Raw genomic sequence first — 144,179 nt, forward strand, 5'->3', positions numbered from 1 at the left:
CTGGTGTGACAACACATGCCAAGGGTTGCCAACCATGGAAGTTCACCTAAGCCTCCACGTCCAGGGCTTTTATTGGGGGTCAGTCCCGTAGATGAGCAGTCCAGTATGACTGACCGCCACTCAGACTCCAGGCTCTTCCCTGCCCACATGCCCTGCCAGAACAAAACAGACATTTACTATAAAAACATGTAGCCCATGACCTCAGGCATGCAAACACATGTAAGTAAGCTATTCAAAGGGTTCAGGCCATCTTGGAGGAACTGGTCCAGGGCAGTCCTCAAGACTGGCTTTTCTTTAGAATGCAGGGTTTGAGTGACTCAGACCTGCACAAAATAATGAGCCCTTTTGTACCTAGATGTAGACTGGGACCTGGAATTAGAACCAAGCTGCTCTGCTATGTGACCAGTAACGAATTCCTTATGATCCCTAAAACCTTAACTTTGTGGTCCTTAAAATAGAGTAAATAACATTAAAAATTACAGTGCTTTCATTGGAGTATAGTACAAAGACAAGTGAAGGAATAGATAAAAATAAGTGTTATAATTTATATTTTATTCAGGGCATTATGGAAAGTCAGGGCTAGAAATCTTGTAATAAACACGTAATAGTGTCAATATTTTGTGCATTTGTTTATTCATTCAATAAACATGAACTGAGTGTCTAGAATTTGCTGAGACTAGGGGAGAACAAAATGTTAAACTATACTAATATGCTTCTTTCTCTCATGAAATTTATCATATATCAATAAAACAAAGGGAGTTAAGCAAAAGACCTACGAATGTTAGGATGAAGATGGCAACGGGGCTGGTAGAAGCTGTGATGAGGGTTGCTTTGATGAATAATGTGACCAAGTTAGTGGTGTTCACCAATTGTTCCAATTATTTGATTCATTCTAGTCACGAGACAGTGAATAGAAGGTGCATGGATCCCTTTTGACTGGAGGCTTTAATGGCAGGTGTGTGTTCTCCAGGCTCTTGGGTCACTGCACAGAAGACAGATGTTCGGACTTTGAATTTTGCATGTGTGAGGAATAAAGGTCTATATTGTTAGGATTATGAAAGTCAATGGTCAAACTTCTGCTGTAGCTTAGTCTACCATACTTAACTATTAGAGAACCCAACACAGACCTAGGAGTTAAGAAGACCTAGAGAGAAAGAATATCAGGGAATTAAAATAATACAGAGTGATTGATTAAGGAGTGCTTGAAGGCAGTGCGAAGTATTAGGATGAGAGATGGGTATGGTCCAAGCTTTGAAAAGAGCCTTGTAGGGGCACCTCACTGGCTCAGTCAGTTAAGCATCTGCCTTCTGCTCAGGTCATGATCCCAGGGTCCTGCGATGGAGCCCCGCATCAGGCTCCCCACTCAGCAGGAAGCCTGCTTCTCCCTCTCCCTCTCCCTCTCCCTCTGCCCCGCTGCCCCTCTGCCCTGCTTGTGTGCTCTCTCTCTCTCGATCTATTTCAAATAAATAAATAAAATCTTTTAAAAAAGAAAAAAAAAGAGCCTTGTAAACCATGTTAAGGCATTGGACAAATGGCAGAGCCAGTAAAATTTTAAGCTAGCCTGATAATCAGGTCATATCTTTTCTATGTTTTAGAATGATTACTCTTGTTGTAGGACAGAGAATAGATTGAAGCAGGCTAAAATCTGAGGTGAGGAGGCTAGTTATAGAGGCTAGCACAGTAAGCCCCTGGAAAGCTGTCCTGAAATGATGGAGAGTCTAGGAATGAAGGGTGGGTGTGGGGTGGAGAAGAATATGAATAAGACATTTCGCTGGCTTTGGGAGGGATTCTAGAAATGTATTCAAATAGTTCAGTGTCTTTTTTATTTTTTTTAAGATTTTATTTATTTATTTGACAGAGAGAGATCACAAGTAGGCAGAGAGGCAGGCAGAGAGAGAGGAGGAAGCAGGTTCCCTGCTGAGCAGAGAGCCCAATGCAGGCCTGGATCCCAGGACCCCGAGACCATGACCTGAGCTGAAGGCAGAAGCTCAACCCACTGAGCCACCCAGGCACCCTAGTTCAGTGTTTTTGTAAAATTTGCGAACATAAGATATTTTAACCCTCATCACCTGACTCTCTCTATGCCAACTTCCCCCTCTGTTAATCTGCTCCCTTTTGTTGAATGGCTTTGTAGAGCCTGTCAACATATTTGGATTGAATTAGGGGAAGTTGAGTTGGGGATGTATTTCATTTAGGTTCACTGTGAATAGTTGTGTAGCCTGCAGCCTCTGCCATATGTCATTAGTTATCCCACCCATATTTCATACATAGTTTAGCCAGTCCCGTGTAGGATTGGCTTCCAAGAAAATTCATACCGACACTGGGTCACCTCACCCCATGAAACAGGAAGGTGCAGTGCTAGAAGTCATAATGTGTTATGGCTTTATCCTATGGAACCCAGCGCAAAAAGAATATTAAAAAAAAAAAAAAGGTTTATGAGGTATAGGGCCAGAAGTCTGTAGAAAATTTTTTCAATCATTGGATATATAAAATTGTAAATGGAAGATTTTGCCTCAACCACACTTCATCAAAATGGAAGTTTTCTCATATCAGAATTACATAAAACTCCTAATATTTCACTACCCATGGACATCAATGCAAACTTCCTGAGTGTTGTCAATTCAAGAGTATTTAAGATTATGAAATGCCCTGAAATTAAAGATATTTATTATAGGGTAGCAGCTAGCATCAAAGATAGACCCCAGTGCCTCCTGGGGGCTGTGCCCTTCTATGAGGGCTAAGTCTCCTCTCCTGAAATCTGGGTTGGCCATATCAGGGTTTTGACCAATAAAGTAGTGTATAGCTGATAGAGGTGACTTCTGAAGCTACGTTCTAAGAAGTTTTGCAGCTTCTGTCTGGATCTCTTGAAACATACACTCCAGGAACAGCAATAGATTACGGGAGAAGTCCACTTTCCCTGAGATTACCATGCTAGTCATGTGAGGAGCCTGCATCCCCCACCTGCTCAGACATCCCAGCTCCTGACGTGCGATAAGGAAGCCATCTTGTATGTCTGGCCAATCTGAGCCTCCAGATCACTCTAATGTTAGCCTCAAACTGCCAGCAACAGAATGAGAACTCTCAAGTGAGAGATGACAAGCTGAGTACACAAAACACACAGAACCATAAGTTCTGATAACAAATTATTTTTTTTAACTTCTGTGTTTTAGGGGTGGTTTGTTAGGTAGCTGAGAGATAACTGAAATGGGATCACTGTGGTATAATTAAAAACAGCCACAAAATCTTCACCACACTCCTATCAAGAGTTCTGGTCTCTTTTCCTCTCCACTTGAATTTGGCCTAGCCTCTGGCAGCTCTGCCTGATAAGTCCAGTGGAGATACTGTGCCTGTTCCGAGTCCCACTTTTTAAGAGGATTGTCAGTGTCCACCTTGCTCTTAGAGCACTGAGCCACATGTGGTAAATTCACAGAGATCGCATGGAGAGGCCCTGAAATGACATGGAGAAAGGACGTCCCAGGTGAGCCCCAGCCTGTGAGGACGGACCCTCCAGACCACCTGGCTGTTACCTGAATATCACCAGTGGCTCTGGCAATACCATGTGGAGCAGAAGAATTGGCCAGCCAAGCCCTGTTCAAATACTTGACCTCTAACATTAAGAGATATAATATAACGGTTATTGTCTTGAGCTACTAAATATGGGGTAATGTGTTCTGTAGAAATAGATAATGATGAGGGGTTTTCCCCACATGTATATAGAATTACCAATAATGAATTGTGACTGTAAGTTGTAAAGCAGAAAATGTTTGTTTAAATTACTGATAATAAAAACTAAACTTCAAGCAACTGTGCTAGAGGAAAGATTAAATTACGCTTCTATCTTTTTTGTAGAAAACACTATAAAATGGTTTTCATATAAAGAAGAAATCCGAGAGTAAGAAGACAAAATATCGTGAACATGTATTATAGGATTGTATCAAACAGCTAATTAATAAAAACAATATGATTTTTTTGGCATTTTGTGAGGTTTGTAGTACTTATCATTTGTTTTAAAAATTAAGAATTCATTGTTTTCTTTTTCCATTTTAAACAGTTATTTTTGGTACTTAAGTTCATTTATTTTTGTACTTTGGTATTCTTTTTCTTAAAGAGATCCTCCAAGTTTTCAGAAAACTGAGGCCAAAGGGAAGATTTTACAAGCTTCCAAAGAGAAAAAAATACAAATTGTTGTAAGCAATGTATCAGGAGGGGCACATGAGTGTACAACTCTTGGTTGATTTCGGCACAGGTCATGATCTCAGGATTGTGGGATCGAGCCCCTGCTCAGGCTTCATGCTCAGCGTGGAGTCTGCTGGAGATTCTCTCCCTCTGCTCCTCCCCATGCTGTCACTCTCTCTCAAATAAGTATACATTAAAAAAAAAAATCTTCAAAGTATCAGAATCAGAAAGATTGTGGAATTTTCAAAAGCAAAGCAAGATAAATTTTATTAGAGAAAGCCCTTCAAACTTAGAAGGAGAAACCATATTCAACCTGGATTTCAATATACTACGAGATATTAATAAAATGACAAAGAAGAATGAAAATATTTTCTGGCCACTGTATGATCTCAGAAAATTTACCATGCTCCCTATTTCAGGAAAGTTTTAACCAACGTGCGCCAGTATATTTAAGCCTGTGTAAACAGGATATGACCTAACTCTGGCACACTTTTAATTCCTAAAACTAGGTCTTGCTGCCCTAAATTGTACGTGGTAGACTTTGCCAAAAATATCATGAAGACACAATTGGCACTTTATGGCAATAACGGCTAGTATCCAAAACCCTCTGATGTGAAATGACGAAGGTCAATTTATCAGCTTCCTTCCCTGAAAAACAGTTACCATTCAAACAAAAAATCTGTGCAAGTAACCAGTATTGAAAAATACACAGATGGTTTTACTATTTTTTTCTAGAATAACAAGAATATTGTTTAAATAGTATAAAATCTGAGATTACTTCAGGCTATAAATTTTTCTCCCCTCCTCCACTCTTTCACAATGTAATCACAAGGGGATCCTCTAGGACCATGATTGACACCCCAGGAGTCCCCCTGTGCCTTTTTCCAATCACTGTTTCCACACATAGCTCCTCAAATGCTTGATTCTCCTGACATGTTTATCAATCCCTTGCTTTTATTTCTAGTTTGACCCTCTAGTACTCATCTCTAAATATTGCATTAGAATTGGTGTTTTTGAGCTTCATATAAATGGACTTATACAATATACATTCTTATATTTCTGGTTTCTTTTAACTCAGTGTTTGTAAGACACATCTACATTGTTGAGGTAGCTGTGTTTTGTTCACTTTCAGTTTGGACATAGGTTTCCATCATGTGACTGTAGCATGATTTCATTATGCATTTCCAGTATTGATGGACATCTGAGTGGTTTCCAGCTTGAATGATTTCCACTGTGCCAGGAGCTACATTATGCTATATCAATCTTACTTTTAGAACTCATAAGCTGTTTATAGATAAGAAGCAGAAAGATAGTTTTTTTTAAAATTTCACATCTGGTCCCCCTTATACATGTCGGGTTTCCTTCCATTTTCTCAAACATAATGTCAGCTTATTTAAATAAATTCAGTTGACCCCTTTAATTGCACCTTTTCCTATTCAATTTTACCTATTGTTCTCTGATACATATGTATTCACTAAGGCAGTATTATTAGCTTTTGATATAAAAATTATATTTTTACTGAAGTAGCTATTGGACTAAATAAATACAATATGAGTGGATTTACAATACTCAGAATGGAAACAGATCAGGCCTTAGAATCAGTAGGATAGATTTCCAGAAAGTTCTTTCAGATGTGATTGGAACTTTAAAAATATCAATTCATTTCAAATTGTACTCTCACTGCTACTTCATTAATGTAGCATATGAAAAAAAATTTGGAAGAGAAGACATGGAGAAAACAGAGGCAAGGAGTAAGCAGATTATCTCCTCCTGAAAGCGGATTGTCTCTCATCATTTGAGGCAGCTGATCAGTGGTCTGGTTGGATTTGTCTGGCCATCAAGCTGGATTTGCCCATTAGTCCCTGGAATTGCATGCTGTGCTATCATAGCTGAATCTACCACTAAAAATAGTCACAGAAATTCAAAATTGAGATTTTAGTGCCATAGCATATGACAAAATGGTCCTATAGATGCATACCTTTAGTCCCGTTGACATCATAGGGGAGGAAAAAAAAGAAGTTGGTAAAAACAAAAACAAAACAAAATAAAACAAAAACAAAAAACCTTCAAGTTTAATTTGTGGTTGGAAGAAAAAAATTTCCTGTAAATGAACTATTATTTAAAATCCTTTGGCATCAATAATGAAACATCCTGCATAGCAAAATGGAGACAATATTATTGTAGGATGGAAGAATATGTCGCTTTCAATCGCTGAAGTCTGGCATAACATCAAAAAGGATAACACAGAGAAAACAGCAGAAGAGATAGAGTCGGAAGGAGAGAAGCAGCTACTGATCAGTTTCTTTGTCTTTTTCTTGGCCAAGAAACTCATTTCTTATGCTTCACTGAATCCAAAAGATTACAAATCATTTCAAAGGAAAGATTCTACAGTTCTTTCCTTTATTTGTCCTGGAGATAGTAGAATATCAGAGGAATAATGGACAAAAAAAAAATGTGTAATAGGAAAAAAATCTATCGGGCATTAGAAATCATTTAGCTGGATCAATTTTAGTTAAAATCACTGACAGATATTTTAACAATTGGCATTTGATTTATTTAATAATGATTTCAGGAAACATACTAGGGCTTAGCATAGCAAAGTGTACTGCAGTTGAAGTGATTTAAAATGTGCTATATCACAGATATTTTATGTGACTATAAAATGCATATGAACAATTTCATGTTTATCTATTCATGTTCATATTTCTGAGAAGTCCAGGAAGTCTTTTGGTAGAGCAGTTAACACTGCTGTACAAAAGCTTAGGAATTATTTTGCTTAAGATTTATTGAAAACACACACACACACACACACACACACACACACACACACGATTTATTAAACATGGGGTGCCTGGGTGGCTCAGTCAGTTAAGCGGCTGCCTTCTGCTCAGGTCTTGATCCCAGAGTTCTGGGATCAAGCCTCACATCAGACTCTCTGCTCCATGGGAAGCCTGCTTCTTCCCTTTCCCTCTGCCTGCAGTTCCCCTTGCTTGTGCTCTCTCTCTCTCTCTGTCAAATAAATAAATCTTAAAAAAAAATTGAACACAATGAAGTCCTTGTATTGAATTATTTCAAAAAATGTTGACCTTAAACTTGAATGGTAAAAAAAACAATAAAAATTTCAGGACAATGTCAAGCTCAATCTAAAGCATGAAGAGTTTTTATTAAAAAAATTTTTAACAGCTTTTTTTTTCTTTTTTTTTTTTTAGGTAAACTCTATGCCCAGTGAGGGGCTCCAACACATGACCCCAAGATCAAGAGTCACATGATCTACTGACAGAGCCAGCCAGGCACCCCCATCAAGAGTTTTTAAATGTTTGTTAAAACCTGAAATGGATTACCCAGAAGAACTTAGAGAATTTCCTTCCCTAATAAAATGACGAGGACTGAAAAATTGAAAGATGGTTTGAAATGTGACCACAGAAATATTTTTTAGGACATAAGGGCAAAATATAGTTAGAATTGTTTTTTAAGAAAATGCACCTCTCAGATCTGTTGTGAATAACATAATTGAAGCTAGTCTCAATTTTATATTCCAATATCCATCCTTGCATTTGCGCTGATGTTTCCAGCCAATAAGTGTGGTAGGGATACTGAAGCAACTGCATTCCAGGGGAGTATGCTAGATTTTTTGGACACCTGATTTTGGCTCAAAAACTCTCTTCTGGCCTTGCCAAATCTTAAAACTGCCCTGAAGTTTATATTTCCCTTTCTCCCTCTTTCTTCTTTTTTCTTCTTCCCCCTCTGCCTCCCTTTCTCCCTCCTTCTCTCTCCTTCCTTCCTTCTCTGCTTCACAGAGGTCAGACCTCCATTATGTTCTTTTAGTGCTCACAACTTCCTGTAGCTCGTAGGAAAGCTCACAGATGTGTCTTCCAATAAATCTCTTGCACTGGAAGAGTCCAGTCTTGGTGTCTGCCTCTCCAAGGATCTGGACCAATGCATAAGAACATAAGAATGGTGTTTCCCTGGGTCAAAATAAATAAATAAATAAACAAAATGATAAAAATAAAACAAAGGAGTAGGAGAAGAAGAAAGAGGGTACCAATCTCCTCAATTGTTAACATTTCATTTCATATTAAAGACTTATTTAAGAACCAATAAATTACATGTAAAACTGATTAAATTTAGTTTATCTTTCTTACTCCCATTTATTTTATTTTATTTTAAAGATTTTTAAAAATTTATTTGTCAGAGAGAGAGAGAGACTGCACAAGCAGAGGAAGTGGCAGGCAGAAAAGACAGAGGGAGAAGCAGGCTCCCTGCTGAGCAAGGAGCCCCGATATGGGACTTGATCCCAGGACCCTGGGATCATGACCTGAGTTTGAAGGTGGATGCCCAGCTGACTGAGTTACCCAGGCATCCCACTTATTCCCATTTAAACATTATTAAAAATGGTTTGCTTAGGAGACCCAATATTTTTTTAATTTTTAATTTTTTTATTAACATATAATGTATTATTAGCCCCAGGGGTACAGGTCTGTGAATTGCCAGGTTTACACACTTCACAGCACTCACAGTAGTACATACCTTCCCCAGTGTCCATAACCGAACCACCCTCTCCCTACCCCCTTCCCCAAGCAACCCTCAGTTTGTTTTGTGAGATTAAGAGTCTCTTATGGTTTGTCTCCCTCCCAATCCCATCTTGTTTCATTTATTCCTTTCCTACCCCCCAGACCCCCAAATTGCCTCTCAACTTCCTCATATCAGGGAGATCATATGATAATTGTCTTTCTCTGATTGACTTATTTCACTAAGCATAATACCCTCTAGTTCCATTCACGTCGTTGCAAATGGCAAGATTTCATTTCTTTTGATGGCTGCATAGTATTCCATTGTATATATATACACCACATCTTCTTTATCCATTCATCTGTTGATGGACATCTAGGTTCTTTCCATAGTTTGACTATTGTGGACATTGCTGCTATAAACATTTGGGTGCACGTATCCCTTCGGATCACTATGTTTGTATCTTTAGGGTAAATACCCAGTAGTGCAATTGCTGGGTCATAGGGTAGCTCTATTTTCAACTTTTTGAGGAACTCCCATGCTGTTTTCCAGAGTGGTTGTACCAGCTTGCATTCCCACCAACAGTGTAGGAGGGTTCCCCTTTAGGAGACCCAATTTTTTTTTTTTTTTGTAGCATTGTTTTAAATTTTATTTTTTATAAACATATATTTTTATCCCCAGGGGTACAGGTCTGTGAATCGCCAGGTCTACACACTTCACAGCACTCACCATAGCACACACCCTCCCCAATATCCATAACCCCACCCCCCCTCTCCCAACCCCCCTCCCCCCCATCAACCCTCAGTTTGTTTTGTGAGATTAAGAGTCACTTATGGTTTGTAGGAGACCCAATTTTTAAAGGAAATAAATTTCAGGGACACCTGGGTGGCTCAGTCGGTTAAGCTTTTGCCTTCGGCTCAGGTCATGATCCCAGGGTCCTGGGATCGAATCCCGCATCTGGTTCATTGCTTAGCAGGAAGCCTGGTTCTGCCTCTGCCTGCTGTTTTCTGTGCTTGTGCTCATTTTCTTGTTCTCTCTTTTTCTCTCTTTGACAAATAAATAAATAAAATCTTAAAAAATAAAAATGAAAAGAAATTTCAGTTATCCATTCTATTGATTTTATGGCCAAAGATAAATTTATTATATAAACATAAAACTTCCTCTTCCTCTGAATAAAATGTAGTCTCTTAGCTTCATCTCCATTGAAACTCTCTGAGAACTACAGTCTAATGTTCTGTTCTTTTTCTTCACATAAACAAAGGAAATTTGTAGGGTGGCTCAGCTGATTAATCATCTGACTCTTGGTTTTGGCTCCAGTCATGATGTTAGGGTCTTGAGGTTGAGTCCCGTGTTGGAATTCATGCTGGACATGGAGTCTACTAGATTCTCTCTCTGCCCCTCCCCCATCATCTGCTCTTGCACTCTCTCACTCTCTCTCTCTAAAAAGAGGGGGCAATTTGTCAACAAAGGGGCAGTTTGGAGGTATGATATGGAAAAAGGACATTACTTGTGGCAGATTTTATTTTCCAAAGATACACTGAAGTTTTTCCCATATTTGTACTTCTCTATAATGTGACCTTGCAACCCTCCCATAATAGGTGGAGTCTGTGTTCCCCTCAAGTTGAATCTGGGCAGGCTTATGTTCCTCTGCTCAGTAGGGGATGGTGCAAATGACCATTTTTGGATCGTGGGTTGATAGTTCTAAGTTTGGAAGATTCCTAACCATTGTTCTCTTTATATATGTCTTCTCTCTGATTTTTTTTTTGTCTTCTGCACACACACTACTCAATCTTGTCCCACAGGTATCAGAGGCCCTGGTGCATTTGGGGGGGGGGGGCTCTTTTTATCTTTGTGTTTTAGTTTGAGCAATTTCTGTTGACCTACTTTCAACTGATTTTTTCCTTCTGTTTTATCCAGTTTGCTTAAATCACATTTAAAAAATTTTCTGAGTATAACTCTCATTTCATTTAAAATTTTTTCCAACAATCTTGATTTTCAAAATTCCCCATATGTTCCTACTTGTTTTTCATGGAATTCTTTAACACATTTGTCACATTGAGTTTTCGGGACCTGTCTGATAATTCTAACATCAGGATCATCTCTGGGTCTGGTTCTATTTGCCATTTCTTCTTTTGACCATAAGCCCCAAGTTTTTAATCATCCACAACCTTCATAACTTTTTATTATGTGTCAGATAGTATGTATAAAAGAACTATTGAGAATAAATTAAGTAATATTTAGTCCCAGAAAATGGTACATGCCTTATTCTATCAGGTTGCTATACTGGGTGCTTAACTTGGTCTAAACTATAGTTGGGAGGGGTCAGAATTTGTTAAAGGTTTAATTAGATTCAATCAGCATTGGCTTCAAATATTTTTGAGGGAATGATCAAGACTTTTTTCCTACAGAAAGGAGGTCTGTGTAGAGAGCTTTTGTACCTTATACCCAGTCACCAGCTTTCTGACCCCTGGAAGGTCTCTGTGCTTTACAACCTAGCTGTTACCATTTTGTTTGCTGGGGAGTGGTCTTTGTTCTCCAGTCATGTTCTTGGTTTTCATTCATGTCCTTGTGAGGTCTCTCCTTATCCTACTGTTCTAGCTCATGTTTGGAGGGCTGTAACAGTGTACCATAGAGGGATTTTTCTCTTCTGCTGCTCCCTTAGTCTTCAGCAGCCAATGCCTTGGATTAGTTAAAGACCCATATTGTTCTGGAGGGGTCTTTCTCATCTTTCCCATCCTTACCCCAGCTGTTAATCACTTTTTTGGGCTGCGGGGGGGGGGGGAGATCTGTTAACCTTGAGATGGTTGGGGAAAGAGCACTCTTCTCTGACCACAGACTTTGAAACATGTAACCCTTGTACTAAGTGAAGGTTCATGAGTTAAAGCTGGCAAGTAGTTGTAGACTCACTCTGTGGCTGGGGCCTCCTGGAACTGTCATAGTTCACATGTGGACATTAAAAGATGGTTAAATGATCAGCTAGTTATTCTTTGTCTCTCATTTGATGTAGTGTTCTTTCTGTTCTGTTCAATCCATATGAGATAAAAGCAGCTGTGAACTCTTCTTCCTAAGAATGTCTTATTTCCTCCTGGATTTTAGTTCTTTTAGGTGTCTTTGGATCTTCAGTTCTCTGATAGCTTTTTTTTTTTTTTTTTTTTTTTTTTTTTTGTAAACTGAATTTGCAGTGTTTCTGGCTCATTGTTGTTAGGATGGGATTAAATGGTCTTTTGTAAATCCTAAAAAGAAACCCATTGTATTCATTTTTTTTCTAATTTGCAGTAGTTCCTTGGTTTTCTCTATTAAAGCCCATAACTCTTATCTGACAATGCTTCTACAGCTACAGCTCTTGCTTGACTTTTGTAACTGTTTCCTAAATTGCTGTTCAGACTTAAGGGAAGTGGTAATTACGTATTCTTGCTAGATCTGAGCTGCTCCACTATTCTTTATTGGTTTCCTTTAAACTTGTCCATACTTTTAAAAATAGCCTCTTTATTAAACTTTTTAATTATGATATTTGAATGAGCTCTATCCTTCCACTGGACCCTGACCAATATATTGGTGGCATTTCTCTGAGATAAATTGAAGATTCAACCCACACGGAGATAGGAAAGGGTATTACGAAGAAGTCAAAGAAGAGTTGCCATGGTTGGGGGAGCAATGAAGTGGTAGCAGTGTTGGCAGCATCCAGGAATGAGAAGAGGAATAATAGATCTTCCTGCTAATATCTCTTTAATAAGTCTCTGGCTTTTAAAAAGGAAAGCTGGCCAGCACTGTATTGTTTGAGTTGGAAGGTCATTTTCCAGAGTAAGTTTTGGAATACTTCTTAGTGTCTACAAAAGGTTAATGTGGAATACAAAAGCTAAAGAATCAATGAAGCCTTCTTGGTGCGGTAGGGTTTGGAGAGGTAAAGAGAGCTTAGAAGCGGGAGCAGAAAACTACATGAACGCTATTTTGATCAGCTGCAATGTTCTATTTAACATATATTTAGCATTTGCTATCACATAATTTATTCAACATGAACCCTTAGGCTCCACATAAGTATCTGAACATTTCTTTATATAAAAGGAACCTTTTTTGGGAGAAGGTACTAGGAAACAACCAAGCCTTTATTGGCTTAGTTTACTGCCTGGAACACAGCAGGTAAAACTGTTAGATCTACAATACTAGCTGACATGCATTGAGCACTTACTTTGTGCCAGGCACTGTGCAAAAAGTGCTTACCATAATAACTCAATCTATAGGTGAGGGATCTGAGAATACAAGATGTATTTCCAGAGTAGACACTCAATAGTGCCAGTGCAAAGACTGACGTAAAGACTCCATCATTTAAAAAAATTTGCACAATCCTTATTTGTGAAAAAAGAAAAGCTTATTGAAATTCAAGATTGAAAGACAAAAATTACCTCTCCTGATTTTCTCTTGCATGCACATATTCATAGTTCCTAGTATTTTGCAAATCCTTGTAGAAAAAATTTTGACCTGACAGGAGTCATCACATTTTTAGGCCATGTACTTTACCTATTTCCTAAGAGTAGCAGAGATTTCATTCTCTCCTTTTATTCTTTCACTTATTTTCTTCTTTTCATTTCCCTCACTTCGTTGTCTCTTTTAAATCTTTCACATTCATTAATTTATTTCTCCACCTATTCATTCAAACAAGGCTAGGTGCTTAATTTTCAAATCTCATTCAAAATGGTGCCACGTCATCCACCAGGGCCAAGAACCGAGAGGTGCTGTCATATTCTGCCCTGCCAGCGTGGATCTCCGTTGGGCCCCGCCCTCTTCTCCTTACCTGCTCCCCAGGACGACAGCGAGGCGGCTGTCACACGCTCTGGCCTGGAGCTAGGTCCCATACTGCCTCCGCCCCCTCCCCCTCGCCCCCCGGGCCGCCCCGCCCCTCCCGGCTGCGGGCTGGCGGAGCGCATTTATTTGCATATTTCTACCTTTGTTCCCTGCCGGCGGCCAATCAGCGCGCGGGGCGAGGCGGGGGGGCTGGGCGGGGCTCGGGCTCCGGCTCCAGCTGCTGCGGCCGCAGGTTCCAGAGCGAGTTCGAGCCGCGGCGGGCGCGTAGCGCACTGCAGCCCCAGCCAGGGCCCCCCACCCCGGCCTCGGCCAGGCCCCGAAGGCAAGAACAAAGAGGCTGTCCCGGAGGCTCCGCTCCAGCCACGTTTACCTGCGGTTGCGGGAACCACAGGCTCCAAGATGGTTTGCGGGGGCTTCGCGTGTTCCAAGAACTGCCTGTGTGCGCTGAACCTGCTCTACACAGTGAGTACCCTGAGCCCGGTCGTCCCCTCCCGGGGGCTTTGCACCTGCTCGGTTCCTCCTTGGTTTTCCTGCCTGACCAGCGACTCTGACTTCATTCCGCACCCGGTTCCCGACTTCCCACGCTCTGCGCGCCCCTGGCCTCCTCATCAGTGCCCGCCGGAGACCAGGAGCCGGCGCTTGTCGCAGTCTCTTCCTTTCCTTCATTGTGAAGCCGTCGTCTTTCTGGCTCACTGGCCACGGCGCTGCCACATTGCTCTACCCCGCCCCCTCACCCACCGCCTTGTTTTTCAGTCCTTTGACCAGACCTTCCCACTTTCCTTCCCATCGCTGTTCCTTCTGATACTCCCTCCTGGCTTCCAGACCCATCTGGGGCGGATTTGGAGGCGGGAGAGCCGCCTCAGGTTTGAGGAGAGTTTTGCAAAAATAGCGTGGTCTGAAACTGACAAGGCGGCATATGGATAGTGAGCATTTTGCTTAGCTCTGCGTGGTCTTGTGATTTGAATTGAGGTCACCGAGTAGGTTTACAGGATATCCGCAGCTTCCGAAGTTTGTTTCGTGCTTACATAAAGGGTTCTCTTTTCTTTTCTTTTTTTCCCCCCCTCTTTTTCTTTTTCCTCTTCTTCTTCTTCTTCTTTTTTTCTTGTCAGTTTGCTCATACTGGATGCTTTTTCCATGTGGTCTCCCATCTTATTAATATCCTAACTCCATTTTAAGCGAGATCCTCCAGTAAATAAGCAAGCCTCCACCCGTCATTTCTTTCTTCCTTTTTTTTTTTTTTTTTTTTTTTTTTTTTTTTTTTTTTTGCTAACAAGCTTGGGCCTTTTAGTTTAAAGAGGCAATCTATCTCTATGATTTTTGAGGCGCAGTTCTGGGCGAACTGGAGAATGGGGGAGCAGGTTGACGCTTATCCATTGCCTACTACATCCCAGGATTTCGTTCCTCGTTCTGACAGCCATCCAAGGCAAGGGGCATTGTCTACATTTTATACTTAAGATAATAGACCAAAAAGGTTCCACCCCCCCCCCCCCCCCCCACTAAGTTTACATAGTTGGCAAGTCAGGACTAGAACCTAGACTGTGGGATCCAGATCTTTCCACAGGCTTCTCTCCCAGGTGGAAGAAACTTCCTCTTCTGTCATCATCCCTCCATCCTAGTCTTGCTCCCTTCTATAAATACACCTGGCGGTTTGCAGCACCCACCCTGAAAACAAACCCAGCTCTCCTGCATTAGCAGAAGCTAGGCCATCTGTGCAAGCTTAGGTTACATCCTTGGAATGGAGAGGCTGCCTTGTGGTCACCAACAGAAGAGCAAGCCTGGATCATTTTACCATTACTGTTCCTTTGTATATGAACATGCTTGTTAAGCTTTGAAGGCAAGACAGTGGAATAAAGTCTGCTTTTCTGGCTGGTTAGTAGGAATCTAATCAGCATGGTCACCGATAGTAGGCATGGGGGAGGGGAATTGTAAAACACCTGGTGATTCATCTCCTTGTAATTGGAGAGTGTGTCAAGTTTCCAAGCAAAATTCACCTTTGTCTCACCTGAAGCATGTTGATCATATTGATTGTTTATTAAGTAAGTGCTGACCACTTCTCCGGGTATTTTCTTTTATTAGCATGGATGGCCTGCTTAGAACTTCAAATTCACCATTTTGTGCCCTGACTTTTGCTCCCACCCCATGATTTAGTCATCTGCTCACCAGACACTTAGCCTTATAATGTGTGCTTACAGTGGAAGATCTGCTTTGCATGCTTACTTGACTGTAGGAATTAAGGTGCAATATATATATGTATATAATACAGTTGATTTATATAGATTAATGTGCAGTATATATTAAAAGGCAAGTTATTTTTTTTAAAGATTTTATTTATTTATTTGACAGACAGAGATTACAAGTAGGCAGAGAGGCAGTCAGAGAGAGGAGGAAGCAGGCTCCCTGCCGAGCAGAGAGCCTGATGTGGGGCTCGATCCCAGGACCCTGGGATTATGACTTGAGCCAAAGGCAGAGGCTTTCACCCACTGAGCCACCCAGGCGCTCCAAAAGGCAAGTTATTTTTAAGTCTAGTTGTTTCAAGATATGTCCCTTCTAGTTGTATTCACTGTGTATTAGGAAAGCAAGGAGAAAGGTGATTCTAAAGGAACATTTTAAGACTTAAATAGCTAATTCAACTTACTGACCTTCAAAGTGTATTCTATTGATTTGAATAGCTATTGCAGTAAACCTTAATTAGAAATTTATAAGGCTGTAAAATGGTTACCATCCTTTTAAATCCTAGACTTTTTAGATAAAAAGGATATTTCTTAAGATGAATTAATGTCTACTTCTTATATATTGTGAGCAAGCTTAAATAAGGTGAGCAGTTTAGATTGGAGGTGAATGAAAAGTAAAAAAGTTGGACCAGGTCTTAAACAGATGGCGAAAATTAGCCACTACTCTTTCTGAGATTCTGTATCTTCCCTCGTCTCTCCCTCCATAATTGAAGGTGAGAATTGCGAAGTGGTTGGGGGCAGGGCTGAAGTTGAAGACTTGGGAGATACTTCTAAGGTACAAATAGGTAGACCTTTCATAGGTTCCAATCTCACCAGGATAACTACCTTTAAAATTGCACAGAGTTGAAGGATTGAGTCTGAGGTCATTTCTAAAAGTGTTAGTAAAGCCAGGATTGCATATGGGAGTGGCGGGTGTAAAGGCCACCGCCTGCTTTCGTGTTGAAGCATTTTCTTGAGGAACTTAGGACTCTGTGAGCCAGACTGTCCACATGCTCAGGTAGCCTGCGGATGAGCCTCAGATGAGAGCGAATTCATGATTGGACCAGAAAGCATGTCACTCAAATAGCTTGAAGGAACATCCCTCAAACTTGTCATGGTCTTCTGATCACTAGCCAAAGGTGCAGTTGATTCTTGTTATTTATGGTTTGGTCATTTTATTTTATTTATTCATTTATTTTTAAAGATTTTATTTATTTACTTGACAGAGAGAGTGAGATCACAAATAGACAGAGAGGCAGGTCTTAGGCTTCCTGCCGAGCGGAGAGCCCCATGCCGGCCTTGATCCCAGGACCCTGAGATCATGACCTGAGCTGAAGGCAGAAGCTTAACCCACTGAGCCACCCAAGCACCCCTGGTAATTTAATTTAATTTAATTTTAAATATTTTATTTATTTGACAGAGAGAAACACAGCGAGAGAGGGGATACAAGCAGAGGGAGTGGGAGAGGGAGAAGCAGGCTTCCCACCCAGCAGGGAGCCCAATGTGGGGCTTGCTCCCAGGATCCTGGGATCTTGACCTGAGATGACGCTTAACAACTGAGCCAGCTAGGCTCCCTGGGTTTGGTCATTTTAATCCATAGGATCCCTAGTACTGTATAAGTTCGTGTAGTGAACATAAACTGTTTATAGATATGGTACGAAGAGGAGAAGCAGAATTCTTTTCCTTGCACCTTCATGGTGTTAGCAGAAAGAAGAAAACTGGCTTCAGAACTTCAGTATATTTCAAGAAACTGAATGTTTGTTTACTCAATAAATATTTATTTGTTTATGACAGGCACTGTTCTCAGTTTGGGAAGTAAGGCCCAGTGAAACAAACTGGGCCTTAAAATCAATATGGCTTTGTGAAGTCTCTCTCTCTCTCTCTCTTTTTTTTTTTTTTAATTACTCTTCTCTTTGTATGACCTCAGGAGCTTTATTCAGTCAATAAACATTTGCCTACTGTGTATACTCTGCTGAGAACTGTGGGAAGTAATAAACAGATACAAAGACAAAAACCTCCCCACTGTGTGAAAACAGGATCTAGTTATGATTCATGGAATGGGAAAATTAAGTGTGATAGAAGGGAATGACTGACTCGAGGTACCTTAAAATTTAGGATGAGGTGACATCTTCGTGGGTTAGAGAAGTCAGGGGAGTGAAGAAGTTATAAAGAAATTGGAGAAAATGTAGAAATAGCATGAATCTTTTTTATACTGCTTATGACATAAATGCAAATGAAAAGTACTTTGGGAAATGGCCTATTTTATGTTTAGTAGTTTGTTTTAGAATACTTCTGATTGAAAATGCTTTGACAAAGAGTGACAAACAACTTTTTAAAATCATACTTATGATTTGTGGGGAATTTTAAGAATATGAAATAAGTGTTATTCTAAAATATGTGAACATTTAGAAGAGTTATAATTTATGCCCTTGTGCTTCCTTAGCAGAGAAGAAGAGACTTTTAGGAGTTGCACTGCTGATTTTTAATATATGTATTAAATATTATATATATAATATATATTCATATATATGAAAAGTTTTAATTTAGAATATAAAGAACATAAGTACCTGATCTTAAAATGACAAGGGTCATTTCAGAGGTTTCTTTTTCCATATTCATTCTTCTAAATTCTTTCCAAGTTTGTTTTCTTGATTTTTTTTTTTTTTTGAGATTTTATTTATTTGACAGAGATCACAAGTAGGCATAGAGGCAGGCAGAGAGAGAGAAAGGGAAGCAGGCCCCCTGCTGAGCAGAGAGCCTGCCATGCTCCCAAGACCCTGGGATCATGACCTGAGCTGAAGGCAGAGGCTTTAACCCACTGAGCCACCCAGGCACCCCTTGATTTTTTTTTTTTCCATTTTTTCCCCCTATAACTTTGCTTGCTTTGAGAAAAATTCCCATACAGCATCAAAAATTATACTGATTTATATCCATTCTCAGACCCTGATTTGTAAGAATTTACATTTTAATATCTCTGAAACTGAATTGTCTTAAAGTAGATAAAACATACTATACATAAAGGTAAAAAAAATATATCTGCAGTCTATAGGAAGAGAAAGAATTGGGTTCAGGAAGAAAACTTAAGTTTTTTTTTTTTTTTTTTTTTTGAAAACTTAAGTTTGAATATCAACTCTGCATCTTGCTTGGAATTTAACCTTGGGCAAACAGCTTACTTTATTCAAGCTTCAGTTTTTCCATTTATAAACTGGTGATGATATTTTTCATCCTTCCCTCATGAGTTTTTAGGATAAAATGGGAAAATGTGGATAAATGCTTTGGATGTGCCACAGAAAGAAAAAATTAAGTTGTTACAGCTTCAAGAGGAAAAAGTTTATTTTAAATTTCTGAATTACAAACCTGCTTGTGATAATGAAGATTTTTTAAGCTATTGGAATTCTAGCACTTAATGAGGGCTGATGTTGACTCAAGCAGGCTCTATGGAGGCAGCAAAGTTGTAATATTAATCTTTAGTTGTAAGAAAAAAATGATTGTGGTACAGTAAGTAAAATATGGAATGATTTACCTATACATTTTTTTTGAGTCTCATTCTGGTTATTAGAGTGCTGGAAAACTATAATTTTGTTCGGTCTTAACTCCAAAATAAATGAGAAACACTAGTATTTCAGCCAAAGAAAAATCTATTCATTGCTGTTTCTTTCAAATGATTACACTGTTATTTTTCAAAATTTTGATCATCGTTTTTCAAATTATTCTTGTTTAATACTTTCATGTGTGGTTAGGTTTGTGTTATTTCTCTCCATATTCTCGCTCGAACTATTGAATGAATTTAAAATGTTTAAGTGGTGCCTGGTTATTTTCTTGCATTTTTTATTTAAAAATGATTCCCTGTTTATAGAACCTGAGATTTTCATGTGATGTTGCTGTGCTGATATTTATAGTCTGCCTTTTGGCCAAGTATGTTTGTAAAATTTCCAGCCTTTGATTTAAAAACGGTAACAAAAATGTGCTATTTATGCCATTTCTCTACTTAGAGTGAGGTTATTGACTTTCATAAAGTTTAACGAGGTAAGAGGCATTACAAGAAAGAAACAATTCATTCTGGGAAAATTGTATTTCAGCCCATATTTGAAAAGTGAGATTTGAATATTTTGGTGGCTTGATTTGCATACAGTTTTAAGGGGTTTAAAAATGGGCTATTATCACTTCAAACACACACACACACACACACACACAACTGGTGACGGCAGGTTAGGTTTAGATCCTCTTTGTTCGTGTCCCATTTCATCTGAATTTATGCTCCAGATTATGTTACCTCTGTAAAACAAGTGATCCAAACCCATTTATGATAATAGGTGAAAATTCTTAGAGAATCAACCCAAATTCCTTACGTGTCCTTTGAGATCTTTCACCATCTGCCACTCCCATCTGCAGCCCTGGACATCTTTTTACCACAGAGAATTCCCCACACAAAATGCCCTTTGTTGCCTGTTTTTGCTAATCCTCTGCCCTCAGCCTAGAATACCTTGCTCTGTCTTTGTAAAGTTACTCAAATAAAGCCTCTTATTTTTCCTCAATCAGAAGGCATTGTTTCCTCACATTTTTACTTGGGAATCTTACTACTTGAGTGCCACTCCAGATTAATTTAGTCAGATCCGGGGAGAAAGTGAAGGCATGTGATTATTTTTTTCCTACCTAATTCTAAATTACAGTGAGGGCTGAGAGTCGGTATTGTAAGATTTTGTTTTACTTTGTCTTTGCCATTGACCATCCCAACTTTCCATATCGTAGATAGCTTTGTGTTTGCTTTTTACCTCAGCTAGATCATTAACCATTTTTTTTTTTTTTTGTCATTGTTGGCAGGGATCATAGCTTTCTCTTTGCTTGATCCTTCAGTGTGTAACATTTTCTTTAAAAAGAAAAACAGAAACAATTGTAGAGTGTATAGTAAAAGCCATACGCTCTAAATACTCCTCAAAGTGATTTTACAGAAATGGTTGTTCCCTTTTCACCACCAGCAAAACATACCTAATGAAAACTTCATGAAAATGATAAAAATGATTATAATATTTAACCATGAGAAATAATTAAATATTAGGGGTGCCTGGGTGGCTCAGTCAGTTGAGCATCTGACCTTTGGTTTTGGCTCAGGCTGTGATCTCAGGATTGTGAGGTCAGGCCCTATGTTGGGCTCTGGGTTCAGTACAGAGTCTGCTTGAGATTCTCTCTCCTCTCCCTCTTCTTCTCCCCCTGCCCTCATGCTCACTGTCTCTCTAATTAAATAAATAAAATCTTAAAAAAAAATTATTCGAAGTCAAATCTAGAAGGCAGGCAAATATTTTAAAACATTAAAGTTAGCATTGGGTTAAAAAATAATAATAAGTAGACATTACTTTTATATATCCCTGTTTGGATCTAATATGTTTCTTTTCTTTTCTTTTTTAAGATTTTATTTATTTATTTGACAGACAGAGATCACAAGTAGGCAGACAGGCAGGCAAAGAGAGAGAGAGAGAGAGAGGAGGAAGCAGGCTCCCCTCTATGCAGAGAGCCCGATGCGGGGCTCGATCCCAGGACTCTGGGATCATGACCTGAGCTGAAGGCAGAGGCTTTAACCCACTGAACCACCCAGGTGCCCCGGATCTAATATGTTTCTTAAAATACTCTTTTATCCTCTGTTGTTGGCCAACCTTTCATATACTTCCCGGGTTTTCCTAAAACGTTTCTTTTTTTTTTTTTTTAAAGATTTATTTATTTATTTATTTGACAGACAGATCACAAGTAGGCAGAGAGGCAGGCAGAGAGAAAGGAAGGGAAGCAGGCTCCCCGCTGAGCAGAGTCCAATGTGGGGCTCGATCCCAGGACCCTGGGATCATGACCTGAGCCGAAGGCAGTGGCTTTAACCCACTGAGCCACCCAGGCGCCCCTCCTAAAACGTTTCCAAAGAACAAATCCACTTCCTATAAAATTGTACTCTAAATCGTGGTTGGCTAGGATTTTTTACATTATTAGTCTAATACATTATTTTTAGTCTTATATAAATATAAGATGATCCCAAATAATGTTTTATTTTATTCATTCCAAAAATAAAGATTAACTGAGCATTAAGAGCAATAAGCAAACAAACCAAAATGTGCTGCTTTCATGGGTCTTAAGTTTACGGGATGAAGTAGATGGTGAGCGAGTAAGTAAATAAATTATACATCATATGAAAAGGTAAGAAAGTGCTGTGGAGAGAAATGGCGCAAGAAGAATGAAGTATGGTGAGGCGTGCGTGGGTAGGGGAGGATAAATCCATATTTAATATATGGCCAGGATTAGCCTGCTTGGGAAGACAAACACTGGGACAAAGATTTGAAGGAGATGGAAGACAGATATCTGGGAACCGTGTTTCAGATAGATGGAACTTTGAAAAGACCGAGGAAGAGGAGTATGCCTGGTTTATGCAAGGGACAGAGATGAGTCCATTGTGACTGGGAAAGAGTGAGCAGGGCATGGAGGGGTGTAGGATGTGAGTCAGAGAAGGTGTGAGATGTAGGTATGAAAGCCTTGAGTCCCCTGGAAGGATAAGAGCTTTTATATAGAGTGAAACGGGTAGCCATTGGTAGCTTTGGGCCTGATTTTTCCTTTAAAATGTTGTTTGGCCACTGAATTGAGAATGGATTATAGACCACTGCAGTGGAAGTAGTGAGATCATATGGAAGACTACTGCAGTAATTTAGGGAAGAGATGTGGAGGGCTTGGACCAGTGTGATGTCAGTGTAAGGGAGATAGTCCAATTTGGGGTGTATTTTGAAAGTGGAGCCAACATAACTTTCTGGTGGATTGGAACGGGGTGTGAGAAAAAGAGAGGAGCCATGGATTACTCATGATTTATGGCCCAAGCAACGGCAGGATGGATCTTCTATTAATAGGAATGGGGAGACTGTGGGTAGAGGAGGCTTTGGGAGGAAGATAAGGGGTTCAGTATTAGATATGATTCCAATCAGATACCCAAACAGAGATGTCACCCAGTAGGGAGGCTGACAACAATGGAGTTCAGGGGAGAGGAGTAGCTAGAAGTTAAAATCCTGGTGGCCACCAACATAGAGAATGGGCTTTAGGGTTGATGCTGGATGAGATCCACAAGTTAGTGAGGATAGATGGAAAAGTGCAGTCATCTGTGATGTGAACCAAGGGGCCTTTTAAATAAGAGCTCAGAAGACAAATAGGAACCAGGAAAGGAGCCTGAGAAGGTAAGAGGTAGAGGTTGGTGTCCTCGAAGCCAAATGCAAGTTATTTTAAGGAAGCAAAATTGAACATCTGTCTCAAATGCTGTTAAGTAATATGGGGGTTAAGACTCAGTTCTGGAATTGATCAATGAGGTCGTTGGAAAGAGCAGTTATCCTGCTTTTCATAGGGCAAACTCTGTGCCCCTCAACAGTATGGACAGGGTCCTCATCACTTTTCCTCTCCTGACTGCCCAGCACAGCCCTGGCATATGGTTGACATTTAGTTAATTGAATGAGAGAATCAGTGCAGGGCTGTTGTGCCTGTAACCCCACTTCTTGTCTACCAGAACTGCTCCACGGTGGGCAGGAGTAGGGGGGATGTTGGCACTTGGTTGGTAGCTGTGAGTGCCACCTCGAACTCTTATCCTTGGAACATGAGTCAGATTCCCATACTTTTGAATCCTTTTATATAACTTCTTCTTAGCAGATATTATGTAACATGTATATGTGTTTTGTGAATAGGAAATCTGCTTGGCACCATGGAGAACATAAGGAAGGAAAATATGTGACAAAGGCACGTGGGGCGTCTTTGTGTCATTTGAAGAATAAAAACGAAACCAGGAACGGAGGTCCTGGCTTCAACACGAAATGTGTGGATATTTAACAAGATCTAGATTATTTATAGAATTTTCAAGTTTCTATCCAGATGTTTGGCATCATAGAAACAAACACATGCTTGATCATCGCTGAGTTGTTCTTCAGTTTTCCACATTAGGCAGAAGTTCAGAGGGAGAGTTCAGTGATCAAGTGTAATTGCTTGTGATGAATGTTGAAGCAGGAACAGGGAAGGCTGTCTGCAGTGTTTGCTTTCCTCATGTGTCTGTGGATGCTGGGCTACATTTTGGTGGTATAATCCGTCTGAATCTTACTCCTGTTTTAGATTTCTTATCCTCAACTATTTTTTTTTAAGATTCTATTTATTTATTTGACAGAGATCACAAGTAGGCAGAAAGGCAGGCAGAGAGAGAGGAGGAAGCAGGCTCCCTGCCGAGCAGAGAGCCCGATGTGGGGCTCGATCCCAAGACCCTGGAATTATGACCTGAGCCAAAGGCAGAGGCTTTTAACCCGCTGAGCCACCCAGGTGCCCCTATCCTCCACTATTATCATCACTTCCCTGTCTTTAGTGCTGACAAAATATTTTTGAAGAACTTAATACAAAATCAAATCCAGTTTTGTCCAATGTTCTATATTCCTCTTTCATCCTCAAAGCAATTCACTTACCCTGGTAGAATTCAGAGGCTAAAAAAAACCATGTAGAAGTAATGAGAAATATTTTAAGAGTAGTTCAAGTTGCTCTTTGCCTCTTGTTTTGAAATGTGGTGGGTATCTGATGAAAGAATGGAAGAAAGAAAGAAATATTTTTTAAATTATTTTTTAAATTTTATTTGACACAGAGAAAGAGATCACAAGTAGGCGGTGGGGGCGGGGAGCAGGCTCCCCACTGAGCAGAGAGCCCAATGCGGGGCTTGATCCCAGGACCCTGAAATCATGACCCGAGCTGAAGGCAGAGGCTTAACCCACTAAGCCACCCAGATGCCCCAATTTTTATAGGTTATATAGAGAAAGAATAATCTGGGACATCATTAGGCTGAGTTTCTTTCCCCCAAATATTACTGTTTAGGGAAGAAACATTTACCTGTCCTTAAAGCATAGTGAGCAATTTTATGAGCTCTTTGATTCAGCAGTGTATTTTGAGTACCTCTTCTGTACCACGCACTTTGCCAGGAGCTAGGAATATCAGAAAAACATGTGCCTCACTTATATGGCACTTAAAGTATAGAAGGCTCTGTGAAAGAATTTGAAGTCTGGCTGGAAGTGGGGAATAGTGGCTAATGAATTACCTCCAACAGTTATCCAGGCTCTTCACGTCCTTGAATTTGTTAGCCTGGGATTTGGACTTTATTCCAAGATGAGAAACAACTGATCGCCAGCCGGGGAAGGACCAGATCTTACTGGCTTTAGAAAAAGACCGAAGACCACTGTATCTGGAATAGAGTCCAGCCCTTGGTAATACAAACCCAGCTACTGCTGCTTAAAATAGTAAACCTTATTATTTTCACGTAGATAAATGTCCAGAAGCAGGTAGTCTAGAGCAGGGGCATGATTCAAGGGTCTTATCAATGTCCCAGTCATCATTGTGTTCCTGCTTTACCCTTCTTGGCTTCTAACTTTCTTCCTTTTCACTAAGTTGCATTGGCAACTCTAGGCATTATGATTTGCTCCATTCCCAAAGAAGGATGATACTGTAAAATGCTTTTTCTTGGAAAATGCTTTTTCTTGGAAAGGTGTGTCTTTTGTTAAAAGTTTTATTGAGGTATTATTTATATACCATACGCTGCACGTATTTACAGTAGAAATTTAGTAAATTTTGGTATATACATTAACCTCTGAACCCCATGGCCACATTCAAGACCTTGTCCCCCACCGTTTGCTTATCCTCCCTTGTAGTCCCTCCCTCCTGCTGCACAACCCCTGCTCCCAATCTGCAAGCAACCACTGACCTGCTCTGTGGTAGAGTTCAGGCTGGAGTTAAGTTTGGTAAGTCTAGACAGGCTGTTTGCAGACAGAAGATGGTGTAGGGCATTTCTCTGGATCACTGATTTCCCTTCTTGTTTTGTCCTTCAAGTTTCCAGGAGGTCTTTTCAGCCAAAAAGGGGGTGCTTATGTTTTTTAAAAGCCTACATTCAAGGTGAAGTACTTTGAGTTAGTCTAGGTAGGGAAAGTGGTCCTAATTGTGAAGGTAGACAAAAGCTCTGAAAGTTGGAAGGTATTAAAAAATTTATGATCAACACTTGGGAGATGAAGCTTATATTAACCAGAATTCTTTATGGGTTTTAGATGAGGTTTAAAGAATATGTTTTTGAGAGGGCACAAACCCTGTAAGCATACATGGAATTGGGACATCCAAACAAGTGGATTGTCAAGTATGGCTGGATCAAGGGGCTCAGAAAGGGTCAGAGCTCTCTTGCTCCTTTTTTTCTCAGCTCAGCTTGACACTGCTTACATTCTTTTTGAAGATAGATTTTTTCCATGTGCCAAAGTGGCCACTGGCAGCATCAATTTTAATTGTTCTTATAGCTTGGTATGCCAGAGGAACCCATTTATTTTCCTTTCAATATCCTATCATTATGGAAATGAACAGCTGATTGACCCATTGTTTATGGACCCATTCCATGGACCAATCACTGTGGATAGGAGGCCAGGCAACCAGGATTGAGAGGCCTGTGTTGTGTGTCTCTGTGCTGGTGGTGGTCAGATGGGGCTGTAAAACACCACAATTAAAAGGCTTATAGGAGATGGATGTGCTGGGTTGTAAAGGCAAAATATGTCTATTACAGAGGTCATTCCTCTTCTGGGCAGTAATTTTGTTCTTCTATTCCTCCTTCTAGAATATTCTAGCAACTTCATCATTTGAAAAGTTTAGTGTAGTGGTTTAATATTTCAACACACAGTTAAGCTAGATTATAGAGATCATTATGCACAACGTATTTTTTTCTTTGTTCTGTAATGGTGTTGCATGTATCCACAAGTGTACAAGTACATGCGTGCTTATTTTGAACAATTTTATGTGATAGAGTGATGTCAAAGATAAACACTTTCCTTCTTGCTCCCTTACTCTGGACAGTGCACTATGGACTTTTGTGTGAATGTCAGTGTATGTGCCAACATGTCTGGGTTGGATAAAGGGAAAGTAAAAAATACAAAATGAATTTGGTAGTTAACAAATGGAAAAGTCATATAAGTAGAAGACTTCACTCTTCTGTTTTTATGTGGCTATGCAACCAAGTCTCCTGGGGAGTAAGTTGAAGAGATGCTATGCAAACCCACAAGGATCTGGCTACAAAGCAAGAACTGTATCTTATGCATTATAACATTGTTCTTAGTATTATATCTCAGTGTTAAAAATTGCGTAAATATAATGCTACACACTATGATATGCTACCACAGGGAGAAAACAAAACAAAACAAAACACACCAAGCAGAAAGTTTGCCACATTTCTGCCTCCGTGTCACTGGGCATGGAATTTCGTTACTCTTATCACCTATAAAATGGAAGGGAATAGATGACTGGCCAGGTAGCCTTGGGCTTTGGTGTTCTGTGAATTTCTGCTATCTTGTGAGCCCTGGTTAGGATTGCCTTGTCTCTTCCACTAGCACCTTCCTCACAGTCCACCCCCTGTGAACTGTTGCTTCTGCCCCCACATCCTCCTTTCAGGGCTTGGCTAGGGAAGTTATGCCAGTTGTAGATAGTTTTCTAATCCTGCTTTGTGTGTCTTTTCCATTATAGCTCTTCTAATCTCTCTTTTTAGAAGCTCTTTTCATGCGATGCACTTCTCTTTGTTTTAAAGAGAAAACAGGAAAGGTTGGTGCTTCCTGCTCATAAAAACATTGCTATCAACGAGTTAACAGATCCATAATCTGTTTTTATCAGTATTCTGTATCCCAAAGGAAGGAAACTATTTGTCATAGGTCTAAATTTACTTTCTATTACAATTGGTCTCCTAGGAAACTGTTGTTATTATTGAACAAAGGATTCTTGCAGTTCCTTTGTCTACCAAGTTCTAGGGACAAACTTAGGCTTTTTAATTATATAGTTAGAATTAATTTTATCAGAATCAATAATTTTTAGATCACTCGTTTGGAGGACTTCATATAGCCCCATTCTCTTCAAAATTACAAGCCAACCAAAACATATAATTACCACTAGTCAGAAATAAATAGTTTCATTACTATCTTTAAAGGGTTTCTTTACAGTAAAAGTTAAAGAAACTCTGATAGGCAAATTTAATTAATTGAATTTAATTAAAGACATAACATAAACCTTTCGGTGCTATTTCTAATTTTAAAAATTAATTATGAATACTTGCGGGCTCTGTGTTGCAGTGTGTTAGAAACATTAGCCACACAGAATGTAACGTTTATGTTGTTTTCAATTATTTTATTAAAAGATATTTTGGGGGTTTATCACAAAATTGACTAGCCCAAGTAAGTTTATGTTGGGCCAGTGATACTGTTGTAGTTATAACTGCAGAATTTGTTTCAGATTGGACAGTTAACTCAAGGTTCTGTTCCAGCTTACAGATGAGAATGTGTATTTGTGTGTGTGTCCACATGCCTATACCTGGGAGTTAGGCACAAGAAGGAGAAATAGGGTGGTGTCTTTTTCACACATGCGACCATCCAAGTGTGACTGGTCCAAACCTTTGCTTTCTGTTGTAAACAAGTGAAGATACAACAAATCATTGGCTACTGCTTTCAGGTGTATACTACCATCATTTGAAAGCCTTCCTTTTTCCTAACTGGGAGCCCATCATAGGAGAGAATATGGACAGTCCTTGAAGAGGCACAGATTAAAATTAATATGAAATATTTGAGAGATGATTGAGAATATCTTGATTTATGTGCCTGTGTTTGGGGAACAGTGGAAACAAAGGCTGGATGAGGAAAGTTGGACCAATTGACAGAGGAAAGCAAAATAGGAGAATTTAAAATTGGTGCCATCATAAGAAAGAAGCTGTTACATTTTCAAGGCTGGTTTTAATTAGGAAATATTTCATGTGCAGAGAAGATATAATGGTAGACTCTTGGAACCCAAAGGCTGATTCCACAGATGCCAGTGTTTTGCCACATCTCCCTGTTTTTTAGAAGTTAAGTGTTACACAGCTAAAGGCCGCCTCCATCTCCTTTCCCATTTTTCCCCTTCTCAAAAGTCAATACTATTCTAAAATCAACATCTGTCATTTCCATGCACGTTTATGTACTTATGACAGTTTGAGCTATTAGTCAACCACAAAGACTATCAGGTGACTTTTTGTGGGGCACCTGGGTGACTGAGTCAGTTAAGCATCTGACTCTTGCTTTCAGCTCAGATTTGTGAGATGGAGCCCTGTGTCAGGTTCAGTGCTGGGTGTGGAGCTTGCTTGAGATTTTCTCTCTCTTTCTCTCCCCCCACTTATAAACAAAACAAAACAAAACAAAACAAAACAAAACATAAATAGTGTAACTTTTTGTGTGCTTGAATTATTAAGTGGTATGTCTTATATATTTATGTAATTTATTTGAAATTTATTGATTTAATAGAAATAGATCAAAATCTTTTGTATTCTACTGTGTGATCACATGAGTGTTTGTGAATGCCATAGTCATGGTTTCTGAAGTGGTTTTCAGTTTTTTACTGTGACAAGGCTGCAGCAAAATCCTGATGTATGATGTCTAGTTGGGGACATGGGTATTTCTTTTGGGTATTAATCTAGAAGCAGAATTGCTGGTTAATAAGGGATATGTATTTTTTAGTTTTCTTAGGTGCTTCCAGATTGTTCTATGAAGTGGCTTCAAAAATTTACACTTTGACTTGAATGAATTCTAGATTCTCCACATCCTTGGTGTCATCAGGCTTAATTTTGCCCAATCTGGTGCATGTGAGATGATTTTTCATTGCTGTGATTTTTGTTTTCTTGATTATATAATGAGATTTAACATCTTTCAGGTATTGATTGCCTTTTGGATTCTTCCTTGGCAGATTGCCTCTTATTACCTTTGTCTGCTTTACTGTGTGCTTTTTGTTCTTTTAAATTGATTTGTAGGCATTCTTTGATATATATGAACTCAAAATACCTTCTAGTTCTGGGCTTATCCTACATTTTCTGATGATTTTTTTTTTAAAGATTTTATTTATTTATTTAACAGAGAGAGAGAGAGAGATCACAAGTAGGCAGAGAAGCAGGCAGAGAGAGAGGAGGAAGCAGGTTCCCCGCTGAGCGGAGAGCCCAATGCGGAGCTCAATCCCAGGAGCCTGGGATCATGACCTGAGCTAAAGGCAGAGGCTTTAACACACTGAGCCACCCAGGTGCCCCTGTCTGATGATTTTTATTGTGTAGAATCAAAAATTTTAATGTGGTATGTAGAGTGATAGGTAAGAACACAGAATCTGCAGCCATACAGCCTGGGTTCATATCCCAGTTCTATCCTTTCCTTGCTGTGTAATCTTGGGCAAGTTTCTTAACATCTTTGTGTCTGACTTTCCCCATCTGGAAAATGGAGGCAGTAGTACTACCTACCTCTGAGGGTTATTGTGAAGATGAAGTTAGTTAGTGAATGAAAGCATTCAGAATACTTCCTTGCATATAGTAGACACTACATTAGTATAATACTTGATTGGGGGGGGTTGTTTAAGAAGTTTTTCTTTAACTACAAAGTCAAAACATTTTTCTTTATTTTTTTTTCCTAAAAGTTTGGTTTTATTTCATATTTAGGATTTAAATCTATGGTGTGCGGTAGGGACTACTCCTATTCTTTTTCAGAATGTGCAGGTAATTGTCACAGTGCTATTATTGAAAGTCTCCTCTCTCCCTACTGATTTGGAATTCCATCTCCCTCCAAGCCTACACTGTTGGTTTATTTAGATTTGTGTCAACTACTTGGTTTTAATCATTGAACCATTACAACAAGTTGTTATATTTGTTTGAATTTTTAACTTAGTTTTTTAGTTTTATTTGTATGTTTAATTTTACTGATTAAAAAAATAAATAAAACCTGCCCAAAGGATGTAGAGTCAGGCCCAGGTTTTGCAGAGCTTGGTGAAAACAACAACAGATAGAGAGTCTGGAATGGTTAGTTGAAGGCTGATTTGCTATTAAGAGCATTTCTTAAGCATGGTGCTGGCAAAGGTGCCTCTGGGCTGAGAAGGAGTGGAGCAGTTACAGCTTTTCTCTTTAATCTTAAAAGATGTTCCTAGTCCTTGGGCGACAAGTGACATTTATTCTTCCATGGAAATTAATGGATCATTGTATCAAGTTCCACCCTAAAAATAAGTTATTGAGATTTTAATTAGAAATAGATTGAATTTGGGCACCTGGGTGGCTCAGTGGGTTAAGCCTCTTTCTTCAACTCGGGTCATGATCTCAGGGTCCTTGGATCAAGTCCAGCATCGGGCTCTCTGCTCAGCAGGGAGCCTGCTTACTCCCTTTTCTCTCTCTGCCTACCTCTCTGGCTACTTGTGATCTCTCTGTGTCAAATAAATAAATAAAATCTTTAAAAAAAATGAAATAGATTGAATTTGTAGGCTAAATTGGAGGCAAATCGATGGTTTATTATAAATAAGTGTTCCCCCCATGAATATATCTCTTCATTCATGCAGTTTTTTATGTGCTTCAATTAATTTCACAATTTTCTCCTTGAAGGTCTTATAATACCTTTCTTAGATTTACTTATATATACCTGATATTTGTGGGGTCCATTACAAATCACATCCTAAAAAAATGCATAACAAATTTTGGGGGGTGTGCATCAGGATGCTGTTGATGTTTGTGTATTGTTTCTAGTCATAGTAATTTTTCTCTATCTTACTAGTTTTAATATTTGCAGTCTCTTATTTTATTTCTCATGTGGCTACTGCTATTAATATGAATAATGACAGCTGTGTTTCCTTTGAAGCTTCCCTCTTACTCAGTTGTCTAAGATCTCCACTATAATGCTGAATAGAAGGGGTGATAACACCCTGGTCCTAATCCTAAATTTTGAAGGAAATGTTTCTCAGGTTTTATCATTGAATATGATTTTTGTTTTGAGTTTTTGATAGCTATTCTTAATCAGCTAATGACATTTTGGGGGAATTTAACCTTATTCTTTTTCTGAAAAAGTAATTTTTCTGAAGGCCTGTCATTCTTTTCTTTTTTAAGGAAGCTTTATTTATCTTTCCTCTAATACGTTTCTCTTCTTTCTACTTTGGCTTTGCTCTATTGGCTCTTTTTCAAGTCTCTCTTTTAAATTTTTTTTTTTGTCCATGTTGTTTTTATCCTTTTATCTTTTTAGTCCGTTTAAACATCATAATTTTAGTTAGTTCATAATTTTGGTTAGTTCTATTACCTCAACTTCTTGGGGGCTCTAATTCTTCTTTTGCTGTGTCTGTCTTCTCTCTCTAGTGTAGTTTTTTTTTTTTTTTTTCCCTTATGTGTTTTGTGATTTTTGATTGACAGAAAAGTTTTTCTTTTGTCTTTGGGACTGGTGTGAGGGCTCCAATTTGCAAATGTCCCTCCTGAATTATTCTGGATTTCCTTCTGAGAGTTTTCCTTCCCTAGATCCCATGACTGCCTGTGATCAGCTTTTGTCTGAATTGCTTGGCTGATTGATCAGAATCAGCTTCCTGCATGCCTGGGTAGTGACATTTAGACTCCAGACTCTAGGCCTAGAGCTTCTCTTCCTGGCAAAAAACTTTCTGAAGGGACTCAAATATCTTTGCTATCACCCTGGGTGTGGTGGTATAGTTTTTCTATAACACCTTACACTGAAAATACAGCTTTCTAGAAATGCTCGTAATTGGTTTTAGCTCTCCATCCCAGTCCTGCCTGGTTTGAAACCCAAGTACTTCCTCTTTAGGGACTGTTCTGATCTAGGAACTCCTTCCTACCCTTCCCATCCAGAACTCCTTCCCCACCCCCACCAGCTCTATGCTTGTATTTTTGACTTTGCAGTTCCCCTTCCTTTCTGGCCTGTAGGACTTTCCCATTGTTTCTGGGTGCTCAGGTATATATTTAAATAAAATATTACAATCTTTTACAATATCTTAAAGTATTTGGAGTGGGAAAGATTCTATGGTTGCTCAGTTGCCAATGACCTCAGAACCCTCTAAAGTAGGCTCAATAATATCCTTCTGCCCCCAAAGGTACACATCCTAATCTTTGGCTCTGGATTGTTATGTGACCTTACACAGCAATAGGGACTTTGCAGTGTGATTAGTAAAGCATTTTGAGATGGGGCAATTATTCTGGATTATCTGGGAAAACCCTATGTAATCACAAAGGTCCTTATAAGAGGGATGCAGGAGAGCTATCCTCAAAGAAAGAGATGTGCTTGGGGAAACAGGTTGTAGACTAAGAGATTTGAATATGCTACGATGTCGGCTTTGAAGATGGTGGAAGTGGTTACAGGCAATGGAATGCAAGTGTCTTCTAGAAGGTGGAAAAGGCAAGGAAAGGGATTTGCCTCCAGAGCTTCCAGAAGGAATGCAGCCTTATTGACATGTGATTTAACAACTCATGTTGGACTTCTGACCTCCAAAATTGCAGCAGAATAAATCTGTTCTTTTAAGCCATGAAACTGGTGATGATTTGTTAAAGTGACATGCTGATAAACTCTCTTCAGTGTTTTTCAAGAAGGAGCACTTTGTATTAGCGATAGGGATGGACTGATGCCTATGTGAGAGACACAGCAGAGTGAATTTGGTGAAAAGTACTTTTGACAGAGAGGTCTACTGATGGGAGTAGCCCCTTTCTTCCCCTACTTAGAAAAGAAAAATCTGAGAGGAGATATTTGTGAATGTTCTGGGTAATGTTCTCAATAATAGCATAATGCCTAGTCTGAGACCTGGAAGAGTATTCCTCTCTTTTAGTTGTAGATGTTGTTTTTCAAAAGGGAAAATATTCTTATTATTAATGACCCTGTAAGTTGGTAACTGACAGAGCAGAAGACATTTTTCACATTTTGTTGAGATGCTGATGCTATAAATAAAGCATTTGGTCTTCCAGGAGGGTGCTGACAAGGATACCTGAATACTTCACTCCAGCCGCATGGTAGGATTCCACTAGTGGTAAAATATCAGGCAGCTTTCTGTAAAATGGAGATTCCTTACTTGTCCAGTGCCCACTGTGCAAATTGTTCTGTGTTAGTTTACTAGGGTTTCTTGGATGAATTACCACAAACATGGCAGCTTAAACACAATAGAAATTTATTCCCACAGTTCAGGAGACCAGAAGTCCAAAATGAAGGTGTCATCATGGTTGCACTCTCTCTGAGAGCCCCAGGAGAGAATCTGTTCCTTGCCTCTTCTATCTTCAGGTGGCTGAGGGCATTCCTTGACTTCGAGCCATGCCACCCTCTGCCTCTGTCATTACGTGGCCGTCTCCTCTCTGTGTGTCTCCTTCTGCCTCTCTTATAAAGATACTTGTGATGACATTTAAGGTCTACCTGATAAGCCAGGATAAACTCCTCTTTTTAAGATTTTTTAATTTAGTCACATCTTTTGCCATATAAAATAATATTTATAAAATATTTTATAAATATTATTATATGTTTATTATAAATAATAGAATATTTATATCCTATTCTTTTGTTGTATAATGTAGTATTTACAGTATAGTCATTTTTTTCAGCCCATTACCTGCTCTTTACTATTTCTTTGCAGTCTCTGACCTATTCTATTTATCTAGATTTTTTGGATTATTGTTCCATCCTCTGACCCATCTTGTAAAAATATCCGGTAAGGCAATTATTCATCCCATTTTAACGTTTTAGTCTCTGCTACCCTGACTCCTAGAGCAAGGGTCAGCAAGCTATGGCTCATGGGTCATATCCATTTCACAGCTTGTTATTGGATAGCCTGTCAACAAAGAAGGGCTTTATAGTTTTAAATGATTAAAAAAATCGTAGGAAGAATAGTATTTGGTGCACGTGAAAATTACGTGAATTTCAATTTCAGTATCTGTAAATGAAGTGTTATTGGAACACGGCTCTGCTCATTGGTTTACTGCTGCTTTTGTGTTACAGTTGCAGAATTGACTAGTTGTGGCAGAGACCATGTGATCCACGGGGATAGATGATCACTGTCTAGGCTTCTATAGAGAAAATTTGCCAACCTTTGTTCTAGTAGGCATATCTTGTCTCTGGCTTTGGGTGTACAGTGGGCAGTAGTCACTTTGTTGTTGGTTATTTAGACTTGTAAGAATTTCATTAATATAGGAAGGATTTGGTAGACTTCCAAAAGGATTCTTTGAAACTATGGGGTTAAAAGAATTATAACTATCATACTATTCATGCTTCTGATCTTTTTGACTCTAAGACTCAAATAAAGAAATAGAGAGTGACAAATTTAATTGAATTGGGAAATAGGCATCAAACCCAAGAATTGAAGTTTGCACGTGTGCTGGTTAATTTTATCTGTCAATTCGGCCAGGCCGTGGTGCCAAATGTTTGTTTGGTTGAATGCTAGTGTAGCTACTGATTTAAAGGCATTGTTTTAGACTTAACCTTTACACTCAATTAACTTTAAGTTTAGCAGATTACTCCCATTGTGGTCTGCCTTACCCAGTCTGTAGAAAAACTTAAGAACAAAGACAGGTTCTCCTTTTTTTTTTTTTAGAAGATTTTATTTATTGGAAAGAGCGTGTGAGCGAGGGCAGGAGCAGGAAGGAGGGGCAGAGGGAGAAGGAGAAGCAGACTCCCCACTGAGCAGGGAGCCCGATGCGGGGCTCAATTCCAGGACCCTGTATCATGACCGGAGCTGAAGGCAGACGCTCAACCAGCTGAGTCACCCAGGCGCCCCAAGACTGAGGTTTCTTTTCTTTTTTTTAAAGATTTTATTTATTTATCTGATAGAGAGAGAGAGATCACAAGTAGGCAGAGAGGCAGGCAGAGAGAGAGAGGAGGAAGCAGGCTCCCTGCTGAGCAGAGAGCCCAATATGGGGCTCGATTCCAGGACCCTGAGATCATGACCTGAGCCCAAGGCAGAGGCTTAACCCACTGAGCCACCCAGGTATCCCAAGACTGAGGTTTCTTAAGGAAGACAGAATTCTTCCTCCAGACTGTATCAGAGAAAACCTGCCTGAATTATCAGGCTGCTGTCCTCCCACACATTTTGGACATGCTGGCCTCACAAATGCATGAGCCAATTCCTTAAAATAAATCTCTATTTCTAAATATATATCCTGTTAGATCTCCTTCTCAGAAGAACCCTGACGGATAGAGCACATTGCATTGCTCTGATGTGCTGTGAACGCAGAGCACCTTCTGTGTTTGGTCCCATGACGCAGTGCGGAGGCCTGTCCCCGCATCCTCTCTCCTCTTCTTTCACCCCTCATGGAAGGAAACTTGCTGTATTTGGATGCCATGGAGTTGGAAGTAAGCTCACTGGTGATGAAGCAGAGGACTTTTTCTCAGTCCAGTTGGAAGCCATGAGAAGATGGTGAGTGAGAAGAGAAAAACAAGCCAGAAGCAAATGGACCTGTTGATGAGGAGCAGTTGAGAAAATGAGAGGGACCAGGCAATTTTTGGGTGGCAAAGGTTCTGAGAATTTCTTCCCTCTCCTCCCTCTGAAAACAAAAGACTTCTGTGACTTCTGTGTGTACTCAGTACCGTGGAGAACAGCAACTCCGTGTAACTCCGTGACTTGGTTCTAGCATGCTACAGACAGTTTCTTTCTTCTCTAGATCTGCTTTGTCATAAGTGATAAGAAACAGGTGGGGCGCCTGGTGGCTCAGTGGGTTAAGTGTCTGCCTTTGGCTCTGGTCATGATCCTAGAGTCCAGGGTTCGAGTCCCATATTGAGCCCCACATCAGGCTTCCTGCTCAGTGGGGAGTCTGCTTCTCCCTCTCCCTCTGCCTCCTACTCCCCCTGCTTGTGCTCTCTTGTGCTCTCTCTCTCTCTCTCAAATAAATAAAAGCTTTAAAAAATACAAATACGTGTTCTTTGTCAATATTAAGCAGTTTTACTTGTATCTGTACACATGGAGGGCATTTTAGATATGAAGATATTTAGAATTTGTGTTCCTAAGCTATGATTTCATATATAAAAAATTAAATATTTGAGTAAAAATCTTTTTGAGTGAGTGGTGATTTATTTTATCTTTCAAAACAAAGTTTATTGGGTCTTGATGCCAGGAAGTGTATTTTATGTATTTTGATTCCTCTCTGCTGTGTATGACGCTGTCACCTTGCTCCAGGAAACGGCTGACTCTTGGAGGATACGGCCTCCTTCCTGCCCCAAACCCATACCCCCATCCCTCCCACATACCTGTTTCAGCTTCATCTTCTATCAGTTCAACATCATATTTACATGGCGTGTTCTTCATTTGCTATTTCAAAAAAGTGATTGTAACTTTGTGTATTACAGGTAATGGCTGATTTTCAGGCATGTGTTCTACTTCTTCACTTGGTTTTATTTCATAAGTATATAAATAAATGGAGTATAAAATAATTTTATCTTGCTCAATATACCACTTTACTCAAAAAAAGCTAGTCTCTTACATTGTCCAAAGAGTTTTAATGACCTCTTTCTCTCTCTCTCTCTGAATTCTAATAGGATACACGATGATACCTAAAGCAATTTTTTTCAACAATTCTTTGAGAAATTTTTGATTGTTTGCAAGGCCCGGGTTCTGTGATAGGTTCTGGGGATAGAGACAGATGAGAAGATGGTTCCCCCCTCTCAAGGCGCTCTTAGTCTTCTAGGAGAGACAGGCTTGGCAACAGAATGAGAGTGTGACAAGGGGAACAATAAAACCAACTTCGAAGAACAGTTTATGGAAGACGAGGGAAGCATCATAGAGAAGGTTACAACTGGCTTTGAAGGAAGCATAAGTGATGTCCATGTGAAGAAATGAATACTTTGGACTGAGATGTGTTGGCATCTGGGAGTCTCACATACGCCATGATTGCAAAAGCTTAGGCAGAAATCATTTAGGCTTAGTAAACCAGATGACCTCTGAGGCATCATAACAATTTCATAGCTCATTATTACTTATTTTAAAGCATGCCTGAGGATTAATTTACTTTGTTAATACTATCTATTAAGATCTAGCGTGTATTCTGGTATTGAGTATGAGCAGTCATTTGTAAGATACTGAAAAATGTTCTTTGTATTATTATAGAAATTGATGTTTTCCTCCCGTCCTTCTCTTCCCCCTGCCCCCATCCCATCCCTGGCCCTTTTGGTTGTCTTTGTAGTTGGTCAGTCTGTTGCTCATTGGAATCGCGGCGTGGGGCATTGGTTTTGGGCTGATTTCCAGCCTCCGGGTGGTCGGCGTGGTCATTGCCGTGGGCATCTTCCTGTTCCTGATTGCGTTGGTGGGGCTGATTGGAGCCGTAAAGCACCATCAGGTGTTGCTTTTTTTTGTATCCTTTTTTAAAAGCAGAATTTTTAACCCAGTTGAGTTTGTCCTTACTTTTATTGCTTACTCTTCTGATAACTGCCACTGATTTGGAATTCTCATTAGGAACGTCATTGCCAGAGAGCAACTTCTAGCATGCCCTATGCGTATTTGTTTCACCAACATTAGGAATATTTCTTAGGGTAAGATTACTGTATGTTTATATGTTCCCACTTTCTCCTTTTCACCTCATGAAGAATGTATTCTGCAAATTATAGTCCTATTTATACATTGCAAATTCAGAGTTAAATTTAACCGATTCAGTGACCTCTAGACCCTTTCCAAAAGGTTAGTATGTGGTTGAGAATTTCAGTGATTGTTTTTTAAGATTTTAATACTAAGAAAACCTAAGTACATTTATCTATACATATTTCTTATTTTATACATGTAAGGATTTTTATTTCAATCTAAAAGAAATTCTAATATTTTATCCTTTAAATAGTAGTATTTTTATTACAAACTATCTACAGTATATTAGTGAATATAATAATTATGTATATTCTTTGTAAACTTTCTAGGTGCCATTTGTTCTGTTTCCTGGTTGAATTCCTTTTAGTACATTCCAAAGTTGTCAGTACCTCTATTTTGTTATTGTAAGAGTGTTGAGAAATACCTTAACTTGAATTCTCAGTACATGATTATTCTCTTACTTGTATTTATTGTTCAGTTTTCTGTATCATGTGCTTGCTTAGCCCTGAACCAGGAGCAACAGGTAAGCAAAGACTTTTTTTCTCTTATTTTATTACACCTCATAGTATGTGTAGGAAAAAAGAGGGAGAAATGATTGGAATATATGATAACTCCTCTTCGCTCAGAATGGCATTTCACTGGAGACAGCTAGAATGTGCTGTTCCCGATTGCATTAGTGGGGCTGATTGGAGCCCTGAAATGCCATAAGGTGTTGCTACTTTTCAGCATCCTTGAAGTGAGATTTTTCCCTTCCCTGGGTAAAAAGCGCCACTGCTGAAAGATGTTCACCCAGCCTTTTCCAGCCATCACGTAGTGAAACATTTGTGATACCTTTCTAGCAATTACACTTTCCGAACTCTTAATTTGTGAAACAATATGCAGTTTTGTTTAGGACAGTTGAAAATTTGTCTTATTTCAATCTTAGAATCTTTTGAACTAAGTGCTGCTTTTAAAGGGCATGTAAAAATGAAGACTCTTCACTCTTGGAATAGAAGCAGTGTTTTAATTTTTTTTTTTTAAAGATTTTATTTATTTATTTGACAGAGATCACAAGTAGGCAGAAAGGCAGGCAGAGAGAGAGGAAGGGAAGCCGGCTCCCTGCTGAGCAGACCCCAAAGTGGGGCTCGATCCCAGGACTGTGGGATCATGACCTGAGCTGAAGGCAGAGGCTTTAACCCACTGAGCCACCCATGTGCCCCCAATGTGCTTTAATTTTTGTTGTAGATTTAGGTATTACCCTTTGAAAACTTTTAATCATCTTAGGAAGAGCATTCATTTTAGGTACACTCAGTATTAAAAATTACAGGCTCTAGCTCAATACATTTTGTGCAGGGATAACAACATGTCAGTGTATATATTACATGCATTTTCCAGGGTCAGCTTCTGGAAGTGGGTTGGAACAATACAGCAAGTGCTCGAAATGACATCCAGAGAAATTTAAACTGCTGTGGGTTTCGAAGTTTTAACCCAAATGACACCTGTCTGGCTGTAAGTACAAAGTATAAAATATTTTCTGGAGATGTATTATATACAGAGGAATAATGATTAACATGAAGAAAATGGAATTTCTGATGCTGAGTTGTATTTTTAAAATGCTTTACGTGAACCTATATTATATTCCATATACACTGGTGTGTCATTTGTCTGTTCTCATATCCACTCCTGAGAGTACTAAGTATCCCAGAGCCCTGCCAGACACAGATGCTCACAGTTCTTTGCCCCTAATTCCTTCCCATGCAATTCCTCCTAGAACAAGTTGTGGAAGAAAAATAAGACTATATTAGCCTTAGAGGTGCAGAAGAGCTGTAGAAATATCTTGGTTTTGAAGCATCTCAGGGTAGTAGGAGGAAGGGTCTTTCCTGAATTTGGGGGCTTTTTAACCAGTTAAACATCCCCAGGGGGGAGGATACATGGAACTAGCCCCTTTCCTCCCTCCCCTTGTCCCCATTACAACTTCATGCTGTTTCCATGGGAGCTGAGCTAGCGATGGACAAATTAGAGCCATACTGTTGTCCCAGGACAGACCCCAATATGAGGCTAGATTTGGAGCTTGACTCTCCTAGGAAGTACATGTGTTTAAACTTCCAGGAAACTCTTATTACCGTCTCTCTGAGCCGTGAGCTGGATTTCCTTTCAACATGGCCTCTTTTGTGGGATTATTAGTTTTCTAGTGCTATGTGACACATGAATTCTACCCAGGTGTTCTCTCAGTTTCCATGGATCAGGAATGTGAGAGTGGCTTCGTTGGGTTCTCCACTTAAGATCTCACCTGGGTGAAATCAAGGTGTTGGCCAGGGATAATCTCATCCGAGGCCTGGGGGGGTCTGCCTAGCTCAGCGGGTATTGGCAAAATTCAGCTTCTGGTAGTTGTAGTGCTGAAGTCCCATTTTTCTTGCTGGGTTTTCCTCAGTTCCTGGAGGCTGCTCTCAGGTTCTAACTATACAGCCATCTCACAGCATGGCGGCCTCCAAGTCAGCATGAGAATCGCTCCATTCTGTTAAGATAGATGGTGTCTTGTGTAACCACATGATAAAGATGGGAGTGACTGTCGTATTCACAAATCCCATCCATGCTGGGGGATGTGGGGGGGTATTCAAGGTGTGTATACTGGGCTTGGGAAACTTAGGAACCATTTTATTTATTTTATATATTTTTTAAGATTTTATTTATTTGACAGACAGAGATCACAAGCAGGAAAAGAGGCAGGCAGAGAGAGAGGAGGAAGCAGGCTCCCTGCCGAGCAGAGAGCCCGATGAAGGACTCAATTCCAGGACCCTGAGATCATGACCTGAGCCGAAGGCAGAGGCTTAACCCACTGAGCCACCCAGGCACCCAGTGGGAACCATTTTAGAATTTAGGATGCTACTAAACAGCCCAGGCCCAGATTGGATATAATATTCCAGCCACTCATTTTTAGGTGGGTTCAGTGTTTATCTGCTTTTCATAATTGCACTTTGATATAAAAGTTTTTTTTTTTTTTTTTTTTTTTCAAATTGATACAGAGCTGTGTCAAAAGCAGCCACCCATGCTCACCATGTGCTCCAATAATAGGAAAATACGCCGGAGAGGTTTTGAGGTTTGTCGGGGGCATTGGTCTCTTCTTCAGCTTTACAGAGGTATGTGCAAATAACTCCCTATCTTTCCATTTTCGTCAGAAGGTTTTCTGTTTTATACGGCAAGAGGGCATGACATTTTGCCTTAGCATGGTCCCTAATTTGGGGGATGTATCGATAAATATCTTTGTTGAGAACTAGTATTATAATCAGAGGAGCCCTGGCTTGAAATCAGAAGACCCCACAGATCTAGCATTAATTTTATACAGGGTGGAGGCTTGATTATTAAATTATGTAAAATTTAATGAACACATGAAATGGGTTTAGGCTGGGTTACTTCTAGAGTCTGTCCTATTAGAGTTGTATGATAAATTATAATTCTAAATTTAATTTTGCAATACGTAAGACATTCACGCTTTAATATATATAGTATAGAACACACTCACATACATACTTAGAAAAATATGCTTTGAAAAATCGCTTTTCAAGCCCATCTCCCATTATTTCTAGCTTTCCAAAAACTACAGGTAAACACTATTATTAATTTCTTATTTATCTTATGTATATTTATACTATGTTAAAATATCTATCATATTGATTAATACATTTATGTATAATATAGGTGTCTGTAAACAAAACCACACTCATTATTTGATAATTTTAGAGGAATGCTAATTCCATTTGCAGTGTCTTTATTAAACTCTCAATATCTACAGATGTTTTTTGCGATAGCTGACTTAACAATATGTATGAAAATTAAAATTTTTTAAATTCATACATTCTATTTATAGCACTTTATTTCATGGAGATCATCCTATGGCTATTTAAATGACTAGAAAGGAATGTTCATTGTTTATAACTGCAAACCCTTGGGGCAGCTTATTGATCTTCAATAATGAGCTGGTTAAATTAGAGTGGGTGGGAAGGAACGCTTTTTTCTGCCCTTTAAGTTCCTTCTAGCTGGACAGAGTCAGACTGACATGAGATTGATTAACAGGAGAAAATAAAATTTAATGTGGTATATATAATGCGTATACTGCATTTGTGTAGATTATGCATACACTCTACATGGATATGACGTCAGGTCAATATACAGCACAGTATAGATACATATATATGTATATATTATATATTTTATTCTCTTCAGTTTTCTTCTCTTGAGAATGAAAAATTCACATTTGGTTGTTATTAAGAAAGTAGAGATAAAAACCAAAGTTAATATTCATTTTTTACAGGAAGTCTCCCCTGACATCTCTTCTTATCCTGAGCATTTTTTTTTTCATTTCACTTTTTCTCATGAAAGAGCTGTCTTACTTGTGGGTTGGTTGTGACATTAATTCAAGAAAATTGATGTACTGTTTAAAAACAATTCTGTGCATTATTCCTTCATTTCCTTTTTAAAAGTACGATTTTTTTTTTCATGAAAACTTAAAAATACAGATAGGAGAAAAACCGGAATGAGCAATCTCCATATAGCCTGTGAGCCAGATTTTGCCACATGGCTTCCTTTTTATATTTGGCATTTATTTTGAGAATTTAATTCTTTTGAGCGGCTCCATTTTCTTTTCTTTCTTTCTCATCAGGTTACATTACCTTCAGTTGTCCCTATTTTTTTTTTTTTAGGACTTTTTTTTTTTTTTTTAAGAGCACTTTTAAGTCCTTAGCAAAATTGAGAGAAAGGTTACAGAAATTTCCCATATATCCTTTGTCCTTACATAGGCATGGTCTCCCCCATTATCACCACTACTCAACAGAGTGTGTTTTTGTATGATGCAAAACGTATCAATGCAGTTGATGAACCTGCATTGACATATCATAATCACTCAAGGTCCATAGTTTACATTAGGGTTTACTTTTGTACACTTTATGGATTTCAACATACATATAATGACATGTATCCATCATTAGAATATAATACAGAATATTTTCACTGCCCTAAAAATCTTCTCTGTTCTGCCTATTCATCCTTCCCCCTACTGTTTTTAAAAAATATTAATTCTTTTAAGAATATAAACTCATGGGGGCATGCCTGGGTGTTTCAGTCAGTTGAACAACGTCTGTTCTGATTGAGGCTCAGGTCATGATCTCATGGGTCATGGGATCAAGCCCCATGTCTGGCCCTGCACTCCCTCTTACTCTCTCTTCCTGCCCCTGCCCCCCCTCACATGCACCTATGCTCTCTCTCTCTCAAATAAATAAAATCTTTAAAAACAAAAAGTATACACTCACGAGTCTTAGGTGTCTTAAGAGCTAAGAAGACTTGGTGTTCTTTCATGGAATCCTGCTCTATATTTTAATATTTTACATATGTGGCTAGAGATTTTAATAATAATTTATCCAACCTGGTATTTTCTGGATAGTGAATATTTTATAGGTATACTAACTTTTTTTATTTTATTTTATTCAGTAGTTCACTGAATCAGAGAGATGAAGCTAATGACTTCCTTTCCTTGGTGAAACAGATTGATTTTGAACTATTTATAATAGCTGAAAATAAATTTAAACCATAAAAGAAGCTTTGATTTAGAATCTGAAAAATAGCTGAGACGTGATAACTTTTAACAAGTTAAAGTTAGTACATGTTCTTTGTGGAAACTTTAGAAAATACAGAAAATTTTGAACATGAAAATTTAGATGGATTTACTAACGTGAATGAAAAATAACCAATGTTTATATTTTGGCATATTACTTTCTGCCTTTCTATATGTAATAAATAAGCATACAATTTAATAAATAAATATAAAAATAATGTATAGGCTCACTGCACATATTTCTGTGTAATATACTATATGCTTTAGTGGGCTGTATACTAGGCCTAGGTTCTAGGATCACTGGAGTTCATGATCAGTTCTAGTCAAAGTTACTCTTGAGAATTTTTAGATCATTTTAACCAGCTTTGTAAGCTTAAAATCCATTAGTTATCTAACTTTGATCTGTTTGTATTTTGGGTGTGGCATCCCCTCCAGACTCTCCTGGGGAGGGAGGGATGAGATCATGGTTCAACAATGGGACAAAGTCCTATTTTGTCACTTACAGCTGAAATGGAGGAATGAAGTTTTGGTAAAATCTGGCTTCAGATTATGAGTGTCTAATTTAATTTACCTAGTTGCTTTGTTTTCCCTGTAACTTACACTACTGGCCTATATCCAGGGCTGATAATCAAACTATTTAAAAGCTCAAAAAATTCTCACCCAAACTCTCTCCCTGTGTGTCTGTGTTTCTGAGGCGGGGGAAGGAAATGATGCTTGTGCAGATTAGGAGGGGGGTGGGGGTGTCCGAGGAATTGCTGTCCACAACAGGTGTGCAAGTGTTTCCGTGTTGTAAAAACCAGCCTGGTTGCCATGGTGGGTAGAATGTTACCTGAGATTGACCTTCAGTACGTCAGATTGATTACACATACAACCCCAAATATGACTGAGGGCATATAGATTGTAGGTTTGAACCATGGTTCTAGGCCTCATGACCTTTGTGACTACTACCCTCTTATTTAACCTCATTTGCCTCAGTTCCCTTGCTGGTAAAAGAAGGATACTGTTCCCATCATCCAGGGTGTTTGGGAGGACTGTTTGAATTGGAAAGTGTGAACGACAGAGCCTGTCACAAAGTACTCCTTTACGTGTTTATTAAGTAACCCCCCCCCCCCATTATATATACTCCACCCCAAACTTTCCACTTCCTTAAATTAGACTTATCTTTCCTTGATTCTGCTCACAAACTATAGTTCTATCAGCTCTTACATGTTATAACTATAATCAGTGCCAGTCGTGAATTTTAGAGTAACACAGGGATTATTACTCTGGTAATAAGAAAATTTTGGATTGATCATAATTCTCTAAAAGTAGCTTAAAGGGCTAATGGGTAGTTATGAAGTCAAACAAAATTTAGATGAAAAGTTGGCACAGATCTAAAGTGGAAGGTATAATTTGAAGTTCATTTTGTTACATTAAAATTTTATATCTTTTAAAAAGAATTTTTGATTATTTTAAGTAAATCAACTTCGAGGTAGTGGAAACAGAATGAATACATCCTTAATTTAAAAAAAAATATATTGGTTAACGCTTTGGTGAACCTAGTGTGGGAAACAACACAGTAACAGTAACCACTCAGTAATAGTAACAACAGTATTTTTCTAAATACTAAAAGTATTTAGTACTAAATACTAAAGTACTAAAATACTAAGTATTAAACAGTAACAACTCAGTATTTTTCTAAAATAAGAGATCCCCAGGCCTTGAGAAAGGTAGGAATTAGAATATTTTTTAAAGATCTGCTTTAGCAAAATTTGTTATTGTGGAGTTTTCGTTATTGCTGAATTTTTCCTGAACCTGGTTTGTTTCTCAGTTATAAAAATAATGTGATATTTTAGCTATCCAGACAATTCAGTGTTTCAGCAGACAATTCAGCAGTAAAAGTTCCTCTTGCAGCTCTAGCAAATAGTCACAAATGGAATTGCTTAAAGCAGCACAAATTTATTATCTTCTACTGCTAGGGGTCAGAAGCCTGAAAGGCAGGCTTCTGTGGGAGGCTTTCTGCAAGAAGCTGTGTCCTTGACTTTTACAGCTTCTTCTGGCTTTGCCCTCCATCTTCAAGGAAGCCATGGCACGTCTTCTCTCTGACTCTGCTTCCTATTGCTTCTGACATCATTTTATCTTTTCCCAATGTCTCTGATTTTGTTTTGCCTGGCTCTCTTTTATAAGGACCCTTGTGACTACATCAGTGAACCCTCCCATATGATCTGCCTGTCTCAACAGCTTTAACCAAGTCACATCTGCCTGGTTCTTGTTACCATGTGAGGTAACCTATTCCCAGGTGCTGGGGATTATGATACAGACATCTCTGGAGGGCTAGTGTTCATATTACTTGTTTTTAGGGCTTTAGTTTGGGCTACTTTTAGCAATTTCAAGGGAAAAAGAAATCTCTTCCTCTTTGAACAAAGAAAGCCAAGTGCTTCAGAAGTTCCGGATTGTATACTGATAAACTGAAGAAACAGATACCACTGATACTTTCTCTTTCTTCTTTTTTTCTTTCTTCCATTCCAGATCCTGGGTGTTTGGCTGACCTACAGATACAGGAACCAGAAAGATCCTCGTGCTAATCCTAGTGCATTCCTTTGATGAGAAAACAAGAAACATCTTTCGTATTTGGATCTTGTTCACTTTCTCTAACTTAAAGTTCAACTAATTTGCCTGTTTAAGAAAGCAGTATCCAAAAGTTACATTATTATTGACAGTGGAATTATATATTTTTACTCTTATGTTTCTCTAAATGTTTTTCTTTTCCCATTGCTGAAAAAAAATTAGAAACTTGTGGTCTCCTCTGACCCTCAGTGGTACCTGTAATCTACTGTATTCACAGTGTCTGGCACTGTCCACTGTGGCCTTTCTTAGCATTTTTACCTGCAGAAAAACTTTGTATGGCAAGATTGTGTTGATCATATTGTAAATCTAAGTATACATCTCACTGGAATAATTAATTGTATGTCGCACTGTGCTGTGTAGATAGTTCCTGTTGGAAAAAAGAGTTGAAGTTTATTAAAGCCAGAAAGTATGAGAGCCTATTATGTTAAATTCAGTAAGGGAAATCCAAAATCCTGCACTTTTTTTTGTCTTTTTAGGAAAGATGTATTGTGAAAATTGTTAACATAAAAGTGATAATTTAGTTCTAGTAGTCTTCTATGATTACACTAATGTAGCCTAGAAATAGCTGTGTCTTTAGGAAAGTATGGTCTGGTTTTTGATTTTTATAGGTAAGTACAGAGCAGATATGATCTCATGAATGTTCTGATGTGTAACATTTGCGTTCAGCTTTTGAAATGGAATGGGTCTGAGAAATTCAGCAAGTATGACTATATAATCTTCATATTCTTTTATAATAATTTGAGGTCCAAAAGACTGCATTTTTAAACGTTACTATTAATGCATTGGCCCATGTAGCAAAAAGATATTTGATTATCTTACAAATTGTTAAATACCTTTTTCATGAATTTTCTCAGTATTGTAACAGCAGCTTGTCAAATCCAAGTGTATTTGAACGTAAGCTCCCATAATTTGAAATTGAAATAGTATTGTGGTTCTGTATATTATGTTAAAAAAATTAAAGAATGGAAACCTTTCCTCGTGTATGAATGTTTCAATTAAAAGAAAGTAATGGAAGAATTGCTAAATGGATTAAGTGGAATTCTTTCCTTTATTGCTTTGTTTCCTTTGACCTAGAACTGAGTGCTGCTGTTTCTGTGTATAATCCAGCCACGGAAATGAACTTCCAGCACTAATGTCTACTGGTAGTCCTCCCCAAGTTTTTGTCTACTGGTAGTCCTCTTGAAATGTTTCAGTGTTTAATATTTTCTCCACGGTGAGAACTGTTATTTATTTATTTATTTAAAAAAGATTTTATTTATTTATTTATTTATTTATTTATTTGACAGACAGAGATCACAAGTAGGCAGAGAGGCAGGCAGAGAGAGAGGAGGAAGCAGGCTCCCTGCTGAGCGGAGAGCCTGATGCGGGGCTTGATCCCAGGACCCTGAGACCATGACCTGAGCCGAAGGCAGAGGCTTTAACCCACTGAACCACCCAGGTGCCCGAGAACTGTTTTTTAGAAGAGAGGTCATTTGTATTTATTTGGGGAAGATATGTAAGTTCTTTCGTGTTACTGACAGTTATTAAGTTCTTGTCTTGCATTCTATGTAGAATGTAGTATTTTATTGGTAATTGCCATGATGGCAGGTTTTAGGCCAAGAAAGAGGGCAAGTGGTTGATCTGTAGAATTTTAGAGTATTACGGGGTCATTTCATGTCCATGACTCTAGAAGACTGGCTAATCTTGCAAGAGAACCCGATTGTGCAATTCCCATGATAAAGTAAGGGAGGAAAAATAATTTTCCCTTTACTCTTCTGAGTTCTTGTCTTAGGCCCTGTCCAATACAAGTGAGATTAACAAGAGGAAAGCAGGTTTATGAACATGCATGCATATCTGCTAGCATGTATACATGTTAGCCAAAATGGAATCATTCCCCTAGATGGCCCAAGACACCATATTAGATGCTATTTTTAGCTAAAGACAAAATAAAGATGTGTGTGTTGGGATGTGGGAATTGGAGGGAAGGACAGTTGTGAGGGTAAAAGCACCAGGAAAAGCACCCCAAATAAAGATAAGACTTGTGAGATTTAAGTTAGTGACTTCTGCAGTGCTAAGTTCCTTGTGATTTAGAGTCCTCCTTCTCCTCCTCCTGCAGAGAGGAGACTCTCCTAAGTACAGAGATTTCCTTCCTAAGTGTAAATTTTTCTTAATGAAGGGTTAACTTCTCTGTTTACAGAGCTATTCCTATGTCTGCATGTTTTCAGAAATAATGAGCTCAAAATAATCTTGATGTCAAAGAGTGCCATAGTCTGCTATCCTTCAGTGCCATCTTGAGCTCTGGGCAATGCTAATGATGTTCCCACTTACACGGATGAGATTGTAAATGACACATGGGGCAAGTGAGCTTTTTGGATACTGTCTTCACTTTAAGGCATTCTGTATTTGCCTTGTTTGCTTAGTCAGATTTTGAAGTTCTCATGAGAGTCTGGTGTCTCTTCATGTTATACTTCTCTTGGTACAAGTGACTATTGGGAAGAGCTCTTCCGTAGGCTTGGTCTGTGCTCTGATTGCAGTCGCCTTATTTGGGCCAACCCAATTACAAATCAGAGCCTGGGAAGCATGAATCTTTAGGGCTATTGAACTATAGGATTATAAGAGTGGATTGTAACTAATGACTAACCACTCAAGAAATAATCCATTTTCAAGTACCAAGAGCAGCCTTGTTAGATGAATTCGGGCTTTCTGTTCCCGCAGGCAGATCTGAAGGTGATAGACTGTCCTGGGAGGTCTCCTGCGATCTTGGTTTGTGCCTCTGTGCTGACGTACAGCTCACATTGCAGTGTATTATAAACCTGCTGGAAAGGCCTTTGATTAGGTCTATCCTGATTTCTCAGTGGCTGCGAATGAGGCTGCGGAAGTTGGGTTGATCCCATGATTCCAGGAACACCGCTGCCTGTGTGCATAGAAATGTTGCCGGTAAACACATAGGATCAGAGGAGGGTGTTTCAGAGCAGTCTGTCCTTGAATTACAACAAGCATCCATAATGCATACTCAAGAGCTCTCTCTCTGCATCTCCCCACCTAGCATTTATTTAAGAAAGAAGCTCTATTTGTTTTTAAAATTTCTCTTATTCCCTGCTTACGTATTCCATTTAGGGGAATAGTTCTTAGAACATAGCCTTGATGTGAAGGGTGAAACTTGAGTTAATAAAGTGCAAATACAAGGGAAAAATGTTAGGCTGCAATTTCTAAAACCAGAGTTCATGGGGCATAAATTCATCTCAGATACCACGTGATCAAAACAGCCAGTTTGGTCTGAAAACCAGTTCTGCGTGTTCAACCTAGGTCCTCTGCTGCTGTGTACAACCTTTCAGAGAGAGAAAAGCGTCCAGAAGTGTGGTGTCAAGTTCTTAGTTTCCTTAAGCCAAAAAACTCCTGCAATTTTTCTAAATATTTGTTTAACCCTGTTTAAGTTTATTCATCCTTTTGAAAAGGCACCAAGTAAATTTATGAAACAATTTCATTGTATAGCTGGTACTGAAGAAATTAGAACAGAATTTTTTTCATAGTATTTCATAGGAGGAAAGAACACTTTCAGGCATCGTGATTGTACAAATATGATCTTTCGGGATGCCTGGGTGGCTCAGTTGGTTAAGCAGCTGCCTTCGGCTCAGGTCATGATCCCAGCGTCCTGGGATCGAGTCCCACATCGGGCTCCTTGCTTGGCGGGGAGCCTGCTTCTCCCTCTGCCTCTGCCTGCCATTCTGTCTGCCTGTGCTTGCTCTCTCTCCCTCTCTCTCTGACAAATAAATAAAAAAAAAATCTTAAAAAAAAAAACAAATATGATCTTTCACATGTCAGTTTTATTAGAGTTGACAGTAAAGTTAAGACCAAGTTTTTCGGATTTGTGGAAATGTTGAAGGGATTTGTGTAAAGTTGCTATGCACTCGTTATGTTGAGGGCTGGTGGTTAATTTTTACACCTGGCTACTCATGCCAAATGCAGTTATGGTATGTGTTATTGGTCAGTGTTTTCTAAACAATTTTAAGGGAACAACCCAATCATGCCCTTTACTCCATTTCTCCCCTGAACCACAGGGAGAGGGAGAGAGAGAGGGAAAAGAGAAGAGAGGTCTTCCTGTTTGTCACCATCACGACTGGGTAATTGTAGTTATCAACATACCTCCTGAGACAGTGGGCAAGGAGGAAAATCAGACCTTCTGCCATATGCCAAGCTACTTCTCATCCACTCTCCTCGCGAAAATCAGCTTTGGGAATTCATTCTCAAATGAGGGCGGGAGGGAGTTGCCGGAGTTAGATTATATGGCAAACAGTGGACTGTGATATCACTTGGAAGGTGAAACCACTGTTGCTTACTTTCAGGATCTGGCTTTATGGGGTCACAACTTGACAAGTGTCTTTTTAAAAAGCGAGGCTCGGGGTGCCTGGGTGGCTCAGTGGGTTAAAGCCTCTGCCTTCGGCTCAGATCATGATCTCAGGGTCCTGGGATCGAGCTCCGCATCGGGCTCTCTGCTCAGCAGGGAGCCTGCTTCCCTCTCTCTCTCTCTCTGCCTGCCTCTCTGCCTACTTGTGATCTTTCTCTCTCTCTGTCAAATAAATAAAATCTTAAAAAAAAAAAAAAGCGAGGCTCATTTGGGGCAACTGGGTGGCTCAGTGGTTAAGCCTCTGTCTTCGGCTCAGGTCATGATCTCAGGGTCTTGGGATCAAGCCCCGCATTGGGCTCTCTGCTCAGCAGGGAGCCTGCTAACCGCCACCTCCCCCCCCCCACCTGTCTCTCTCTCTGACTACTTGTGATCTCTGTAAAATAAATAAATAAATAAAATCTTTAAAATAAGTGAGGCTCATTTTACTTGGATTTTGAAGTCCGCTTCCTTCGTGAGTAACTGAAGGAAGCTCTGTTCTTGCCTAAGAGCTTTTTTTTTTTTTTTTTAAATTCTTCCCCCACTCCTGTGCTCACCAGTGACTGCTAAATATAAGGACCTTAGGAGATAAAAGAAGCTACTTAGGATTATTGAATGCCTGAAACACACAAAAACCCAGAGCAGAGCTAAACAGTGTAGATGATCGTTTGAGGACGGCAGTTCTCAAGCAGGTGAAAATGGTTTAACCAGACATGTTGCTCATCATGTAAATGACTCACAGATGATTTATGTTACCAACTTTTTTCTAAATTACCCTTTCCCCTCCTCAGTTGTGGGACCTCCAATAGGACCGATAAAACATTCTTTTCTTAGTGTGGTAAAATACACATAGTATAAAATGTATCATTTTAACTATTTTTAAGTGTGTAATACAGTGTCATTAAGTACATTCACATTGTGGTCCAACCATTATCCCCCAGGAGCTTTTTCATCTTCCCAAGCTGACAGTATGCTCCTGGCAAACAATCCCCCCACCTCCACTTCCTCCCCTCCCCTTCCCCCTCTTCCGTTAGCCCCTGACAACTACCGTTCTCCTCTGTGAATCTGACTCTTCCAGATCCCTCAGGTAAGTGGAAACAAAGCGTTTGTCCTTATGTGACTGGTTTCTTTTTTCACTTAGCATAGTGTTTTCAAGGTTCATCCATATTGTAGCAGGTGTCAAAATGTCCTTTCTTTTAAGGGCTGAATAGTGTCCCATTGTTGGCATTCGCCATATTTTGTTGATGCACTCAGCGAGTGATGGAGTTTGAGTTGCTTTCGCCTCCTGGCTCTTATGATTCGTGCTGCTACGAAAGTGAATGCACGGATAGAGTTTTCCTGCTTTCAGGGGTTTTGGGTACATGCTCAGAAGTGGAATTCCTGGATTGTCTGGTAATTCATTGCTAAAGTTCTTGAGCAACAGTCATACCGTTTTCCACAGCGGCTGTACCATTTTGTATTCCCACTGTGTTACCAACGTTTTTCTTCAGTGGTTTGGAATAATGCTCTCTAGACCTACAGCTTTCTTCGAGTTCTGTGTGGTTGGAGAAAAAGTCAAGGTATGCTTTCCCTTCAGTTTGTTTGAACACAAAGGAAAGATTGTGAGATGACAAGAACAAACGTGCTTTGCTAATAACTCTGTAAGCTTCAAGCAGAAGTTCCTCCCTTTGCACCTTCATTTCTCATTCTAACCGGTGTGTGCACACACTTCCCGGAGCTACAGTTACAGCACAGAAATACCTACATTCTGGATCACTTACTCTTTGTTTCTTCACAACGTTTATGTTTATAGATGAGAACAGACTGCGCTTTGTGTGAAAACACTATGTAACCACTATATTTGATAGTTGCCATTTCTTTTAAGTATGTTTAAATGATGTTGCCATTGACATCTTCACAGAACTTTGTTTCTCTTGAATGATTTCCTGATTTGAATTAGGACAAATTCTCAGAAGTAGAGGAGACCGCGACTCTGTTTAACACTTTTCTAAAGGAGATTCATCTTCCTTGCAACCTTAACATTTGACTTCCCAGAGATGTATTTATATCTTTAAAATGATATATGTTGTTAAAATAACATTTTGTCATTCAACAAATTTTAAGGACTTAATCTTATCAGCCCAATAAAAAAGCCAATTTTTTGCTGTACGATAGAGGAAACCTGAACATCTTAGAAGCTGTCATTCAAAATATTTGTATATATTGGGACACCTGGGTGGCTTAGTGGGTTAAGTCTCTGCCTTTGGCTCAGGTCATGATCTCAGGGTCCTGGGATCGAGCCCCACATCGGGCTCTCTGCTCAGCAGGGAGCTGCTTCCCCTCTCTCTCTGCCTGCCTCTCTGCCTACTTGTGACCTCTCTCTCTCTGTCAAGTAAATAAATAAAATCTTTTAAAAAATGTATATAAGTGAAAATGCTTTTTTCCCCTTCATTAACTCTGAGAACTTTCTGAATAGGATATTTAACCTTTTCTAAACATATGTACCCACTTGTAAGAAGAGAGCCCAATCCCTCTGCCGATATTTTTACTGAGGATTTGTATGTCATTACATCAACCATATGTGCACAGAACCTATTAGTTAGTACATAGCTTTTTGATAGTACTGTGAAAGAGAAAAGAATTTAAAATGTATATTCTGCCCTGGAAAAGATAATAATGCCAAAGAAAAGTTTGTCAAGACAAGAAGTAGCTAATCAATATCTCAATACTCAAAGCATCGTGCAGCCCACCCCAGCCATTCGTGGACCAAAGAAGTCAGCAGGGGCTGGGTGAAAAGCAATTCCATGTGACAATGAATGTGAGATTAAATATGTAGTGAAGAAATTAATACACAGTTCTAATTTTTGTCATTCAGAATCAAGAGTTGAAAGTAGCAAAAGCTGCTCCCCTATTCGATGCCACTACCTCTCTCAACTTCAAAGGTAAGTGGTGACCTCTGACCTTTGCTCTGTAGACATGATGTCTTTACTCTTTGCTCTTCTTCCAGCTAGTCACATTTTGGTGAAGAGGGGAACAACTCAGCTAAATTTATCCCAGGACAGTGCTCTAAAATCTTGAGAGACCAAATGTACTGTAAGGCGAATTTTTAGGATTTCTTTAGGCTATGTTCATGGGTACAGATGTTCTTTGAATGACCTTTTCACTAAATCAGGGCTGATAGAGAAAGCTATATGTAGAGACTTACCCTGAGATGGTTCAGTTGTGCAAAATCTAATTAAAATTGAATTCTTGAAGTGAAGTGTATACCTGGGAGTTCCGGTCAGAGTGGGAAGGGCTGTCTCCAAGATCTCCAAGATCAGGTACCTGATCTTCTTGGGGTGCCTTTCTACACATTCTTTTGCACTAACACATCTTCTGTTTTGATACTTCTGTTGACTAAGCTCATGCCTACTTCTCGTCACCCACTGAGAAACTCTATAGTGAAGTGATTACTTTGACTTTGGACTTGCTTACCCCCAGTTAAGTCTGTTTTGTCTCCTCTTTGAACATTTCATGTGTACAGAAGTCCTGTTGGGTGAATGAACTAAATAGCTTTTCTCCGAAGGACTAAGTTAGGGGTGACAACAACAGTCTGAATACCTCAAAAGGATTTAATTTTTTTTTTTTTTAAAAAAAGCGTGGCTTACTATGGTAGTATGCAATATTATTTTCATACAGGTGTACTTGAGACCAGATTTTAAAAAAATATCTGTTGTAACAATAACCATAATCTAATCAGCATGTCCATCAGTGTGCCTGCATTCTCCAGAGTCTTCTAAGATCTCCTCTTGATCCAAGTCTCAGGGCCAGACACAGAGGGAAAAGCTTGCCGACGTTTTTTCTCTACAATTCAGTCTTCAGCAGCTTGAGAGCTTTCTTCATGTTGTCGAGCACTAACAGGGAAAAAGTTGCCAAGGTCATGATGTCACCAGAATTATACCAATAGCTCTAGTAAGCCCCTAAACTTGGGTACTTTATTCATTTTGAATGGGGTGCTATTTCATGATAGGGTGTATTGTTGGTAATTTTGTTAAACATATTTTTCTAAAAGTATGTGACATGGCTTTTACTACAATCCAGTTTTCTCCCAATATTTCTCACATGTCTTTTCTACAAAGCACTGTGATATTACCCGTGCCAGATACGTGCTTTTAAGGAGCTCAAAGTCTTATTTCTTAATAAGACTGGCCATGGGGGCGCCTGGGTGGCTCAGTGGGTTAAGCCGCTGCCTTCGGCTCAGGTCATGATCCCAGGTCCTGGGTTTGAGCCCCACATCGGGCTTTCTGCTCAGCAGGGAGCCTGCTTCCTCCTCTCTATCTGCCTGCCTCTCTGCCTACTTGTGATTTCTCTCTGTCAAATAAATAAATAAAATCTTTAAAAAAAAAAAAATAAGACTGGCCATTATCTCGAGAAGGGCTAGTACTTGGAATGTGCTTTCCTGGTCCTCCCTGCACCCACTGGAGGCATTTCTAATGGACCATGAACATCTTTGCTGCTGCCCAGATGCAGCCTCTAGTCTTTCCCAGCACACTGTTTGAGGCTGCGTCACTCAACAGGTATTTTTGTGATGAACAAAAATATTCAGTGCCTGTGCATTGAGAAATTAAACAGTGGTTAGTGTGCCTGCTGAACTGAATTTTAAATTTTAATTAATGTGATGTTAAAGAGCTACATGGAGCTCATGGCTCACATATTGGGCAGTACAGTTCCAGGCAGCCCTAGTCACTGAGCTGAATTGGTTCTTAGGACAAACCCAATTGTCTTCCCAGAAGGACTCATTAGTGACCACAACAGGAACAGTCTCCTATTGAGGTGCTCTGTCTGCTCTGAGTTTAACTTTTTTTCCTTTCCATTTTATGGCAACTCCAGGGATAGTGAGTATCTTGCCAACTCCTGGGAACCATCTTTCCTACTGATCTTTAAAATTGAACTTAAACTCAGCAGCACCAAATGGACCATATCATTTTACTTTCATTATTTGGAAAAAATATTGAAGGCCTTAAGATTCCTATTACTCGTGTAATAGGACAGTTACTGTATTGCACTCGATTCTGTCGTAGGACTCTTTATGACAGGGTGCCTGAGGAAACCTTGAGAAGCACGTAATATGGCTGTAGAATCCTCCCAGAGAAAAAGATACCCAATCAAAAGACTCTTTCATAAATTATTCACTTAAATAAATGAGACCAAAGTGAATATGACTTGCCAGAGGGCACAAGGCTAGTTAGGGTCACACTGATTCTCTGCACGTCTGAGCCCAGCTTCCTCCCTCCTCAACATGTAAGTGGACTGTAAGTGCAACAGCAAGACACGTTCACAGGAGGTGACACTTACATAGAGCTGTATCTGAAGGTTCATAAGCGTAGAGACGATTTGAGTATCTTCCAGTGATGTCAGCTCTAACTGTCAGGGATGGGTCTACAATGAAAAAGCAAATGGGAATGGAATCAATGTTTCCAAGGAAGCTCTGTTGCGTGAGGAAGCCCACGTACTTGTCCATGGCCAATGAGAGGAACACAGCGTGTGATCCCCCTCATGAAGGTCTAGTCCATCTACTTGGCAACCCAGCCTGTGGCTGCCAGTCCCCAAAGCAGGGCCCAGAGCCCCCGACAGCTGCACAATGCTATTTGTAGCCAAGGTTATGAACCCTGCTATTCTATCTATAGCAACCTGAAAACAGAAGAAGACATACTGGCAGGGGGATGTTGGGTGCTTTGGTGAAAACCCTGGCATTCTATACTAAGGCATTTTGAACTTTTGAAATGCTTATGTTGTAATCACAGCCTGTTACCAGGAGCAACCTAGCTAATTAGAAACTGACTTCTAGTTCTCGAAATAAAAGGTTGTTTTTAATGAATAAAATAATGCAAACCATTAACGGCACCAAAGTTCAAATAAGCACGTAGGGCCCCTCTCTGTTTTTTACTTTTTTGTGATCTAGCTGTATTTAAAAAACAAAGATTTAGGAGTCTTCCTTTATGCATACCTATGATAGTCCTTAGAGTTTTAAATCCATTTTTCCGTGTTTTATATTTATTTTGAAGTTAACCACTCATGGGAAAAGAAGGCATTTTTAAAATAAGGCATATCGACAAGGGAGGTACTAGGATTTACGCAGGCCTAGAAACCTCTTGTCAGAGAGGTTTGAAAAGGCCCAAAGAGCATGTCCTGAAAATCAGATGGAGGAGGCACGTGAGACCCAGTTGGCTGTGCGCACAGTCTGGCCCTGGTACTTAATCCGATGATCTGTCATTTCAGAATGTTGGAATGGGTCCCACTGATGTTAATGACAAGAAGCAGACATTTATTTGTTCAACAAAGACTTAAAACCTATTATACTTCTGCTAGTGCAGAGGATACAAACACACGGTCTACTCTTTGTGATAAATTAACATAAGAAAAGCTTTTGAAACACCCAACCCTAGACTCACAAAGCTGCCCCCTGAACCACCTGAAGAGCTTCAAGAAATACCTCCTGCCTCCCATTCCCAGCAGGATTCTGATTTAATTGGTTTGAGGTGTGGCCCAGCAGCTTGTTTTTCTAAAATCTTTCAGATGATTCTAATCTGTAGCCGGTGTCCTTGCTCCTGAGCTGTAGTTGGTTCTTTTGGAAGGCATGGAATGTGGGTTACAATGCCCTTAGACAGGAATAAATACTATAAAAAGAACTCTAGCACAAAGTGTCACAAGATGACCCATAAAGTCCCAATTTAAACGTTCTAGATTTTCTAAATCCTCACATAACTGAGTGTATAAAATTAGCTTGAGTTCAGCCTTCCTGCTTTTCACTCCTTCACGTGTTCCTCTCCCCTGTCCTGTGCATTTAGTGTGGACTTGGCTGGATCCCAGCCCGGAACCACTTGATCAGTGCGAGTTCTGCCGTGTGATGGATTTATTTATGCGTTGTCCTTAAATCAGTATGACTTGGCTCAAAGCCAATCTGAATTCATGTGTCCAGTCATTTAACAAATATTTATTGCCAGCCTACAAGAGCGTCATGCTGAAAATATGATGGTTAGAAGAAACCCACACAACCCCAGCCACAAAGAGCCGTAGTCCTACAGGGGAAAATAGATACTAAACAATCACCCCCGGGATGCCTGAGTGGCTCAGTGGGTTAAGCCATTGCCTTCAGCTCAGGTCATGATCTTAGGGTCCTGGGATCGAGTCCCACATCAGGCTTCTTGCTCCGTGGGGAGCCTGCTTCGCTCTCTGCCTCTGCCTGCCACTCTGCCTGCTTCTGCACGATCTCTCTCTCTGACAAATAAATAAATAAAATCTTAAACAAGCAAACACAATCACCCCATAAATGCAAAATTATAACTGAGGGAAGAATGACTGCTGAGAGGAGCATGGTGCCACATGGGCACAAAGTGTTAGTTGTGCCAGGTCAGTGAGCGACTATGATGACTAGGTGCATGGGGGAAGCAGGAAAAGCTTTCCAGCAGAGGGAACAAGATGTGAAAAGTACCAGAGGCTGGAAGGAGCATGGCTCTGATTTCTTTTCTGGCAGCCATATTCCTAACTTGCCCAGAAATAATTACCAAAAAATGTCAGAAAGAAAAATCCAGCATACCAATTGGAAGTTCTCCTGATGAAAAAGAAGAATTTACCAGCCTGATGTTCTCAGGAAAACAGGCAATACATTTAAAAGTTAGCAGGGTGCTTCCCTCTCCGATATACTTGTGATGGGACAGGATAAGTTTACATGTGCAGATGAGAAACAAATGAGGAAATAGGTAGAAGCTTGAACTTTGTAATGAAGAAATGTTGAGAAACGTAAGGGAATGTTACACCCCTTGCTAGGGTGGGCCAGTGACATTGGCCGTGATGGAGTGGCAGATGAGTGAGGGAGACTCTGAGGAAGAGATAGCAAAGTGCTTGGGCAATTATCAGTGTGCTTAGTCTCATTGTCATTTTTACTTACCAATAAACATGATCCTGGGGACATATTGGCCATCAGGAGAAAGGTGTTTGTCAGTTGTTTCATACTAAGATTAAAAGAAAAAACAGTTTTAGCTTGTCTGTTCTTCAGGTACTGTCAAACTTGTTAATACAGAAATGTGTCTTCTACTGGGGGAGGCGTCTTGAGATACTGTAAGGCATCTCTCTTCTCCAGAGAGTTGATAATACAGATGAGGAGGTGAGTTACACACATGAAATAATCAATAAGATAGAGCCAAATGCAATGCGGAACCTGAGGTAGAGAGCTGAAGGAACATGATAAAGAGCAAAAAAATTCAAGAAGGGAGAATATAGAGGGAGTTCCAGTATGTGGGGAAGACATCTTGGATGAGAGAGATAGGGGGAAATAGAGTAGTGAAAAAAACAGGTCAGTTTTGGAAAATTACAGAAACAAACAGGCTTGTCTGAGGCACTCATCTTTAAGGAACACCGGTCAGCTGAGGGACACAGGTAGGAAAATGAATACCGAGGATCCACTTGGTGTGGTATTATGGAGGCCGTGCAGGTGCGGTGGGTGACCAAAGCAGGGCATTTAACCCTGTATGCAAGTTGGACTAAGACTTAGGGAGGGAGAAGTGTTAAAAAAAATAAATAGGACGGGACACCTGGGTGGCTCAGTTGGTTGAGCGGCTGCCTTTGGCTCAGGTCAAGATCCCAGTGTCCTGGGATTGAGTCCTGCATTGGTCTCCTCGCTCCACAGGGAGCCTGTTCTCCCTCTGCCTGCCACTCTGCCTGACGGTGCTCTCTCTCACTCTAACAAATAAATAAATAAAATTAAAAATAAATAAATGAGTAGGAGTCAGGTACGTGGAACACAAGTTTACTCCAGGCAGTGGGAAGAGTTTGTCCAAAGGTAGAGGGAAGGCACAGCACTTTCTGGTAGGACTGTGTGTTTTGGGAGGATTGAAATACAGAGGACACAGGAGGCAGTGGTGAGAGAAGATGCTAGAGAGCTCCTTTGGGGTTGGCTCATGAGAGGTCTTGCACACTATGCCAGTTTTTGCCTGTGTTCATAAATAGATCAGAACCCCTGGAGGGATTTAGAAGTACCATGATCCCAGTTTGGTTTTTGAGAGTCATTATCCTGAAGGCTATGTGGGATTAGCTAGGATTTATTTTGTAGGCAGGGAGCCATTTAGTAATACTGTAGTGACCTAAGCAGAGGGAGAAATTCTTACACTAAACAGTGGTCCTCACTTTATAGGGAAGTGACCTACAGCGAAAATATTTAGAAGTTAGAACTTGACTTGACTGCTGGAGGGGAGTAAGAGTGGAATCTTGAATGAAACTTTCAGTGAAACACGGACTAATGAAAGAAGAGCTGTGGAAAATCCCGCACCAAGCTGATAAATTCAGCACTGAGCACGTTGAGTTTAAGCTAATAATGCAAAATGTGGACCACGATTGCACACACAAGTTGGAAATTGTTGCGTGTTTGGGTAAGATTAGGCAATTACCAGTGCGTGGGCATTGATTAAAGGCAGATGTAGATGAAGCTGTCCACAAAGAATATAAAACAGTAAATAGAATATAAAATATTAGGAAGAGAAGCGGGCAGAGATTCACCAAGTCACTAATATTAAAAGGTAGAAAGAGGAGGAGATGCCTCTGGAAGGAGGGTGAGGAAGAACGACTGATGTGAATGTTCTTTGAAGAAGCCAGATTTGTCAGCTTGCGAAGAGGGAGGGAGAGAGAGTGAGAGAGTGAGAGGGAGAGTGAAAGAAGTGGGTGGAAAGGGGGAGGGAGGGCGGGAGAGGACCTAGGGTTAGGGAGAGTGGTTTTGTGAGTTGTTTATTGTTACTTTTTCCCTTTGGAAGGAAGGTGGAACTGTTTGCATCTGAATAGAAAGACCTTGCGGACTGAAAGCTTGGCCAACAGCAAGGGTGTTGATGGCAAAGTCAGGTGGGAATGAGTGCTTTAGACAGCTGGGGACCTGTCACTCTCCAGGAGAGAAGAGCTGAGAACTAAGAAGGGGGGCAGAGCATCAGGACTGCAGGGAAGAGGGCACAGGAAGAGATCTGCACAGAGAGCCTTGCATTTTTACAGCAACAGAGAAAATCCTGACCACAAGAGCGTATTTTTCAGACAGCCTGAAATTGTTAATTACTGAATAAAAGCACAGCCATGCAAGATAGATTATTAGTAAAATATCTCTTTTTTTCTCTGTCATCTGTGAAATGAGCTCTCCGGAACAGCCCCCAGTCAGTGCAGTATGACTAACATGCATAGGAAACCTGAATCATCCATTTCACATAATGAGCCACGGAGAAATGTCTGTGATGACGAAAACTGAACTTACAACTAGATTGAGGAGGACAAACTGCTCTGCCAATTTCTGGATTTCTTTATTTTCAGCAAACACTTTCTTTAAAGCTAGAATAGACCAAAGAATCAGTAAATACCCATCTCATCACTGGTTGAAACTATTGCTCTCTGTTATATCTTAAGCTGAACTGTATTTTCAGTATAATATCCAACTTTGCTTTTTTAGCAAACAATTAGTGAAGTAATATATAGGCCATTTGCTACCTTTGATGCTTGCCATTCACTCATTCATTCATTCATCCATTTTTTTCCCCAACCTATATTTATTGCTTGTCATGCGGTACAAACTGTTTTATGAAAAAAAAAAAAGAAGAAGAAGAAGAAAGAAAAGTAATGTGTTGTCTTCCTAGAGCTCAAATGCTTCTGTGGGAAACAGACCAAAAATAAATAAACAAATACATTATCTAATAACTTCAGTTGGAGATATGTACTTCGAAGAAAAATAAAGCAAGGCAAGAGGTTTAAGAGCTCTAGACTGTTCAAGGCAGAGCTCTCCCAGGAGGTGACATCAAAGGAGAGAATGAGCCATTCAAAGATTTTGGGGTTCTGTCATGCTGGGCAGAGAAGGCCGCAGGAGCAGTGGCCCGAGGCAGAAATGAGCTTAGAGAAAACTGCCCAAAGGCCAGGCTAGAGGAAGTAGAGAAAACACAAGGGCAGAATAGGAAGGAAAGCAAAGATAGCCAGGGGCCAGATTATGTCCAGCCTTGCAGGCCATGATCAGGAATTCAGATTTTCGTTTACTTGTGATAAGAAGCCACTTGAACACAGGAGCGAAAGGGTCTGATTTATGTTTAACAGCCTCAGTCTGGCTTCAGTGTGGAGAGCTGAGTGTGGGATGATTAGTTAGGTGGCTGATACAGTATTCTGACCAGATGGAATCTTGGCTTGGATCAGGGCAGTAGAAAGGAGTCAGTAAGAAGTGGCTGGATTCGGGCAGGACCTACACGATACATGGATCCCAGGACAAAACACAATTATGGGGTGCCTGGGTGGCTCAGTGGGTTAAACCCTCTGCTTTCAGCTCAGGTCATGATTCCAGGGTCCTGGGATCAAGCCCTACATGGGGCTTTCTGCTCAGCAGGAAGTCTGCTTCCCTCACTCTCTCTCTGCCTGCCTCTCTGCCTACTTGTGATCTCTGTCAAATGAATAAATAAAATCTTTAAAAAACCCCCCACAATTATGGAGCCCCTTATTAAAAAATTCTACAAGTTTTAAGACAGGAACAACCAGAGATTTAAATCCAGCACAGAAAACTTCCAGGCCTCCCGCCTTGTGTGAACGCACAGTTTGCACATCCTTCAAGCTGGGGCTGGCTTCTGGGTATATTTGGGAGGTAAAGCAGTGGTGTTTGCTGATGTAGTAGATATGGGTTACAAGAGAAAGCAAGAAGTCAGGATGAATCCTAGAGTTTGCTTTTTTTTTTTTTCCCTTCAAAATGCACCAGTGGTTAGCACAAAGTATGGAAATATTTGAAGTTACTTTAAAATATGTTTTTCTTACATGAAGATAACTGTTTTATTTAACTGTGCCAAGCGCTAAGGATAAAAAGATGAGTGACCTGAGCCTTGTCCCTAAAGCTAAAAGCCGATCAAGGAAATTATATTTAGAAGAATAAATTACCTTGACTGTGTGGGCATTCATCCAAGTGATGAATAATCATTATGGGTTTGTTGCTGTAAGAGACAAAGAAAGATTGGGTCATTTTTAACGAGCAAGATTTCTTGTATAGCGACATGCCACTAGAGGGTGCTCTTGTGAGCTTGGAGAGAACTCTGTAACCTGTATCTTTACCTTGTCTTGGATTTGTACAAAGCTTCTTCATAAGTCTGAGTCCAGATGAGTTGATCACCCCAACCTAGAGCAAAAGGAATGGGTGTATTTAAAACTATTATAATTTCTGACTAAAGCTGTTGAAAAGCAGTGGTAAAGCCTGGAATAAATATATACTGAATACCAATCAGATGCAAAACCCTCTAAAGAAAGTCGAAACAATGATCAACTTTGATAAATTTAGTTCAAAACTATTTTTTGGCACCCAAGCCTCAGGTTCTCAATGAAGGCACTGAAAGCCGACCGGAAGCGGACTCCTACCTCTGGAGAGGGTCTGGGGCAGTTTGGGTCCAGAGTCCTTGGTGTCTTTCTTAGCTCCTGATTTGGCTGTGATATCTTTGGCCAGAGTGGAAGAGAGGGCGACAAGGAGCAGGAATGCTGACACTGAGATCTTCTCCATGGCAAATCTGATATGGAAAACAAGGAAAATGACAATGAAACAAAAGGGAATTAGGAGCCTTCTCAGTCTTCAGAGTGTATCATGACCCTGGGATACAAAGGAACTGACGTTTAGCTGAGACGGAAAACATGCAGCTGGTGTGAAAAACTCCCTTCCACAGACTTTTCCTAAGAATGCTAGTGTGAATATCTATCTACTTTTGGATCCATCAACATATACAGACCCACGTAGATATAAATATAGTGAGGGAGCTCTCCACAGAAACCTATAGTATAGAAATAGGTATATAGATGTATTTTAGGAAAATAGATGTATACACTCTTACATTTAAGGGAATTTACATTTAAATTTTATATTTTAAAAATTTTACCACTGGAAGGCACCTTGGGGCTGCCTCCTCCTTTCCCACTCCCCACACCTCATTTTATAGATGAAGAGTCTGAAATTCAGGGAGATGAAGCCTCATGAGATGGGTAGAGAACCAAGTCCTCTGCATCTTGCCATTTTGCAGTGCTGGCTCCTGTTTTCCCGATCCTGAAACAATCACCCTCAACATACGTACTTCTTTAGCCTTCTGTGAAAATGGGGCTGTTGCCATTAAAGAATAAGATCTAAGTAAAGAGAATCCTTATTTAACTCAAAGCTGCCAACTTTGTCACATAACTGAAAACTTAGGCCCAACTAACTCTCTCCCTCGTGTAACATTCACTCAAATTCCATTTATTAGTTCTGAGGTGACAAAAATATGTCCACGCAATTTTATTCTACTGAAACAATTCTTTGACTCTCTCCATGGGCCTGTATCAGTAGGTGATGTTGGGCATGGGTTTTGGGGCACAAAAATATTCTATGGGGCTTATAAGACAGAGAAACCAACCCCTGTGTGTCTCCTTGTTAATTTTTTTTTTTTCCCTTCCAGTATTTCAGTTAATTCTTCAGGAAAGTTACAGCACTACAAAGCAGATGCCCATAAACAGGAAAGGGAACGGTTAGTTAAGGTGGATGAGTGAGCAAGGGAGTTGCTAACTAGTAAAGAGAGTTGCACTAGCAGATCACTACAGTTACCCATTGCATAATTAGAGGTGGGATTCCAGGAAAGACAAAGACTGAACTCGCTTCACAAAACCCTCACTAACATGGGTGTAGGCCTCAGCAAAGCGCAAAGGAAGCAAGATGGACTATCAATGCTTGGTATTTTCAAGGTGGGAAAGCTTCTCACGTTCTGATAGCTTGAGTGGGAATTTTTGCTGAGCGTTTGCTCTTTTAAAAAAAAAAAAGCGTTTGAAGCTACCAAATTCCGATGATGCCTTGGCTTCACCTGACCAATTATCATCTATCCCAATCATACTATGTGGCCACAAAATGTCTTACTCGAAAGAAGACCTAAACAAAAAGCAAAGATACACTTGCTTCATTTTCTACTTGGATAAGAATGTGTACTATAGGTCAGCAATTCCCAGCCTTCTTAGTACAAAGACTTCTTTTTCATATAGAAGAGAAACACACACACACACACCAGGAACTTTGATGTGAGCCTAATTGTACTTTCAAAATATGAGTTGATTCAGAAACCTATGACCTATAACCTATAACTGGCAAATAACTCCTTGGAATTTATCAACAAACATTTGCTTTTGTCTTTTATATATAGCAATAGCTTCTCTTTATGTTAGGAAAAAAACCGTGACTCGGGGGTGAAACATTTGATCTGTGCAGCTCCTGGAGAGTTCTTACGGCGTGCTCCCTTGTCACAGTCCTGTAGCTCAGCAGTTGGAAGATGCACTTAATGCCTGTGTTTCTGCAGGATGACTCACTGAAGCCTATTGTCGCTCCTGCTGTATAAACACACTGCTGTGGCCTCACTTTCTGAGATTCATTCTATTGGGTTCTCATAGTAAGTAGACTCTGCTCTGCAAGGGTCCTGCCTGAACCACCTCAAAACAGAACGCTAACTGGGAGAGAGAGAATTTGGATGCACACGTGTGTGCGCGCACACACACACACTCTATGGAACCAGCCCGTTTTACTGGTCACTGTACGTCTGTCTTCTTATCTTTAACAGGGAATGAACCTGCAGAAGGTTTCAGTGTCTCTGCTCATAAATGCTTCCAGAAAGCAGCCAGATCTCTCCTCTTAGATCCCATGCCGTGAATTTCAAGACTGCAAATGCAACAAGAATATCTTCACGGCAGATGGAGAGACAGAACTGTGTTTCCTCAGGTGCAGTGATAATCATGAAATGCAGTTCCCAGCGGGCAGTCCGAGCTGAGGTTTGCCAGGCCCATGAGTCTGTGCTCCAGCCGTGGGTGAGAGGCAGAGAATTAGATGGTGACCAGTGCTTAGTAGCAGAGGACGCTGGGCCCTGTCCCAGGCCTGACTGCCGTTAGAGCTCACCCGACCCTAAACCCCTTGTTTCTAGAGGGAGAAAGCATTACCTTGAAACAGCTCAGGAATGCAGCCCTCTACCAGCTCTGCCCAAAGAGAGGCCCCAGTAAGCCTTAGATGGAAAGTCCATTATTCCCTGTCCAAGTCCCTGGAAACTCTCTCCTTGGATTCCTGCAACTTTACGATGTAATCAGAGCGAGTGCCCTGCAGGACAGTCTTGTCAGGAGTCTTACCTGGTTTCCCCACGCACCTGTCCACCTGTCGGTGTGAGCCAGCCGCCTCTGTGCTGTCCGAGCCTCCTGGTGTGCTGGCTCCCTTTGAGCTTCTATTTATGTGTGGAGCACACCTCAATCCCACCCACTGATCCCGTATATACGTGTTGCAAACCCAGAAAGGAACTTTCCTTTTCCCCAGCGATGATCTTCCCTGGGCTAAAGAGTTCCATGTTTTTAAAAATAACAGTGCAAAGGATATGTTTTTCAGTATGCATATTTTTAACTGTTTGTGAAAGTATATTGTTAAGAGATTTGGAAAAGATGGGCAGAGTGCCAAATCCAGGTAAACTTTAAATGAAGACATTTGATTTGCCTGAAGGCTGATTTGTCTTTACATGATTGGATGGAGTGTGTGGTTTGTAGATTTTTTTCCCCCTCCCCCTTGGGCAGATTGCCCTTACGTAGTTGAGAACACACAAGAGATGATTCATAATTCTTAACTCCGCCAGTCTTTGACCTGCTACCCTCCATTGTAGTACAAATTATTTTCCACCCTACACTTCCTCTTCCTGGCAAACAAAATGTATATTCACAATGGCAGTGAAGAAATTACAAATCAAGTAATCAAAAGGATTTCAAAGTTGAGGAAGTTACTGAAAAAAAGAAACCTAATACTATGGGTTTTTATTAATTACATTGTAGTTGAATCTATGCAGCAATTTCACTCAGAAAAGTTCAAAAGTAATTCACAGGTATTCTCTCATTTAACTGCAAACTTTCCTGTGAGGCACGCAGAAAGCCATTTACCTCATTTTTCAGACCTAGAAACTAAGGTCTGCAACTAGTTTTTTTCACTCAAGATTACACAGTCATTCACTAAAGATTTTAAGACTGTCTTTTTTTTTTTAAGATTTTATTTATTTCTTTGACAGATAGAGATCACAAGTAGGCAGAGGCAGGCAGAGAGAGAGAGAGAGAGAGAGAGAGAGAGAGAGAGAAGCAGGCTCCCTGCTGAGCACAGAGCCCGATGCGGGACTCGATTCCAGGACTCTGGGATCATGACCGGAGCTGAAGGCAGAGGCTTAACCCACTGAGCCACCCAGGTGCCCAAGACTGATTTCCTATAAAAAATTTCAATCCTGAGTTTTGTTGATGAAGCCATATACAATCCTTAAAGCTCAGAATGGGTAAATCTTTAGCAATAGAAAATTAACTAATGAGATACAAACCCTATAAAATAACTTTTTAAAATGGGTTAAGATCATAATATTTCAAAACATTTTCAAGTGTATATATATTTTTATAAAGCCAAAATTCCCATGGGCAAAATAGTGATTCCCCAAATACTGAATTTTCTTTCACTTCTGAGTTTACAGAGGTAATTTCTTCAGAAGTTTGACTGAAGACTGGTTGGCTCAGTCGGTTGAGCTTCTGACTCTTGATTTCTGCTCAGGTCGTGAACTCAGGGCTGTGGGATGAGCCCTACGTGGGGCTGCACACTCAGCAGGGGTCTGCTGGTGATTCTCTCTCTCCTTCTCCCTCTGTCTGTGCACGTGCTCTTTCTCTCTCAAGTCAATAAATAAATCTTAAAAAAAAAAAAAGTTTTGGAAGACAGTGATTTGAGCTAAACTTTAAAACTGGGAACGCTTTTATGTGAGCCCTTAGTCTATTCAGCCTGTAGAATATTCAACTCAACCTCCTCAGCTGTGCAGAGAAAAAAACAAAGATGATAAAAAGTTATGACTCCGAGGGTCCCCACAACTCCTTTAGGGCATTGCTGGGACCAAAGCCCAGGGGTCCTCTAGTCCATCACCTGCTCAGAGTAGCAAGTGGGCAGGATTTGGGATCACAAGATTTCAGTCTGAATCCTGCATCCTGGTGCGTGCTCACAGGATAAGCAGAGATGCCATTTAACTTCCCTGAAACTTCAGTTTCCTTTTCTATAAAAAGGGGTTACTGTTACCATATATAATTGTTTTGAGTACTAAATGAGATTTGAATGAATTAAGAAATGAGAAAGTACCTGGTATATTAGTTTGCTAGATGAGCTGGAACACAGTTCCACAGAGTGGGTGGCTTAGACAACAGAAATTCATTTTCTCAGTTTTGGATACCAGAAGACTGAGATCAAGATGTTGGCAAATTTGATTTCTTGTGAGGCCTCTCCTTGGCTCCTCGATGCCATCTTCTTCCTGCATATTCACACGGCCTTTCTTCTGTGCCAGTGTCCTAATTTGTTCTTATAAGGACACCAGTCATCTTGGATTAGGGCCCATCCTAATGACTTATCTTACCTTACTTACATCTCTAAAGACCCTATCTCCAAATATGGCCATATTCTGAGGTACTGGGTATTATGATTTTAACATGTGAATTTTGAGGGGAGAACTCAGACCATACACTTGGTAATTGAAAACATCTTGCATTTGTTATAATTAATTATAATGGTATCATAATTATTCAACTGTATTCCTGTGCCTGATCTTGTGCCATTAGTATTTGTCATAGTGACCAAAGTATGACAGGGAGAAAGTAATTATTAGAACATACCTTACACACGTCATGATGAGGGTGGCATCCTCAGCATGCATAACTGTCTTGGTGTGAAGCAATGAGGGTTTTGTAGATGGTACCAGTTTTTCTTTTATATTTCATTACTTTTAATAGTGATATCATGTAATCAGTCTTCCAGATTTGCCAAGTAGTGTAAAAATTTATTGTTCATAAATTACTTTATCTTATTTTAAAAATAGACTCCACACCTAGCGTGCAGCCCAACATGGGGCTTGAAATCATGACTCTGAGATCAAGATCTGAGCTGAGATCTAGCGGCAGACGCTTAACTAACTAAGCCACCCACGTGCCCCAATAAATAAACATTTTGATTCCCCAAGTAGGATTTGATATATAAGATAATGTTTGGCAAGTGAAACTACACATGGACCAGTGACCCTAAAATAGGTTATTTAAGTGCATGCTATACATTTGTGTTTTATGCATTTATGTTATCATACTTTTGGAGGCTTTTATTTAAGCAGGTTTTAAAGTAGATTATTTTCTATATTCTAGCAGAATTTGGAGAATTACAACAATAACTAGCAATTACTGAAATCCAGTAGGCACTGAGCATGTGACTATATTACTTCATGTATTCACACATTATTTTGTTTCTTCACCAAATAGTCACTGAACCTATTCGTGTAGCAAATAGCATGCCAGACACTAAAGATAGAAAGGTGAATAAGAAATGGTCAGTTATTGAGGTAGCCAGACATATACATAGAAAATTGTCATTCAGGGCATGGGAAGACATTGTCGCTGTCCTAAGGTTACGTACAATCTGATTGAAAAATGAAGATAGAAACTCACTGAAAATTAACCATCCATGTGAGAATTTCATCCAATAAGGGACAAGTAATTGATATAAACGTTAGCTGTTGTTATTTTAAAGAGAAGGTAGAGATTTCTATCCACTACTATGGTTACAGTGGTAGTGGAAAGCAAGATTTCCAGATGGAGAAAATGAAGATTTTGCAAAATATGTTTGTTGGATATTTTTTGTTTGTTTGTTTATTTGTTGGATATTTAATGGGATGAGGGTATTAGAGTGAGATCTCTCTGGATAGTTCATAGACAATAGGTTCAGAAAGCTGTTTTGAGGCTATGAGCCTGTATCCTCGATGTCACTATAAGGAGTTGAGATTTCACCCTTAAGAGGGAGTATCCTGCAGTGGTAAACAGGACCATTTGTAGATTTAGAGTGATTTGGGTTCAAATCCAGCTTTATGATTATGACATTCTCTACTAAATCCTGCAGATCACTTAAAGTTTCTGTACTTTAGTCATCTCACTTGAAAGTGAAGATAGATAGCATGACCTGCTTTTTTTTTTTTTTTTGCTGCTTTTTTAAAAAAAATTTATTTTTTCAGTGTTCCAAGATTCATTGTTTATGCACCACAGCCAGTCCTCCATGCAATATGTGCCCTCCTTAATAACGACCACCAGGCTCACCCATCCTCCACCTCCTCCCCTCCAAAACCCTCAGTTTGTTTCTCAGAGTCCACAGTCTCTCATGCTTCTTCTCCCCCTCTGATTTCCCCCATCTCACTTCTCTTCTCCATCTCCCAATGTTCTCCATGTTATTCCTATGCTCTACAAGTAAGTGAAACCATATGATAATTGACTTTCTCTGCTTGACTTATTTCACTCAGCATAATCTCTTCCAGTCCTCCATGTTGATACAATAGTTGGATAGTCATCCTTTTTGATGACTATGTAATATTCCATTGTATTTATGGACCATATCTTCTTTATCCATTTATCTGTTGAAGGGCATCTTGACTGTTTTCACAGTTTGGTGATTGTGGCTATTGCTGCTATAGACATTGGGGTACAGATGGCCCTTATTTTCACTATATCTGTATCTTTGGGGTAAATACCTAGTAGTGTAATTGCAGGGTCATAGGGTAGCTCTATATTTAATTTTTTGAGGAATCTCCACACTGTTTTCCAAAGTGGCTGCACCAACTTGCATTCCCACCAACAGTGTAAGAAGGTTCCCCTTTTTCTACAACCTCTCCAGCACTTGTTGTTTACTGTCTTGTTAATTTTGGCCATTCTAACTGGTGTAAGGTGGTATCTCAATGTGATTTTGATTTGAATCTCCCTGATGGCTAACAATGATGAACATTTGTTCATGTGTCTATTAGCCACTTGTCCTCTTTGAAGAGGTGTCTATTTATGTCTTCTGCCCATTTTTTTATATGATTATCTGTTTTTTGAGTATTGGGTTTGAGGAGTTCCTTATAGATCTTATAAACATTGTTAAAATGTTTATACTACCCAGAGCAATCTACACTTTCAATGCTATCCCAATCAAAATTCCACCAGCATTTTTCAAAATCCTAAAATTTGTATGGAACCAGACCCCAAATCACTAAGGAAATGTTGAAAAAGAAAAACAAAGCTGGGGTCATCACGTTGCCTGATTTCAAGCTTTACTACAAAGCTGTGATCACCAAGACAGCATGGTACTGGCACAAAAACAGACATGTAGACCAATGGAATATAGTATAGAGCCCAGAAATTGACCCTCAACTCTATGGTCAAATAATCTTTGCCAAGCAGGAAAAAAATATCCAGTGGAAAAAAGACAGTCTGTTCAATAAATGGTGCTGGGAAAATTGGACAGCTATGTATAGAAGAATGAAACTCAACCATTCTCTTACCCCATACACAAAGATAAACTTGAAATGGATGAAAGACCTCACCGTAAGGCAAGAATCTATCAAAATCCTAGAGGAGAATATAGGCAGTAACTTCTTCGACACTGGCCACGGCAACTTCCTTCAAGACACGCCTCCAAAAGCAAAGAAAGGAAACAAAAGCAAAAATGAACTTTTGGGACTTCATCAAGATAAAAAGCTTCTGCACAGCAAAGGAAACAGTCAACAAAACAAAGAGGCAACCCGCGGAATGGGAGAAGATATTTGCAAATGACACTACAGACAAAGGGCTGATATACAAGACCTGCTTTCTATTACCCATGGAAGATCTTATAAAGTAACTGAGGTAAAGTGCTTCAAATGGTACATAGCACATAGCAGGCTCTCAGAATGTATCACTTGCTTCTCTGAGTTACAGTCATTTAGGTCTCAGTCCATTAACTCCATTTCATAATATTAAGTCAGTGAACTCCCTAACAGCAGAATTTAATTCCTATATAATCTTTGATTGTAGCCCATCATGAGGCTTAGAATTTCAACACACACTGTTGGAAAAATGAAATTGTCATCATAACAACCTCACCAGACACAATTCTTCTAAAAATAAGAAAAATAAATTCAGATGTGTGGATATAATTGACCCACTGACACAAAAGTGATGAGTGGAGGGATGACTGAGAGCCCTCATAATTGCTGATAATTAATTCAATATTCCTTTCTGTCTACCAAGCTGCCTTCTGATGTCAGGAAGTAAAGAGATGAACCTATAAGCAAATGTTAACCTTCCCCCAACCAAATGGAATAATGATGAGCTTTATGTAGAGGAAAATAATAGCTTCTTGTCCTGAAGGACTTGCCCCTCATGGAGGGCTTTTCAAAAATATTTATCTAACTGCAGATCAGGCTGCTGAATAAATATGCTTTTCCTAAACTCTTGCTTGTAGAAATAGACACATAACATTAGTATTTTGACATATAGGATGAGCTGATTGCCGTTTTAGTTATCTTGATGTTTGATGGGGGCTTTTGCATACAAAAATATTTGTTTCCCACTTTGTGGAGTTTAATTGCTATTCAGTGTAGTAAAGGTGATAACTTAAAGCCTAGCTTTTCCTAAATCTACAGGTTTAAGTATAAATTTCAGTAGATTAAATTTACCAGATTAAATTTAATCTGTGGACATCAGGCTGGCTCAGTCATTGGGCATCTGCCTTTGGCTCAGGTCATGGTCCCAGGGTCCTGGTATGGAGCCCCCCCACGCCCCCACCCCGTTCAACAGGAGGCCTGCACTTCCCTCTGCCTGCCGCTCCCCCTGCTTGTATTCCCTCTCTCACTGCATCTCTCTCTGTCAAATAAATAAGTGAAATCTTAAAAAAAACAGATTCAATTAAACAATCACAAATTGAATTTTTCTGTCAATAGATTTAAATTCAGTGGATCAATAACCTCTTTTACAAACTTTGCTAATGGGACTCCCCCAAAATATTTTTAACTACAATTTATAAATTTAATACCAGTACATCTAATTCACTTAAACTTTTAAAATGCCCAATAGGGCAGATTTGCAGACATAATGAGCAAAACCTTTCTAAGCACTTTAGCAATTCTTATAAATATCATAAATAGAAATTACTGGACATTACTTTCAGTTCAATGAACCTTTTAAATATTGCTCACAAACAGTCAACTATATTCTTCAAATTAAGATTCTAATTCTAGGTTATTTTTAATGGGTCACAGACTAATATTTAGATTTGCTAAAATATCAACTTTTCTTATATCTTACAAACACTTAAATAAACACATGAAGGTTATCCCAATACTTTCAAAACTTATTCTTCAACTTCAGACATAGAATTCTTAATCCTGACCTGAGGAATAATTAGATCTGAGGAACTTCATCAGTTTCAGTCTTATTTCCATTCCTTCCAGGGTGAGCAAAGAGAGAGCAGATTTACCTCTCACATGGAGAAAGGTTCCTGGGTCTGAAGTTTGGGGCTATGACATGTATCAAAGACTGCAAAGTCATCATTGACATGTTATATTTAAAGTTGTATGATAGGATGGGTCTCTCAAGGGAAAGTTTTGAGCACACGGCTCAGCACCGAGCCTTGGTAATAATACTTGTCCACTTAGGAAGGTGAAAAAAAAAGCCAAGTTCTCTGCTGTGGTAGTGCATTATCTTCTTGGGTCATGAATACAGTGATTAAACATCCCAGTTTGTCCAGAAGAGTCTCATTTTAGGCCTGTTGCTGAGTATAGTAATTAAAAATATCATCTTCTACTCATTAAAGTAGAAAGTAGAAAGTAGATTTGGATAATTCTTCATATGGTCTAGGTGATAAAATCTATCAATGTTCTCTGTAGGAAAAATGCTCACACACGTTCCTCCTTGGAGGAATCTATTCACCCCAGCTTAAACATTCTTACTCGAGTATTCATATGTCAATTAGCCATCTCAAGGAGCCCACAGCTTTAGAATTTTTTTATTTAGCTCTCTGTACTTGTTTTATAGCACACTTCTTCCTAGTTATCAGAAATGTTATACCTTGTACTCAACTGGAAGGAATCCTAGTCTCGTAGGCCTTCAAGTCTTGCTTTACCTGAATAAAGGCCCACATTTGGAAATCCTTTTAGATCATAGAGGAGATGTGTCTTATAGGAAAGAAGATGTAAAAAATAATATAAAAGTTTGGATAGGCTGGAAACAGGGGTAATTTAAAATATTTATATATATATTTGGATCTCATCATAACTTCTTTAGCCGTATATGAAAGAAGGAGTTCAAATACATTAAGGAGACGTGTCCTTGGCAGTTGGAGTTTGACCTTAGAGTCAATATTGTGACATGACAAATACACTTCTGAGGGTGGGGCCCTGAACAAGCAGAGATGTCCGTTGAAGCTGTCATTCCTCTTGAGGCAAGCGACTTTTTAAAAGCCTAATCCTGCCTTCTGAGATAGCTTTCCTTTGACTTCAGTTCTAGGAAATGTCTTCTGGGAGTTTTTTAAGCTTTCCTCCTTCAAAAACCAATATATCATTATTTTCCTATCCAAAGTGAACAAGCACATTGTCAGGTGGTCATGACTAGAGTTTTCTCTCTTATTATCTGGCTGTCTTTGCCCTGATGTGGCAGGCATTTTGTAAGGGATGGTGATAAATGAACCGCAATATAATATGGAAACAACAAAAATGTTACATATCAATAGTAGCTTGGTAAGTAAAACACATGGTATATTCTATCATAGGATATAATACTTTAAAGTTGGCAAAGTTTTCTTTAACAAGCAAAAAACTTGTTTTAATATTTTAACCTACAGCAGAAAACACTGATTACTGTTAAACAAGAGGCTCACAAAGAAAGTACTATTATGCTTATAATTTTCTCATCTGTCAAGTAATATAAATAACTTTCCAAACCCTCAACATTTTTTGTGCATATAATCAAGTATATAATTGCAAATATATTTGATCTTTCTTGGAAGATCAGAATAATCCTTTTGTGATCTATGATTCCAAATTTGCCTTGAGTGTGCTTGTGTGTGTCTTTTGCATGCCAATGAATTCTGTTATATTTTTTCTCCAAATGGAAGAATTGGTTTCAAAATCTGAGATTGGATAATTTGGGGTTAAAAAAAACCCAACCTTCTCTAATGGTTATTTAAAGAAATGCAGGGGTGCTTGGGTGGCTCAGAGGGTTAAACGTCTGCCTTTGGCACAGGTCATAATTCCAGGGTCCTGGCATGGAGACCTGCATTGGACTCCCTGCTCAGTGGGAAACCTGCTTCTCCCTCTCCCTCAGCTTGCTGCTTCCCCTGCTTGTGCTCTCTTTCTGCCAAATAAATAAATAAAATCTAAAAAAAGAAAGAAAGAAAGAAAGAAAGAAAGAAAGAAAGAAAGAAAGAAAGAAAGAAAGAAAGAAATGCAATCAGGTATTGCTTTCACAAATTAATCTTTTCGGGACACTTTGCAATATCCAATTTTTATGTTTTATCCTTAAAGTACCAATGAAAGAGTAACACGTCCTCGTGTTCTCAGCATTCTTCTATTTGCCTGTGTTTTCCAGGTGACTCATTCTGTAATAACTTTATTCTCAGTCCTCAGCAATAAGTCAGCCCTGAAAGCAAACACAGAACATTTACTTTCTTCCAGATTTCTTTAAGACCTCGTCATCATTTCAAGACTAAGTTCTGTGGTGTTCACCACATTGCATTTTACTTATCTGTCCTTATAGAAAAATATCACATTTGTTTGTTATTTGTAGGCTTTTAGACTCTGCACAATGGGAAAAAATGGGCTCTAATTCTGTGAATATTTAGGATGTAATTTTAGAAGTGAGTCTTAATTACACTTAAACCAGTTTTCTATTATTCTTATTTTTATATTGGATTGCCAAATTAAAAACTTTAAGTAAAAGAAATCCTACCAACTAATCACTGTAAGTGTTAAACCATTTGATGAATTTGGTCAGTTTCCTGAGCCTGTAAAGATAGTTTAAGGGATTTTGAGTGTATTCAGGGCATGAAATGCAGACATACTATAAGGAGGTTTTCATATGGAATCATTCCGGTCATTCTGTTTAAATGATAGAATTAATATTGGGATAGTTTTTGTTTTTTAAGCACCAAACTATGGATAGGAAATTTTTAAAAAATTCAGATGGACACATGGACCTCTTATATATATGACTTAAAGTCTAGTCTTATCTGATTCATTTCACTAGTCCTACTCAGGCTCATTTTATACTGCTTTTAAATGATAATCTTCATTTCCTCAAAGTGATTGCAAAAGATTTTTATGTGACATGTCCAAAGTTTGTATCATCTACAGCTCAGATTGGTTTAGGAAACTGGGGTTAATGGCTTTCTGAAGATGGGGAAAGGAATAAGGCAAAAAAAAAAAAAAATCTGTGAAAATAATTAAAATTTCTGAAATCATATATTTTAATGTATGTCTTAAGTTGTTATTAATGTCTATGGCTGTGATTTCTGAAATTTTTTTAAGGTGCTAATGTAAGCACAATTTTCTCAAAATGTAACAGGCCTCCCATCCTGTGTTGAATATTCTTTTGATTCTTGGTAGTAAATTGGGTGTCATGGTTAGACCATTTTCCCCTTGCAGCCCCATTTGTCACAAGCTTTTCCCGCACAATTTTGTCTATTAGAGTCAATTAGGTAGTTTAGCACTATTGGACTATGGAAAAGTGGAATAAAAGGACTTAAAATGATTGCTTTGGGATTACTAAACTAACCCATGAATTTTAATGCAGGATTTTTTTCTGCAAAATTACTGTCGTAAATAAAAATAAAATTTTTTATTTCTATTGGCTTTGGGTGTTACTTTTGTAACCATTTCAAATTGAATACCTTACTGAATTTTGGCAAAGGTGCCTCCCTTTGTTGACTAACTACATGTTCTGAGCTAGATTAAACCAGAGATCTCTTATGAAGTAATATAATATTTATTCTGGCATGTGATGCAAGAAAGACTAAACCTAAAAAGAACTAATCCCCAAAGCATATTGTACTGGAAACAATGGTACATCCTCCAACATCCTTCCACTAGGAAGCCCTGCAGGTGTCAGTGGACCAACAGATCAAGCCAGCTCACAGTCCAAAACAAAAAAAAATGACAGCTCTCAGAGGGAGCTTTGCAAACCATTATGAGTTTCTGATTCTGTGTCCATTTTCCGTTTTGGAAGGCACCCTGGAGGAACATTTCAGGTTAGGAGATAATGCAACAAAGATGTATTATGCTCAGAAGAAGGACATTACTGATGCAAAAGTGGTGCCCAGGGTGTCACTGGATGCTAGCTTATTGCCAGGGGCTGGGTAAGTAGAAAGAGTTTAATATTTTCTTTCCAACATGGGTCTGCATCAAAGATATGGCTACAAAAATGCATTGTTTAGTCTGTCTGGTTATCTAAAGTCCAAGAAAAAAGTAAATCTAGGGTCATATATCTGTACTCAGTGCTTATTACAAAAGGAGAAGAAAAGGGACAGTGCTGCCTCTACCTTCTGGTAAGACTCAGAAGACCGCTGGGCCTTCTCTGGACCCTCAGTGTCTGTCTCAGCAACTCAACTTGCTGTCCTCAAGCCTCCTCTTCCAAGGATGCCTGTGTATTCACTAGACACAGCACTATGTTACAACAAGAAGTTGTGTAAACCCCAACTGAGTCGGGATCCTCCTATGTTGTTCCTTTGTCAGTATCATTCCCCTGGGGCTCTGAAGAGAATTATTGTGCTTTCTCATTGCTAGAATTGGGGCAGAGCGCTGCCCTTTGACATCTTAGAAAAGTTCCTTTTTATAAAATGTAAATGGAATCATTCCAGGTTTTCCTGGAAGGCAGCAGGGTGATGGTCCACTTTCACACCACAGTTCATGGATATGGTATGCTCTAATTGTTTGTGAATGGTGTTATTTTTCCCTTCTAGAAGCTTAATTGAGTTCTTTATTGGTCCTCCTGTTTATAGCATTATACCATTATTGTTTCTTTCCTCTTAAATATTTCTTGAAACCTATGTATTTGAATTGGCAGTGCTATACAAAACTTTTATTTGTTTTCCTTGTTGACTCTCCGTTGGGGAGCCTTTTTTTTTTTTTATAGAAATCTATATCTTTACTTGTGAACTCATCTTCCACTGGGATGATTTTTCTGTAGGAATCCAATTGCTCGGTTGTAGATAAATTTCTATAGAGAAGTTCTGAGTTTGTGTGTGGCAGGTGCCTGAGTAGTATCTTTGGTGAGGGCAATTTTTATGTTATTCTCCTCTAGAAGATTCCAGCACAATGGGGATAGCGTAAACTTCATTTCCATACCCACACGTAGGATAGGCGAAGAGCTTTGCTTTTTCACAAGACCACATTTGTTTTATTTTAACTTCCTTTACTAGGTCTCTGCAAAGACAAGTTGCTTTCCTGTGTTTCTTGGCCGGAGGGTGGAATTTTCTAGCCCCCTTTCTCCAGGGCCCTAGTTTCAGGAGGCTCTCTCTCAATTTTTGCTCTCTGTCTTGAACCAAAGTCACTTTTCCTGAATGATTTGGCACTGTCTGAAACTGTCAGTTGGAGACGAGTGGGGTATAAAAGCAACCTGCTACATTCAGGTCTGAATTGATTTGTGCTTATGGATGCTCTTGTGATTACTTTTTCCTCAGCATTTGCTTGAAGTAATAGAGGATCCAGTGGCACAGTGTAGAGAATGTTGTCTGAGGGGTGATTATTGCCATGGTGATGAGGGAGTGTCTTTATTTAAGGTCCTGGTGGAGCCAGCTCTAGACTTTACTCATTGATTGATGAGAGGGAGACTAAGGAAGGGAAGCAGGTTAGGAGGGGAGCTGGCAGGAAGCCTGGGATGAGCCAGGTGGTAATTACAAATGTTCTGTGCAGCAGATGGGGACCAGATAGAGACATGTTTGGGGTGGGGAAAATGACGATACTATGTAATTCTTTCTGGAGGGTTAGAAGAAGGCCTCTATTTCCTGCTTTTGTATATTTATTCTCAGAATGAGAAGTGATAATGTTCAGGATATGTGTGCCCCAGTGTAAACATCTAAGAAAGTAAGCTAATGGGATAGAGGGTGAGTTCGCATATTTCCTAGGATGTGTGTCTTTACTCCAAGAACACTCAGTCTTTAGTATTAATCATGTTCTTAATATATCTAATATACTCTCCAGGAGCATATGTGTGTGTTCATATGTGTATATATAGACATATATATGCATATTTATGTGTGTGTATATGACTTTATCTATTTCCATATCTATGTACATATGAAGTGCATAAGTATTTTTGGTGGTAATGAATCATTAACAAAAGTGAAGGAAACTTCATTCAATCAAAAAGTAATTGTGATATGCCACCATTTCCAGGTACTTTTATAAGCATAGGAATACATTAGTGATTAAAGTAGCAAAACTCTTGGCCTCATGAAATTGATGTTCTAGTGCGGAAAGGCTGACAATAATTAAAATAAGTTAGCCAAACATATAGCGTGTTAGATAGAGGTAAGCCGGTTAGAGGAAAGCAGAGCAAGTGATGGGACATGGAGCATGGGTGGTGGGACTCTGCAATTTTATTATTTTATTTGATTTTTAATTAACATATAATGTATTACTTGCCCCAGGGGTACAGGTCTGTGAATCATCAGGGCCTCTGTAATTTTAAATCAGCTGTTTAGGGAAGACCCCACAGAGTACCAGGTGAGGGTACCAGCCAGGCAGAGGCAAGACCAAGGGCAGAAGTGCTGAGGAAGGAGCCTCCATGGAGTGGAGGAGGCCAGCTGGCTGGAGCTGGGTGCACGAGGAGGAGAGAGTGGGAGACAAAGCCCGAGAGACCCCAAGGGGCTGAGGAAATTTCCTGATGCAGCAGAAGGCACCATGTCCAGTCTCCATGGAACTGAGAACACTGGGCAACAGCCCTGGGATGTTTGGGTGAATGAATTCTTTAGATTAAAGGGCGGAGCAAAGTTCTGGGTGGGTGTTGGAGAGGGTACGTTTTGTTCCCAGGGTTCGCCCTAGGAATGGCAGAGCACGGGAAGGTTCTCCCTGAAAGCCACGACACTTCCTGTTTCAGTAGGCTGGGCCTGTCTTGCGTCCCTGCAGCACTGCCTCGGGATTCTTGCTCTGCAGTGACAGGAGTCATCTGATAAGCCTGTCCCTGCCTTGGTCCTGGATCCTGGCTGATATTAGTTTCAGGTTGTCACCCACTTCACGTCCTTAGAATGCTGGAGGATAAACTTCCTTTCAGACTCAATGAGAACCTAATTTGAGTCCGTGCACCTAGAAATTTACTTTTGTGTTTCGTTGCATGTATGGACTTGTGCTAGTTCCCTCAGGGAGGTGCAAAGAGGAAGGAGACACTCAACCTGCTCTCGGGGAGTTTACTGTTTAAAGCAGGGATGGGAGAGGAAAGACACTTGCCCAAACAGTCACAGATTCTAATGACAGAATTTCAGGGATGGTTACCCACAGTATGCAAGATGTCTTTTGGGAGGGAAGATGTACTGGTAATTTTTAAAACATAAAAACATAAGCAACTCTAAAAACTGGTCTACATGGAGCTGTGGTCAACAGGGCCCTGCATCAGCCTGGGTGGTGGACAGCCCTGCAGGGCAGCAGGAGGCCGTGTTCTGAGCATGGGACATGAAGACAGTTCTTGGGTTGGAATCCTTGTTATTACCTGAGGGACCATAGGTAACTTACTAATCTTTCTGTAGTTTGGTTTCCTCATGGTAAACTAGGGATAAAATAGTAGCTACTGTACAGAGTATTTTAGAAGGAAAAAAAATGAGCTCATATCCCTAAGGTACTAAGAACAGCAGCTGAAACACAGCAAGGCCTTTGCCAAGGTTTCATGTGATCCCAAGCAGCAGAGTCCTTCCTCCTTCCCCTTTTCAAACCGTTACTCCTCTCTAATTACACTATCTTCATGGACAACATTTATTGCATAGACAAATAGTACAAGTCTTGCTCTATTAATAATAATCCAGAGGTTTTCAAGAGATAAATACATGGAGAGAACTTATAGGCCTTGGGGGGAAGTTCTTAATTCCCCCAATTGTTATGCATGACAGAAATTTCTGGAAAATTTAGCTTCTAGAATTTAACTTTTTTTTTTTTTTTTTTAAGTAGGTTCTATGCCCAGTGTGGAGCCCAACCCATGGGCTCTAGCTGAGCTTAGGAGTCAGATGCTTAACTGACTGAGCCACCCAGGTGCCCCCAGAGTTTAACTTTTATGGATGTTATACATAGTCTCTCTGAGGGGTGGTGGAAAATAAAGACTGAAAACAGCCATAGGGAAGCAGCAGAGGGACATTGGTGAAAGTGTTTTCCTTGGCAAGAAGGTGAAGTATCTTTTCTTGAGCAGCAGGGAGACATTGGTGGGGGAGAGGGTAGCCAATGAAGCTCGGTGTGATTTGTTTTCATCTCCTTTGCCAATAAGAGATGGTTTTGTCTGCTTAGGCGAATTCAGGAATTGGAGAAGGAAAAGATTCTTTCATTCATCCCAAGTCAAAATCCACTTACCAGAATCAAGGTAACTTGCAGAATCTACGTATTAGGGGTGAAGTACAAGACGTGAGTGGGATAAGACACAAATAAGAACGTAGAAAGTAAGGGTCAGCAAGGGCCCAGCTGAGGGCAGAGCATGACTTAGAAGTAATCTCAGACAGCTGCCACTTTTAGAAGAACACGTTGAGGGGCGCCTGGGTGGCTCAGTGGGTTAAGCCTCCGCCTTCAGCTCAGGTCATGATCTCAGGGTCCTGGGATCAAGCCCCGCATCGGGCTCTCTGCTCAGCCGGGAGACTGCTTCCCTTCCTCTCTCTCTGCCTGCCTCTCTGCCTACTTGTGATCTCTGTCTGTCAAATAAATAAATAAATAAATAAATAAAAGAAGAACACGTTGCTTTGGAATTCAACAACTCACACCGCAGGAGCTGGGCTGTTGCAATTCACTCTTACTGACTTCACCTGTGTGTTTTTCACCCAAGGTTTTTCATTTCCTGGAATTTTATCTTCTCTCTCTCTCTCTCTTTTTTTTTTCAGAATTTTACATTAGTATGAGATAAGCTGAGAGCATATTTCATGGATAATTTAGCAGATACTTGGGGTAAGGGAAAAAAGATTGAAAATAGGGAAAGAAGAATTTCTTTTATATTAAATAATGCAGTAATATTTATTGTAAGCACTAGATTCATATTTTATCTGAGCCTTTTTTCCCCCCTGCTAGGATTAATTCTTCTTTGCACAATTATCCTTTGGGGATAAAATTTCTAAAAAACTGAAAGTGTCCAACTTGATGATTTCCTTCTCACTTGACTGATAGAGTAAGGCTAAAGTTGATGTTATGCTTGGTCACTCATGTATGGCTTGGGACCTCAGCTTCTTCATTTCTAAGAAGAATATGATAGTAATGAACTAATTTGGGTTGCTAGGAGGAAGATAAACAGGAAAATTGTAAAGGGTTGGCTAAATATTAAATACTATACAAATACCTTTGCTGCTGCTATTCAGGAAGAACTCATGACCTTTAGATAAAGTTTATTAAATTTCTGAGGGGAAAAAAATGAATAAACAACAAAGCAGGCATTTGCAGTTGGAAATCAGTCCCCTGGTACTTTACTGATAAGTAAACTGGTTTTCAGTTATATTTTTCCTTTTGAGGAAATGCACACACTTGAGTAACGTGATTTTATGAATAGTCCTAGTCTCATGAAACAGGAGGCCATTTTTATAGAGAAGGAGGCTGGAGCAAAGAATATAAAAGACTTGATAAGGACCAGCAATATGGTAGGCTAGAGGGAAAATTCACATGAACATCTGTTTCTGTAGGTAATGAGTCACTTATTCCAGGATTCAACCACCGTTGCACCAAGAACAGCTCCTAGTACCTAGTTGGTGTTCAATGAAGTGTTTATGGCTTGAGTGGATATTGTTTCCAACACATCCTACGGTACGACCAACAGTGTGTTAAACAGTGTGAAATACGCTCATGAATGGATTGGTTCATGACTGTGGGTTTCATGTGTGTCTTAGCACCCTAATCCTGAGGTCATAGTCCACAAGTAGAATAAGCAGTGGTCTGGGTGTCTGGGTGGAGTGAAAAGCAATCTCTTTCCTCAGCATTGCATGTGAAGATCACGTTTACATTCATTTTCTTTCTTGACCCCATGAGGTAAAAAGAATAGGTATGTGTTCCATTTTCCTGAGGAGGAAAATGAAATAGGTTACATCCCTGCCTGATGGGTTATGACTAGTACTTTGCCAGAAATTAGTTTGGCTAGAAATGAAGTCTGCTGATTCATACCCTCATGTTTTTTTCCTTCCTAAAAAAGATTCTCAGGTAAAAACAAGCTAATGAACACACAAGTAAAATTTGAGGGTCAGTCCCTTAATAAAAGGATCACAGTACCAAGAGCTTCTGTTAAGTAAAAACAAATTGCATAGAAGAGGTCTGTATTAATAGAATAGAATTTTTATGTCATATTGGTTGGAACAATAGAGATAGGAAATACTATGTACCAGTCTCAAAGTGCTTTACAAATAGTCATCACTTTAATCATCACAATGACTCTATGAAGTAGGTACCACAAATATTCCTTGCTGTCAAATTTATTTTGTGTTTGGATAGCAAAGTTGGATAACAAGGGATATGATACTAGCAAGATCAATTTGGTTCCTGATTTTCGGACAGCAAATAGTGGGAGTTTCGATAGGAAGGGATTTATTTAAATTTATTCAGTTCCTAAATTTAAATAATAAGGGTGCCCATCTTATTCTCTTTACTCTGGGGGAAATAGAGGCCAGGGAATATGAAATAACTTGCCTGAGGCCACCCAGCTAGTCGGTTGAGTGTTGAACCTAGGACTCAAATCCAGAGTCGTGTGAGTTCTTTTACCATCATATGCTCTCTTCCACTAGGATGTCCAGTTGGGACCCAGGAAATTTAGGATCATAAGTGTTGAATAGAAAAGCAAAAGGAGCAGAACAAGAGATAATAGAATATGAGTTCAGGGTGTGGGGTGAGAAGGGAGAACAGCTCCGTGATGTGGGTGGGTAAGTTTTGGCCAAACAACATCAGCTTACCTGTGCCTTTATTTTAAAATCTGGGAAGCAGGGGTTGCCTGTGTGGCTCAGTTGTTGAGTGTCTGTCTGCCTTCAGCTAAGGTCATGATCCCAGGATCCTGGGATCAAGCCCGACATCGGGGCTCCCTGCTCGGCGGGAACGTTTCCCTCTCCCACTCCCCATGCTTCTGCTCTCTACCTCACTGTGTCTCTCTGTCTGTCAAATAAATAAATAAAATCCTAAAAAAAAAAAAAAAAAAGAAACCTGGGAAGTGGGAAAAAAACAAAAAAACCAAAAAAACAACAACAAAAAAGCCTTGTGTCTAAAATAGCTGCTGCCCAGAAGTCTTACTTATCCTAATGTCATTAAAAGAGTGATTAACCCCCTGGAATCAGCGCCCACTCCTCTTGATGTCTTTCTGTGCATCTGTCTGGAATTCCAGCTCGGAGGCATATGCCGAATGGGTTCTGCTTCATTCAGCAGGTTGTGCCAAACTCCCACATTTTTATTAGTGCTCTGTTTCCTAATGATACTAGGTGGACATTACTGCCAAGAGACATTCCTAGGGAAAGTGGTTTTATAGTCAAAAAAGTTTAGAAATGACTGCATTATATGGTGCCTTTGGCGTGTTGCCCATGAGCCTATTAAAGACATTAGGAAGTTCCACGGGAAGGAGGTCTATTGAACTTCACCTAACCAAGCTTTTTTCCAAACTCTCTGATCAAGTAAAATTTGTAAGGGGTTTTATGGTTGCTGTTATTTGCATAATATCTATTAACATTCCATGGAACAAACTTCATGAAATCTTGCAATAGTATAAAAACATGTTTTATCAAAATAGATATTTTATAGCATCAGACTACCGCTCAGTTGATAGGATAACGCGCAACCTGTTCCTGGAAAGCTAGAGGTACTTACACATTTCCGTGTCCATATGCTTCTGTGTGCACAAAGTTCTTTTAGAAACATCCTACCGTTTGACTCTTAAAACTGTTGTTGGAGAAAGTAGTGCAGCTCTCTTTACCTCCCTGGACGTCAGGAAAATTATGGCTTAAAAGGGTGGGCTTGCTCTAACGCCTCGCACCTCTAGAGCTATGCTGAAGGCTGTCACTTTATTTCACAAATGTGCTGAATTCCTGCTGGGGGTACTTGTGATTTCAGTTGTATTTTTCATCCTGGTGACTGGTTTGCCTTGATCTGTCAACATCCTTTGTGTGGTGGTTCCCACTAATAGTCAATTATCTGACTATGTGGAAACATAGTAAAATTAATAATAATAATAATAATAATAATAATAATAATAAATAACATCTGACTGATGTAGAAAGAGAAGTTTATGGCCATGAAGCTGAAAATAGAAAAATAAATGTTCTATGAGAGAGCAGCAATATTAATGTGTGTTCTCTACAGTTGAAATAGCTCGATATCACTAATACACTAACTTTTTTTTTTAACACACTAAAAATTTTACAAAGATTGGTCGTTGTGAAATTGTGTTATCTTTCAGAAAAAAATAGTCTACATTGAGTACTAACCCAGAGCCAACAGGAATTATAAATATTATATTCCTCAAACAATCAGGGCTAGAGATTTATCTCTAAAATATTTTCGGTAGGATCATGGAATTTTACATTTGGAAATGATTTTACAGATCAATTGCTCTAGCTTCTTTACTTTGCAGATGGGGAAATAGGCTCAGAGGAGTGAGGGATTCCATCAGATACTTATTGCTTTAGCACAAGACTAGGCAAGATCTCAGTTGTCTCACTCTTTAAGAAAAGGCTGCCTGTTACATGAAAGATGGTGAGGGGAATTTTCAGGGCCAGATTTAGGTCGCTTTTGACATGCAAGTGTATCAAAAACCCTCAAGAAAGTGAATAGAAACCTAGTTGCTGCGTCAGAATCTGTCTATAAGACTCATCTTGGGATGCCTGACTGTTTTTCTTGGTAGAACATGTGACTCTTTACCTCAGAGTCATGAGTTCAAGCCCCACATTGGGCATGGAGCCTACTTAATAAAATTAAAAATTAGAAATAAATGAAGACTTAGCCCTTTGATTGTCCCCTTATGTCCAGAGGCATTTGAATGCCTGCTACCCTACAATTTGGAGAATTCACATACATGTTTGATTCCTGCATAAAGAGAGCTGAAGAAGCTCATCTATGTGAGAACCTATCAGGGTAGTTTGATGACTCCCTCTCTTACTTCATGGTGGCCATAAAGATTTTTCTTTTGTTCTTTTGGGTGTCCATGTAGTCATTCCACTCTGGCTACACAACCTTTAGGTTGCCTTTGAGTCTGTGATTATAATTCCTGTCGGCAATTTTTCTCACGCCTAACCTCAGGATTTCTCCTGATATCTTCTCCTAATGCAAACACTGTGAAGTAGTGAAAAAACAATTTTTGGATAAAAAATTCTCTCCACAGTCACAGTTTGACTGAGTGGAGACAGACAGATACAAGTTAGGCTTCTGGATTGGACACTTGTGAATGAGATAATATGCTTCCAGAACTTGTTTTAACAAATTATTTTTAAAGATTTTATTTATTTGACAGACAGAAATCACAAGTAGGCAGAAAGGCAGGCAGAGAGAAAGGAGAGGCAGGCTCCCTGCTGAGCTTGATATGGGGCTTGATCCCAGGACCCTGGGATCATGACCTGAACCGAAGGCAGAGGCTTTAGCCCACTGAGCCACCCAGGTGCCCCCCAGGACTTGTTTTAAAGATTAACAGTAATTTTACAAGATACCTGGTAATGTAGGTATGGAAGAGGAGCCCAATGAATGGAAGATACCAGTATTAATAATATTAGATGCAGGACTGTCTCTTTGAAAAGCCGGCACATCAGTATAGCTGACAGCTTTTGACAACATGCAATATAAGAAAAGCTATTAGGTATGTGTATGAGGGAGGGGAATAGGGTACAATTCAGGGTAGTCCAAGTGCCCCGATCTTGTGATCTTGCTTGATCCAAGGCTATATTAACTCTTTGGGAAAATGGGCCTCTTGGTCTTCAAATCATCAGCCTTATATATTGTTTTTCTCAAAAACAAATTTTGATGACTATTGAGTCCAAGACTGTAATGGCTGTTAGAGGAGCCCATTGAGTATAAACCAATGTGTTATAATCAGTAGCCACATTATAGGGAAGCTGAAGCTGGGGGATAGCTTTGTATTGATGAAGAACACAACTAAACCATTAACAATTTTTACCCAACTCTAAATTCTAGAAGAATAAGAATTTCCCACTCTGTCTTCCTGTACATTACTTAAACTTCTTTTTAATTCCAATTTTTTATTTCAATTCTAGCTAGTTAACATATATGGTAAAATTGGTTTTAGGTGTAGAATTTATTGATTCATTTCTTACATGTGATACCCAGTGCTTATCACAAAAGTGCCCTCCTTAATGCCCATCATTTACCTATGTGGCCCATCCCCCACCCATGTCCCTCCATCAACCTTCAGTTTGTTCTGTGTAATTAAGTGTTTCTTGTGGTTGTTTCTCTCTCTCTCTCTCTCCTTTTCACTTTCCTATGTTCATCTGTTTTGTTTCTTGAGTTCCACATATGAGTGAAATCATATGGTGTATCTTTCTCTGACTGAATTACTTCAGTTAGTAGAGTACACTCTAGTTCCATCCACAGTTGCAAAATGGCAAGAGTTCATTCTTTTTGATGACTGAGTAATATCGCATATATAGCACATCTTCATCCATTTGTTGGTCAATGGATATTTGGACTCTTGCTATAATTTAGCTATTGTTGATAATGCTGCTATAAGCATTGGGGTGCAAGTGCCCCTTTTGAATCAGTATTTTTGTATCCTTTGGGTATTTGGGTATCCTAGTAGTACAACTGCTGGATTGTAGGGTAGTCCTGTTTTTAACTAGTTCAACATTTCTAGAATTCCATTTGAGTTATCCATAGTATTTCTGAGTGTATCTGTTTATATTTTCTAGTTGTAGCTCTAAGTATTAAGTTATATATACATAACAAGTTTACTGCCATTAGTATTTTACCAACTTGAGTAAAGGGGATAAACTTTACTTCCCTCTGAGTCCCTTTACCTTCTTTTAATATAATAGTCTTAACATATTTCCTTTACATATCTTCAGCACTACATGCTATATTACAATTTTTGCTTCAGGCATCAAACATAATTGGGAAAACTCAAGAGAAGAAAGCACATCCATTGCATTTATCCAATGCTTATTTTTTATATTCTTCCTTCCTTCTTGAAATTCCTAGGTTCACTCTTTTAACATTTGCATTGTTTTAAGGGTTTTCTTTAGCCATGCTTTTTAAAAAATATTTTATTTATTTGTTTATTTGGAGAGAGAGAGAGAGACAGCAAGAGAGGAAACACAAGCAGGGGGAGTGGGAGAGGGAGAAGCAGGCTTCCTGCAAAGCAGGAAGCCTGAAGTAGGGCTCAAATGCAGGGCTCAATCCCAGGACCCTGGGATCATGATCTGAGCCGAAGGCAAATGCCTAGTAACTGAGCTACCCAGGTGCCCCTTCTTTAGTCATTCTTTTAGAGTAGGTACTGGCAAAAGGTTCTCAAATTCTCAAGTTTCCTTTACTGGACAATGTCTCGATTTCCATTTAATTCCTGAAGGATATCTCATGGAATACAGGATCCTGGGTTCACAGTTTTGTTTTGTTTTGTTTTTATTTCTTTCAACATTTGGAAAGTGTCCCCTTTCTCTAGCTTCCAGGGTTTCTGATGAGAAATCTGCTGTCATTTCAATTGTTTTATCCCTATAAATAGATACAATAATGTGCCATTTCTCTGTTGTCAAGACTTTGTCTTTAGTTTTCAGAAGTTTCGTTATCATATGTCTTGCTATGGATATCTCTGGGTTTATCCTGTTTGGATTCTGTGGGTTTATAGTCTATTGCCAAACTTGGAATTTGTCAAGTATTACTTTTTCAAAGACTTTCAATCCCAAAGGTTTTTCTGTTTTCCTTCCAAAATATTGGTGACATGAATGTTAAATCTTTTGTTATAATTCTGCAGGTCCCTGAGACTGTGTTCATTTTTTTTTTTTTCAACATATTTATTCTCTGTTGTTCAGATTGATTTTCTCCCCTTCTCTCTTCAAGATTATTGATTTTTGTGTTTCTCTCTACTCTGCTAGCGAGTCGACCCATTTCTTTTTTTTTCCTTTGTTTTTAGAATTCTGTCTTTTTTTTTAAATTTTATTTTTTTATAAACATATAATATATTTTTATCCCCAGGGGTACAGGTCTGTGAATCGCCAGGTTTACACACTTCACAGCACTCACCATAGCTCATACCTTCCCCAGTGTCCATAACCCCATCCCCCCTCTCCCAACCCCCCTCCCCCCATCAACCCTCAGTTTGTTTTGTGAGATTAAGAGTCACTTGTGGTTTGTCTCCCTCCCAATCCCATCTTGTTTCATTTACTCTTCTCCTACCCCCTTAACCCCCCATGTTGCATCTCCTCTCCCTCATATCAGGGAGATCATATGAGTAGACCCATTTCTTAAAAAATTCAGTTGTGGGGCACCTGGGTGGTTCAGTGGGTTAAAGCCTTTGCCTTTGGCTCAGGTCATGATCTCAGGGTCCTGGGATTGAGCCCTGCATCAGGCTCTCTGCTCAGCAGGGAGCCTGCTTCCTTTCCTCTCTCTCTGCCTACTGCTCTGACTACTTGTGATCTCTGTCAAATAAATAAATAAAATCTTAAAAAAAATTCAGTTGTGTTTTTCCATTTAAAATTTCTTCATGTCTTCTCTTTCTTTGCTAGACTTTCCATTTTTTTTCATTTATTTCAAGTATATTTGCAATTGTTCATTGAAGTATTTTTATGATGACTCTTTTAAACTCTTTGATAATTCCAACATTAGTATCATCACACTACTGACATCTATTGATTATCTTTTTTTCTCATTCAAGTTGAGATTTTCTTAGGTCTTGGTATGATGAGTGTTTTATTTTTCTAATAGATCTTGGATATTTTTGGTATTATGCTATGAGATTCTGGTCTTACTTAAATCTGTTTTCTTGGTGACACATCTGATACCATATGGATGAGGGAAGTGGGGAGCCATCTCCTTACTTCTCAGTGGTGATAGAAATCCAACTTTTCCACTCAACATCTGTTAACACAATCTTTAGGGTTGAGGACCTTGTTACTGCTGTGTAGGGGTGGGACTTCAGACTTCCCACTGCCTCCAGTGGTAACATCCTGCCTGGGAAATGAAGGGGTACCTCATTACTCTTCCCTACATAGCCTTTACTGACAACCCAAGGGTAGAGAGATGGGAAGATGGGTGAAAGTCCTCACTTCCCTCTTGTTCTTCTTGATACCATCTCACCTGGGAGAGATGCCACATTATCACCAAATGGTGATAGAAGTCTTGGCTTTCTGCTTAGTCTTTGCTGACAATGGTGATAGGGAAGATACAGATTTTCCCATAGAGTTTGGCTAGAGGAGATTGTTACTGTCTAAAAGTTTTTATGTCTTGCTGGATTGTTCCTTTCCTGGTCTTCTGACTAGAAGAGCAGGTTTTTCTTGGAGCTTATTTTGTGTGTATTCATTAGTTGTTTCAGGTTGCCAACTTCTTCTTGACCACATTTAGGATGTTTGAGGCAAGAAGAAAACCCAGGGAACCCAATACAGTGCCATTCTTTGGGTCTCAAGTTCTCAATCTGGTTTGTTTTCTTTCTGTCTTGAGAGGCTCTCTCTCTCTTGGTCTCTCGCTGTCTCTTTCTATTTTTAAAATATAACATCCATAGTTTATAGCTGTACTTAGCAAGAGAAATAAGAGAAGCACAGATACTTTATCCTGTCCCCAATTGGAAGTTCAGAATGAGATCTTTATTCTTGGATAGACCAAATAGCTCAGCCTAAGACTAAAGCTTAGAATTAGGCAGAAATAACACAAAAAACTGAAACAGTGTCATTCTCACCCATTGAGAGTCAACTCTGTGCCAAGAACATACAATTATTTGTTTCTAATACTCACAATACCATCATAAGGCAATTAGTATTCCAGTTTTATAGATGAAGTAAATAGATTTGTAGAAGTCAGTCATTTGCCTAAGTTTTCACAACTAGTAAATGTTGGAGCCAGGAATCAAACTTTTGTCTGTCTGATTCTAAAGGCTGAATTTTTGTTTATATACCAAAACATACAGATGAGGCAGGCATGGAGGCTGGACCTGCAGATGGAAAAAAAATGAAGGCCCAAGTTTCAAACAATTATTAAACAATATAAATGTGAGATGTAAATATTCTATAAAGCCCTCACATACAGATGGTGTATGCTAGAGTACATGAACAGGTTGGCAGAAAATATGCCTCCTAGTGGCAGGTGAGTACAATATTCTCCTTTTTTTACACTTGGATTGTTGAAGTAAAGAGCTCTAAATATATGACTGTCAGGATGGGATTCAGTCCTGTTTATCTGACTCATGGTTCTTTGGAACTCATAAAAAGTAACAGTGGTGATACTGGATAAAAACATTTATTGAATAAATAATCATCATAATCAGACAATTGTTAGGCTCTGAGCTAGGCACTTTGCTACATTATTTCTCTCCTTTGAAATAATATGTCAAGTGGGTAGTAATATTACTATTTCTTACATAAAGAAGCAGAGGCTTTGACACAAATTAGATGACTTATCTAAACTAACATAGGTTAAAAACAATAAACTAACATAGGTTAAAAAATGGCTCAACTGGGATTTGAGTCCAGCACCACTCAAAATATGGGTGCTTGACCATGATACACATGGCTAAGGAGTGCTGAAGGGAACCAGAGATGTGACTGTGAATCAAACAGCCAGCAGAGCATTCCTATAAATTGTCCTTTATTTAAGCCAACAATCAGATTTTTAAGAAATTTTTATTTATTTGAGAGAGAGAGAGAGAGCACACGAGCAGGGGGAAAGAGAATTCTCAAGCAGATTCTGCCTTGAGTGTGGAGCCCCGTGTGGGGCATGACCCTGGGACCCCAAGATCATGACCTGAGCTGAAATCAAGACTTGGATGCTTAACCAACTAAGCCACCCAGGTACCCCAAGCTAAAAATCAGATTATGTTGTTACTTAACACTGGTCAGTGGAACACCTAGGAAGGTACTTCAAATTTGAGCTTTTAGGAAGGATTATGGTTTACCTTGACCCTAAGACCCAAAGACGTTTGTTCCAGGCTTATTTTAGTCTATGAGTTATTTCTGGAAATCTCTAGAGTAGCTTCATGACTCTGAAGGAGAGGGAATCACTTTTACACACCATCATTTCTTTCTGGTCACTTTTTTATTCTTTCAATCCAAATCTTGGCCATTAATGAATCTGAATTTTTAGGTACAGTAGAAGGAAAAGAAAGTTAACTTTGGCTTAAACACTTTTCATAATACAACTGTATAAAGGGTAAGTACCACTTTGGAACAGTGCCTTTGTGTTGCCATAAAGCCACGCTGTCAATTTTCATTAACTTGGACTTTATGATAGTATGATAATGAACATCCGGCTAGGTTGACGTTAAACTTTGATATGCCTTTGGAAAAGTGGGTCTATGCCAGAAAATGGTGTAAATAAGATTTCAAGTGGGAACATTAACCCATTTAAAACAATAAATTAATTAAAAACTTGAGCAATTTAACATAAAACAGAATCAGTAGGTTGAGATAAATGCTTCTTATACAACTTCTCATATATTAAAAACAGACTGTTTTTTATTCATTCTCCATTTAATAGCTGGATCCAATGATCTAAACCTGAAAATAAACTACTTTATTTTTTAACTAGTCTATTTTGTGTTATGTCCTATGAATGAGGCATTCACTGAGGATCTGGGGGCAGTTCCAGATCTGTTAACTAAGTCAGCAGTCTTTGTCAGTCTACTGCCTGATGGTGTTTAAGGGTGTCTGTGAGGCTCTGAGTGCTCTGAAGGTAGCAAGCAAAAACCACAAAAAACACACACAGACAAAAAAAAAACAAAAAACAAAACCTAGTTGAAGGAAATTGCACTGTTTCTAATCCAGGGGGATTTTTCATATACTTTAGTATATATAGTTCCTTCTAAAAAAACCTCTTCTAACAAATCTTAGGCTTCTCTGTGCTCAGCATATGAGTATGGGCTTTTGCTAACTAACCAGTTACCTTCCCCTTTGGTCCCACTTGAAGTTCCAAATCAAAGCCTGAAAAATGGCTCAAAGTATGTCCTTCTCAATAACAGATGTGACTTTAAATCCTTGGGTGCAAATGAATAATGATGGTCATTTTCCAAAGAGAATATTTTCTCTGTGTTTGAAGATATGTTGAAGATGGTAAAGCATGGCCTTTTGAGTAGCCATCATTTATAGGAGGGTGAACCTTCATCAGATGTCAGGATCCGAAATTATCTCTCTTTGTAGGGACTGGCTTACAGTAGCCAGAGTACTTACATAAACCGGGAAGCATGGACCGGCCTCTGACGATTTTGTGGAAGTCCATCCATCCATCCATCTTGGGTCAGATGAACCAGAAAAAAATAGCAAACACAGATCCCCTGGTACTCTCTTGCTAGCTGCAGGAATATTTTAACTTCTATCTCCCCCCCACCCCAAATGATAGTGTTATGGTAAAATGGTAAAACAAACAAACAAATGAACACATTCTTAATTGGTTATTCTAGATTTTGAACCTAAAGCTTAAAAAATCATGTCTCAGATATAGAAGCTTTTGAATAGGATTTAAACCACCAGTAACTAGCTTTAGGTAATATATAAGGACACTTAAAAGAGAGAGGGGCACCTGGGTGGCTCAGTTGGTTAGGCATCTGCCTTCGACTCAGGTCATGATCCTGGGATCCTGGGGGCTCCCTGCTCAGTGGGGAGTCTGCTTCTCCTTCTCCCTCTGAACCTCATGTGCTCATTCCCTCTCTCTCTCAAATAAATAAGTAAAATCTTTAAAAAGAGAGAAAGAGAGAGGGTTCCCTCTTATTCTTTACTTACTCTGCTATGTGTGTGTGTGGGGGCACATGCATGCTTGCACATGAAGCATTTAAAATTACTCTCATGTGGAGATTTCCAAATTTGTGCAATTAATAGCTTGGGTGAATCTGACATTTTGTTATAGAATGTTATTATGTGAACCATTACTGTAAGAGGCTTCAGCAAAGGGCTTCCCCCCGCCCCCCGCTAATAGTCAGAACTGGCTTATTTGTAGGAAGAATGTAATTTAATACTCTAAATTTGCTTTTTCCATTTTCTGCTACGGGACATACCTGTGAGTTGTTTTCACTTTACAATGTAAGAATGATAAAGTTCTGCTAACTTCTTGAGTAAGGTGTTAGATAGTAGCCAATGCTATAGGAGAGCTTCAACTACTGCTTAGATGAAAGTATCAGGATTAGATTACATTTTAAAGTTCAGTTCTAGGGGCACCTGGGTGGCTCAGTGGGTTAAAGCCTCTGCCTTCGGCTCAGGTCATGATCTCAGGGTCCTGGGATCGAGCCCCGCATCAGGCTCTCTGCTCGGTGGAGAGCCTGCTTCCTCCTCTCTCTCTCTCTGCCTGCCTCTCTGCCTACATGTGATCTCTGTCTGTCAAATAAATAAATAAAATCTTAAAAAAAAAAAAAAACTTCAGTTCTATCATGTGTTTTGCGTTGTGACACATATTTTAAAAAAACACCCAACATTCGTTTTGGTTTAAGTCACAAACCACAATAAAGTGCCTTTATTGCGTGGTCTGTAAAGAAAGCTTTCTGCATAAAAAGAGTTTTACTAGCTCAATAAAATAATTTATTATCTGACAGAAATCTGGAAGGGCATGCTAATTAGGCAGTGAGAAAAATGCAAATGTAACTATGTCTCTAAGGAGTTCAGGTTACAGCCTAAGAAGTTAAAGAATAAAGAAAAAAAGTGGGCCTATTGAAGAAGAGTCTTCCAGGTTAAAACTTTTGAGATGTTTTGCTGTCAGTGTCGATGTTTTTAATGGTACCATGAAGCTTCAGAAGCACTGATTTAACATCTATATATATTTCTCTAGCTAATTAATCCAGTCAGCTTCAGATTTCTATTTCTCTTACTCATTCGTCCCTAATGATTTCTGAAACTACCAATGAATATTTATACTTTTTTGTTCAAAAATTAATGTTTTGTCTCCTTAAGAAGTCTCCCTGACTTCTGTTTGAAGTTCATCCCGTTTCTTTCTCCTCACAAACATCCCCTCAGTCAAGACAGGCCCTATGTGATGGGCCCCTCTCAAATCGTGTTGCTCCAAGGGCCTGTTGAGCTTGTTGACTGGGACATTCAGTGCCTTCTTTAAAATGTTTTTGGTAGTTAAAAATATAAAGCTTTCTATAGTATTTTGAATTCTATTTCCCTGTTTCAAACTCTGGCCAGAAATGTCTATTTTGGTACTTTTAAATGTCCTCTACAAGATAAATCAAATCAAAAGCATTGTGTAAGGAATGGAAAGTGAGGGAACTAGGGTTCAGGTAGAAAGGCAAATTTTTAGCCTCTTGAGGCTCAGCTTTCTTACCTATAAAGTGGGAGCAGTGATACTAATCTCATAATGTTTCAAAACTAAGATATGAAGAAGTAAATATTATACTAAAGCACGTTGGATATGAATGCACAAGGAAAGTCACTTTTTAATTCATACGAATTCTTTAATTTAATCTTAAAAACACCCAGAACCCTTATGACCAGAGTTGTTTTAGCTTGCTTTTCTATACACATGTTAGTTCTACTGAATGTCTCTCCTCACTTAGTTTATGATAGGTCCTGAGAATCTATATATCCAAAAACAACTCTATTTCTTCTTAGCTTTGATCAGCTTTGTTTGAAAAGCAACTATGAGAATTTTGTTAGCACCTGCTCTTTCTGAGTATATGAACATAATAATCTTTTTGATAGTTCTGAATGATTTTCTGCACTAGGCTGGTAGTTACTAGACATTTCAAAATGTCAACAAGTGTCTCTCTCAAATGTTTTGGTGCACAGCTATGCCATAAGAAGTGCTCGCATTTGAGGTTGTCTTAAATTTTTTCTCTGTCCCTCACACTTTTCTCATTCTCTCTGGCAGATGGCGTTTTCCAAACAGCTTGTGATGACATCTCCCATTTCACTTGCTCTTCTTCCAATGTGACTTTGACATTCCTCTTGTTAAAATGTGGGCTCTTCATAAATCTGATGGTGCTCTGTGACTTAATGTGATTTCCAAGCTAGGTTGTGAAATCAACACAGTTGCTGTCTGACTCTCTTGGGATGCTTGTTCTGGGAACCCAGCCACCACACGGTGAGGACACCCAGGGTCCGCTGGCAGACCACAAGGAGAATATCCATGCACATTTTCTGGCTGAAGAGACTAGCTGAGGTCCCAGCTGACAACCAGCATCAGCTGCCAGACATAGGAGCAAAGATACCTTAAGATGGTTATGACCTTGGGGCACCTGGATGGCTCAGTCAGTTAAGCATCCGACTCTTGGTTTCTGCTCAGGTCATGATCTCAGGTCGTGAGATCGAGTCCTGCATCAGGCTCTGCGCTGGGCATGCAGCCTGCTTAAGATTCTCTCCTCCTTTTCCTTTACCCCTTCCCCTCCTTCTCTCTCTCTAAAAAAAAAAAAAGAAAGAAAGAAAGAAAAGAAAAGAAAGATGGTTATGGCCTTCGACTGATGAGTTATCCTCCCCCACCTTCGAGTTTTCCCAGCCGAGGCCCCCAACATCATAGAACTGTGTCCTGTGTGAAATCCTGACACCCAGGATTTCATAACAAAATAGCTCTTTTAAGATACCAAGTTTTGAGGTGGTTCCTAAATTAGCAATAGTATCTAGAATGCTTTCCTTTCCTACTCCCCCTTCCAATGAGCATGTCAATAGAACCTAACTGTATACTACTTAACAGGTGTATTTTGAATGGATGTGAAATAATTAGAGCTTCCATTTACTCAGTGCTTGCTATGGGCTAGGCACCATTTATTCCCACCACTTCACACACCTTACTGAAGTCTTACAACAAGGCTATAAAAGAGCTGTTATCACTGATATCTTCATTTACAAATGAGAAAAGCCCAGAGGTGATATAGCTTGTTCAAGGTCAAACATCTGTTAAGCATTGTCTCCAAAACTTTCATTCTATGTTGAAAAGTGTAGAGGCAAATGAAAGTAAAGTCAGAAAGCTCGATTTACCTTTTAGGTGTATAGATTGAAAATGTCCAATTCCAGATATACCTAAAAATATTTAATTCATTTAAAACTACCTCTTTTGAACTTTAAGCAAAATACAAGAAGTCACCTTTTAGTAACTCAACTAGTTGCTGAGATCCAGGGAACTGTGAGTTAGTATTTTTTTTTTTTCGTAAAAATTAAAAAAAAATTATTTGACAGAGAGAGAGAGAGTGAGAGAGCACAAGCAAGGGGAATGGAGGCAGAGGGAGAGGGAGAAGAATGTGGGCTTGATTCTAGGACCCTGGAATCATAATCTGAGTCAAAGGCAGGTTCTTAACCAATTGAGCCATCCAGTCATCCCTGTGATTTAGTAATTCTAAGCTGAGAAATCAAGGATAGTAGGGGTGCCTGGGTGGCTCAGTGAGTTGAGCATCCAACTCTTGGTTTTGGCTCAGGTTGTGATCTCATGAGTTGTGATCTCATGAGTCCTGATCTCATGGGTCATGGGATCCAGCCCCACATCAGGCCCTGTGCTCAGCACAGGGGTGCTGTAGGCAGATCTTCTTGAAGGATTCTCTCCCTCTGCCCCTTCCCCTATTCACTCTCTCTCTCTCTAAAATGGATAAATAAATCTTTTGAGAAAAAGAAATCAAGATTAGCACTACATTCTGTCTTTGACAAACATATCTCATCTACTCTAGGATGCACATTTTTCAATGTTTTACCAGCTTTTAAAGGGGAATGCTTTTTATAATAGATCATGTGTTATTGTTGGATTATCAACATTTTCATTGTTTTTAGTGATATATATATATAGATATAGATATAAAATATATAAATATATAAAAAAATATATAATGTACGTATAAATCTTTCTTACAATAGATTGTATCTTTGGTAAAATGCACATGCTATATTTTCATTTATATTTCAATATTTCAACCTATCGGGGGTGCCTGTATGGCTCAGTCATTAAGCATTTGCCTTTGGCTCGCATCATTATCACAGAGTCCTGGGATCAACGCCCCCCCCTGCGCCCCGCCCCCCCCCCCCCCCCCCCCCCCGCATTGGGCTCCCTGCTCAGTGGGAAGCCTGCTTCTCCGTCTCCCACTTCCCCTCCTTGTTTTCCCTCTCTCGCTATCTCTCTCTGTCATTAAAAAAAAAATTATATTTCAACCTATCAGATGCTGGAATCTGGCATATGCTATTGTTGCAACAATGGGATACATAAACAAGGAAATGACAAACCATTTTAAGTGGTTGAAGCATTGCTGAACTGAATAGTCAAAGACTGTCCAAGATCTAGCAGGCTCTAAAATGAGGCCAGCGTTAGCATTCCATCATTGCCTTACAAATATATGTATTTTTGCTCAAAGAACTGTCGTTGTATAGACACTTGGTAATCAATATTAATTGGGTCTCTGCTGGAATGAGGTCTCACAGGGACAGGGCCCAAACCTAGTGAAAAGGGACAACTGCTGGTGTTGCCCATTTCTTCCCTTTTCTTCAATGAAAGGCATCTCCTGCATTAAAGGTTTCTGGTACCTTGTTTTATCTTGACATTAGTCCTGTAAAATTTACTTTCCTCTACATCAATTATCCAGCTTTTTTCCAAAATATCACAACATGTTTGCAAGCTTGTATACCAATTAATAGTTTTGAAGTCATTGCAATAGTAAAAGTGCTAAGTATTACAGATTGTTTTCATCCACAGTATTTAATTTTCAGAGATCTATCATCTTCCTAAAAGTTTAATTTAGTGATTTTATGCACTACAATGGGTCAGTCTAAATTCTCAATATTCATAAAAGGAATGATCACAATATAGTGAGAGTTGGGATGCTTTCAGACAGTGCTTCTGAACAGGTGGCAACATGGCCTCCTGTAAGCAGTTACTGCAGCTGCTCCGGTCATTGAAAACATGTCTCTGGCTCAACAGCTCCAAAGGTGTTCATTTATATTTCTTCTTTTAGTGGGGTTGTTGCTGAAATAACAGGACTTCTTCTCTGCTGAAGAAGCAAGGTTTCAAGATTTTTTTTTTTTAATGTTCCTCTGAGAGTTTCCTTTTCTTTCAAAGGGGAAAATGACCAATAAGTAATTATTTTAAAATTAAATAAAACTTCTCTTTCAGTTAATTATATATAAATTGTAGTAATTAAAGGTAGACTGAACTTTTAAGTCACTACACTGTGTGTGCCGAAATCTCTCAGAAATGTAGTGATTTCTAAGACCCCATGGTTAGAGAGCTGGTATGTCCATCTGTCACAGTTCATTTAATTAAATGAACAGTTCATTTAATTAAAAGTTCATTTAATTAAATAAACCACAGCAAAAGAGACAGTGTTCTGAGTTATGATCAGAGGAACAGAAGGAATCTGTTGTGTGAAGAGCTGCAGAAGAAGAGTGATGTCGGCAGGAGCAGTGAATGCAAATAATCTGAGGTGCCGATGAGCTTCCTGGCACGAGAGGGTAACAAAAGGGCCGTTGTCCCTGGATATGGTGAGAGGGACACTGGTACAGGACTGCTGGAAAGAAGGCCAGGAAAGGAAAAGGGATTGTTAATACCTTACAGGTCATGAATCGTGGACATTGTTGGCTGCCTACCTAACTTCTGTTTTCCCCTTGTTCTGGACTAAATGTTTGTGCCCCTTAAAATCTGTATGTTGAAATCTTAACTTCCAAGTGTGATGCTATGAGGAGGTGGGGCTCGGGGGAGGTAAGGGGGTCATGAGGATGGTGCTCTTAGGAGTGGAATTAGTGCCCTTGGATGAGACTTGAGAGCGCCCTCTCCCTCCCTCACTGTCTCTCTCTCTTACTCTCCCCTTCTCTCCCTCCCTCCCTGACCATCAGCATCTTGTGAGGATACAAGGAGAAGACAGCTGTCTGTAAACCTGGGAGAGTCCTTCATAAAGAATCCAGCTCTGTTGTCACTCTGATCTCAGACTTCCAGCCTCCAGAGCTGTGAGGAAGGAATGACTGTGGTTTAAGTCACCCATTCTGTGGCGTTCGGCTACAGCAGCCTGAACCAAGGCAGCTGGATTTTCTGGCTCTTCTCCATCTTCGTGCATTACCCTCGCCCCTCCGTGGGAAGCTAACTCCATCTCTAGCTCCAGGAATGGGCCCTGGTTAGCTTAGGCCAATCAGCTTCCTCCAGTCCTCTGCTCATAGTCATTGTTTCAAGGGTGAGCCTGTGACCCAAGAGACCCAACTGGGGCAAACCAATGGACCCTTACTTCCTCCTTTTGGACATGAACAAGAAAAGCTGCTGTCCCGATTGTGTCTTACAGACTTCTTAGGAACTGTGATTGGGAGATACCACTGGGGATGGCTGGAGAATGCAGAAAATGGAATTTGATGAGATTTTTGAGCTGCTTTACTTCTAGATTTTTAAAATTTGAATCAAATTCCCTTTGTTGTTTAAGCCCATTTGATTTAGGTTTTCTTATTACAGCATACACAGCCACCATCCTCTGGGAAGCCATTGCATGGTTTTATGTCAGGGAGTGGGTTACTTGTGTTTCTTTTTTTTTTTTTTTAAAGATTTTATTTATTTATTTGACAGAGAAAGTGAGAGATCACAAGTAGGTGAAGAGGCAGGCAGAGAGAGAGAGGAGGAAGCAGGCTCCCTGCTTAGCAGAGAGCCCGATAGGGGGCTTGATCCCAGGACCCTGAGATAATGACCTGAGCAGAAGGCAGAGGCTTAACTCACTGAGCCACCCAGGCGCCCCTCGTATTTCATTTTTTAAAAAGGTTATTATAGCTTAAACAATAAAGGAGATTTATTAACTTACAAAAGGAAAAACTAGATCAAGAAGAATAGTAAGAAGCAATTGTAGCAGGTTGTGTGAAAGGTGATAGTATAAACCTAGGGGGTGACATTGGGAGAGAGGAAAGGTCGCATAGAAAGAAATATATCTTAGCAGTACAATCAATAGCACTTATTGAAAGTTTGGCTGTGGGGGTTGAGGAACAAAATAATTATGGATGACTTCCCCAAAACCCTGGGAATGTTTTGGGGGTGACAATGTTAAAGTTTACGATGACTGGGTTTTTTGTTTGTTTGTTTAGTTTGTTTTGTCTTGTTTTTTAATGAGGATAAGCTGAGCATATAGTTGTGTGTATGAGTCTGACATTCAGAGGAGAGATCAGGGCTGGAAATGAAATTTGCAAGTCATCAGCTTATTGGTGGATTTTTAAAAAAATAGAATTAAATGAGGTAAATTATAGAGAGATTGTAGATGAAAAGTAAAGGAGAGCCTGGTATAGAGCCTGGTGCTTTCAAAGTTTGGGAATTGATTAAAGTGCTTGGGAGGATATCAGGGAAGATTGGTCAGAAAGGCAAGTGGGAAATCTGCAGTATGAAGAGTTTAAGTAACAAAAAAAAAAAAGAAAATATTTCAAGAGAGGCATCCATTTTGTGCAATTCTCCTGAGAGTCTGAGTAGTAGGGAGAGAACTGCCCATTTATTTGGGCATGTTGGAAGTTTGAGGTACTAGAAAGCTCTCGATAATCAAAGAATATACTTTTTTATTTATTTATAACAGAGAAGTTCTAATATCTATGCTTTATGTCTTTGAAGATTTATTTATTTAATGAAGAGGGAGAGAGAGAGAGAGAGAGAGAGCACCTAAGCAAGAGGGGAGGAGGAGGGATAGGGAGAGGGACAGAGAGACTCTAAAGCAGACACCACACTGAGTGCAGACCGCAACTCAGGGCTGGATTCCCAGGACCTCGGGATCTTGACCTGAGCTGAAACTAAGAGTCAGATGCTTAAATGAGTGTGCCACCCAGGTGCCCCTAATATCTATGCTTTAAACATAATACTTCACAGATTACGAATCATAATTAAGCAGAATATTTGATCAAAGAAATGATTCTAACTCAAAAAATTCCCGGGTCCTAAAAAGCTTCATCCAACAAAAATAATTAAAAATGATCCCCATTTTTACCTACACTTCTTAAAAAACATTAATGGAGATTCATGTAGTAACTCAGAGCCTCAACTTTTAAATTCCCTTTTTGTTGCTCCTTACTTCTCTCAAAATTGTACCGGAGGGAGAGAGAGAATGAGGGATGGGGGACGGGGGTTAGCGGGGTTAAGTGTGTGTGTCTCTCTCTCTTCTGGTATTTTCAGAGTCTTTCCCAGATAGTCGTCCTTGACTTTCTCTTTACTTCTACCTTCCTCCACCTCTCACCACATTGCCTTCTCCCAATAGGTGCTGAGACTTCCTAGTAGGAGCCATTCCAGCCGCTCTTGAATGACTGGAAGATCCAATTACTGCATTTCTCTGGATCTTCTTTCTGAAGGGAAATGCAAGAGGCCTCTTGGAAATTGTATCTCACGCTGATTGCTTTTTCCTTGTAAAGAAATTCAGATGAATCAAATTATCTTCCTTTGGAAATCTAATTTTCCAGTCATGCTGGATGGGGTTTATGGGTCAAATTATTTTGCTTTTTGGAGTATTCATTTAAATAAACTTTCCCACTGTTACTAATTTTCAAAAGCCAAAAATACCACATTTAAAGGACTTTCACTGCATTTGTGAAAATAATTTTCATTCCAATGGCTGATTCTTGCTTTCCTTGGGTTGCTGCTTTGGAGATAATCTGTTTTCTATAATGTCATTATCCTGTTGAAATCCATCTGTCTCATTCCCCCTGTAGTGGGACAGCTCTTTCAAGTTCAGCAGGGAAACCACACTGAATACGAATCTTCATCTTTTCAATAAGTAATGAAAAACAAAAGCAAAAAAGCCAGGTCCGTGTGGAAGTGACGGGTATGCATTCTTACGTTGTGAAGGTGTAATGTGAAACTAATATTCTGTCAAACCTGTTGAACACTTACTCAGGTTCCTTCATCAGGGCATTCACATGTAGGATAAAATACGACCATGCCATTCGAGGGAAAGAAACAATGTAAGTTATTAGAGAAAGCAAACTAGAATGGCCACAGGCTTTGACTCAGGTTGGGAAACTGACCAGTATCCTTTTATTAGAACTAAAGTAGGCTTACACCCTATGCTTCAAAGAGCTCTCCAAATGGGAGAAATCCCAGACACCTCAGGACGCTTCTATCTGCTGACCATTTTCCTTTATCGGTTAGGGCAGGATTTAACCAGAAGAAAAAGCAAAGGACGGACTCAGGACACATTCATCTCCTACAACAGTTTAAATGCTGAGGTGTCCTAAAACTATAGGAACTCTTTAGAAGCTAAGCTGACGAAGGTTTTTCGTATTTATTCTGGTCCAGTGCAAATATTTGTCTATTGAGAAATACATAATACATTAGAATCATAAACCCACCATCTGCTGAAAGGGAGCCAACACCCACCTGGAAGGAGACGGATGCCGGCTGGGATCCTGTTCCTCCTGTCCCAAGGCCACGAAGACAGCGGCGCTAAGGAGCCCGGCTTTGTTTGAGCGGCCCCACGCTAAGAGTCCCTGATAAAATTACAGAAGGGTGTGTACCTTTTCGCAACCTCTAGAGATTAGTTTCCCGCTCTGTTAGAGAAATCTTTTTACGGTAATTGGATCCAAAGGAGGCTAATAAATACAGTCAGCCTGGGGGTACGAGGGTGCATTTGTCAATCTCCTACAAGGAATGAAATAAAAGAGTAAGTCACCTCAAGTTTTGCAATGACGACAACAGATCTGACTGTCCATATTAGCTGAAAGGGATCCTCTTTGGTGGAAAGAAGGACGGGTGACAAAGGACCGTCTACTCACAGTGGTTTGTCTTTTTAAATTTCCGTAAGTCTTCATTTTAACGGACCCTTACGACATTAAGGGGATATTTGACCTTAGAGTTCTCCCTGAAATGCTCGCTCTAGCTACTTAGCAATAAACTTAGAGAATCTGAAAACGAATTTGTAGTGGAGCATTGTTCTGGCAGGAGATGCCATTGCTTTTTGAAGAAGGCTTTCGAACAGAAAGATTTCAGGATTTCAGAATTTCACATCCCATAAAGCGTTCCCCTGAAGGGCTTGCCTCTGAGATTGTCCTTCTTTGGGAAGACTTTAACATAAAACAAAGACAGATGACTAATTATTATATTTTAGAGTTTGAAAGTTTTGAAACAAATTACCAAGGAATTTCTATGAAGATTTTGGATTAGTTTTAGCATGCCTGAACCAAGAGCCATAACTGTCTATGACTACTGGGTGATTTATACAGGTTATTCGCCAAATATAGGCATGAAAGCTAATCATGCTAAACCTGCCCTTTTGGGACACATTGCTTTACTCTGACACTTCTCTTAGGATGCCAAGGACACATGATTAATGTAAATAAAATTCTCAAGTGTCCCTTAGGATTAATGCAGTGGGAAGAAAGAGACTTCAACATGACAAATAGGTAGACAGAACAGGTGATTTTAAGAAGCCGTTGAAAGCCCACTTATTAATATTACCTGGAACCTTCTGAAATCTCCAGCTTTCCATTGTTAAACGCAGATGCGTGGTGGAAGTACTAATCTCAAATATCTTGAGGAGAGCAAAAAGTTGGTGAAGTAAGGCTTTAACCAGAGCCTGTCCAGTAGGGAGGGGCTCTGGGTAGTGGGGAGTGTTGAGGGCGATGTGTAACTCGGGAAGAGGTCTCCAAAAAAGTCAAGAATGCTGCCAAAGGTAAACCGTCTTCTGCAAAATTTTCCTGTGGGTACAGTGCCTGAAGAATACTGGATCATTTAGATCAGGGAGTTTTTACTGAGGGGGTGTGCTGGGGGTTTTGGAGTCACGTTATCTTGTTCTTCCTCTGTTGCCCCCAAGATTCTCAGGTTGAGCCTCACTGAGTCACCAAAAGCTGAAAGAAACTTGTCCTTTTTTTATTGGAGGTGGAGCCTCCATTCAGGGCATGTTGAGACTGCCTACAGGTTTTCTCTGAAAGGTTAATTGAAAGTAATGTGAACTGTCCCTCTTTAAGGACATACTCTGAACACTTTTAGTTGTGGCCCAATGTTCGTTTTGATTAAATATGATGTTTTTCACAACTTACAAATTGGAAGCAGAATAGTATGGCCGTTCGTTTGGAGTGTTGCCCCTGGAGCCAGATTTGCTGGGTTTGACTACTGGCTCCACTAATGAGCTGTGTGACTTTTTTTTTTTTTTTTTAATCTTTTTAAAAACCAAGTTATTGAATGTTTTTAGGCCCTGGCTAAACCATAAGGAAAATGAGGGTAACAGTATTTCACTTTTCTGGTAAGGAACTGAGGACATGATCCCTGAACGGACTTCAGCAAATCCCTGGGGCACAGGAAGGGTTCCCTTTATGTCTGCTTTCATTACTACCTCTTTCCTGGAGTGGGACTTTTGCTTTTGAATGGAAACCACAGCATTGGTTTTGGGTATTTCGCTCACTAGCTTAATAGGTTTTATAAACTATCTTGAGTACTGAAATAACACTTAACTGGGTAGAAATGTGTTTGCAGGGAAGAATTTGAACCTAATAAACTTACTTGTAAAAAATGACCCCTCAAGGGGCGCCTGCATGGCTCAGTGGGTTAAAGCCTCTGCTGTCAGCTCAGGTCATGATCCCACGGTCTTGGGATAGAGCCCCTAATCCGGCTCTCTGCTCAGAGGAGAGCCTGCTTCCTCCTCTCTCTTTGCCTGCCTCTCTGCCTACTTGTGATCTCTGTCAAATAAATAAATCTTTAAAAAAAAAAAAAAGAAAGAAATGTAAATTCTCAGGCTCTGTTCCAGGCTCATCCCATGAGGATTTCTGGGGATGGGGTCCAGGGGTCTCTGGCTTAAGCTCACCAGTTCACTCTCAAGTACACCGTAGCACAGTTAGAAAAGTGAAAATCATATCTCTCTCTAGAGATGAAAGGATATGAGCAAGAAAATAATTTCCAATGAACATCTGGTATGACATTTCAAGAATCAAAGTTTTTATTTTTATTCTTTTTAAGTTTTTAGGAAAAAGCTATTTAATATATATTTTCCCATTGTTGCATTCTTGTAACAACACACGGCAATACAAACAATCTCTGTAAGTGTTCCTTCTCTGTGCATTTTTCAGTGTCATTTTGATTTTTAACATTGTGAGAAGTTTTTATGGTAGCTGATTGACTATCCTGCTCTTTGGAGTAAGAAAAAGATTAGAAGATTAACTACAGTAAATGAATAAAAAATGATTGGGATATGTAAGATGCTTTTAAAAATGTTTAATTTTGAGGGGATTCTGGGTGTAGAAAGGAACTCTAGAGTATATGCATTTTAAGCATAAGTCTTTTAAAGAACCACTGAAGTAATCAAACTACTTGTCATTTAATAACCCTATTTTTTTTTTTTTACTTTAGTCTCAAAAGTGCTAAATCACAAACTTGAATTGTTAATCATTTTCAGACTTGGAATATAAATAAATTTTAAGTAGGAATGAATCCTATAGCTTGGCTTTTCAGATTTATGATGTAGATAGAAAGCTAGCATTTGCCAACAATTTCAAACTTACTGGTGAAAAGCCTGGAAGTCTGATGAATATAATTCCTTCTTTTTTTTTTTTTTTTAAAGAAAATTAAGCCCAAGAATATATATTGGCATTTTCTAGAGGCAAATAGAGAACTCAGACCTCTCAAACATTAAGTAATCTTCCTACTAGGTAATTCTTCAAGGTCAGCTGTGGTAGGAAAAGGTGTCTTGAGACACACAGAGGTTTATCAGCATGAGTCCTGAACTTCGGCTACCATTTCTTCCCAGCACCTGCCCAACAGCTGGGAACAAGGACAGCTGTGTAGAAAGAAAGGCGTTGATGTAACTCTTGGAAAACTAATTTTAGTATCAGATTTCTGGGCAACCGGAGTCCAAGAAAGCACTTATTAAGACCACAGAATACTCAGTCTTAACAGCTTAGCGATGAATGGGTTGTTCAGACATGTAAACTAAGATACTATTACATTTCAGGAAAAGCAGGAAGTGCTTCTATTTCTGGTAGACATCAAAGTGGGAGGTCTACAAAAGATACTAAAAACTTTTTTTTAAAGATTTATTTATTTTAGAGAGAGAGTGCGCATGCATATGTGAAGGGGGGGCGCAGGGAAGGGGCAGAGGAGAGACTTTCTAGCGAAAGTCCTGCTAAGTGCAGAGCCCTAGGCAGAGCTCAATCTCATGATCCTGAGATCACGACCTGATCCGAAATCAAGGGATGCTTAACCAACCGAGTCATCCAGGCACCCCAACCTTGAAAATGTTTTAAGTGAAGAAGCTGACGGTAAGTATTTGAGGCTTTGCAGGCCATCTGGTCCCCATTTGCAACTGCTCACCTCTGCCTGTGGCCATGGACAGTATGGAACAACATGAGTAGGGCCTTGTTACCATAAAACAATTTATGGACACTGAAATTTGAATTTCACGTAACTTTCATGTGTCACATAATATTCTTTTTTTTTTTTTTTAAAGATTTTATTTATTTATTTGTCAGAGAGAGGGAGAGAGTGAGCATAGGCAGACAGAGTGGCAGAGGGAGAAGCAGCCTCCCTGCAGAGCAGGGAGCCCTATGCGGGACTTGATCCCAGGAGGCTGGTATCATGACCTGAGCCGAAGTCAGCCGCTTAACCAACTGAGGCACCCAGGCATCCCCACATAATATTCTTTATTTAAAATCTTACATTTTGGGGCGCCTGGGTGGCTTAGTGGGTTGGGCCTCTGCCTTTGGCTCGGGTCATGGTCTCAGGGTCCTGGGATCGAGTCCCGCGTCGGGCTCTCTGCTCGGTGGGGAGCCTGCTTCCTCCTCTCTCTCTGTCTGCCTCTCTGCCTGCTTGTGATCTCTGTCAAATAAATAAATAAAATCTTTAAAAAAAAATCTTACATTTTAAAAAATTTGAGTATAGCTGGCATATGATGTTACGTTAGTTTCAGGTTTACAACTTAGTGATTTGATGAGCTTCTACGTGATGCAACTTTCCTCACAAGCCTAGCTATCGTCCGTCCTATTACATTGCTATTGCAATACCATTGACTGTATTCCTTGTACTCTTTTGATTTAAAAAACATTTTTTAAATATAAAAATCATTCTCCGCTTACAGACTAAATCAAAACAGGTGGTCACTCATGTAAAATCTCATGAACCAGCCCAGCAGATTATGAGAAACAGTCAAAAATTGGGAGAGGTTGAACTTCTGAGAGTCTCTAAAACAAGAGCCTCTCACGTCCAGCTGCTTATCAGCATTGTTTGGTGAATTACCTTTTGAAATTAGACATTAAGAAATAGGTGACAAAGTGAGATAGTGGAAAATCCAAAACTTAAAAAGGTAAAAATTCTTTTTCCCATTCCTTCCCTTCCAGAGGTAAGAAGTATTTATTAACATTTCTTATGTTTCCTTCTAGATGTTGTCAGGTCACATAACTGGGTATGCATGTGGATCTATATATACAATAATGGATATGTATGTTTATGTATGGATTTATGTAAATGTATATGTTATAAATAGGAATTGTACATGTTTAATGCATATATATGTGTGCATATATATATTCCTTAAAAATACAAACACTAGCATGCTATAGACAGATATTTGCATTTTGTTTTTTTAACATAATGGTATATCTAGGATATAATTATTTTGTGCTTCTATACAATATTGCATTATGTACACATACTGGAATTTATTTAATTAGTCCTTTGAAGATAGAGACATTTAAATTGGTTCCAATTTTTTGTGCTTAGATTGTTTCCAAACCTTTACAAACATGGCTTCAGTGAACACGATGTTATTTATATATGATTTGAACATGGGTGAGTACATTTATAAAAAAAAATTTCCAGAAATGGAATTTCTGGGTCAAGGTACATATGCATTTATAATTTTGATATATATGCTTTCCAGAGAAGCTGTACCAATTTATATTTTTTGTGGTTCTGTGGGAGCTCTTTTCTCTACCCTCCCTGAAACTGCTCATCAAAGTTTTAACTCTTTCATCCAATACGTGAAAAGAAGGAAGTTAATGTAGTGTTACATTCATAGGAAAACAGTGATTCTATGATTCAGCAGTTCTACCTCTGAGAGTTTTCTGCACTCCTATGTTCAGTGCAGCATTATTTACAGTAGCCTAGATGTGGATACAGCCTGTTTCTGTTGATGCACTTGTGACAATATGGATGAACCTCATGTATGTTACACTAAGTGAAGAAAGTCAGAGAAAAACAAAACTATATGATGTCACTTGTGAAATCGAAAAAAAGCCCACAAAAAAAAGGAACTCATAGAAACAGTAGACTGGTTGTTTCCAGAGGGTAGGGGAAATTCCTGAAGGGTGAGGATGGGCAAAGGGTACACATTACAGTGATAAAATGAGTATATTCTGATGATCTAATGTACAGCATGGTTATAATAGTTAACAACACTGTATTATGTACTTGAAAGTTGCCAGGAGAGTAGTCTTCAAAGTTCTTATCTCACACACACACACAGAAGATAACTATATTAGGTGGTGGGTATATTAATTAACTTCATTGTGGTAATCAATTCACAGTATATACATCTATCAAATCATGTTGTACACCTTAAACTTGCAGAATGTTATGTGTCAGCTGTATCTCAGTAAAGCTGTAAAAATAGTCTTACTCATGTTTAGGTTACTTGTTTTTCTTTTACATTTGTATCTTTTTTTTTTTTTTTTAGAGAGAGAGACAGAAAGAAAGAAATCTCTCAAGCAGACTCTGGTGCTGAGTACAGAGTCCAGCTCGAGGCTCTATCTCAGGATCTCAGGACCCTTGAGATCATGACTTGAACCAAAACCAAGAGTCGATGCTCAACCAACAGAGCCCCTGGGCGCCCCTACTTTTATATCTTTTGGTCACTTTTTTTTTTCCTATTGACTTTGTTGATCTTTTTCTTATTAATTTATATGAGTACTTTGTATATTAGAGAAGTTCACAATCAGAGAAATTCACATATATATTTATCTGTGCTGTAGCTTTAAGTTTATATCGTCTTTAGCTTATAGTTCTGATTATGTAGAAACTCATGTAATCAAAAGTATTAGTCATTTCTTTAGGCTTTTTTTCTTTTTTTGACCACATTCAAATCCAAAGTAGTAAGGTGAGGCAAGTGCTTTATTTCTGCATCAGAGGTACCCCCAAGTCTTACCCTAATACCAGCCCTTCTCTACTCCAAGTATTTAATTGTTTTTTGTAATAGTATCCTCTAAAATCTTACTGGTTTAATTTTTATAATTAATCTGTATAATTTATTTTGATACAAAATACAAATAGATATAAATATTTTTCTCAGAAGGCTACCAACTTCTACTAACAATTATTTTATATACTATATCTCCACTACTCCTAATTTTGAATGCCACATTATTGTTTAAAAAAAATTCTGTAGTATCAGTTTTGTTTCCATTGTACCATTTCATTCAATTCATTTGTCAGTAACCTATTGTTGTGATAGAGTTCTATAAAATGTTCCATATTGATAAAGGAATAGTCCCCGCTGATTTCTTTTCAGTGTTCCTAACTATGACTATTTTTCCATTTCAATTTTGAAATTATTTTTCTTAATTCTTGTACCATTTTATTTTGATTGTCTTAAATTTTTTAAGTGTACAGATTGACATTTTTCTGATGTTGAGTCTTCCCATTCAAGAACATGGTATACCTTCTCATAGGTTAAAATTTTTTCCTCAGTAGTACATTTAGGTTCATATAGATTATATAATTTCCTGTAAAGTTAATACTGAGATATTTTATCTTTTTAATTGCTATTTTAAATGGAGTACTGTATAAATTTCTTCAACTTTTTTCCTATACATAAATGCCATTGATTTCTTTTTTTAAAAATCGTTATGATTTCTACTAATTTGGTCTTAACTGATTTAACTGAATCTTTTTTTTTTTTAAGATTTAATTTATTTATTTGACAGACAGAGATCACAAGTAGGCAGAGAGGCAGGCAGAGAGAGGGGTGGGGGGAAAGCAGGCTCCCTGCTGAGCAGAGAGCCAATGAGGGGCTCCATCCCAGGACCCTGAGACCATGACCTGAGCTGAAGGCAGAGGCTTAACCAACTGAGCCACCCAGGTGCCTCTTAACTGAATCTTTATTCTGAATACTTGCAGCTGATTCTGATGTTTTACTTGTATAATCATCACCTGCAAGTGAAGATACTTTTACCTTCTCCTTTCCAAGTTTTGTGCTTGTAAATTTTCTCATCAAATTGCATTGGTCAGCATTTCCAGAGCAGTGTTACTTGTGGTGATTGTAGACATACTTGTCTTATCTAGATTCCAGTGGGATACTTTATTTTAAAAAACTTTTTGTTATGTTCTTTTTTTAATTAACATATAATACATTATTTGTTTCAGGGGTATGGGTCTGTGAATCATCAGGCTTACACATTTCACAGCACTCACCATAGCACATACCCTCCCCAATGTCCATAACCCAGCCACCCTATCCCTAATCCTATTTAAAAAAATTTTTTTTAAATTTTATTTATTAATTTGAGAGAGAGAGAGAGATTGCATAAGGGGGGAGAGAGGCAGAGGGAGAAGCAGGCTCCCCACTAAACAGGGAGCCTAACATGGGGCTCAATCTTAGGACCCTGGGATCATGACCTGAGCTGAAGGCAGATACTGAACCAGCTGAACCACTCAGGCACCTCTCAGTGGGATACTTAATTTTGTCTTCAGTAAGCATGATTTGGGCTTTTTTGCTGGGGTGGGGATTTCCTTCTTAGGATAAATAAAAATAAATTAATATACAAGTGTTTCTTTTTAAATTTAAAAATGAGTTTGTATTCTAGTAAATGCTTTTTTAGCTTTTCAGGAGAAACAAGATACTTGTAAGATTTTGTCTCCTTGTAATATTATTCTAATTAATAGATTTTTTACTCTTGAATCTTAGTGGCATTCCCAGGAATCTGACTTCAGCAAGGTGTATTCTTGAAATGTTCTGCTGGATGCTCTTTTGGTAGTTTATTGTTTGCTTGTTACATTCCTGTTTGGAAATTAGATGACTATGTAGACTTTTCTCTGTTCTCATACTGTCCAGTGTTGAGACACTCATTGTTCTGCTCAAAATTCATTTGGAATCTTTCCTTCTTCATTAAAGAGTATTGTATTGAATGTTCCTTGGATGCTTGGGGAGTTTTTAAAAATAGAAGTTTCTCCTCTCCATCTCCATTTAATTTTCAGAGATAAAAATGGTCTTACTCTCAGTCATTAAGTGGAGAACAGTGCCTGGCACGTAGCATTGGATACTCTGTAAGTACTTGACTGATTGACTTTCAATATCAGTGTAAAGAAAGCTGTCTGAGTTGTTCTGATGATCAGACAGGCTTTTGAAAACTGCTGGTGTGAACCATTTTCCTACTGAAGCTTGCATAATACCTAATGAATGATGCTGTTCTGTTTATGCAACTTATATTCAAAAGCTTGCTTGGCTGATGTCAACTAGACTTGATGTGGTGATCTTTTTGCCTTCTATACAAATATCAGCCATTACATGGTACGTCTGAAAGTAAAATTATGTCAATTACACCTCAATATAGGCTTGCTTGGGTAATTAAGAAATCAATGCAAAGATATACAGAGTTTTTTTTTTTTTTTTAAAGATTTTATTTATTTATCTGACAGAGATCACAAGTAGGCAGAGAGGCAGGCAGAGAGAGAGGAGGAAGCAGGCTCCCTGCTGAGCAGAGAGCCCAATGCAGGGCTTGATCCCAGGACCCTGTGATCATGACCTGAGCTGAAGGCAGAGGTTTAACCCACTGAGCCACCCAGGCACCCTATAGAGGTATTCTTTATAAAAAAAGAGCAAAACAAAAACTTTCTAATGGCAGCTGTTAGTTCGAATAGCATACAATTGCAGAGCAAATACTCATAACCTTTTAAAAGGGAACATGTTGGTTTTTAGTTGTTGTATGAGGAGGGATCTATATCATCTACCAGAAATCCCTGAGGGTGTTTTACCTTTATTGAACACGAAAGAGATCTTCTTCATAAGTCTGTACCCAAGTGATGTCATCTCCCCATCCTAAACAGAATACAGAAATAAATGCATTAACTCAGGACTGCAAAGAGCTCTGGACTGGGCAATGTGATAAGCAGGTATCTATCAACACATGGTTAACTAAGCTACCAAGTCGTTGTCTGACATATGGTAGAGAGGATACCTAAGAATAACTAGATGTGAAGAGATTGTTTCCTTCAAATGATAGTGCTGAGGTTTTGTGACTGGTTTGTATCTCAGTGCCCATGTAGGCGTTCAATCAGTGCTGTTATGACTAGTGGTATTGAAAGAGCATCTTTTTTTTTTTTAAGATCTTATTTATTTATTAGAGAGAGTGAGAGACCCAAACAGGAGGAGCAGTAGAGGGAGAGGGAGAAGCAGGCTGAGAAGCAGGCTACCCCCTTAACATGGGGCTCAATCTCAAGATCCTGGGATCTTGTCCTGAGCCAAAGGCAGACACTTAACCAACTGAGCCACCCAGGTGCCCTGAAAGAGCATCTCTGGACAGTGCAGAGGCCTGACTTTCAGAATATACAGGAGGAAATAACAGTTAATCATTACATATTTTGCAAATACATCATGAATACTTTGGACTGTACTGTACAGTGCCCTTGCATGTTGAGTGCCTGCAGATGCTGACCCTTTCTCAAAGTCTGAATACAAAATGGAAAAGACAAATTCCTAATTTTGCTTTGAGTTCTGACATGGAAAAAAATATCTGGTGTGATAATTTCAATTGAGAGACACAATAAAACAAATGTGTTCCAGAAGAATCGGAAAGAGTGGAGGAGAAGGACATAGAACATAAGGCGTACAAGCTAGATCCCACTAGACTTTAAAAAAGTACAAAAAGTGGTGGGAGTATTTATTAGAGATCAAAGAATAAAAATCACTGAGAAGAATACGTGAAACATTCACAAATACCGCATATGCTTTACTGCACTTGGCACTGGGTGTACCGAGGTAAAACAATATTATCCCTGCTCTCCATTCATAGCCTTGTAGTGAAGCCATATTGTATTATTTTTTATATACTTTATCTTATAATAACAATAGACTGAAAGTTTTGCAGAGTTTAAACTCTGTAACAGGGTCTCTGTTTCCTTACCATAATTCTGTCTCCAGTTCTGATTATGCTTATGTGTTTTCTGAAATTTTAATCATTCTCTAGTCTGTATTTATTGAGGACCTATTTTATGCTGGGCATTGGGTTGGGTGCCAGACAGTTCTTTTGATTCAAAAGGGACTTAGGATCTAGTTGGGGGGCACTTTTATTTCTTGAACCATTTATTGTTTTTTTTCCAATTAATCTTCCATTTTCTCCCAACATACTTAACTTTTGGAGAGGTCCTCTGCGGGTCTCCATATGATACCCTACAGTGTACTCAGACTTCCCATTCACCCCTACTTTTAATTCTCATTGATTATGGGTTTCATTTTCTCAATTGTTTCCTACATGCTACTAGATGGTAAAAGGCTTAACCAATGTAAACCAATTTCTAATGGAGTTTCCAGATGATGTCAGTCATTTTCCCCATTAGAATCCTAGTTTCTGGGCGCCTGGGTGGCTCAGTGGGTTAAGCCGCTGCCTTTGGCTCAGGTCATGATCTCAGGGTCCTGGGATCGAGTCCCGCATCGGGCTCTCTGCTCAGCAGGGAGCCTGCTTCCCTTCCTCTCTCTCTGCCTGCCTCTCTGCCTACTTGTGATCTCTGTCTGTCAAATAAATAAATAAAATCTTTAAAAAAAAAAAAAGAATCCTAGTTTCTTAGTTGAAATGGCAGACTCAAGTCATTTGAAATTTATGCCACAATTGGAGTGTATTTTTCCTAAATATCACCACAAGTTTTAATGGGCACTTGAAAGTGATTACAGAGAGTGTTGATGCCTTATGTTAAAGTGTGCTGGCTAACTCAATCCTGGAGGCTTTTTAAGGGTAGCGACTAGTTTAGTCTTTGGTATGTTAACAATGAACTCATTGTTTTACAACTATTGTGTTTATGTAGAGAGATGCCTGATAAATTGTACTTGGGAAAATATTTCTCTCTTTGAATTTATTTTGCAAAAATGTATTGCTTTTTTAGATAAACAGTTTCTGTGACTGTTAAAAGGAAGTAGAATTAACTTGGCTGAACATTGATGAGTAATTGACTGGTGCTTGATACATGTGGTAAGGAATGAATGAATTTGGAAAGAAAATCAGTATTTGAGAATTTGAAATTATGCTTTTGTTGGTCTCTCTTTGGTCCATTGATGTTACCATTCCAAGTAGTAGTCAAGTGTTTTGTGGTTATACTGCTAGTTTTTAGTTGGTTATGTGGAGACAAATGATTCTATTCCTATTTCTGTTCAATGGAGATGTAGAAATCCATTTTGAGAATTCTCTTGGTAAAATATTTCTTTTTTTAAAAAAGATTTTATTTATTTATTTGACAGAGAGAGATCATGAGTAGGCAGAGAGGCAGGCAGAGAGAGAGAGAGGAGGAAGCAGGCTCCCCGCTGAGCAGAGCGCCCGATGTGGGGCTCGATCCCAGGACCCTGAGATCATGACCTGAGCCGAAGGCAGAGGCTTAACTCACTGAGCCACCCAGGCACCCCAAAATATTTCTTTATAGATGAAGATACACGTATTTGTTTCTTAGGTCAAGGTGAAAATGTAAGAAACACAAATGTTTTCTAAATATGTAGCCAATGACAAATTGAGATGATGAACTCTAAAATCACTACAGCTGTTAATTGGAGTGAATATAGCAAACACTTGTTTAGCTGAAATTCTTAGCAAGTGGGATAAAGTATAATTTTCTGCAGATCCTTTTATAAAGTCATTCTACAGTATTTTCTGGCCTTAATAAATAGGTCAGGGGATGGAACAGATTTTCATGGATCTTAGTTGGTTTTAGAATATCATTATGACCTATAAACAATTATTTTCCAGAACTCTGCTTACCGAAGTTATAGACAACCAAACCAATTCTCCACTATTTCTATAAAAAATTGTACAAATTGTTACTGTATTTCACTTTTTTAGGTTCATGCTTTAAAAACATCTCATGTTTTCTGACTCCCCCTCCCTCATTTGGAGGTGGTACATAACAAATTATTCCAGTTAATTGAGTTTTCTTTTTAACCAGACAATGGATAAGAGACTAGGTATTTTAAAACAATACACATGACATAATTTAGAAAGAAAATGAGATTCCAGTACCTCCTGAGAGTGTCGGGGTAGTTCTCCTTTTTTGTTGATTGCAGTGGCAAAGTTGGAAGGAACTGTGATGAGTGAGAGGCAGAGGACCAAAGTGTACTGTAACATCATGGCTTCTTGAGAATTCTTCACAAGAAGCTAGATGGTAGAAAATAACTTTCAGAATCTAGCAGGTGACTTAGGCTGCTCTTAAAGGACACTGATTACAAGTCAGACCAAACCTACGCTGACAGATTGCTCTGCGTGTGTGAGTTCACATACAACCCCTTAGAACTCTCATTCACATTTTATTTCAAACACATTTAAAAAAATACAGTCAACTCAGTTAAAGCCAACTTAGTGAAACGCCACATTCTGGGCTTCCTGGGAGCAGTACAATGAAGTTTAAAAAGAACTGGACCAGGACACCAAAAAGTTTACTTCTGGCTGAACGTCAGTGCTCGTGGCAAGGCAATGAAACTCAAGGAAGATTATACTTATCAAGGGCCTTGAAACTGTTAAATGCAACCAAATGGTGACTTTCAGTCTGCAAAAATACTCTTTGCCTTTTGTTTTTTCTTGATCAAATAGGTTAAAACCGTATTTTAAATCTATACCAAGATAATAAGATCAGGCATGAACAAACACTGCTTAAAGTAGAATTCAGAGAGAAAACAGAAAACAGGATTCTTGTCCTTGAGTTGCTCTGTAATCACTTACCTTTCTCATCCTTCTACCAGTCACTCAGCCTTTCACTCCTCAACTTAAAACCCTGCCCTTCTTTAAAATCATTCCTTTCACTCTAGTATCTTCCCCCTGCCAGCAGTGTATCCCTTTAGATCCTCTCTAGGTTAAACATGGTTACCACTCTGGGTTGGCTCTGTTTAAATCACTTCCCTCCCTTATCTGCAGTGGACCCATTAAAAAAATTTTTTTTAAAGTTTTATTTATTTAAGTAATTTCTGTACCCAACATGGGGCTTGGACTCAAGAGCCTGAGATCCAAAGTCACATAATCCTCTGACTGAGCTAGCCAGGTGCCCCTGCCTTGAACCCATTTTAAAAAATTTGTCTCCCTGGGAGTTGAGGGAAATTGGGAGGGGAGGTGAACCATGAGAGACTATGGACTCTGAAAAACGATCTGAGAATTTTGAAGGGGTGGGGGATGGGAGGTTGGGGGCACCAGGTGGTGGGTATTGTAGAGGGCACGGATTGCATGGAGCACTGGGTGTGGTGCAAAAATAATGAATACTGTTATGCTGAAAAAATAAAAAATTAATAAAAAAAAATAAAAAATTTGTCTCCCAGCATCAGAAAATGCTGCTTAACATTAACCATGGTGACCGATAAGGATCTCAGTTTGTTTCTATAATCAATACCATAAAGCATTTCAGCCTGCTATATATACCTTATGGACTGGTCATCTTGTAACTTTAAGACTGAAATAAAGAAAGGGTAGATTTAATAAGGGGTAGTGACAGCTGAATCTGGAGCCCAAAGTCCAATGTAGGGAGAGGACAGGCTTTTTGCTATTTTAAAGTTACATGGAAAAAGGAAAGCAACCATCCAAGGCAGGGTCTTCACCTGTTTCCAGTGGGCTTCTAGACGGTCTATGATAGGGTCACAGGAAGCTCAAAAAACCCTAAAATTAAATGCAAAATTTTATGTGCCTCTGTTCATTTTCTTGGGGGAAGAGAGCTCCTAATTGCCTTAATTTTTTTCCATTGGTTTTGTATGCAAAGAAGAGTTAAAAAAAAAAAAAGTTAGTTTTCCTCTTACATTGCTGGTGGGAATGCAAGCTGGTGCAGCCACTCTGGAAAACAGTATGGTGGTTCCTCAAAAGGTTAAAAACAGAGCTATCTACCCTACAATCCAGGAATTGCACTGCTAGGCATTTATTCAAAGGATACAAATAGTGATCCAAAGGGGAGCCTGCACCCCAATGTTTATAGCAGTAATGCCCACAGTAGTCAAAGTATGGAAAGAGCCCAGCTATCCATTGACAGATGAATGGATAAAGAAGACGTGGGACATATAATACATACATAAAATGGAATATTACTCAGCTATTGAAAAAGTGAAATCTTAACATTTGCAACAATGTGGATGGAACTAGAGGATACTATGGTAAGTGAAATACATCAGTCTGAGAAAGACAATTATCATACGATTTCACTCAAATGTGGGATATAAGAAACAAAACAGAGGATCATGGGGGAAGGGAGGGAAAAATAAGATGAAATCAGAGAGGAAGACAAACCATAAGAGACTGTTAACTATAGGGAACAAACTGAAGTTTGTTGGAGGGAAGGTGGGGGGTGGGAGTGGGGTTAGATAACCAGGTGACAGGCATTAAGGAGGGCCCTTGATGAAATGAGCAGTGGGTGTCATATGCAACTGATGAACCACCAAACTCTACCTCTGAAATTAATAATATACTGTATCTTCATTGAATTTAAATTAAAAAATAGAAAGTCAGTTTGGAGGAAGCATTAGAAAAAGTTCTCTATGGTAGCATCAGAACTAAGTAGGGGAAGTCTATATCAAAAGAGAGGAAACATAACTTCACCATTTTAATATTCTAAAACTGCCAGATTTAGAGTTGAGTGGGGACCAATCTTTTTTTTTTTTTTTTCTAATTTGAAGTTATGATGTATTATTGTCAATGGCTGTTCAACTTAAAATCACAGTACTGGTTTAACATTTTTCACCAATAAATTTTTAAAAATATATTCTATGACCAAGCACATCCATTTACATGTTATTATTTTTGGATGAAAAATACTTTCATTGGTAAAGTAGAATGGTAACTGCTGAAGGTCCCTAAATACAAATGTGTGAGTTAGGATACTTGGGGGAAACAGGTGAATATGAGAAGGTCATGGCTCTGGTTCAGCTTATAGTGTCCTCAGGAGGCATATAAACCAATGTCTATGATTAGGTGTTAGAGACATTAGCTAGTTAGCATTTTCTGTCCCTAGAATTATACTTTTCAGAAGTATTTTAATGAACTCATTTACTTGGGTATTATATTTTTTAAAAAAATCTCAATTTGAAAATAAAAAAAAGGAGCAGTTGTTACTTGTAGCATAATTTTTAAAGGGTCATTTTTGGTCCATGTCAGTTTATTATATTATCAGTAATATAAGCAGAGAATAAAAGTATGAAGCTAGCAGAGGAAATGCAGTTCATTAAAAGAATAAAGCAATTTCATTGAACTTTCCCCACCCCTTGCTGAAGACCTCACTTTGGAATAATGACAAATTTATCATTTAAATGTAACTGAGCTTAACCAGAGATGAAATAATCTGGAAATTTTGCTTGCTTAGCTGAACTAGCAAGTGTTCTTGCTGGAAGTATGTTCTGGATATTTCTGGTTAAAATGGGTGTAGAAAACAAACTGAGGGTTGCCGGGGGGAGGGGGATAGGGAGAGGGGGTTGGGTTATGGATATTGGAGAGGGTATGTGCTATGGTGAGTGCTGTGAAGTGTGTAAACCTGGCGATTCACAGACCTGTACCCCCGGGGCAAATAATACATTTTATGTTTATAAAAAAATAAAAAAATCATTAAGAAAAAGAAAATAATAACCAAAACAGAAAAAAAAAATGGGTGTGGACTTATAGACACACACACACACACACACACACACACACACACCCCGATCAACAGCTCCACCTGCATCGAAACAAGAGCCCAGTCACCTGCAAACCTAAAAAAATAGGCTTGTCTGAAAAACCCATACTTCTTTCCGGTTCTCAGGATTCTCACACTAAAAAACTTTTTTCTCTTTCTCTAACTTAAGTTTGAATGTCCTCATAAAATGAGGCCAAATGCCATCTTGGGCTTTTTTCTCTTCTACCTTTTTTCCTTCCTAAGGTAACTTACTGTTTGGCTAGAGTTCAACATCAAAAAAAAAGAGAAAGGGACTCTATGAACGTAGGAACCGTGTGTGTGCCACTGTACGTGTTCCTGTTGCCAGCGCAGTGAGGCTTGCAGATGAGATAGAAAGCTCAGAGAAATTCCTCAGGCTTACTCTGCTTAGAGGAACACAATGAGCAGCTAAAGAGAGCAGGTCTTTTTTCCCCCCACCCCCTAAGAGAGGAAAAGAGAAATAAAAATGCTGTCTTAAAATTTAACACTTTCAGGACACATGCCTGAGTGGCTCAGTGGGTTAAGCGTCTGCCTTTGGTTCAGGTCATGATCCCAGTGTCCTGGGATCTAGGCCCACATTGGGTCCTTGCTCAGTACAGGGCTTGTGCATGCTCTCTCTCTCTCTGACAAATAAATACAATCTTAAAAAAATTAACATTTTCATAATTTTATAAGTTGATTACTGCGGACAGACTTTTGGTAGAACCCTTTATTTACCTTACTGTGTAAAAAACAGGAAAACAGTTATACAGTTGATACTTATCTAATAGATTCTTAAAATTTTTACAATTCATGAGTATGGTAAAACATTTTAAAAGTAAAGTATTGGGTCAAAATAAATAGTAAAATTCTCTTCCTCATCCTCCAGTACTGCCTTTGTCTGTCCATCCCACCTCCAGAACGCAGCCCTAACCAAGTTCTGCTTACTTGAGTTAATTACTGTTGACATGCAGGGCAAGTTTACCAAATCTGACCCACCTGTTTTTTTTGTACAACCCAGGAAAGAAGATTGTTACATTTTTAAATGGTTAGGGAAAAAATTATACTTGTGACATGTAAAACTTATATGAAATTCAAATTTCCATGTCCACAAATGGAGATTCCTGGATGGAGTGCGGCCATATTCATTTCCTTACGTTTTGTCTCTGGTTACTTCTGCATTCTAACACCAAAGTTGGGTCCTGTGACAGGGACCCTACAGCCTGCAAAACATGAAATATTTACACTATGATCTTGTATAGAAAAAAATTGGTGATCCTCAATCTAGGGTATTTTCTATGAGGTTTTTCTTCCTTGTTCCCTCCCTCTTTGTTTCTCTCTTTTTGTCTAATTGCTCAGTTTATTAACAAATGCACTGCTAAAAAGTGGGGGTGATGTTTGTCTTGCTTCGCCCATTAAAGAGAGCATGCTTCTAGTATCTTAACTTTAGATGTAGAGCTGGTTTGATTTACCATGTTAAGGTAAACATTTTTCCTGTACTCCATCCCTTAAAAGAAAAAGAATGTTGGATTTGTCCTTATAAAGACGGATGTGAGTTTTCTCATTTTATATAGCAAATTTACTGAGAAACCCCATGTAGACAGTTTATATTCTTTTATGATTTCACTGGCTTATGTATTTCTTCAGTAGTGCTTTCTTCCTTACATGATGGGATTCTCAAAGGCAATCTTTCTTGGAACATGGTATTCAAATAGAATCCTTCATGTTGAAGATGAGGAACCTTGGCTTACAATTTTAGTTTTAAATCCAGCATTTACAAAGCAAAGAAACTGCTGAGCAGTGATCCCTAAATTTTCTTCCTACAAAGATGGGGAAAACTTTCACCTTGTTCTTGACAGCTGGTGGTTATGAAAAAAACCTCAAAATATTCTGACATCCCTGTTAAACTCCTCACACATGCTCTATCTTAAGAGATACTGAGATGATGATAAGAAAGAGGAAGTCAAGTATCTTAAGGGGTAGTGAAGTCAGGTCTGGTATTATCTGAGCCGATTAACGTCATTGGTTCTCACCCACTAGGGTGACCACATATGTTCTCTAAACAAGGACAACTTTGAGAGTAAAAGGAAGTAATAAAAGTCATTGGAATTGTATAATTTAAAATATGTTTGCTAGCCCAATTTGGTTTTATTGTATAACACATGAGAAATCATTTGACTAATGATTATTCTCAAAAGTAAAATTCTTTAAAAAGTAGTCAAGTATATTACACCAAAATTTTAAAATTATTCTTTGTATATGCCAACATTATTACTATTATTATTATTATTATTATTTTATTTATTTATTTTTTAGGAGACTCCACACCCACCCAGTGTGGGGCTTGAACTCACAACCCTGAGACTGAGTCACATGCTCTGCTGACTGATCCAACCAGGTGCCCCAAGAGTCATCAGTTTCTTAACAGTAGTTGTCTTTTCTTCCAGGTGCCTAGTACTTTTCTGAAGTTTTTTCTGGTTATTATCAGAATTTATTTTTCAATGTGATCTTATTTTTTTCTCATAAAAATGCCTGCAATTATCTTCAGAGTTTTCCTTGTGGTTAATATATTTGGAATGTTCATCAGCTTTAACTGCCATTTTTCTATAAGCTCTACTATTTTTAATTAAGAAAATATTCATTCTATAGGTGCTTGGCTATCTGATAAATTCAAGAAATTTTTTGTTTCAGTGGAGTATTTTTAATCTTTTCAAATAATTTTTTAATTTTTTTGTAAACACATAATGTATTATTAGCCCCAGGGGTACAGGTCTGTGAATCGCCAGGTTTACACACTTCACAGCACTCAGCATAGCACATACCCTCCCCAATATCCATAACCCCACCATCCTCTCCCTCCCCGCCTCCCCCCAGCAACTCTCAGTTTTGTTTTGTGAGATTAAGAGTCTCTTATGGTTTGTTTCCCTATCTTTTAAATCTTAAAGTCATTTTTTTTTAAAGTTTTTTTTTTTTTAAGATTTTATTTATTTATTTGACAAACAGAGATCACAAGTAGACAGAGAGGCAGGCAGAGAGAGAGAGGGAAGCAGGCTCCCTGCTGAGCAGAGAGCCCGATGCGGGACTCGATCCCAGGACCCTGAGATCATGACCTGAGCCGAAGGCAGCGGCTTAACCCGCTGAGCCACCCAGGCGCCCCAAAATCTTAAAGTCATTTTTAATCTTACTGAGAAATTATCTAATACTTTATTTTTGTCTTTGTTTAGAGTCACTTCTTGAACAGAAATTCTATACAATGAAACATGCAAAATAACTCGTTTCTTTTTACAATTATTTAAAATGTTTTATTAAATTTCCAAGCTACTGAATTGTAGTTTTTTTCTATTTCATTCCATTTGGGAGTAAAGCATAAATTTATCCAATTAAATAAAGATTTTTAATAAATCAAGATAGTCCCACTTAAGGTTCATTCTTTCAAGGGCAGTGACCATATTTTTATAAGATTTTTTGGTCACACAAATCATAAATTTGGAGCTTCGGGTTAGGATTATCAACCTATTTAGAGTGTGCATATATATTTGTATGCATGTGTCCATCTGACTGTCTTTTTCAATTTGTCAGTTTCTCGCTGAGAAAAAAATAAATAGCATGAAAGGTCAGCAGTGGAACATAGGTCTGCCTCCTACCCATCTTCCAGTGTATGGGTCTCTTTCCTAGGAACAATAGTTATTACCAACTTCTTGGGCCTTCTTCCAGAAATATTTTTTCTATATTGAAGCATGTCCCTATCCATTTATCATTCAACTATCCACTGATCATCTCTGTCTATACCTACCTATTTTGTTAGTTGTTTTGTTTTTATTTTTTAAGTGTTAATTCCAATGTAGTTAACATACAGTGCTAAATTAATCTCAGATGTACCATATAGTGATTGTATAATTCTATACGTTACTCAGTGCTCATCATGATAAATGTGCTCTTTAATCCCCATCACCTATTTCACCCATTCCCTCCACCCCGCGTTTCCTCTGGTAATGATCATTCTTTTCTCTACAGTCTATTTTATAGTTTTTCTCTTTCCTTTCCTTTTTTTTTTTTTTTTTTTAAGATTTTATTTATTGGTTTGACAGGGAGAGAGACAGTCAGAGAGGGAACACAAGCACGGGGAGTGGGAGAGGGAGAAGCAGGCTTCCTGCTGAGTAGGGGACCCTATGCGGTGCTCTATCCCAGAACCCTGGGATCATGACCTCAGCCAAAGGAAGACACTTAACGACTAAGCCACCCGGGCGCCCCCTCTCTCTCTCCACCCCCCTTTGTTCATTTGTTTTGTTTCTTAGATTCCACATAATGAATGAAATCAGATGGTATTTGTTTTTATCGAACTTATTATCTCACTTAGTATGTATACCCTCTAGATTTATCCATGTTGTTGCAAATGACAAGATTTCTTTTTTATGGCTGAGTAACATTCTGTTGTGCATGTGTGTATGTGTGTATCCATTCATCTATCAATATCTCATTGTGGTTTTGATTTGAATTTCCCTGTATTGAGTGACACTGAATATCTTTTCATGTGTCTGTCGGCCATGTGGATGTCTTCTTTGGACAAATGTCTGTTCATGTCTTCTATTTTTAATTGGATTATTTGTTTTCCTGATGTTGAATTGTATAAGTTCTTTATATATTTTGGATACTAACCCTTTTTCAGATATGTCATTGCAAATATTTTCTTCTGTTCCATAGGTTGCCTTTTAGTTTGTTGATTGTTTCCTTGGCTGTGAAGAAGCTTTTTATTTTGATGTAGTCCCAATAGTTGTTGTATTTGTTTCCCTTGCCTCAGTAGACCTATCTAGAAATATATTGTCATGGCTGATGTCAGAAAAATTACTGCTGTGCTCTCTTCTGGGATTTTATTGTTTCATGTCTCATATTCCGGTCCTTAATCAATTTTGAATCTATTTTTTGTATGGTGTAAGAAAGTGGTCCAGCTTTATTCTTTCACATGTTACTGGTCCAGTTTTCCCAATACGTTTTTTTAAAGAAACTGCTTTTTACCATTTCATATTCTTTCTTTCTTTATTGAAGGTTAATTGATGACATAATTGTAGGTCTATTTCTGGACTCTCTATTCTCATCCATTGATCGATGTGTCTACATTTGTGCCAGTAATATACTTTTAGAATACTACCACTTTAAAATCTGGGATTGTGATGGCTCCAGTTTTGTTCTTTTTTAAAGATTGCTTTGGCTACTTGGGGTCTTGCATGGTTCCATACAAATTTTATGATTATTTGTTCTAGTTCTTTAAGAAGTGCTGTTGATATTTTGATAGGGATTGCATTAAATTTGTGAATCGCTTTGGGAAGTATGGACATTTCAACAATATTCTTCTAATCCATGTCCATGGACTATCCTTCCATTTGCTTGTATCATCTTCAATTTCTTTCATCACTGTTTTATAGCTTTCAGAATATAGGTCTTTTACCTCCTTAGTTAACTTATTTCCAAATATTATTTTTGGTAAAATTATAAATGGGATTTTTTTCTAAATTTCTCTTTCTGCTGCCTCATTATTAGTGTATAGAAATGCAATGAATTTCTGTATATTGACTTTGTATTCTACAACCTTAATTCATTTATCAGTTCTAGTAGTTTTTTGGTGCAGTCTTTATGGTTTTCTATGGAAACCTACCTATTAAATTTTTATATTAGCACAAATGATGCCATTATTCTACCAATACTTCTGAACCTCTCTTTTTTATTTAATAATATTGAATATTATACTATATCAGATAAGGTATTTATGCAGCTGTTCACCAAGTGAAAGAGAAAGAATACGTTGTAGAGAATGTTTATCTGTCTTTATTTTCTAAATCCTGTAGAGGGAAATACTTTAAAAATAGTGTTTTCTGGGGAATAAAATCAGATTCTTTGGTTTAAAGGAATAGATCTCTCCAGCATTTGTTTTGGAGCAGTGTTACTTTATTTTATTTTATTTTTAGATTTTATTTATTTATTTGACACACACAGAGAAAGATCACAAGTAGGCAGAGAGGCAGGCAGAGAGAGGGGGAAGCAGGCTCCCTGCTGAGCAGAGGGCCTGATGCGGGGCTCAATCCCAGGACTCTGAGATCATGACCTGAGCAGAAGGCAGAGGCTTAACCCACTGAGCCACCCAGGTACCCCTGGAGCAGTGCTATTTTATACCGAACATTTGAAAAGCATGGTGTTTTTATAAGCTGCTCATGTTCAGCATCTGCAACCTACAGATTCTTTTCATATCAAGAAGGATGACATTTCCCAGTGCAAAATAATGTTCCTTTCATTCTCTTGAAGCATCTCAAGTTCCTAAACCTTTAGGACACTATAGCTAAACACTTGGTAAACATTTGTTTTTTTCACAATATGGATATAAATGAGATTTATTCTTTGGTACTCGTCCTATGGGCTACTTAAAATTAAGTAGAATTGTGAATATAGCTGTTGGGTTTTACTTTAATCCATAAAAATGTTCCTATGCCTTGCATAGGCAGAGCATTTTCCCTTCCCTGGAGATCAGGGACCAAGATTGGTCACTCAGTTTCCCCAGATCCGGTTTCGGAGAGAGCCCTGACAGGTCTGCAGATGGCTCTCAAACTAGTTTTTGAGTGGATAAAGAGCAGATCAAGTGGGAAAAAGAAAGCAGAACCAACTAGTCCCAGAACCGGGGGGAGGAGAGAGGTTAGCAGTGGGTCTGGGGAGCAAACAGGGGTAGGGCTCTTGGATGATGTGTGGGACAGTAGGCTCCATTTAAGAGCTGGAGAGAGTGTGAATGTGACCTTATCATGAGCTTAGAGAATAAAGAATCTTAAGATGGCAAATATAATGTTTATAATGAAATAAATTTGAGTTTTAAAACTTAGGATTATATTTGCCAAAACTAAATTATATTTATAACTTAATGTGAAAGTAACATGATACAGAATACATTATGTTTTTAGGGGAATTATACATCTTTGTGCAGGCAATCATTTTATTTTGATAACTTAAAAACTATTGAAAGAGGATGTTCCCTGAAAGAGGAAACAGCTCCTCCAGCTGGTCCTCCATGCCACACAGCTAAATGCAATCCCTGGTCAGTATTCTTAGGGGTGAAATAATATACACACAAATTCACAATGAATATTAATGTTCAAAGAGCTACTTCTCCGGGTCTGATATTTTGTGTGCTTTGTAACTTAACAATACACAGCAGTCCTCAGTTCTGCTAAAGATCTTCATCCTTTTCCCTTCTGTTTAGTTTAAGATAATACAGGATTTTAATTTGGTATTTTACATTTGCTATATATATTCTTCAGAGAACTCCTCGACTAAATACTATGGTTTGCTCACTTAAGATTATTTTTCTTTCATACAGGCCTCTTTTTTGAAAGACACTGATTTAGTTCAGATTCTCCTTTTTTTCTGTGCTGGTCTATATTGAGGGGAGCTCAGCCACATACCTAGTCCAGAGGAAAATATTCATTAGAAAATTGCAATGTCTTTCAAGCAGAGCCATTTGGCAATGTCTAGAGACGTTTTAAATTGTCACAGCTGGAGAGGGTGCAACTGGTGACCAGTTGTAGAGGGCAGAGTTGATTTTAAATGTCCTATCATGCACAAGACAGCTCCTACAGCAAAGAATCATGCAGCCCCAAATGCCAGTAGTCCTAAGGTTGGGAACCCCCAGTCTATTTTAACCAAGTCATGGTGATCCCACTCCAAACCAGTCAACAGTGGGTTAAATATGAGCACATGATTGATTCTAGCCAATGAAGTAGGAGAGGGAATCTAAGTAAAGTTTTTTTTTCTTTCTCATTAATGAAATTCAGTAAAAATGAAAAAAAAAAAAAAAGGCCCTCTCTGCCATCATTTATGGTCATGTTTAGATGTAATACATGTAACTATGATGGTCACCTTGAGAGCATGACAGCAGTTAAGGAACACAAAGTTCATGTCCTTTAAAGATCTTGATAGAAAGATGAGAAGAAGCTGTGTGTGTGTGTGTGTGTGTGTGTGTGTGTGTGTGTGTGTGTGTGTATGTTTAAATATCAGAGTCATTGCCTTGAGCAGTCTTAGAACCATCATGATTTAGGGCTTGCTCTATTAAAAAGAAATTCCTATTGTTTAAACCAGTAGAGTCCATTTTCTGTCACTTTTAGTCAATAATGTTCTAATTGATAAATTTTAGTAGCTGTAGGTTGCCTTCGTGGCTCAGTCGGTTAAGCATATGCCTTTGGCTCAGGCCATGATCCCTGGGTCCTGGGAGTGATCTCCGTATCTGGCTCTTTGCTCAGCAAGGAGTCTGCTTCTCCCTCTGCCTGCCACTCTCCCTGTTTCTGTGAGCTCTCTCTGTCAAATCAATCAATCAATCAATCAATCAATCTAAAAAATTTAGTATTTGCTTGTTTTGTAATAAATTTTTCAATGTTTCTTCGACATTTAATTTCACTGGTTTCATTTCTAATTGCTACTTCTCTAGGTCATATTTATTTTCATTGGAATTTTGTTTTGTTTTGTGAAATTTTAGAGCAAAAGTACTTGTGTGGTATTTCTTGATATGCTTAAGTCTAAAATGTCTTTATGCTCCTCTCATGAAAATGAGAGCTTGCCTGGATGTTGAATTATTCCTGGTTCAGTGATTTCCGGTTGTACTTGTTAGTATACAGTATCATCTAACTGTTGAGTGTAGAAGGAAGATTTGAGATGAATCTGGCTCGTTCTCTCTCTCTTTTTAAGATTTTATTTATTTGAGAGGGAGAGAGAGTAATCGAGAGCATAAGAGGAGGGGGAAAGGGAGAAGCACAGCAGGGATTCCAACACAGGGCTCCATCCTGGGACCCTGAGCTGAAGGCAGATGCTTAACTGACTGAGCCACCCAGGTGCCCCAAATCTGACTCTCATGATAAAAAAATACTTAATCAAGATATTATCAGGTATAATTTTGCCTAAAAGGCTGAAAATTTATCTAATGTAAATACCCAAGGCTGTGTTCTTATCCATAGAAGGTTTGTTTGTTTTGTACTATGTAGCTGGTTATTGATTTTCATTCCATTAAACTATTTCTTTCTTGGAAATTTGTTTTATGTATATTGGATTTCTGACACTATTATCTATGTGTCCCTTATAATATTATCTCTTTAACTTTTTACTCAGAGAATTTCTCACTTATCTTCTGATGTGATTTTTGTAGTATTAAGTTTATCATCCATGGTTTCTATTAGGGTAAAAAAAAGTTAGCTGTCCTATTTTTCAATTATAAATCTCTTTACTGTTTTGAAATTGTTTTCTTTATGATTACAGATCTTATTTTCACATATATGAGGTAAGATGCCTTTGTATAGCTGTATTGAGCCAGATATTAAACCTTCAGAGTTAATTTAATTTAACTCAGTTTCTCATGCTAGCATCTTTGCCAGATTTATACTGTGGGTGTCTTTGTGGCACCCCACTCTAGGAAAGACTCCAAGTTTTATTGCAGTTCCTAGAAACTCCAGCAGAATTTAAATTTACTCCCACTTACCACCCCATAACTAAGCCTTATTTTCAGGACCCACTGCAAACCTGCTGGATGAGGGTTCCTTTCATTTTTCACCCCTGAAGGCGCATCTTGATATGTATTAGATTAGGGGCACATCAATCCTTCTCTCAGTCTGGTCTTGCCCGTACTAGATTTTTTGGTCTGGCTAACTACACCTATCTGTAGTTGCCAAGAAGGTATAATTTTTTCCTCTATACTACTCAGAGGAGAGTTTGGAAGAATGTGGACTCTACTTGCCATCTTGATTTGAAAGTTGCCATTGATCCCACCTTAAACTGAGCCTAAATGGGTTTAGTGACTTGGCTAATCTCACAGTAAGTGGCTCAGACTTAGGTTTTTGAACTTAGATTTTGTGTTTTTCCCACTAAGGAAGAGCTCACATACAGTGCTTAAGAGTGGAGGCCCTAGGGAAGACAAATAGACAGGTTCTAACATCTGGAAGATCGGGTCTGTAATGGGTCCGTGTGGGGACCTGAGTCTCCACTGCTGATTGGAGGGAAAGCAAAAGCATGAAAAGAGGATTTTCTTTTCTTTCTTTCTTTTTTTTTTTTTTACCACTATTCTTCATAATGGGACCAGTGATTTTAGTCGTGTATTTCATCATGCTTCAGCTAACATTTTCATCATTGCCTTAACAATTATCATGATAACTTATTACTTACAGGAGTCACTTGAGAAACAATGATCATGGGGCCATTTGCCTTCTGCACTCACCCTCCCATTGTCCCTCTCTGATCCCTGGATGTCGGGGTTCAGATACCTCATTAGTAGCCCCTGCAACCCAAGGCAAGTCATTAATACAAATAAAAATGATGATAATGTTCTTATAAACTTGTCGTCAGGATTAAATGAGTGAGGACCTGAAAAGCGACAGGAAGTGAGCTCTACCTTCTCAGACATGTTCTACTCTGAACCAGGCTGTCTTACAGTTAGTGGAGGTGAGACAGAGAATACAAAGATCAAGTTGCTCTCTTTTTTGGAAGAGATGATAAATGCATAGAAAAATAATGTTTGATGAATTCCCAATCTCGTTTCCCTTATTTATGACTATAACTGTTGTTCAAATGAGCACACTAAATCCAGAAACTAAGAAAACTCTTTATCAACAGGACGGATGGATGCGATGTATTAGATATTTTCCAAAAATGTATCATTTTTAAAGGGAAGACTTCCCTCAAGAAACAGCCTGTTTTGAAAAATTATGACTTAAAGGATTTCAAGTACTAATTCCATTTTTATTTTGAACAAATGTCACTGTGTTTTAGTCATGTTTTTCATGCCCCAACAAATTATTTTAGTGAACTCTGCTGAGAAGGTCCGGTTACAACCTGAGCCTCCCAGTTAGTGGGGAAGCTCCATGGGAGGCTGAGCTGAAGATCTTCTCTGGTTCTGACATTAGGTGTCACTGTAATCAAGGGAAAACAGAGCAAGCAACCAAGTCGTGAAGGGGAACTTGAACATGGAGGGACAAAGATACACATTTAAATTGTGGTATGAAATACCTGGAGAAGAACCTATGACAGCAAGATTTGCATATTCACATTGCCATTGCCAAAAAAGAACATCTTAATATATATAACAGCACTCACTTTTCTCAAACTGATTACAAACACTAACTACTCTGCAAGTCTTGCTGTTTCTTCCCCTAGTAGATGATAAAATGAATTGATAGAGGTTCTCCAGGATTTTCAAGGAACCATAATTCTAATATGTTATAAATAATTTCATAGACCAGCTATGAGTCTAGTTCTTCAAATTGAGCTTAAAGCTTAAACTTTAAATCTTCCTTTAAATGTATTTTGATTATGTACCTTATCAGATATTTTCAAAGTTCTTTTTTTTTTAAAGATTTTATTTATTTATTTGACAGAGAGAGAGAGAGAGAGATCACAAGTAGGTAGAGAGGCAGGCAGAGAGAAAGGAGGAAGCAGGCTCCTCACTGAGCAGAGAACCCGATGCAGGGCTCTATCCCAGGACCTGAGATCATGACCTGAGCTGAAGGCAGAGGCTTTAACCCACTGAGCCACCCAGGCGCCCCCCAAAGTTCTTTTGATTGCTGATATTATGAACCAAGAGATTCATGGCCTTAAATTAAAAATTCATTTCTTACTTGGAAGGGAGTGTTTTCCTTTTCCCTTCTGCATCACCGACATTTGAATATTATGTGGACAGTTAACAGGTACACTCACTTTTTTTATTTAAGTAAATGATTTACAAACAGTTGGAGAGAATGGAGTCCATCCAATGTTTCCCTTTATTGTTAGGCAACACAGTAAACTGAAAAGTCCATACTCCCAGGAGATGAATTAAATTCATTTTCCCATGTGTATGAATTGGCAAACACTGTTGGAGCAGATTCAGAGTATTAACAATTGATAAACCATAGGTACCGATGAATCAAATGGATGCTGACTCTAGTAGGGTCCGGGGGATGGGAAGATGAGTGTTCCATCTGTGTGTGGGCTGGGACTGATGGTCAACAGTTCCTACAGCACCTATTTATCAAACTCATGATGTAGTTGAACATATTAACAACTGAAATGACAGGATTTGGTTGAATATCAGCTTCATGTGTATATAACTTGACTTACCAAGGGCCCACAAGATCTCTGGTTTAGAGTCCAAAAGCGAGTACCAAGGTTTGGTCTTGCTTCCCTCTTAATGATGGTCCCTACTGCACAGGAGTGGTTGTAGTGATGGAAAGCTCACATTTGGGAAAAAATTGTGAGAGATACAGAGGGAAGCTTGGTCTATGCGTTTCTATAACCTCTTTCTTCCTCAAGCTGTGATGGAGGACTTGATCCCTCACCTCTCAAGATTCTTTTGGGCATTATGAGGTTAATGCATTGCTGAAGATTAAGAAAGTCAGATTAGTATTTGACATAACTACATTATTTTGGTGATCCTGGGGAGTGTATGATCGGGGATACAGCTAGGGCTCTCAATACTGTAGACAAATACTATGTTAAGGTGACTTGAACAATGATTTCTTTGCTCCACCTGATAACTACTGAACCAACTTGCATTATAGGCAAACTATTGCATTTATATTTGTCAGAGAGGAAAGACTAGGTGGTATGGGCCTCAAGAGAAGGTGCTTGTCACGTTCAAGGTCTTTCTGCATCATTTGCAGTGCTTAGATTATGAATCCTCATTAGTTGTCCAGGCCTTATTTGACGTTTTATTGATAGTTTTGTTTTCTTTTGGTTGTTCTCACTGAAAAGAAATGGATGTATGGCATAACTCAGACCAATGATTCTAATGTTGTTTTGAAACTGCTATAATTATGGAAGCTGTTCTGCATATCTGTATTAGTATCTTGATGATTCACAACCAAGCTTACAACTAAGTTATCCAGGTTATATTAATCTGTATATTAGCATGTTTAGAATTGCTAATTTTTTATAGCAGGAAGGAGTGAAATATCTATATATGTCTCAATCTGCCTCTGCCAAGCTGTTTCAACAATTACATTCACTGCCAGAAGTATGGATGTGTCACAAAATTTTAAAAGTATGAACATATTCTTGGACAGTATGACTCCAAGAATTTATGATTATCTTCATGATTAGAGACCTTGTCTACCAACATCAGGACCCTATTAATGTCATAATTCACTGTATTTTTCTCTGTATGAAAAATTACTTTCTTTTAATTCCATTTAGCCTTCTTTACCCATTTTCACTTAGTATGTTTCTCTTAATTTCTTTGATACTGGTATATTTTTTTGTTCCTAAGACTTGACAGTTCCAATTCTTAAGGTTGATCCCATCATACATTTATGGATTTCACAGTGTAAGTTGGTTGTACTCTTGTTGTGATATGAAATTACCTTAATGTTATGGTAGCTCTAAGCATGCTACCAGGAAACTATTTTAGAGGTCAGAGTTTGCAAAATCTCACAGACAAAACAAAGGTTCTCAAATTGTATGAGAACCTTGGACCAACACACAGAGAGGAACAAGGGGAGAGATGGTCTAGATCAGTATGACTTGGATGCAATGCAAACGGAGAGGAAGACCACAATGCCTAAATCCTCTCCTATATAATATCTGTACTTCCTGCGCCTTTCTACTAGATCACTCTTCTCTGTTAATCTTAGGTTTATGTTAATGGAAGTTGAAGTTGGGCAACGGGCTTGGGAAAAGAAATGTACCCAGAGTCAACTTGTTTTTATTGAAGAAACAGGATAAAACATCTGACCAGTAGCTCTCAATGAATAGCAGTGGCTTTTACCTGTATGGAGTAGAAAATGTGAGGTGTTAGTATGAGTGTGACTCATTCACTCATAGGTGACTGATTCAAGGATGACATTAATGAAGAGGGCACGATTTGAACCTAGGAAACTTACATGTATTTTTACACATTTATTGAGACTTACTTTGCATATAATTAAATGAATTCATCTTAACAGTACAATGACTTCTTTTGGCGGGGAGGGGCAGAGGAAGAGGGAGAGAGAGACTCTTAAGCAAGCTCCATGCCTAGTGGGGAGCGCCACACAGGGCTCAATCTCATAACCCTGAGATCATGAGGTGAGCTGAAATCAAGTTTTGGCTACTTAACTGATTCAGCCACCTGGGCACCCAACACTTTAATGACTTTTGAGGAAAGTATACAGCTGACCCTTGAATAATATAGGTTTGAACTTCATGAATCTACTTATATGCAGGTTTTTTCAATGAATACAGTAAAGTACTATAAATTTATTTTCCCTTATAATTTTCTTATAGAATATTTTATTTCTCCAGCTTAATTTATTATAAATTTATTATTAAGAATATAGTATATGATATAAATAACATATAACACATGTGTTAACCAACTATGTTATCAGTAAGACTTCTAGTGAATAATAGGCCATTAGTAATTAAGTTTTGGGGGCATTAAAAGTTAAATGAAGATTTTCAACTGTGCAGGGTTGGGGTTTCCAATTTTTTTTTATTAACATACAATGTATTATTTGCCCCAGGGGTACAGGTCTGTGAATTGCCAGGTTTACACACTTCACAGCGCTCACCATAGCACATACCCTCCCCAATGTCCATAACCCAACCACCCTCTCCATACCCCCTGCTCCCCAGCAACCCTCATTTTGTTTTGTGAGATTAAGAGTCTCTTATGGTTTGTCTCCCTCCCAATCCCATCTTGTTTCATTTTTTCCTTCCCTACTCTCAAACCCCCCAGGTTGCCTCTCAAATTCTTCATATCAGGGAGATCATATAATTGTCTTTCTCTGATTGACTTATTTTGCTTAGGCTTTCTTTGCTGTTCTTTCTCCATCTCTTTTAGGTGTAGGGTTAGGTTGTGTTCTTAAGACCTTTCTTGTTTCTTGAGAAAAGCTTGTTATTGCTAAATACTTTACTCTCAGAACTGCCTTTGCTGTGTCCCACAGATTTTGAACAGTTGTATTTTCATTATCATTTGTTTCCATGAGTTTTTTCAATTTCTCTTTTATTTCCTGGTTGACCCATTCATTTTTAGTAGGATGCTCTTTAGCCTCCATGTATTTGAGTTCTTTCCAACTTTCCTCTTGTGATTGAGTTCTAGCTTTAGAGCACTGTGGTCTGAAAATATGCAGGGAATGATCCCAATCTTTTGGTACTGGTTGAGACCTGATTTGTGACCCGGATGTGATCTATTCTGGAGAATGTTTTATATGACTAGAGAAGAATGTGTATTCTTTTTCTTTGGGATGGAATGTTCTGAATATATCTATTATATCCATCCGGTCCAGTGTGTCATTTAAAACCTTTATTTCTGGGGCACCTGGGTGGCTCAGTGGGTTAAAACCTCTGCCTTCAGCTCAGGTCATAATCCCAGGGTCCTGGGATCGAGCCCCACATCGGGCTCTCTGCTCAGTGGGGAGCCTGCTTCCCCCTCCCCTCTCTGCCTGCCTTTCTGCCTACTTGTGATCTCTGTCTGTCAAATAAATAAATAAAATCTTAAAAAAAATAAAGCCTTTATTTCCTTGTTGATCTTTTGCTTGGATGATCTGTCCATTTCAGTGAGGGGATTGTTAAAGTCCCCCACTATTATTGTATTATTGTTGATGTGTTTCTTTGATTTTGTTATTAATTGGTTTATATAGTTGGCTGCTCCTATGTTAGGGGCATAGATATTTAAAATTGTTAGATCTTCTTGTTGGACAGACCCTTTGAGAATAATATAGTGTCCTTCCTCATCTCTTATTATAGTTTTTGGTTTAAAATCGAGTTGATCTGATATAAGGATTGCCACCCCAGCTTTCTTTTGATGTCCATTAGCATTGTAAATTGTTTTCCATCCCCTCACTTTAAATCTGGGGGTGTTTTTGGGTCTAAAATGAGTTTTTTGTAGACAGCATATTGATGGGTTTTGTTTTTTATCCATTCTGATACCCTGTGTCTTTTGATTGGGACATTTAGCCCATTTACGTTCAGGGTAACTATTGAAAGATATGAATTTAGTGCCATTGTATTGCCTGTAAGGTGACTGTTACTGTATATTGTCTCTGTTCCTTTCTGGTCTACTACTTTTAGGTTCTCTCTTTGGTTAGAGGACCCCTTTCAATATTTCCTGTAGGGCTGGTTTGGTGTTTATGAATTCTTTTAGTTTTTGTTTGTCCTGGAAGCTTTTTATCTCTCCTTCTATTTTCAATGATAGCCTAGCTGGATATAATATTCTTGGCTGCATGTTTTTGTCATTTAGTGCTCTGATATATCATGCCAGTTCTTTCTGGCCTGCCAGATCTTTGTGGACAAGTCTGCTGTTAATCTAATATTTTTACCATTGTATGTTACAGACTTCTTGTCCTGAGCTACTTTCAGGATTTTCTCTTTGTCACTAAGACTTGTAAGTTTTACTATTAGATGACGGGGCGTGGACCTATTTTTATTGATTTTGAGGGGAGTTCTCTGTGCCTCCTGGATTTTGATGCTTGTTCCCTTTGCCATTTTAGGGAATTCTCCACTATAATTCGCTCCAATATACCTTTTGTCCCCCTCTCTCTTTCTTTTCTGGAGTCCCAATTATTCTAATATTGTTTCATCTTATGGTATCACTTGCCTCTTGAATTCTCCCCTCGTGGTCCAGTAGTTGTTTGTCTCTCTTTTGCTCAGCTTCTTTATTCTCCATCATTTGGTCTTCTATATCACTAATTCTCTCTTCTGCCTCATTTATCCTAGCAGTAAGAGCCTCCATTTTTGATTGCACCTCATTAATAGCTTTTTTTGATTTCAGCTTGTTTGGATTTTAGTTCTTTTATTTCTCCAGAAAAGGCTTTTATTTCTCCAGACAGGTTTCTCTAATATCTCCCATGCCTATTTTGAGCCCAGCTAGCACCTTGAGAATGGTCATTCTGAACTCTAGATCTGACATATTACTAATGTTCATATTGATTAGGTCCCTAGCCTTTGCTACTGCCTCTTGTTCTTTTTTGTGGTGAGTTTTTCTGCCTTGTCATTTTATCCAGATAAGAATATATGAACAGGAGAATAAAATTCTAAAAGGGTGGCAAAGACCCCAGAAAAAATGTATGCTAACCAAATCAGAAGAGACCCCCAAATCACAGGGAGGAAAGAGGGGGTAAAAAGAAATTTAAAAAAATCAAATATATATATTAGACTGGTAAATAGAACAGAGCACCCAGTTGACTTTGGGTGTATTTTGGTCTCTTAGAAGAAACTATCTCTCAAAATTTTAAAGAAAGAAAAACTTATATATATATACCAAAATAAAAGTAAACACAATGAAGGGATGGAATATGACTGTAAAGATGAAAATTTTAAAAAATTCTGAAAAAGGGATTGATAAGTTGGTTGAAAAAAGAAAGAAAAAGAAAGTGGAGAGAATTTGCTCAAGCTGGAGACTAGAACAAAGCCCTATGCTAGATTTAGGGTATATTTTGATCTATTGGAAGAAATTGTATCCCAAAAATTTTTATAAGAAAAAACCGTATATGTACACAAAAAATAAAGTTAGATGCAAAGTCAATTAAATTTTTTTAATTTTATTTTTTCTTATTCTAATTTTTTTGACTTTTCCTCTTTCCTCTTTTAATGTTTTTTAACTAGCTTATCTAACAATGCCTTTTTTAAAAAATCTTTTTTTAAGATTTTATTTATTTATCTGATAGAGAGAGAGAGATCACAAGTAGGCAGAGAGGCAGGCAGAGAGAGAGGGGGAAGCAGGCTCCCTGCTGAGCAGAGAGCCCCATGCAGGGCCCAATCCCAGGACCCTGTTATCATGACCCGAGCCAAAGGCAGAGGCTCAACCTACTAAGCCACCCAGGTGCCCCTAAAAAAAAAAAAATCTTTATAAACCTTCATTATTATAGTCATATTTTATCTCTCTGCCTGCCTCTCTGCCTACTTGTGATCTCTCTCTCTCTATCAGATAAATAAATAAAATCTTAAAAAAAGATTTTTTAAAAAAGGCATTGTTAGATAAGCTAGTTAAAAAACATTAAAAGAGGAAAGAGGAAAAGTCAAAAAAATTAGAATAAGAAAAAATAAAATTAAAAAAATTTAATTGACTTTGCAAGACTAAAGAGTCATGGGGAGAAAGCTATGAATTCCATGCTTTGCTTTCTCCTCTTCTGGAATTCTGCTGTTCTCCTTGATCAGTGAGCTTGGTCTTGGCTGGATTTTCTTGCTGATATTCTGGGAGAGGGGTCTGTTGCAGTGATTCTAAATGTCTTTGCCCAAGGCATAATTGCACTGCCCTTGCCAGGGGCTGGAGGCTAAGTAATCTGCTTGGGTTCATTCTCTGGAGCTTTCATTCCCTGAAAGCTTCCATAGAGCTCTGGAAGATGTGGAGGGAGGATGGGAATGAAAATGGTGGTCTCCCAATCTCTGGCCTGGAGGAGCTGAGAGTTTGGGGCCTCACTCCTCAGTGCGCCTTTGGAGAAAGGCGGTCAATCACTCCCATCTCCCTGGCCTCTGGTGGCACTCCAAGCTCACCCAGCCTGTGACCGAGTGTTTCTGTCTCTGTCACACAATCCCACTTGGAGTCTCCAAACCCAGCAGATTCCTGCCCGCAGAGGAGGAAGGTGAGTCTCCCTGGATCTGTCACTTGTGGGGCCCCTGCTCAAAGAGCAATGGCCCAACTGTGTTGTGGATTACAGTTTAAGGTAACCCCAAGCTGAGAGTTCACTCCTTGGCTCTGTCTCTTTAGTCCGTTTCCCCGCTCTGATACCTGCAAGCTCTGCTACACTCAGACACTCCCAATCTTCTGTGACCCTGCGGGACCTGAGACCACACTGTTTCCGTGAGGGCTGCACCCCGCTTATTCTCTGGAGCAATGTCCCTCAGTGGAGCAGACTTCTAAATGTTCAGATTTTGTGCTCTACTGCTCCATGGCTTGCTGGGAGCCGGCCCCTCTCCCCGCAGTCTGTCTTCCTGTTCCTTCAGATTCACTTTTCTGCACATCCTACCTTTCAGAATGTGGTCGATTTTCTGTGTCTAGAATTGCTGCTCTTCTTCCTTTGATCTCCTGTTGGGTTTGTAGGTGTTTGTAATGGTTTAATAACTATCTAGCTGAACTCCTGTGACATAATGTCATCTCCTGTGGATATGTTTTCATGTCTCTTACACAAATAGCTGTTTCAGGGTCATGCAGTAAGTTATGTATTCAGTGTAGTAAGAAATTACCAACCTGTTTTCCAAACTTGTGCTAATTTCCATTGCCATTTATGCCACACACTTATCAACACTTATTATTATGAATCTTTAGCTTTAGACATTCCATAGATGTTTAATGATACCTCATTGTAGTTTTTTTATTTTTCTAATGACAAATGATATGGAGCACTTTTTCAGGTATTTACTGGTCATTTATGTATCTTCTTCAGTAAAAAGCCCATTAATATATTATCCTTTTTAAAAAATTAGGTTGCTATTGAGCTGTTAAGAGTAGTTATATATTCTGCATACAACCTTTTTTATCATAACATTGTCTTCCAATGTGTAGCTTCCTTTGTAATTTTCCTATGTCTTACTAAGAACAGAAGTTTTCATTTTTATGAATTCCCATTAATTTTTAACTTTGTTCTTTGTGTTCTAAGAAATCTTTGCTTACTCCAGTTTTACCAAAAAAACAAAACAAAACAAAAAACTTTTCTGTATTATTCTAGAAATTACATAGTTTTGGCTGTTAAGTTTACACCTGTAATCGACTTTACTTTGGTATATATTTCATGGGCATTTGAAAAGATACATATTTTGTTATTCCTGGGTGGAGTGTTCTGTAAATATTAATTAGATCAAGGTGGTTGATAGTGTTGTTCATATTTTCTATATCCTTATTAATTTTCTTCTTACTTGTCTATCAGTCATTATAAGAGAAATGTTGAAATACCCCTCTAATCATGAATTTATCTCTATGCCTTTTGAATCTGTCAGTTTCTGCTTCATGGATGCAAAACTCCATTATTATATATACCCAGTGTAGGGTAGTTAAAACTTTATGACAAATCTGCCCTTTATCTTTATGAATTGTCTCTCTTTATCTATATTAAGATCCTTGTCCTGCAGTCTACTATTTCTGTTAGCAATACAGCACCTCTTTCTTCAGATTTGTATTTGTATGGTTTATGTTATTTCTATCTTTATACTATAAACCTCCAGTTTTTATAGTTAAAGTGGGTTTTTTGGAGAGAAGAAATAGTTGTGTTTACTCTTTTAATCTAGTCTGATAACCTCCATTTTAATTGGATTGTTTAGACCACTTATATTTAATGTGTTTATTGCTATGGCTGGACTTAAATCCACCTTTTATTGTTTGTTATCCATTTGGCCCATCTATTACTGGTTTCTTTTTCTGCTTTTGCTTTTTCAGTTGAGAATTTAACTTTACTGTTGGTTTATTAAAACCTATCTGTTTTTTAGATTAGATTTTAATATTTGGTCTTGGGTTTACAACAGTTTATCTAATGTGTCACTGTGTACCTTCATATATTATGGTGCTTCCTGTGGAAAGTAGGAGCTGTATATCCATTTACTACTATTGCCTCTTCTAGCTTTTGTTTTATCATGGCCATGTGTTTCATTTCTACATACATTTTCAACACATAGTACATTTCTATAATTTCTCCTTGTCTTGTTTTTGAATCCTGTAACAGCTACTCCTTTATGGAAAGAAGTGGAATCTCTGCGTTTGATGCATATTTTGTTTACCTTGCTCTCCTATTCCTCCTTATCCACAAATAATGCTCTTGTTTTTTTCCCATCCTTAAAAATCTTGGTCAAAAGTTAACAAAACAAAGAGGGAACCCATGGAATGGGAGAAGATATTCGCAAACAACAATATAGACAAAGGGCTGATATCCAAGATCTATAAAGAACTCCTCAAACTCAACACTCATAAAACAGATAATCACATCAAAAAATGGGCAGAAGACAAGAACAGACACTTCTCCAAAGAAGACATACAAATGGCTAACAGACACTTGAAAAAATGTTCATCATTGTTAGCCTTCAGGGAGATTTAAATCAAAATCACATTGAGATACCACCTTACAGTAGTTAGAATGGCCAAAATCAATAAGACAGTAAATAAGTGTTGGGAAGGATATGGAGAAAGGAGAACCCTCTTACACTGTTGGTGGGAATGCAAGTTGGTGCAGCCACTTTGGAAAACAGTGTGGAGATTCCTTAAGAAATTAAAAATAGATATTCCCTAAGACCCTGCAATTGCAATACTGGGTATTTAACCCAAAGATACAGATGTAGTGAAAAGAAGGGCCATCTGTACCCCAATGTTCACAGTGGCAATGGCCACAATCACCAAACTGTGGAAAGAGCCAAGATGTCCTTCAACAGACGAATGGTTAAAGAAGATATGGTCCATATATAAAATGGAATATTACTCAGTCATTAGAAAGGATGAATATTCAACTTTGTACCAATGTGGATGGTACTGGAGGAGATTATGCTGAGTGAAATAAGTCAAGCAGAGAGAGTCCATTATCAAATGGTTTCACTTACTTGTGGAGCATAAGGAATAACACAGGGGACATTGAGAGAAGGAAAGGAAAAGTGAATTGAGGGAAATCGGAGGGGGAGATGAACCATGAGAGACTGTGGACTATGAGAAACAAACTGAGGGTTTTGGAGGAGAGGGGTTGGGGGGTTAGGTGAACCTGGTGGTGGGTATTAAGGAGGGCACATATTGCATGGAGCACTGGGTGTGGTACAGAAACAATGAATCTTGGAACACTGAAAAAAAAACTTGCATAAAAACAGACACATAGACCAGTGGAACAGAGTAGAGAGCCCAGATATGGATGCTCAACTCTACGGTCAAATAATCTTCGACAAAGCAGGAAAAAATATCCAGTATCTTCAATAAATGGTGCTGGGAAAATTGGAAACTATATGTAGAAGAATGAAACTCGATCATTCTCTTACACCATACACAAAGATAAACTTGAAATGGATAAAACACCTCAATGTGATACAGGAATCCATCAGAATCATAGAGGAGAACTTAGGCAGTAGCCTCTTCAATATCAGCCACAGCAACTTCTTTCAAGATATGTCTCCAAAGGCAAAGGAAACAAAAGCAAAAATGAATTTTTGGGACTTCATCAAGAACAAAAGTTTCTGCACAGCAAAGGAAACAGTCAACAAAACAAAGAGGCAACCCACAGAATGGGAGAAGATATTTGCAAATGAGAGTACAAACAAAATGCTGATATCCAGGATCTATAAAGAACTTCTCAAACTCAACACACACAAAACAGATAATCATGTCAAAAAATGGGCAGAAGACATGAACAGACACTTCTCAAATGAAGACATACAAATGGCTATCAGACACATGAAAAAATGTTCATCATCACTAGCCATCAGGGAGATTCAAATCAAAACCACATTGACATACCACCTTACACCAGTTAGAATGGCCAAAATTAACAAGACAGTAAACAATATGTGTTGGAAAGGATATGGAGAAAGGGGAACTCTCTTACACTGTTGGTGGGAATGCAAGTTGGTGCAGCCACTTTGGAGAACAATGTGGACATTCCTCAAGAAATTAAAAATAGAGCTTCCCTATGACCCTGAAATTGCATTATTGGGTATTTATCCCAAAGATACAGATATAGTGAAAAGAAGGGCCATCTGTACTCCAATGTTCATAGCAGCAATGGCCACGGTCGTCAAACTGTGGAAAGAACCAAGATGCCCTTCAATGGACAAATGGATAAGGAAGATGTGGTCCATGTACACTATGGAGTATTATGCCTCCATCAGAAAGGATGAATACTCAACTTTTGTATCAACATGGACGGGACTGGAAGAGATTATGCTGAGTGAAGTAAGTCAAGCAGAGAGAGTCAATTATCATATGGTTTCACTTATTTGTGGAGCATAAGAAATAACACGGAGGACATGGGGAGATGGAGAGGAGAAGGAAGTTGAGGGAAATTGGAGGGGGAGATGAACCATGAGAGACTATGGACTCTGAAAAACAATCTGAGGGTTTTGAAGGGGGGGGTGGGTGAGCCTGGTGGTGGGTATTATGGAAAGCACGTATTGCATGGAGCACTGGGTGTGGTGCATAAACAATAAATTCTGGTACACTGAATAGAAATTTAAAAAATAAATTAAAAAACACCTGCATTATATGCTACTTGCTTATTCCATTTGTTCTATCTCTAACATGGTTCTCAGGTTTCTTGCTAGCTATACTGGATATCTCTTACATGTTTTTCCATTATATTTGTTTTTCTTCTCATCAGCAATGTTATGTGTTTTGCACATACATTTTTCTAGTATGTGTTAAGAGTTGTGATGACAACTATTAGAGAGTGATCAGTTTCTCCAAAGATGTAAGCATATGGCTTTGTTCTTACATATAAGGAAAGAAGACCTTTAAAATATTTTAGTTGATTAAAACCATGATGCATTATGATAGTATGCTCATGGTACACTCTTTTTTAACTAAACAATACTGACATGATTTTTTCCTATGAGAGTTATTCAGGTTATTACAAAGTTAACTTTATAAAATTGTTCTGAGTTTATCAATTCTTTTTTCTGCTAGAAGTGATATTCTAAGCTGGCTGACATTTAAGAAAAAAAACTACAGTAGGTGCTTCATCATGCATTTGCTAAATCTCTTTGGTCTGGTTGGATGCAATTGTGAGAACAAAATTTAGCTTCAATTTCTCTGTTGCTAAGATATTCTACCCTTCTTGCCAATATTGTACCTTGCAAATTCCAATCTCCTTAGCCTTCCTAAACTCTTATCCCTTTCTTCAAATTGTTTAAAAAATTTTTTTTGACTCACTCCAGTTTTGGCAAGGTGGATTTCTGATATGGATCAAGGTCAAAATTATTATTGGGCTATTGTACTAAAGGTGTGGGGATTCCTTCATGAAGCTTAAAGGGGTTATAATTTTTTGTTTCTGCATGGTGTAGTCTGTTTGGTTACCACCCTCCTGCTGATCATGATAACTGGCTTAGCCTTTCTCCCCATTATTGCATTTTTCCTTGGGTTTATATTTTTTCCCCTCTTTTTGATACAGTGGCAAAATGCTAAGGGCCAAGATAAGAATGTGAGACCAGATGACAAGAGACCATTGGTTAAGACTTATCTAGTTGTACTGTCAAGGCACCAATGCATTTACATACCTCATCAGGGTTGGCTTTTTTATCGAAGACTTTGACTTCAACACCTTGTGGTCACAGAAATGTACTTTGTCAGGTGTGTCTCTTTTGTGAATCTTCTTCACAAACCAGTGCAGATGGTAACAGGTTGGTCAAAGTTTTGGCATTACAGAAATCTCTTTAGCTTAGCTTTTTCCACTGCACAGCTATGGGTAAATTTTGACATAGTTTGGCAGATTGCCATGAGTATGGGGAAGATCCACAAGTTCGAGAAGCAAAGTCCCTCAGAGATTTTAGAACTGCAGCATCAGAAGAAGCTTCTGATGTAAATACCATAACCTACAAGTGTTGTAATTTCTGTGTACAGTTGGTGAAATCTGAACTGATGAAAGTAATTAATTCTGAACTCTTGGTCAACATTCCATGTTGAAAAACAAGCTTGACATTGAAGAATATTTTGATTCCTGATTTTTGTTAGTGGAAAAGTAGTGCTAGTTAAATATCTTGGTGAGGGGGACAGAAAAGGCTCCTCTCAAAACTAGTAGCATTTTAAGATGTAAGTTTTGGACTTTGAAGTGATGGTACTATGATTGGTGGGTTGTACAGGATTTGCTAACCTAGAGTGTTCTGTTTCAGCTTTAGCTTCATTTTCCTTTAGATCAATGTGAGTGATATCACCTGCAAACATCTAGGACCAATGAGGCAGTCAAAGAAAGAATAAT

General features: G+C 38.9%; 2 protein-coding genes across 4 annotated transcripts; one reads left to right on the top strand and one right to left on the bottom strand.

Moving 5' to 3' along the window:
* The first annotated feature begins 13,739 nt into the window (after window positions 1-13,739).
* TSPAN13 (tetraspanin 13) lies at window positions 13,740-47,194 on the top strand. The gene is made up of 6 exons (XM_047695084.1): window positions 13,740-13,947; window positions 37,639-37,806; window positions 38,473-38,553; window positions 39,405-39,518; window positions 41,033-41,146; window positions 46,123-47,194. Exons 1-6 carry the CDS (start codon window positions 13,885-13,887, stop codon window positions 46,195-46,197), a joined length of 615 nt encoding a protein of 204 aa, XP_047551040.1. The 5' UTR covers window positions 13,740-13,884; the 3' UTR covers window positions 46,198-47,194.
* A 6,963-nt stretch (window positions 47,195-54,157) lies between these two features.
* On the bottom strand, window positions 54,158-65,827 carry AGR2 (anterior gradient 2, protein disulphide isomerase family member). 3 transcript variants are annotated; one of them, XM_047696055.1, is made up of 8 exons: window positions 65,699-65,827; window positions 62,942-63,087; window positions 62,642-62,705; window positions 62,471-62,523; window positions 60,825-60,898; window positions 58,488-58,551; window positions 55,895-55,978; window positions 54,158-54,453 (listed from the first exon to the last, which is right to left on the bottom strand). In XM_047696055.1, the coding sequence occupies exons 2-8, from the start codon at window positions 63,078-63,080 to the stop codon at window positions 54,404-54,406; spliced, it is 528 nt and encodes a 175-aa protein (XP_047552011.1). In that variant the 5' UTR covers window positions 63,081-63,087; window positions 65,699-65,827; the 3' UTR covers window positions 54,158-54,403. The 3 variants fall into 3 exon arrangements, with proteins under 3 accessions (XP_047552011.1, XP_047552012.1, XP_047552010.1); XM_047696056.1 differs by having other exon boundaries at window positions 65,724-65,751; XM_047696054.1 differs by lacking the exon at window positions 65,699-65,827 and adding an exon at window positions 65,516-65,621.
* Between the last annotated feature and the right edge of the window lie 78,352 nt (window positions 65,828-144,179).

The sequence above is a fragment of the Lutra lutra genome, chromosome 11 (assembly GCF_902655055.1).
Source record: "Lutra lutra chromosome 11, mLutLut1.2, whole genome shotgun sequence".
In the NCBI taxonomy this organism is placed as follows: domain Eukaryota; kingdom Metazoa; phylum Chordata; class Mammalia; order Carnivora; family Mustelidae; genus Lutra; species Lutra lutra.

Excerpts from the sequence above, each read along its gene's own strand:
- TSPAN13 (XM_047695084.1), top strand. The coding sequence starts at position 13,885 with ATGGTTTGCGGGGGCTTCGCGTGTTCCAAGAACTGCCTGTGTGCGCTG. Across the intron at positions 38,554-39,404 it reads CCCTGAACCAGGAGCAACAG|GGTCAGCTTCTGGAAGTGGG; the intron begins GTAAGCAAAGAC and ends TGCATTTTCCAG. Across the intron at positions 39,519-41,032 it reads CAAATGACACCTGTCTGGCT|AGCTGTGTCAAAAGCAGCCA; the intron begins GTAAGTACAAAG and ends AAATTGATACAG.
- AGR2 (XM_047696055.1), bottom strand. The coding sequence starts at position 63,080 with ATGGAGAAGATCTCAGTGTCAGCATTCCTGCTCCTTGTCGCCCTCTCT. Across the intron at positions 62,706-62,941 it reads GCCCCAGACCCTCTCCAGAG|GTTGGGGTGATCAACTCATC; the intron begins GTAGGAGTCCGC and ends CTTTTGCTCTAG. Across the intron at positions 54,454-55,894 it reads ACCTTCAGATACAGCTCTAT|TGCTCGACAACATGAAGAAA; the intron begins GTAAGTGTCACC and ends TTTCCCTGTTAG.